This window comes from Struthio camelus, chromosome 1, assembly GCF_040807025.1.
Source record: "Struthio camelus isolate bStrCam1 chromosome 1, bStrCam1.hap1, whole genome shotgun sequence".
Classification (NCBI taxonomy): domain Eukaryota; kingdom Metazoa; phylum Chordata; class Aves; order Struthioniformes; family Struthionidae; genus Struthio; species Struthio camelus.
In genome coordinates this window covers 89,632,738-89,770,122 of record NC_090942.1, presented here as the reverse complement: position 1 = coordinate 89,770,122, position 137,385 = coordinate 89,632,738, and the positions used below count along the sequence as shown (strand labels likewise).

General features: G+C 49.8%; 9 protein-coding genes, 2 long non-coding RNA genes and 1 gene segment (V, D, J or C); 1 reads left to right on the top strand and 11 right to left on the bottom strand.

Annotated features, from left to right (window-relative positions):
- Nucleotides 1-29,317: 29,317 nt before the first annotated feature.
- On the bottom strand, nt 29,318-50,551 carry LOC104154188 (T cell receptor beta constant 2-like). The segment is given in 7 exon segments: nt 29,318-29,516; nt 30,744-30,850; nt 31,254-31,271; nt 31,593-31,928; nt 44,963-44,980; nt 45,372-45,707; nt 49,749-50,551. Coding segments are annotated over 7 exon segments (831 nt in total).
- LOC138068505 (uncharacterized) lies at nt 37,791-53,291 on the top strand. The gene is made up of 3 exons (XR_011143336.1): nt 37,791-37,871; nt 52,193-52,867; nt 52,944-53,291. It is a non-coding gene; the product is annotated as an uncharacterized lncRNA (long non-coding RNA).
- A 3,193-nt stretch (nt 53,292-56,484) lies between these two features.
- Nucleotides 56,485-63,186, bottom strand: LOC138068503 (trypsin II-P29). The gene is made up of 7 exons (XM_068956245.1): nt 62,982-63,186; nt 60,646-60,793; nt 59,873-60,072; nt 58,534-58,696; nt 57,569-57,822; nt 57,118-57,254; nt 56,485-56,729 (listed from the first exon to the last, which is right to left on the bottom strand). Exons 3-7 carry the CDS (start codon nt 59,910-59,912, stop codon nt 56,580-56,582), a joined length of 744 nt encoding a protein of 247 aa, XP_068812346.1. The 5' UTR covers nt 59,913-60,072; nt 60,646-60,793; nt 62,982-63,186; the 3' UTR covers nt 56,485-56,579.
- An 830-nt stretch (nt 63,187-64,016) lies between these two features.
- LOC138068492 (trypsin II-P29-like) lies at nt 64,017-70,842 on the bottom strand. The gene is made up of 7 exons (XM_068956202.1): nt 70,514-70,842; nt 68,178-68,325; nt 67,405-67,604; nt 66,066-66,228; nt 65,101-65,354; nt 64,650-64,786; nt 64,017-64,261 (listed from the first exon to the last, which is right to left on the bottom strand). Exons 3-7 carry the CDS (start codon nt 67,442-67,444, stop codon nt 64,112-64,114), a joined length of 744 nt encoding a protein of 247 aa, XP_068812303.1. The 5' UTR covers nt 67,445-67,604; nt 68,178-68,325; nt 70,514-70,842; the 3' UTR covers nt 64,017-64,111.
- A 706-nt stretch (nt 70,843-71,548) lies between these two features.
- Nucleotides 71,549-75,070, bottom strand: LOC138068491 (trypsin II-P29-like). Its single transcript, XM_068956192.1, has 5 exons — nt 74,937-75,070; nt 73,598-73,760; nt 72,633-72,886; nt 72,182-72,318; nt 71,549-71,793 (listed from the first exon to the last, which is right to left on the bottom strand). Exons 1-5 carry the CDS (start codon nt 74,974-74,976, stop codon nt 71,644-71,646), a joined length of 744 nt encoding a protein of 247 aa, XP_068812293.1. The 5' UTR covers nt 74,977-75,070; the 3' UTR covers nt 71,549-71,643.
- A 4,010-nt stretch (nt 75,071-79,080) lies between these two features.
- Nucleotides 79,081-82,602, bottom strand: LOC138068487 (trypsin II-P29-like). The gene is made up of 5 exons (XM_068956175.1): nt 82,469-82,602; nt 81,130-81,292; nt 80,165-80,418; nt 79,714-79,850; nt 79,081-79,325 (listed from the first exon to the last, which is right to left on the bottom strand). The coding sequence occupies exons 1-5, from the start codon at nt 82,506-82,508 to the stop codon at nt 79,176-79,178; spliced, it is 744 nt and encodes a 247-aa protein (XP_068812276.1). The 5' UTR covers nt 82,509-82,602; the 3' UTR covers nt 79,081-79,175.
- A 4,010-nt stretch (nt 82,603-86,612) lies between these two features.
- LOC138068488 (trypsin II-P29-like) lies at nt 86,613-90,134 on the bottom strand. The gene is made up of 5 exons (XM_068956181.1): nt 90,001-90,134; nt 88,662-88,824; nt 87,697-87,950; nt 87,246-87,382; nt 86,613-86,857 (listed from the first exon to the last, which is right to left on the bottom strand). Exons 1-5 carry the CDS (start codon nt 90,038-90,040, stop codon nt 86,708-86,710), a joined length of 744 nt encoding a protein of 247 aa, XP_068812282.1. The 5' UTR covers nt 90,041-90,134; the 3' UTR covers nt 86,613-86,707.
- A 4,010-nt stretch (nt 90,135-94,144) lies between these two features.
- LOC138068497 (trypsin II-P29) lies at nt 94,145-97,661 on the bottom strand. The gene is made up of 5 exons (XM_068956220.1): nt 97,533-97,661; nt 96,194-96,356; nt 95,229-95,482; nt 94,778-94,914; nt 94,145-94,389 (listed from the first exon to the last, which is right to left on the bottom strand). The coding sequence occupies exons 1-5, from the start codon at nt 97,570-97,572 to the stop codon at nt 94,240-94,242; spliced, it is 744 nt and encodes a 247-aa protein (XP_068812321.1). The 5' UTR covers nt 97,573-97,661; the 3' UTR covers nt 94,145-94,239.
- A 4,015-nt stretch (nt 97,662-101,676) lies between these two features.
- Nucleotides 101,677-105,193, bottom strand: LOC138068500 (trypsin II-P29). Its single transcript, XM_068956226.1, has 5 exons — nt 105,065-105,193; nt 103,726-103,888; nt 102,761-103,014; nt 102,310-102,446; nt 101,677-101,921 (listed from the first exon to the last, which is right to left on the bottom strand). Exons 1-5 carry the CDS (start codon nt 105,102-105,104, stop codon nt 101,772-101,774), a joined length of 744 nt encoding a protein of 247 aa, XP_068812327.1. The 5' UTR covers nt 105,105-105,193; the 3' UTR covers nt 101,677-101,771.
- A 4,015-nt stretch (nt 105,194-109,208) lies between these two features.
- Nucleotides 109,209-112,698, bottom strand: LOC138068502 (trypsin II-P29). The gene is made up of 5 exons (XM_068956237.1): nt 112,570-112,698; nt 111,231-111,393; nt 110,266-110,519; nt 109,815-109,951; nt 109,209-109,453 (listed from the first exon to the last, which is right to left on the bottom strand). The coding sequence occupies exons 1-5, from the start codon at nt 112,607-112,609 to the stop codon at nt 109,304-109,306; spliced, it is 744 nt and encodes a 247-aa protein (XP_068812338.1). The 5' UTR covers nt 112,610-112,698; the 3' UTR covers nt 109,209-109,303.
- Nucleotides 112,699-116,713: 4,015 nt separating this feature from the next.
- On the bottom strand, nt 116,714-120,315 carry LOC104152656 (trypsin II-P29-like). Its single transcript, XM_068956211.1, has 5 exons — nt 120,102-120,315; nt 118,763-118,925; nt 117,798-118,051; nt 117,347-117,483; nt 116,714-116,958 (listed from the first exon to the last, which is right to left on the bottom strand). Exons 1-5 carry the CDS (start codon nt 120,139-120,141, stop codon nt 116,809-116,811), a joined length of 744 nt encoding a protein of 247 aa, XP_068812312.1. The 5' UTR covers nt 120,142-120,315; the 3' UTR covers nt 116,714-116,808.
- An 8,790-nt stretch (nt 120,316-129,105) lies between these two features.
- LOC138068504 (uncharacterized) lies at nt 129,106-132,713 on the bottom strand. Of its 2 annotated transcripts, none has more exons than XR_011143335.1 (3): nt 132,457-132,713; nt 129,846-130,858; nt 129,106-129,416 (listed from the first exon to the last, which is right to left on the bottom strand). It is a non-coding gene; the product is annotated as an uncharacterized lncRNA (long non-coding RNA). The 2 variants fall into 2 exon arrangements; XR_011143334.1 differs by lacking the exon at nt 132,457-132,713 and adding an exon at nt 131,123-131,322.
- Between the last annotated feature and the right edge of the window lie 4,672 nt (nt 132,714-137,385).

Genomic DNA, 137,385 nt, shown 5'->3' with positions numbered 1-137,385 from the left:
GCTAGCTGGTGTACAAATGACTACAGAAGATGTGGAGGATCCTAGACTAAGCACTGTAGCAACCAAGGAATCCATGTCGAGAAATTTGTTCAAAAATATAGGCCTCTGCCACATGACCTTAGACCCCCTCAGCAGTGTCTTTTTCCTTGGCTGCTTCAGCAGAGAGCATCAGCATTCACACTGAGAGCTAGTAAGTTAGGGGATACATCTACTTTTTAAACAAGCACATGAATTGCGCAAAAAGAAGGTGCTGCTGAGTTCTGAAGCAACAATAGGATGAAATGCATCTCAGGCTAAGTAGGAGTGAGTGATGCATGTTTATGGAAGTGAGCTGTAGTGCACCACCCTATATCAGCAGCGCAGGAGTAAATAAAGTAAGTAAATGAACTCTGTCTCATCTCAAAGCTGTGTATATCATCTCTCTGCATATCTAAGCCTTATTGATGGGCCTTTGCCCCTTAACATTTTGGTACAGTCAGCAGGATACACTGAGCAAATGAACATGCCTTTGTGGAAAGAAGGAGATAAAGAGGAGGACATGCACTGCATCCTGGGTGGCCATTGGACAGCAGGTTGGCCCCTGTGGTGTAGAGCATGGTAGGGCTCGTTGCCTCTGTCCATGGCCAGAGCTGGAGAGTGCGGAATGGGTCTCTGCCAAAATCTTGATTGACTTCATTGGGAAGCTCCAGCTGGAAAGAAAGGAGTGGCAGAGCAGATAGCTGCAGGGGAGTTGGGATGGCTCTTCTTTATGGCACTCCGCACCCTGGATGACAGGGTGCTGGACCTAGAGGCCCAATTCTGGCAAGCTGAAGAGGTTTTACAGCAGGCATGGAATGCCAGTCGTCTCAGGAGGTAATTGAAAGTGTCGCTGCTTGGGCTAACATGCTTGAGATGAAGTGAGCTATGTTGACAGCGTGGTTAGTAAATCGCAAGGGGTGGAAAAGGGGAAAGGCCAATGTGACATCTGTGGCAGTGCAGGTGTTAGGAAGATGGACTGGGATCCCAAGACCTGGGATAGTGACATCTGGTCATCCTCCCCCGGGCACTTCTGAGGACAAGGAGGAGATCCTTGTGGTTGCAGTGCAGCCCCTAGTAGAGACCTATTATCGGGGGCTGGCGGTGCCCAGAGTCCTGCTTCAGGGTAATAGAGTAGTCTGCCTGTTCAAACCTAGTGATTTATAGTCTGTGATGCATTGGTATAAGCCGTAGCCTGGCAGGGAGGGCTAGTCCGCATGTGCGATCAAGGGGCTAACACAATTACTTTAGAAAAGCAAGAACTTACACGGATGGGCTCCCTGAACCATCACCCAGGAAAGCATGATAATTTATGGAGCGTACAAGCCCAACAGAGCATGCCCTACCTCTCCTTGATGCATTGGCTGCTATACGCAGCCAGTGTTACTTGGCTGAAAGTGTCGGAGTTTGATGATGATCTTTTAATTTGGAACTCTATTTGAGAAGGACTGCAGCTGGCAAGGCAGCTAGGAATGTTAACAGTACTGGGGGCAGGTGCCGCAAAGGCTATCCAGTCCCCCGACAACTCTATGGTCACCCAAGCTATTGGTACCAAAGTCATTGAGCTAGCAGCCTCACATTTGAAATCAATGGTACTATCCATAACAGCAAGTGATGTAGGAGATCTCATTAGGGCTCTTGCTCAACTTGAGGGGGTAGTGCCCACAACGGTGGTTCCAAACCTCAGCCAGCAAGAACCATGCAAGTTCAGCAAAAAGAAAGAGTCACTTGCCACCGAATGTTTTTAGATATGATTTGAACAGGGATGCCAAAAGATGAGATAGATAAACAGCCCAATGCAGTACTGTTGATGCACTGTTTGGGGCTGAAACCCTAATAGAGGTCTAGGCAGAAGGGCCAAGCAGATCTGACTGGGGCAAAGGTAACACCATTAGTGCCCTCGGACCCCATGGTCCAGTGGCAGTTACCCAGAGCTCAGCAATAACAAGAAGGTTGGTGCCCCGCAAACCCTAACCACATTTGCCATCTAATGGTGGGGGACAGATGCCCCTAAGTCCCACTAGAGATTTACTGGCTGAGGGGTTAGCAGGCAGTTAGTCATGGCTCTGGTGGACACCGGAGCTGAAGTTACTATTCTACACGGCGATCCAAAATTGGCCAAAAATCAACAAATAGTTGTACTGCTGAACGCTGCTGTACCTGATACGGTAAACCTAATGAAACATTTTGCTAAAGACATGGGGCAATGGTGTGCTGTAATAGACTTAGCAAATGCATTCTTCTCTGTTGCTTATAGAGGAGGAGACCCCAGACTAATCGCTTTTACCTGGAAGGAAAAACAGTATGCATTCCAAGTTCTACTCCGAGGGTATAAGTATAGCCCAACCATTTACCATCATGTTGTCATGGCAGATTTGGTGTCTGTATCCTTACCAGCAGGCATGGTTGTGGCCCACTACATAGGTGATATCTTCCTCACCAGCCCACAACAAACACAGCAGAAGCATTGCAACAGCTTCTACAGCATCTGGAACAAAGAGGATGGGCTGTCAACTGGCAGAAGGTACAGGGGCCAGCCAAAGAAGTGATTTTTCCAGGGGTACTTTGGTTAGGAGCTGAACACAAAATTCCTTGAGAAAGTGCTAGATACCATCACGTGGTTCACTTCACTGAGTGCTAAAGAGCAGCTAATGTCATTTCTAGGACTGATGGGAGACTGGTGATCCTTCATTCCACCTCTCTCTGCCATTCTTAAGCTTCCATATGCCTTAGTGAAAAAGAAAGCCTCCTAGCAGTGGATAAACATTCACCAGCAAGCTTTTGGACAAGAAAGGATACAATTAAAGAACATGATTGGCAGAGCCCTGTCCGGTAAGGTCTTCCATTTGAATTGGAAGTCACTGCAGTTGACAGCGTAGCGTTGTGAAGCCTATGGCAGATATATAACTGTTGCCAAGAAATGATAGACTTCTGGTCCAAATCCTTTGGGGGAGTGGAATTCCCAATACACCTCTTTGGAACAGCAGCTTCTAGGTATGGTATGGGCACTCCAGAACACTCAGTGGGTCACTGGATGAGTGCACACCCCATTACTCCCTGTAACTGTGCACACCCCATTACCATTTACAGACTGGATTCAAGAAGATGCCCCCTGAGCCATACAGATAGTACACAAAATAAAACTCTGGAAATGGAAGCGTTACTTGAAACAGAATCACAGAATGGTTCAGGTTGGAAGGGACCTCTGGAGATCATCTAGTCCAAGCCCCTTGGCTCAAGCAGGGTCCTCTAGAGCATATTTCCCCGGATCGCGTCCAGATGGGTTTTGAATATCTCCAGCGAAGGAGACTCCACCACCTCTCTGGGCAACCCGGTCCAGGGCTCAGTCACCCTCACAGGGAAGAAGTTTTTCCTCATGTTCAGATGGAACTTCCTGTCTTCCAGTTTATGCCCGTTACCTCTTGTCCTGTCGCTGGGCACCACGGAGAAGAGACTCATCCTCTCAACACCCTCCCTTCAGATACTTGTAGACATTGATGAGATCCCCTCTCAATCTTCTCTTCTCCAGCCTGAACAGGCCCAGCTCTCTCAGCCTTTCTTCGGAGGAGAGATGCTCCAGTCCCCTCAGCATCTTTGTAGCCCTCCGCTGGACTCTCTCCAGTAATGCTACGTCTCTCTTGTACTGGGCAGCCCAGAACTGGACACAGTACTCCAGGGGAGGCCTCCGTAAGGGCTGAGGAGAGGGGGACGATCACCTCCCTCGACCTGCTGGCAACACTCTGCCTAACGCAACCCCAGGATACCATTGGCTCTCCTGGCCACAAGGGCCCATGGCTGGCTCATGGTCAATCTGTTGTCCACCACGACTCCCAGGTCCTTTTCTGCAGAGCTGCTCTCTGGCAAGTCAACCCCTAGCCTGTACTGCTGCATGGTGCATGTACTGTTATTCCTCCCTGCACTTGACTTTGTTGAACGTCAGGAGGTTCCTCTCTGCCCAACTCTCCAGCCTCCTGAGGTCCCTCTGAATGGCAGCACAGCCCTCTGGTGTATCAGTCACTCCCCCCAGTTTAGTATCCTCAGCAAACTTGCTGAGGGTGCACTCTGTCCCTTCCTCCAGGTCACTGATGAATACGTTGAACAAGACTGGACCCAGTACTGACCCCTGGGGGACACCGCTAGCTACAGGCCTCCAGCTAGTCTCCGCACCACTGAGCACAACCCTCTGAGCTCTGCCATTCAGCCAGTTCTCAATGCACCTCACTGTCCACTCATCTAACCCACATTTCCTGAGTTTACCTAGGAGGACATGATGGGAGACAGTGTCAAAAGCCTTGCTGAAGTCCAGGGAGACAACATCCAGTGCTCTCCCCTCACCTACCCAGCCAGCTAGTTCATCCTAGAAGGCTATCAGATTAGTTAAGCATGATTCCCTTTTGGTGAATCCAGGCTGACTACTCCTGATCACCACCTTCTCCTCCAGATGCTTAGTGATGGCCTCCAGGATGAGCTGTTCCATCACCTTTCCAGGGATGGAGGTGAGGCTGACAGGCCTGGAGTTTCCTGGCTCCTCCCTCTTGCCCTTTTGGAAGACTGGAGTGACACTGGCTTTCTACCAGGCCTCAGGCACCTCTCCTGTTCTCCAGGACCTTTCCAAGATGATGGAGAGTGGACTAGCGATAACATCCGCCAGCTCCCTCAGCACTGGTGGGTGCATCCCGTCAGGGACCATGGATTTGTGGATGTCAGGTTTGCCTGAATGATCTCTAACCTGATCCTCCTTGACCAAGGGAAAGTCTTCCTTTCTCCAGCCTTCCTCTCTTGTCTCCAGGGTCAGGAATTCCTGAGGGCTGGCCTTAGCAGTAAAAGCTGAGGCAAAGAAGGCATTCAGTAACTCTGCCTTCTCTCTATCCTTCATCACCAGGGCACCCACCCCATTCAGCAGCGGGCCCACATTTTCCCTAGTTTTCTTTTCACTACTGATGTATTTGGAGAAGCTCTTCTTGTTGTCCTTGACATCCCTTACCAGACATAATTCCAGATGGGCCTTAGCCTTCCTTGGTGCATCCCTGCATACTCTGGCAATGTTCCTATATTCCTCCCAAGTGGCCTGTCCCCTTTTCCACATTCTGTGTACTTCCTTCTTCTGCTGGAGTTTTGCCAGTATTTCCTTGCTCATCCATGCAGGTCTGCTGTCCCCTTTGCTGGATTTCTTACTCATAAGGATGCACCGAACTTGAGCTTAGAGGAAGTGATGCTTGAATATTAACTAGCTCTCCTGGACCTCGCTTCCTTCAAGGGCCCTAACCCCTGGGATTTCTCCAAGCGGGTCCCCGAAGCGGCCAACGTTTGCTCTCCTGAAGTCCAGGGTTGCGATCCAACTTATTGCCCTGCTCCCCCCTCGCAGGATCGGGAACTCCACCATCTCATGGTCACTGCAGCCAAGGCTGCCCCCAACCTCCACATCTCCAACCAGACCTTCTTTGTTTGTTAGTACAAGGTCCAGCAGCAGCACACCTCTCCTCGTTGGCTTCTCCACCACCTGTGCCAAAAAGTTATCGTCAGTGCTCTGCAGGAACCTCCTTGACTGTTTATGCCTAGCTGTGCTGTCTTCCCAGCAGATGTCAGGGTGGTTGAAGTCCCCCATGAGAACCAGGGCCACCTCCAGCTGTCTGCAGAAGGCCTCATCGACTACTTCTTCCTGATCAGGTGGCCTGTAGTAAACCCCCACAACAGTGTCACCCATGTTAGCCCGCCCTTTAATCCTTACCCATAAGCTCTTGACTTGCTCTTCATCCACCCCGAGGCAGAACTCCACACATTCTAGGTGCTCCCTCACATAAAGGGCAACTCCACCACTTCGCCTTCCTGGCCTGTCTTGCCTAAAAAGCACATAGCCATCCATGACAGCATTCCAGTCATGTGAGCTATCCCACCATGTCTCTGTAACTGCAATGAGATCATCGCCCTGTGACCACACAGAGATCTCTAATTCTTCATGCTTGTTCTGCATGCTGCGCCCATTGGTGTACAGGCAAATATGTGCCATTCCAGGTAGTTAAGCCTCTCTTTGAACAGTCATCATTGTTCAGGCCATATCCTTCTCTATACTCCTTGGGATATAGTAGAATTTTAGAAGTTCCATTCCCATATTCAAATGGAATTAAAAATAACTGGCTCCCCCACAGGAGTGACAAGGGGTAAGGTAGAATCATGACAAGAGATAGTGTAATTACAAATGCTATGTCCAGCGGGGATAATACACACATATTGTGTGTTAGTTATGTTGACAGAACACAGGCAATGGTGGTGTGAAGCAGGTCATCGCAGCCCTAAGGTGTAGTTGGAAGGGATCCCCAGAGGTCCCTTCCAACCTCAGCCATTCTGTGATTGTGTGATATTTATTCTGCAAACACACTGGCTGTTCTTGGTTGCCACCCAACTGTGGAAGGAACTGTTATTTAGAGTATGTCCATCCTGCAATGCATCATATTACTCAGCTTCCTCCTCATGATCTTCCCTCTTTCCATTCTTGACATCGACATGCTGAAATAGAACAATATTTTACCATCCTTTCCCCAGTGTATGGTACAGCCCGAGCCATTAAGGAAATTAGGCTATTCAGTGTGCTGGAACAACTAACTAGCAAAGCTGTTTACAGCTTAAGTGAAATAAATACATTTTGAGCTAGTAGCAGTTAGAACAATGGTATTACAAAGCCAACTAGCTCTTGACTGTCTCTTGGCCAGGCAAGGCTGTACTTGTGCCCTTATAGGAGTTAAGTGCTACACTTACATACCTGACACCTCTGAGAATTTCTCCAATGTAATCCATCATATCTGAGAAACCTCTAAACCTTTACACCAACCTGATCCATAATCATGGCTCAGCAACTTCTCAGGAGGCTAGGAAGCTAAAATCCTCAGAATTGTTTTGGCTGTTATTTTTGTTCTAATGTTAATGTATATATGTTGTATGTATAGTGTTAACCTTGTGACTTGCCTTTCAGAACACCTGTGTACTCCTTGTGGACATGTTGTCCACACCCGAATATCTAGGCAGCACCTAATAAAATATGACTGATGACCAAGGGGTGGAGTGCAAAGGGGTCAGTCCTGAAGATATGGGTGAGAAGGAGCTACCAAGGCAGTCAGAATGGTCAGAACAAACACGTTGTGCAGCGACAACCTATAAACCAATTTATGTCATCAAGAAGAGAACAACTGAGCCTTGCATGATACCTGATGTGCCATGTGAACACGTTATAGGCCTAAACAATAGGGTATGGTGGCCCTATATGATTGGTCTCTGCTTTTAGCTGGTCATACCCCTGCATGAACCTCCAGCACTATAAATAACCCACGTGTCTTAGCACCGTGGAGAACTCCCCAACAGACACCCACTGTGTGTGCCTGGCTCCCCCTCTGCAACCCTCCACATGTCCACTGGGTTCTCCCATGCTGATTGGAGAGTACGTAAATAAACTCTATCTCATCTCAAAGCTGTGTGTATCATCTCTCCATGTGTCCGAGCCTTGTTGATGGGCCTGGCCCCCTTCACTCCCCCCCTCCAAATCTCCAATAATCCTATGAATCATACACTGTGGCTCACTTCCTGCATAGAAAGAGTAACAACTTTGACATAGTATAGTCAAGCAAACAATAAGCAGCTGTGGAAAAGAAACGTGAAAACAGTGAATTCATATCTGTGCTTGGCAATGAGATTGGTGCGGGTGCTCAGTAGAGGTGGTTTTTGCCTGTCTGTTCAGAGATGCTAAGGTTATTTCCCAGTCATGGAGGTTAACCTGGTGCAGCTCGTACGAAACTTTAGCTGGAAAACTAAGGGGACTGTAGGGACTACAGCTCTATAAACATTGACTGTCACAGTGGACATGTTCTGCTTCAAAGTTATGGCTATTCAATTGTACAGTCTCTTCATCTAGAACTACTTTGTTTCCTAATTTTTACTCCGTGTAGTAATCCTATGGGGCTGTGCCACTTTGCAGTTATATATAATGTACATTTTGGCTACATAGTATCCTGTAGCCTCTTGTGAGAATGGGAGAGTAACAAAAGCAGAGGAAGCCTCTTGCACCAGAAATGGGTGTTGTGAAGCCAATCAAACTATTTTGTAACTAATTTGCTGGTTTCCATCCACTCACGGTCCCACAAGCAGCTCCTGAAAGGCATACTAATGCATTGATTTTGTCAGCTGGTTCTCAATACCCTTTATAAGTCAGAGGATTTGGGCATGTAAAAACGTATGGTACAGTTGTTGTGTCCTTACAACTGATTTTGTGGCTGCAGCAAAAGGAACAGAGTGGAGAGCCTGTCTGTGCCCAAAACACATATAAGGAGGGGGATATCTCTCCTCCTGTAAAAGGTGAGTAGCTAGTATGGCCTGCTCAGAGTGAGATGCTGCCTTCTGGTTTCACAGTCAACAGGATCAGCATTTATATTGTTGAAAGACTTGCTGCCTGAAACTGCAATAGTTAGCATCCTTGATTAAGTATTCTCTGGCCCACAGCCAGATGAAAAATATAATTCCAGAAAAAGTCTGCAACTTCATACAAATGCAAGACTCTTCTTGAGACAAATACGAAAGCTTAGAAACCTAGTGGTGAGGACAAAGACCAAGCTGACATGACATCTTCGAACTGTTTAACTCTATAATGGAACCGCTTAGCGATGGTCTTCAGCGTCTAAGGAGGAGTTCAAGAACAGGGTAAATACTCTGATTTGAGGAACGGTCAGAGGTCTCTCAGGCAGGCAGTATATTGGGCCCAGGCTAGGGAGTAGGGCATGTATTTTTACTTTCCAGGCCTCACCCAAGGGTAGAGCAGAAGAACAGCTGTTTGTCATGCTGATGGCTAGCTAAGAGGCTTGCTTTGGTGGCATTAGGGCTGGCAGTGGCATGAGCAAAGAAAATTTTAAAGGCATCTCTGCAAGAATGACAAATGAATTGGTGAAAGGTTCTGTATTAGAGGGAAAAATGCTATCCTGCAGAGGGGTTTTCAGGCTCAGGAGCAAAACAGAAAGCTGACAAGTCCAAAACCATGTTTCTACAATCAGTACAAACTGATGGGCTAATAGATGGTCCCATAACTGATGGGCTAACAGGCACCTACTTTGTGCAATCTGCACTGATAGGAACATTGTGTTTCAGGCAGTCCTGGCCTCCTCCTCTCTGCTCTGGCCCATTTTACCTCAGACTCACTGCAACTGCATTTTCATGTTACCTAGAGGTATTCTGTAAGTCAAGCGACTGCTCATTCAGCACTGACGTTGGAGCACACTTTGGGGTGTGAACCCCTTCCAGGAGTGCTTGAGTCCTTCAGCATGGCCTGGCCCTTACATCACCATCTAGTGCTCTCCTGTAGCCATTCTGGATGATCACGCCCACGGTTACAAGCAGAGAGTCAACATGATGGACCAGCAATCTTCCCTTGCTTATTGGGTGGTGTGCCAGGCAATCCAAAGTTTGCCTGCACAAAAAGTCAGAGGTTGGGAATATTCATGCTGCTCTACATTGTGATCCTCATTGACTACTCTACATGACTGTATCTGGAGTCTGAATTCAGAGAGTCTGGGAACAACTGAAATCACAGTTTGCTGTGCTCAGCCTGTAGTAAGTCCAATAAAAGATCTTTGCAAACCCTCCCCGGACCATATCCAAAGCTAGCTCCTCCAGAAGTCCATTCCTGAATTGGACTGGAAACCAGAGTACTGGAAAGAGCTCCTGGCCAGGTGACTAGTGATAAGCCTATCAGTCCCAAGGAGTGTTTGAGTGCTTTGCCTTGGAAGTTTTCTCTATAGGTGAAGCCTGCCCTGTATTGCCTTCCACCAGGTCAATTCTTTGCATACCGTAGCAGCCAGCCCTCAGTCTTAGGTTGGGGGATTAGCTGGCACATTAGAGAGCCTATGATCTTTGGTGCGGTCCTTGACTGCAAGGCTACATACTTGCGTGGGAGAATGTGGAAGAACGTCGAGGAGATAGGTGAGATGGAAGCTAGTCAGACTGTTCTATGGGAAAAAGAGCATCTACAGGGCATGTTGATCCATGGTTACATGGCTGAGCCTGTGGCAGTGCAGTGCTACATCTGGGCTTTGAATTGAGTTTAGCGATGAGCTCAATATGCTTACTGCGCATGTGTATAGTGAATAAAACTGTCATATAGTGCCCTCCCCGGCATTCCTCACCATGGACTGATGCTTAGTGGCGCCAGGAACTCTCCCGCTCCATTACTGCCTCGATCAGGAAATCACTGGGGAACCCCTGCTCAGGTGCAGAGGTAATAAACACTCAATATCAACCATAGCGTGCCTTATGCTTGTGTATCTGTCCCTGCTGGGAGTCCAGGCATTGGTACAGTAGCTTCAGTGAAGGATTCAGACCAGGGAGACTTCTCTTTACATTTCTGGACCTCTATGGAATCTTTTTTTTTGGGTGGGAGAGGGGGGCTGATAGCCTAGCTCTTACTTCCTTTCGGGTATCTCGTTTCAGAGCATTCCCAGGTGGGTCTGCTGCCTTGTGTAGCTTCTGGCTGACTGCAGGGCACTGAGAAGCTCTGTGAGCACTGTTCTCTGTGGCCTTGCTGTGAGGCCTTGTTATTTGACCATGGGCTACATAAGTAAGGAAAGTAAAGCTATTTTGTCCTGAGAACAGTAATGTGGTTTTGCTTTTTTCTGTAAATAAACCAGACTTATGTCTTCCTTCCTACTTAAGTTTCCTAGGGAAAGGCCTTAATCCCAAACTATCTTTCTTTGGCTTCTACAAATCAGTTTCTTCTCTCTTTCTGCTCCTTCATCCCAAAGGGTTGCCTATTTCAATCTGCTGACCTTATACTAAGTCTATAATAGTCTATTCAGTCTATTCACTGACCTTCTGTTGCTCCCTTGATCTAAGGTGCTTCTCTGTGAACTGCTTAAACTCAGCATTTTCTTGACCTTTGAGTCATGACTGCGCAAGACCAAAACAAAAATCATATTGAGTAAATTGTGTAAAAGAGGAGGCAGTTACCATCTGGAGAGAGAATGATGAGTGACTGTTAAAGAAACTACCACTCTACCCAGTCAGTTCAGGGAATCAGTATCCTAGTCATAAGTTCTTATGCTAAGAAAAAAATGAAACATGAAGAATTTACTTTCAGAGTACATCTATCTGTTCCCTGAGAAGATGGAACATAGCTTATAAAAGGAATATGCCAGGACATTGGGACCAATTTGATACCCAGTTTCTCAGTGGGAAATGAAGGTTGAAACAGTTCTGTGGGAGATGATGGTTGGAAAAGCAGTACAGGGGGAAAAAAAAAAAGAACTTTTGATTTTTCAGGAAGAGGGAAAGGGATCAGAGGTGGGGGGTGGGAGGTGGGGGGAGAAGGACCAGGAATAGAGGGAGAGTCCAGCAAAAGGAGGAAAAGTAAGAGACACAGCATAACCAAATAACAAATACAGAGGAATGAGTTAGTGAAGACTGGAAAAAGGAAACCTTTGGGAGAAGAAGTAAAAGCAAGGCAATAGATGAAACATCTGGCTTCAGAGTACCTTATGTCTCTTGTCTGAGACCAGCATTATTGCAGGAGAGGAAATTCTGGCATTGTTGTTGCTGTTCCTCATTACAGTTGCTGAACAGAAGAACAGAAACGAGCTGTCAGGACCAAGAGATTCTCTTCTCTGTTTCCTTCTTCCTACTTTCTTAATAATATGGGCACACTCAGATCCTCCCACTTACACGCTTCATTTTTAAGCCCCAGGGATCATCAGTTCAGCACTGCTTCTTGGAAAGTTGTGTTGGCAATGCTTAAATATACTGATACCAACAGCTGGCCATGAAGAACCTTTCTAAGCCTGGATGGTTCGTGTTGCACCAGACAGTGTGAATGTCCTGGACAAACATTTCATAGCTAACTATCAGAAGAATAAGTTCACACTGAGCACAAAGAGCGTCATCAATAATGACACGGGGGGGGGGGGGTGTTACTGTGCCTGGAGCTTCATACTGAGCCAAGTGGAGGCAGCTCTTGCACAAAAGTTACCCCTTGCACAAAAGTAACCCCTAACTAGGTAGGTTACTACCTACCTAGTAGCTGAGCAGAGATTAGGTTTCAGCCAGTACTTCCCCTACTCACTGAGCATAAAGAGCCCCAGAACACTTCCTGAAAAATGCAGAAATCTCTTGCTAATCCTGGAAGCTTAAAGGAAAATAAATCCCTCATTACACAAGTCTTCTCAAAAGTTTTATTTCAGATTATAAAGACAATTATTATAAAGTTCCAAATAAATTCTGAATTAATCAAAATGCTTTTTACTGCATTTACCAGTATCTTTCTTGACTGTGTTCATTTTTTCATCATCATTTTACATTGAAAAATTGGGTTCTCTGGAAAATATCAAACTCCCTCCTCCCTGAGAGAGTGCTCTAAGGTCTTCATTGTCAGGGGTTTATGGACTGCAATTCATCTACCTAACTCTAAGGAATGCTGGTCGATGAGAACTCTGCAGAAAGCTAAGCCCCGAAGCATGCTCATGTGCTAGGGAAAATAAGGTGTCCTTTCCCTCAACCACAGTTCAGGAACAGTTTAATTGTGAAGGGACAACTCCTGTTCATTAATCCTGCTCATGTTTACACAGTGAGATTTTTTAATTAATAGGGGACAGGTTGTTCCTACATCCTTATTTGGACCACTCATTTGATAGTTCCTTGAAACACTGAGTATATCCTTGCATTGAGCTACTCTGTGACTTCCTTTCTGAGCTTCAACTTCTGGGACATTTTGCTCTTACAAGAAGTACCATAATCAGTAACAGAACATCACCAGAAATACAGGTGTTTATGCTTCTGTCTTATTTATGGCTCTCTTCTCCTCTGGTGGAGCAAAAGTGTCTTAAAATGAGTGTAAGTAACAGCACGAACTATTTTATTAAGGTATAATAAGAAATACAAAATAGAACAGGATTTGTGTACGTTGTTGCACGGTGAAAGGTGGCCTGGCAAACAGATTTTGCTTGTCAGACTAGGGAAAAGATATTAATGTCATACAGATTCAGTCCTGCCCTCCTTCCCCTCCATGTACAACTCTTAGCAGAACTGGCTTCTAGTTCCATTTACCCAGTATGCAACAAATTTTTTGAGATAACTCAAATGGTGTAAAAATGGATAGTTGCAACTGAGATAGAAATAGTAGTAGTACCCTTCCTCCCTTCCTCCATTCCTTCCCTCCCTCCCTCCCTTCCTCCCTCCCTCTCTTTCAGTCTCTCTTTCAGTCTTTCAGTTTTATATCAAAAATATATAAATGTCAATCCGTTAATCAAAAGAACCCTAAATACTGTCAGCTTATGCCTGTATCTTGCCATACGATCAAGAAGATTTCCTCCTTCCCCACATACAGTCCTGCTGATCTCAATGCAGACTATGTTTTTTTGTCCTGATAGTGAGTGAACCTCACTTTATCCATTGTCTATCTGTAAATTGTCTCTGAGAATGAAGCAAAACTGTTACAGAAAATTGTTTGAAGAATCAAAAGCTTTACTTTTAACCATTTTTGTCCTTTTGGCAGGACTGAGGACAACAAAACGACTTCTGGCTGGTGATCATGTGGGAGGTTTTCCACATGGGTGTCAGAAAGCAACCTCTGTTGTTAAAAACATATATTACCATGTGAAAAAATAATAGTTTCAGGCTGATTCCAAGGTCTTGCTGACTTGCCTGACTTTCTTAGCATTTCAGTAAGTTGTTGAATAGTAAATGAGCAGTGTCTTCTTCTCAACAATGCATGACAGCCATGCATTGATGCTGCTCTTTTAGCTTTTATTTACAGCTGTGCTGTTTAAAATATGCTTCTTAACTTATGTGAGAAATAGGAGATATGTAGCTTTTGCTTCCTCTGCAATGATGGATGCTCTATTATAAACTTCAGTAGCAGCAAACATAATTGTAATTAATTTTTTGAATGTTAGGTATTGCTTGTTAGGTGAAGGACAGGTAGGTATATTTGCTAGCACATTGATAATCCCAGTCTTTCTCTTTTAATATTCCATCTCATAACACTGCCCATTCTTCCACTGGCTGTCCTTCTTAAAGCACGCACAGCCTGGTATATTAAACAGAATCAAAGGAGCAGTAGGCCTGTAATATGTTTGATGCTAGTGGTTAAAAGAGGAGACAGAATGTAATCAGAATTGGGATCAGCTGTCCAATGAGGCATCAGTCCTGCAGGACAGGATGTTCATGGCTCCTAAGCAGTGTGGTATGAATGACTCAAAATGAAGAAGAAGGGAGAACATGGCTTGTTGTAATTTTGATTTTTCCAAATTGAAGGAGGCCTGTAGCATGATTTTTCTCATATTCTATGTGTGTTTGAAAGAAAGACAGTAGGATTTGTAGGAAGAGGTCAAGTAGTTCATCAGACCAGCTGAGAGAGTGAGGAAGAGCAAATACTTGCTCATATTATAGGCACTTGCAAGATGAGAAAAAGTAGTCATCTGAAGATCTAATAACAGAAAATTGTTAAAGGCTGCTTTGTTGTCTAGAGACAAACAAAGCTACATTCTGGTCATAGCTGTGAAGCTTGGCATGTCTTGATGCAAAAGGATTGTGTAGCTGGTACAAGTACAGAAAATACATTTGGAAATGACGAGTTTTACTTGAGTGGAGAAAGGAACAATAACGAGGAGAAGAAAAGAGGTGTAGGGGCGAGAGGAAGTCAGCTAGAAAGGAACTTTTTATGGGAATTGTAGAGCATGTGAAAGATTAGCAGAAGTACATGACCACTAGCATGGAGAGAGGGAAAGCCTGAAATGGAGTTTGGTTTCTGATTCAACTGATGTATAGCATTACGCCAGCCCAAGAAAGGCAGTCTATCTGAGCGTAGTGATGCTGCAGTGAAGAAAGATGCCTGGGTAACAATTGCTGCTCCTATTCCTTGTGACACTCTCGCTAAATACATGAGCAGAAATAAGCTACCAGACCCGAGAGAACTTTTTCCCTTCTCTACCTTTTTTCCCTCTTTACATCCTCATTTCTGTCTTTCTTTCTTTTACAGATGCACTCTTCCACCTGGGGGTGGGGGGTGGGGGTACAGAGGCAATCGTGCATGTACTGGTGCCAGCAACCAGTTTAGGGAATTCAGATGATATGTGTGTCAGTATCAGGCAGCAACTGAGCATAAAACCACCTTATCAGAAAAAATATGGGGGCACATTATTATGCCTGGAGTCTCAGTATGACCAAGCACATGCAGCCCCAGCACAAAAAAATCTCCTTTGCTTCTAACTGTGAGGAGTTGAACAGAGACTAGATTTCAGCTGGTAGTCCTGTTTCTTACCTGCCCACCCTCCCAAAATTAGGTTCCCTGGGTTACAGAATCCCAATTCTTAATCCTATTATATGGTTAGTTTACAGGCTCAGCTGTTAAGGAACATTTTATTTACTTCAGAAATCCGTCTCTCTTCCTGTAGGGCTTTCTTAGAAGCTGAGATCATTTCAGTACACAGTTAAAGACTCTTTTTGCAGAAACAGTGGGGCAGGCCAGTCTTCCCTCTCTCTCTTTCTCCCCTCTTCCACCCAAGGCTTCCTTGATCTTTAAGGGGTGATTAGGGAGTGAGATCTAATTTATCTTATAATTCCCTTAACAGTTAAAAAACCAAATTTAATAGCACAGAAACACTGAAAACTGAAATGAAACACTATGGTCCTGTTTCTAGAATACATGTTCTTGGAAGCTCACATCCACAGTATAATTTTACAGCTGTTACCTTCAGAGGAACACGACCTTATTCCACATACAGGCTGATATGATGATCTTTGAGGAAAAAGATCCTCCCACTCCACTGTGAACTTGCAGTCTTGCAACTTGCAATCTTACAATTAGAACTGTGTCTTTTTTAGTATCTGTGATGCAGTTGATGAGCTAGGGGAGAGGGGTAGATTGTTTCTCTGTTCTTGTAAAGGGTATGGTATTTGTAACTTCTGTGGGGTGTTGATGAGGCTGATTATTATTGTCCAGCCTTTTAGACTAACCTGGCAGGAAAAAGACTAGGAAAACTGGCAATTGCATAGACACTTGAACTAAGAACAAGAAAGAATATCTGATGTTTCTTAAGTGGAGAATATGGAAATGTATACATAGTGTCTGAGCTGCTCTGAGCTGTGGCAATACTATCATTCATGTAATTGAAAACGCAGTTTCATGTTAGAACTCATTGGGCTTTAGAGCAGCTGTCACCAGAGGGAGTAGTTTCCACACATTACTCACACAGAAGATGAATAATTTTGGTATGTGAGCATTCATGTTAGTTTTCCATGGTCAATAAGCTATTCTGACTCCTTATAAAGCCACATAATATTCCAGTATGTTCCAATACAGGAGTCTATTGCTAAGTGAAGAACAAGACTATCCCGTTCAGCTGCTGTGCAAAGTTTGACTGAAGTAGCCATAACATTAAACTTCACCTTTAGATTCATCTGTGAGTGCATAGCAAGGCTTTTAAAACTCTTCCTCAGTATGACATCATCATTTCAGCTGCAGCGTAACAGGATACACAGAATTTCCTAATTTGAAAAAGTAATTTTTAGTTTTAAATGTTATTGCAAAACCTAACAGTATCTATATAAAGGCTTATCTGCACAAATACAAAGTAGCACAGAGGAACAATGACAGGCAGTGGAACCGCAATAACCTAATCAGAAAAATGGAGTACCCTGATCTGGCTCCTCCCAGGGCTATTACACAAGGAAGATCAGCTCCATTGTCCAAATGTGAAACTCATTCAGATGAGTAAATGGGAGAGGCTGTCAGAATCACCTTACCAACAGAGGGGTGCCTGATCAGCACACCTTGCCCTGTCCTCTTGCTAATCTCCATTTCTAGCTATGATCTTGGGTGAGGGGACTTTCTATTTTGTGTGCAAGTAGGTGTATGGGGTCCAAATGCCAGCAACTGGAGTGCGACCACAAGTCATAGGGCCCTGTTTATCTGGGATGCCAGAAACTGGAGAGATCAGACTGTTTGCATATTGTGTGGGTGAGTATGCCAGTGTGTGATTACTAGCGAATATCAAGCCAGACTAGCTGTGAGTAGAAAAAACAGCTTAGGAGCCAGTTATCAAAGTGGCCATAAGTCTGGGCCAGATGCTGGGGAGACCAAATGCTCTGCGAGTTGGTAACTGGAGGGCTCAGGAGATTTAGGTGAAGTACTGAGGAGATTATGGGGTCTGAAGTTTGACCAAAAGACCCTTTTGCATGTATACGTTGGAGATGAAAGGATCCAACGCCCAGCTACTAGGTAGACTGTGAGTTTGAAGGCAGTTACTGAACGGACCCATAGCGCGTGTGTCTCTGTGTACGTTGTTATATGCAAGAGGTTCTATGTACCAGCAGTTGGAGTGGAGCTGTAGGCTTCAGGGTCTTGCATTCCCAAGTGCCAGCAACTGGGATCAGTGAGAGTTCAGAGCCAGCTGTAGGATGAACTGAATGTCTAAGGCCAGCTACTGGAGGGATCCACAATGTATAGGTGTATATATTTCCCACTAATGGACCTTCAAGTTGATCAGCCAGAAAAGGGTACAGGGTGAAGGTCGGTTAGTGCCCTCAGTGTGAGAGTTTCCCTCTCTGCTAAATTTGTGTGCGTGGCTGCATGTATATGTATGTATGTATTGTATAGGTGAGTTTGCCAGTGTTTATTAGGAATACCCACTCAGCCTCACTATTAGCTAGACCTGGGGATATAGAGCTGTGGCAGTCCCGAGTCTCTTGAGCTACCTGATTCAGCAAATCCTAGCTGGTACCTATGTAAGTACCTACAGGGTTCTATTAATTTATTTTGCCCTGAGATCTCAACTATGTGAAAATAATTTCATGTCCTTGTAATATATGAACCCATATTTAATATATTATTTATTCTGATGGATGAAAATTATTATAATGAAGTATGATTATAAAACTTGCTGGACTCTAAAGAATTTTTAAACTTTTTGCAGGCAATACTGTGGCAAGAAAATATAATTGTAGTCAGGACAATATAAGAAGATATGAGAGAAAGAAGCCAAGCTTATCCCTTCTCCTAGCTCAGTTATCCTAATAAAACTTTACCTTTCCTTACAGAATCTTATTTCTAATTTCAGAAAAAGGCATTGAAAACATTCTTTGATTTGAAAGAAAATCACTAAAGTCCATGTTGTATAGAAGTAAAAATCTATAATGGCTAAAGCACTTAGATCATTTAATTTTACATTTTTGGCAGTGTATGTCAGGTTTAGATCTCTTGCCATGTAGACAAAGGTTACAATTCTGCCCACTTTTTGGTTACCTGACTTTACAGAAAGAGCAATATTGGAATCAATAGATTTACATCCAAGACTGATGTTGCATAGGTCACTTTTGCCCATAAACGATGCAACTATGTTCTAAAAAAGGTGAAAGTTATATGGTAGTCTCTGTTACATGGGAACAAAAAGCACTTTGAGACCATGCAGTGACAGGGAGTGAAAAGACAGAGACACCAAACCTATTTGCGCTGTGAAGGATCCTGAAAGTAAGAGTCAGGCAGTGATAGCAGTGATTTGGACATTGATTATCTGGCGTTATTCCTGAAACATAATTTTACTTCATAAGATACCATATGATAGAAAAATGTGTAATGATGGTATATGTAAATATATCTTTTACCTTCAAATTAAAATAATATGTATATTTTATTTGTGTGTATATACATGTATGTGTTTGTATATATATACACACCACACGCAGAGAATTAAAAAATATATAGAATTCCAATCATTTATTCAAATATAATTACCATTAGTTAGCACATTCTCTGTATACTACTCCGGCTCACACGTGAGAGCAACTACTCCAGGCTTGGGAAGCTGCACTTCTCTCCTGTCAGTATGTGCCACTCTCATGCCATTAACTCCTCTGCCAAAAACTTTTTTTCTGCTCGATAGCTTGAGTGTAACAACTTTGCAAGGGGAGCCTGAGGTAAAACGTAGAACTCAAGACTCTGCTGCCAATAGCAAGATTCCACGAAAGTTCTCCTATGTTCACTTCCAGACTGGGTTATTGCTAAAATCCCTATAAAAACTTTAACTGCCTGCTCAGAACGACTCATAGGGATGCACCATGTGTCTATGTCGAAGAGCAGCATCTTTTATTTGAGGAAAACGTGAAAACAGTAGGCAGGAAGCTCTTTGTTCACCTCAGTTCTGCAGCTGACTTCATGGTTTGGGTTCCTCAGTGCCTCAATCTATAGAGCAGATGTATCTTTTAAGTGCTGTTGTGATATTTGCAGCTCGTTCTTGGGGCCTGTGGTTTCAAGGGTTAATGGGAGTAAAAATATACTTGCAACAAAGCAGTGTATAAGTGGTGGGTAGTTTAAATGGGTGATTTTCTAATCCTTGTGCCAAGATGTAATGTTCTAGGTAGAGGTCAAGCCTGAAAACATTGTCATTATCCTGTACTATTTTCATTCTCCAAAACGTAGATTCATCCTGCTTTAAGGTTTCCATGCATTTATATTTCCACCACGGACATAAAATTGCCTTCTTTTTGCAGCAAGACTTATTTAAGAACCCCCTACCTAGGAGACACTTCCCTGTGTGATAACTTTCCTCAGGGTTTTCTTCTGTCAGCTGGGAATCACAGCTTTTCAGTTAGGAGGACATAGAGCACCCAGAGTCCAAACTCAGGCAGTGAATGTGCTTTGTAGGAGATGTTTAATGCCCTCACCAGAAAATTCCCATGCCAGGAGTCAGATAATAAAACAATATGGTGGCTCTTTTCTGCAGAAGATAGTAATTTGATCTTTCTTTCAGCCCTGCTTTGCAGGACTACTCAGGCGCGAAGTGCCACACACTCAAAAGATAAGTAAAGTGCTGCCGCACTGCGCTTGCTTTTGTATAAACCATTGCAAATTTCATTGGTAAAGGTCTGTTTTTTCTGCCGTTTAACACTGTGATATTGTTACTGAACAGTCTGTGGCTATGTTGCCATAAGATGCTCTTCTTGTCCCTGATACTACTGTTGCTTCGGTAAAATTTCCAGTAAGTTCCACTGGCTTTTCTCATGTGTTTCTCCCAGTTAGTTAGAAATGATGAACGCTTTCTTAAATGTAGAGCTTTGACCAGGCAGTGCCATCTGGGTGTGTAAAGACAGTCTTTTCAAAGTGGAAGCAATCAGATTTAGAGTGCAGAGGCCTATGAAATAAAATGCAGATGCTCCTCATTAAAAAGAAAAATACACAAAATGAAAACAGAATCAACCTCCCAACCCCTCCTCCCATCCCTTATTTCACTGTTGGGCAGCAGTGGAAAGGATCCTGGAAGAGCCGGTACCAGATCAGTACCTTTTTGGGGAGGGACCCACTCATGCCAAGCACAAAATATTTAACAGCCATAAACATGGCCTTTAATGGGGTTGAGGAGAAAGCTGAGAAGTTCAAAGGATGATTTGAGATGGTGTGTCTATTATGGGTGAAGTCATGGAAATTCTTTAACTTCAGGAGAAGAGTAGATCAGATGATGGAATTAACCAAATAAATAGGAAATGAAAAGAGGATATCATTGAAATAGAATTCTGAGAAAGAAAGAAAACAGAAGTATATCTGCTTTTACATATATACAGCAAGTCTAAAAAATAAGTTGAAGAAGATGTCTAGTCCTAAGTAAAAGCCTTGGCATAAGTCAGACCAGAAATTTGAAGGAAAAAATAGAGTGAATAGGATAGTATAAGTATGAATTGTTCAGCAAAGATAAACTGTGCTGCTGATGAAACAGTAAGAATTTGGAAGTGGTTCAAATGAAAAAAAAACACACAAAAAACTAACTATCTCAGTGAATAATACAGTCACCGTGGACTTAAAATCTAGGACAAAATGGGAAGGGGATCGTATCAGATTTACATTGCCAATTGCCTAACCATGATGGGAAGAGTCTGCGCTGTGCTTCAACTTCCATGACCTCCAGGTACATGGAACAAAATATCACATTCGAATCTGAAACAGAGACACTCTCGATGATGATTAGAGGGCTCCTGAAAGGAAACCTTTGATTCAGCCCTGAATAATAGCACTATTCAAAATGCTATCAGTAAAGAGCTACTTGGTAAACATGACCAGTACATCCTTAGATTCGACATTCATGTAAGAGTAACACATATGAAAACATTCACCACAGTTGTGCTCAGCTTCAGAAGGAAAAAAAAACATAAAACTGAGGAGGCTTGTGAAAAGAAGCTAAAAAGAGTATCTAGGAAAATCAGGTCCTTATAAGCAATGTAGACATTGCTAAAAAAGAATATAATTCAGAAAACAAACAAACGAAACAAAAAAACCCCAGCACGTCCCACCTATTAGGAAAAGCTTCTGTAAGAAAAAAATGAAACTCACATGGCTAATGAGCAGAAGGCACATCCTGTTCACATGCAGAAAATAGCAAAAAGAATGAACTGTGGCAGATTAAATGAAAAATACATTTAGAAGAATAGAGAATCATCAGCAAAATGTTCAAAACTAACACTAAATCCTCCTTGAGGTGCATCAGGAGCAAAGAAACTGCAAGAAATTCAGTACAACTGGTTGATGACTTGAGTATGGAAAGAGTGCTAAGAGGCTGCTGCAGAGAAGCTAAATTAATTGTTTGCATCTGTGTTCACAATGGGACAGATGAAATTCATGCTGAAACCCATACTGAAATCCTTCTTTGTGAAACTGATTCTCATCAGAGGATTTGTCTGAAATTGAATTGACTGGAGAAGAAGTTATGGAACAAATTGCCAGAGCAAATGTTACTAACCTGGCAGTATCATATCTTATTCAAATAAAACTAAGAAGACAATACAAGAATGAAATAGCTTGACTTACAAACAGCAGTGTGTAATTTCTCATCTGAAATGTCCTTGATACCTAGGGAAGGTTGCAAATGTAACATCAATATTTTTAAAAATAATTTGGGGGAATCTAGAAGAAAAACAGCCTGGCTTTCTGCATTTCATCCTGGCTTTTTCCTGAAAGGATTATGACTAAGGAATTCAGAACAAAGAAACTTCTTCATGAAAAGAAATGTTTTTGCTAGACTTTTTTTTTAAATAGTTGGTGTAATTTTTTTTCTTAAAAGTATTTGTATTTACTGAAACAGTTCTCAACCCTTTTGTTCATATAAACATTAAGCTTTCTAATAGTATTTTTTTCACGTTTTGAAATTTCAAGGAGTCTCACAAGAATCCCCAAATAAGCGGTTATCGGGATAATGACATTATTTGCAGAAAATGGTGCAGTTATGGAGATTTATCCCTTGGGACAGGGCCATAAGTCTATTCATATTTTTCCCAGGTACCTAGGGCATACAATCTCTGAAAAATCTGATTCACCTCTGGTTTACAGCCTGTTATGATCTGGCAGTGTTTAGTGGTCAGGATCTGCTGACAGTAGTGCTGCAACTTCTCAAAACGATTGCTTTATATGCACTCAGATATAGCTTTAATATGTTCCTGGATACCAGAGTCATGAAGATCATAGCCAAGGCAATCATTCCTAGTGAGAATAAAGTAAACTCATCAGTCATTATTCTGATAATTACCTAGGCCATATTAAGCTCAGAGCTACAGGAAGACATTTTGTCTTCATTTGACATCCCTTTTCTACATCTCCAATCCACTTGATGTCAGGAAAAGGAACACTAGAGAGGGTGTCATAGCTTCCTGAGTGGATTCACAGAAGGGAGATTCACACAAGGGATATAAGTACATAATTGACTTTTTAGATATCCAAGGCAAATTTGAGTAATCATTATGGTGCTTAGAATTTTGTACTATCATATCTTTACTGGTAAGAACATCCTGACATCTAAGTTTCTGCCCTTGTCAATGTTCAAAACAGTCTAAGCCTTCAGAGTGGTAAGCAGCTCTGTGCCTAAGCCTTGGCTGCATTTGTGGAGTAGGCGTTTACCAGTACAGTTTCTCCGGCCTCCCACAAACTAACTGCCAAGAGTAGGTGATGAGATCTCTCCCTTCAGCTGTCCACACTTATACTCAATAGTCCTAGAAGTAAAATGCTCATATGGGAAGTAGCAGCCTAGGTGTGATTCCTCCCTTTGCTTGCTTTGGAGCAATGTGGCATTGACTCAACCCCTGATGTGTAACAGGTTATCATTGGTCAGATTCTTCTCTTGAAATTCTTCTATTTTTTATTAAATGCTTAAATGCTTATTGATCAAATGTAAACTCTATCCTATGTGAAATTATAGGCTGTAAATTTATATTCGCTATACAGTGGAAAACCCTTCTACACTGACCACATCAGGATACCCTATAGCACAGCACACTCGAGAGAGCTGGGCCATCCAAGTTCACACCCTGGCTTGAACCAAGGAAGATATAGCATTTGAACCTAGATATTCTCCTTGAATATTCTAGCTACTGTATTACTGTAGACTGTCCCTCATTCCTCTCCCCAACCCGAAATCCCACATAAATCCAGAGGAAAATTCATAATTATATGTTCTATTTAAAAGGAGGTTTCTCCTTCCAGCCCTATTAACTGGATCTTAGGACAGCTTTTAAATCATATGTGTCTCATTAACATTTCCTATCAGCTATCAGCTATTTCACACACTGTCTTCCTCCCTTAGCTGCATATATTGTCTTTTCTGAATCACATTCTTACACATCAGCTCTGAGATCTTTCTCTCAGTTTCTCTCTTTATCTCCTACAGAGTGAAAAGCTCGTGTATTTCTGACACAACACTTTCAACACATTATTTCACAGTCATCATTTTAATGACAGGTGTACATATCTCTCTGATGCAGTAGTTCCAGCCCCCTTTCCGTGGAGCTCATCCAACGCTTTTTCACAAATAGAGGACTGTGGAAAACATAACCCTTAAGGATCAATATAAACATCCATTCATTCCACCAGATGGTACCCTTTCCTCACTTAAATAAGAAAGAATAGTTTCAGCAGCACAGATGTTAGATTGCTTGATTTTGGCATTAGTTTCTGGGGCCTCTTTTTACAGCTATAATAAGTGGCAATTATAGCTGCTGTGATTGTTCCAACTGTGCATCCAAAATCTCATGGTGGGAGGGTGATCAGTGTTCTTAACACAGGGTAAGAGATTGTGTTAGACTCTGTGGGGTCATTCTGAATTCTGAAAGTTGGGCTTATAATTAGTACAGGTATTGCTGGGACACTAAGGGGAAAGAAGTTGTTATACGTTTGCTTCAGGAACAATCCAAATATCAGTGCTCAGCCTACCACAGCGTTCCATACAGAGGTGTACCCAAAAGAAAATACTGCATGCTGACTTTTCTACATCTGACAGGTAAGGAAGGCAGAAAAATAATTAAGATGTGAGCATGATATGTTTTACATTTGCTCATAAAATGGCCATTTACTTGTTGTGCTTGTTCCAAGAAGACCCATTCTGCTCTGTGGGCCTTGAAAATACAACTTGTTCTTCTCATAGGCCCCACAGAATGTGCATAGACTCTAGGATCTGCAGCTATGGGAGTTTAGAGTGACTAGAGAAGGCTAGAGTTTTTCAGAGGCAAAAATATCAGCAGTCATCAATATAGAAAAAACAAAAAAACAAAAAGCCTTTCACTTGGTTAGGTTAAAAATGTTCTATTGGATTCTGTAAACAAACATCAAAAGGTAAAAGAAAATATATAGGGTTAAAAAAACAATTGTAATGCGTAACAAAACCGTCTTACAGGAACAGAAGAATTTCCACTTGAGTCAGTTTGAAACTTCCTGTAGGTTTTTTTTAAACAGCTACACTTCAAACAAACAGGTCTTTTTTTTTTTTTTTTGAAACTTCATGCAGGAAGAAGCTTATTTTTCAGTGCATATTCAGCTGTTGCAGAGGTTTGTGCTATTGGCTTTAAAGAAACGTGCAGAACGGGCTTACAGAAGTTTCCTATAGGAGTATGCTCACTGACTTCTGAGACAGAAATGAAGATGTGGACAGCTTTGTGTGTGGCCATGTACTTTCTGGGAGCAAGTAAGGAAACAGTTGAGCCATTTTATCTGTTCTGCTGCTGAGAGAACGTAGCTCATTCATTTTATTGTGTTTATTTCTTTTACTTTGTCTCATAGGAGCTAAAATCACCCAAACCTCAGGTCTGGTACTGAAAGAAGATGAGAAAGCTACTCTGACATGTGTTCAGGATGATAATCACAATTACATGTCCTGGTATCTACAGCAGCCAGGGAAGGGGCTGCAACTGGTCTATTACTCCATTGGTGTAAATCAGGGGCAAGAGGGTGATATTCACAGTGGATACAGAGCTAAACGGTTAAATCTCACAGACTTCTATTTGGATATTGTATCTGCGAAGATGAACCATTCAGCTATCTATTTCTGTGCCAGCAGTTTGGACACAACACTCCAAAGTCACTTACTTTCTTTACATAAACCTCTCTCCCTCCTAGCACCTTCCCTCAGAAGAGAGTATATCTCAGTGCAGGAAAAGGGTATGCAGGCTAACAGCCTATCACAAACCAGATATTGCTGAGGAGTTGGAGCAAGAGAGGCAAAGTAGGCTCTTGAATTGAGAGTTATTTGCTGATTCCCTGTTTCCTGAGCAGTCACACACCTCATCAGAACAATTATTACAGATGGATAATCAAATACTGACATAATGGAAATGGAAACTACAATCTCCACGTAACAAGTGGTTCCCCCCAAAACCATTTGCTTACCTGATATAGAACAGTTAATTGAAATATACATGTGTGTAAGTCTGAAATACTTTGGAAGCAGTGACTTGTATGTGTGCTCTCAGTCCTGTTTAAATGCTACCAAACAGTGAAAGCTACAACACTTTTCACTGAATGTGGAAAGGTTACCCAATCACAAGAAATCAATGCATTTATAAAACTCAGAAATCTATCAACAATAATGAGAGGAGACCTGTAGAAAAGATGACAAAAGGAAAATAAAAAACAAAAACCAAAAAACTCCACCTTATTAGAGCTAAGATTCTACAGATTGACTTAAAATAACAAAACAGCAGCCATTACCCTGATCTGCGAGTGTATAGCCACAGTCCTGATAAGTTACATGTGTACGAAGGAAATAAAGAGCAAAACAAGATGGTATAAAGTAGTATGCAGCTCAAGAACAATAAACAACAATTCAAGAAAAATAACATGTAGATTTCAATTTTTTCAGAAATTGCTCTGACCATCCAGTTTACTTCTGGCTATATAATGAGGCACGTACCACCATGAATCATATCTGTCTCTGTATGCCTCCTACTCAGACCTCCCTCACGGCTTGATAGACAACAGCGTGGTCTATATTAATTTGATTTATTCCTTCTTTCTATGGATGAGTTCTTGCATTGCTTATCCTAGGTACCTTCGTGATGTTCATCTTTCAAAGTCCCCAAGTTCTTTTTGACTTTGAGCTAAGCCCTAATATGAACGTTGCCCCAGAGAGTATCCATACTATGAGGACAAAAATAATAGAGGGATGAACAAGCAGGATGTGAATGTAATTGTATTTATTTACTGCATTATCTCTCCATCATGAAATATTTCAGACTCATCATGAAGAGTCTTATGTCTCTCACACCAAGACCTGCCAGTGTGTTTTCAGTTAAGGGGCCTAAAGCACCACCATTATCCTAAGTAGTATCATTGATGCAGTGGGATTAGTCATAGCATGAGGTACTCTTCAGTGTAAGCATGATGTATATAACAAATTGTCCTAAATTCTAACAAAGTAAGAAAGCACCAAATAAAGTATTTGTGACACAGTATAAAGGTCACTAGTGTAATCTGATATGTCTGAAAAAAACAAGAAGAATATCTGTTTCCAACAAGTCAGAAGTTTTTGGGAAGGTTTAAAGGAAGGGTGACCGTTAATATCCACATTTTGCGATTATTCTTATCTCTATATGAAATATGCCAAATGATATTGTAAGTGCTGTAGGGCAAAGAAGTATCTGTCAAACATAATATTAAGCACAGCTTTCACTCTGTTTTACCAAACTTGCATGATGATCTTGCTAAACTTCTAGTGAAAATTTCAAGCTTGATTATCAGGCAGCACTTCTGCGTTGGGAAAAGATCTATTGGATTACAAGAACATCCTTCGGGTAAAAGACGAAAGAACATTTATCTGAGTCATTTAAATACCAACTGACTGGTCAGGGAGCAGCTTTGCAGTAAATAACCTGGAGGACTTCGTGCTCAGCAACTGAACAGGGGCAAGCAGCAAGCCTTTTTAGCAATGAAAGTTAACTACATTTTGGGTTACATTAGGAAGAATGTAGTTAGCAGGCTGAACCATTTGTGAGGCTGTATATGGAATACTGTCTTAAATTTCCACACTTTTCTACCCTAAGCAGTGCCCGAGTCTTAGAGGAGCACAATGAAAAGATGATGATAAAAAGCTGCAGCAAAGGCAATTCTGACTAGATATGAGCTAAAAATGCTTCCCTTAGGGTAGTTCAGCCTTGGAACAGGGGCTTGGAGAGGCGGTCAAGTCTCTTCCCTTGAAGATATGAGGTTGTCTGGACAAGCCAAGGAGGAACATGATCTGGCTTTGGACTCAGCTCTACTTTGAGCAGGAATTTGGATCTACAGACCACCTGAAGTTCCCTCCCATCTACATTTTTCTATGAGTCTATGATTTTTGTCATCTTCCTTTTTTCCTTTGAGAAACCTAGAAAAAATATATATGTTTTTTGAAAGCAGGTCAGCAACCTACAAAAACCCACAAGCCTAATTTTTTGTGTGTGACACAACAGAAACAGCAGCTGCACATGCAGAAACCACCTGCAGACTTTAGAAACAAGAAGATTATGCGATAACATGAGACAAAAAACCCCCACCAGCTTTCACCAGCATAAATGTGTCACTACTTCTGTCCAACCATGATGCAGTGTGCAGATAGCTGTTCCCCGTGCCTCATTCTGGGCAGCTAGGATAGTGCTGTGGTAAGAGATGCTGACGAGTTTTCAAAATGTTTTTTTGAGTAAATGTCAAACCGCATCCTGTTTTGGCTAAACTCAACTGTTGTTCTTGTAAAGAGATATTTTCAAGCATATTTAGGCATGTCATGCGCCCTGCTCCTGAGGTACCATTTTCTGCTGAGACCTTCAGAGATATTTCCCCCTTCTGTTGCAGACTCCGGTTATTCTAGCCAAAGATTTGCCTCACTCTATTTCTCTTATTCATTCTCCCTTGCTATTCCACTCCCAAATATCCTGCTTCCAATGCTCCACCAGTGCTCCTGTATCTTGGCCTGCACTATTTCTACCTTTGTTTAGGATACATCTCTACATACAAGGTATACTCCTGCTGTCTTCGTTTCCTACTGAGTGAACTGCCTCTGAATCACCAGTTGTTCAGCTTGTACCACAAGGCATTAGTTTAATGAGGTACAAAGAGGATGAATGATCTCCAGAAACACTCTTCAGGATTAGTAATCCCTTTGCTTTACTGTTTATGTTGGGCAGAAATCCCCTTGATGTGTATTTTCCTTTTAAGGATATCTGCTACAACTCTTTTCAGTTTTTACTTTAGTATCCCCTCTTCCTCCCTCCTGCCATCTATTTAAAAAGTGATCGACTAGAACAACCACTTTCCAAGTAAAAACAATCTCATATCTTTGAGCAGTATCTCCTTTTATTTTTCTGTTCTCCCCATTCTTTCCCATGGGTACATAGCGTATCAGTAGGTAGCACAGTACTTCTATTTGGTTTGCACAGTACTATCTAGCACGGGCCATACTACTTTAACTGTTTACAAGCCCAAATACTGTTCAGGAAGGGGAGTGGACAATCATATCTATCTTTTGAATATAGTGCTTGCTTATTTTCATTATTTGTTGCATTGTCTGCCAAATTCAAGAGCATAAGTAGCTCTCAGGTAGTCCTTTTATTTTTTTCGACCTGCAGAGAACTGTATGTAGCAATGGTGCAGGAAGGTCAAGCTTTTTAATCTGGCTTTCTACTTGGCCCAAAATGGGTGACTAAATGAGCTAGAGCAGGAAGTTTCCTACATCAGAAGATAGAAGCAGAAATTGATGCACAGAGTTCACATGGTATAATATGCAGACTTCCTCTTATAATGTCTAGGTAATTTAAGTGCATCAGGAAAACCTGGGCTTGAGTGCCAGATTTTCAGCTCTAGAAGCACAGGTGTATTTAATTTCCATATTAGCAGGAAGCAGCGTTAAGCATTTTAATCCAGTGCTAGTCCAACAACCAGAGACTACCTTTGTTCACTTGTATATTCTCCCAAAAGCCAATTTGGATCATTCAGTTCTTGGAGAACTGCAGGAGTCAGGGTAATATTTGTGTTATGTTATCATGGCTGATAAAGGAAAAAACAAAGAACTTTATTAAGGAAGGTATTTTATTAAAAGCTGGTTTTTAAAACAAGCAAATGTGGTTTCCCACATTTGTCAGAATAAAAGACTGGTTTCTGAAGCAAGTCAGTACTTGGGTACAAAGACCAGAAGCTTTCCACTTGCAGCATATCTCTGTCCTCTTCTTCAGGCCTGATCTTTCACAGCAAAGCACATCTAGTACATTTTCTAAAGACAGAAGAAAAAACAGGTGGTTAAGGATGGGCCACTTGAGAAATACTGAGGTCTAGGTAATGATCTGAGGAAGGAAAGTAACGAACAATCTAGTTTCAATTCTTATTATAGGTGAAGGACTTTTAGATTCATTTGCAACAAAAACATTAAAGCAATTTAATATATCTAGATATATATATATATTTAGAGGGAAGGGGATTACTTCATTTGGGTTTCAGTAAAAAGAAAGATAGGAAGGTAGGAAGAGATGAAGGGAGGGAAACTGGGAAGGTAAGAGGGAGAGAGAAGAAGGAAGGAAAGAAGAAAGAAAAGGAGGGAAGGAGGAAGGAAAAAAGAAAAGAAAGTGAGAGAAGGATTTTGCTTTTCCTTCCCTTACATTATTATAAATCAAGGGTAACTTAATTTTAATCAATGGGAGTCACTTGGGCAGAAAATGAGTGACAGTGAACATGTAAGTTTAATCACATTTTATTCCTTGAATGGCTATTGATGAAGAGAAAGATGCTATAAAAGTATGTCTTTTCTGTTTTGAATGTCTCAGATTCCTATAGCTACAAACTCAATTTATGGTAGTGGGATTTGGTACTGCTTACTCAGCTGACATGTCTGCAAAGTGCAAATAAATTTTTATTTTTTCATTCATTCAGTCACACCTCAAAAGAAATGAAGTGGTCTCTATCCAGCCCTGCACTGAAGCTTCATATGTGAATAGCAAAAAATCCCCATTAGCTCAGAAGATAATAAATGTTATTGATAAAGAAATAAATGCTGCCCACAAATGCAACCTTAAAGAAATAGTCTCCTTTATATCCTCTCCCTCCTCTTCCCTGACAGTTTACATTCTCTTCCCTTTTTCTGAGTTGCAGCCTTTTTACTTTCCTCCTTTGCTTCTCTTGGTCTTTCTTATTTTTTTTCTGTATTGTCCCTCCTCCTTCTCCCTCTCTTCTTTAAAGAAACCATACTTTTCTGTGATATTTCGTTCTTTATCTTGTGCAATATCTACCTGGCATTCTTTCTCTCTTTCTTTTTGTCTAAAGCCCTTGCCTTCATCCTCATTATGTTGTTCTCTTGAAAATGATGAGACACACAATATAATTTTTAGAGGGGTGCGTTTGTATAAACAGTAATGGAAGACCTCATTTTGTCCACACTGGTCTCCAGTACAGTTAGAATGAATTAGGACAAAGCTGTACAAAAAAGAAGAAGAACTTTGTTCCTCACCTTGGACCTCAGCATCAGCCCAATCACAAACATCCCGTACAAAATGCTCTTGAAAATGAGCATGATGTACACAATCTTCCCAGCAATAGCACTTCTCTGATAGTTTTCTGAAAAGTAAGGGAGGAAAACAATAAAGAAAAACTTACAGAAAAAAAAGGCGTTTCTTTAGAAAACTTATCCTAAGCAAGGAGATTTTTTTCATCCTGCTGTTTAGAACAACTAGCGCAATGGCGATATGTGAAATGCACGGAGTGTTTTGTGAGAGTAGACAGTAGTTGGATGTTCACACCCATGTGTGTGTATGCAATTAGCCCTGAATGTATGGGTCCACACATGTACAATCTTGCACCTGTGCACACAGGCTTGAATAGCTGTGCCTTCCAGTAAAAAAACCCTACGGGACATGTTTACACACATGTACACAAAATGCATCTCTGTTCACACACATGTGCACACAGATAAACAAACTCACTGATTTCAAGAGAGGAAAAGTTCAATAGTTCAACTTACCTTTGAAGATAAAACAACCTGAAAAGAGAAGGAAAGAAATCAGATTTATTATCTGAGCCCACACATGTTATCAGCTCCTCTTCTAAAAAGCTCTGTTTGTGCAATCACTTGTATAATTAAGAATGTGGAAATGAGAATTACGGTTCTCTTCTCTCTTTGGAGAAGAACAGGATTGGATTCCTATGCTTGATTTTGTTTTCCAGGGACTGACAGATCTGAGTTAAGTGTAGTAGGCTGGCAGGAAATCTGCCTTCAGTTCTGACTGCTTGCTCTAGGGACAGAAACTTTCAGATAATGACTTCCCCCCTACACCCATATATATTCATTTTGTTTACTCACCAGCATCGCCAGAGATGAATTTTTGTATCACTTCCAGTGTCTCATTCTTAAAGAATGTGGCAACACATTCAAAACGATTCAAAGGGTTGAACCATTCCTGGGCTGAGATCCTCAGTCGGCTGGTCAATGAGTAGGTACTCCCATTCCATGTGGAAGACTCGTCTGTCCCCACCCCTTCTGTCCTCTGAGCACCGTTCACCTTCCACTCTAGTTTGAGGTAGTCAGGATAGAAACCAGAGGCCAGGCATACCAGTGTGGCCTTGCTCTTCTGTTGGATCTCTTGCTTTGATGGGGAAAAGATGGCCACAGCTGGTGGTATGATTTCATCATTCTTCTCTGAAATAAAAAGCAGTATGGTCCACAGCCTCTATCGCTTCCTTTACCCTCTTACATCCAAATATAAGGTCGTGTTTTTGTTTGTACGAATATGTATAGGGGAGGCTGGACGCTGAATACCAAGATTCAATGAAACCTTTAGCACTGAGTGTGCAAGATCATGATTTTTAATCTAAAAGACAATTACATTTATATTTTAAATGTAGTACAGTAAATAATATGTTCTAAGTATGTTATTCTATAACAGCCATTTGCCTTAAAATCAATAGGTTACGTATACAGAATCTGGCTCCAGAATTTAACAAATAAAGATGCAGAGCAAGGACAAAACTGTTTTGTTTCTAGATACTTACCAGGTAGCCAAGCTAATTAAAGCTGAGGTGCTAATTGAAACAAAAATTAATTATCCTTTGTTGTCCTAACCTAAACAATGAGCAGTGGGTAAACTGGTTCTCTATGTTTGCCCCCTATTATATCTCTATCTCTCTCTGTGCATGTCTGTCTCCTCAGGCCCTGAGTCAAGTTTTTTCTGAAATGTCTTGGCTTATTTGACCAAGCCAAAACAAGTCCTTCATTAGCTGAATTGAACTTTCTAACTGTTGAGCAGTTCTGCTCCTTATTTTGCATTTTTAAACAGAAAAAGAAATATGCAAACAAGCAAACTGCACCTCCTAAACCCAAAATCTTTAACCTACCATGTTTTTGAAAAGAACCAAAAGTGAATATGTTTTCTGTTTAACATAGAAATATAGTAGGGCTTGTTTTCTTACCTAAGGCAGTCAGTTTAGTTCCTGAACAAAAATTATGCTCATACTCAACGCACGAAGACATAATGCCGTCATAAAATTCCCTCCTCTGTCTATTGAGCAAAATATGGATTTAAAATGAGAGGCCTTCATTAACTAATGCCACTTCCATCCTGATTTAAGGCATTAGGAGTTTTTTTGGAGAGAAATAGTTGGACTAGATCCTTGGTGTCTTTTCCTAGTGCCCCCAATCCCACAAAATACAAGTTCATTTGACTATAAAAAAAGCACCTGAGACTTCAATTCTTTTTCTTGTGCCGGCATCTCAGGACTTGTCATCACCATCATTTCCATTAAAACTACCTATTTTTTCCATGCATAAAACCACGACAAAGTGGAAAAGATTGGAGAGCAGAAAAAAGCAAGGTTACATGCTAGTTAATAATTATTCTAGGTCTATTTACCTTTGTCTGAAAATGAATGCTTGAGGTTTTGAGGTTTTGTATGTGCATATGTATGAAGATTTTCCCCGCTAAAGAATTCTTCCATAATATGACCTCTTCAATTCACATTCTTCACCTTTATATTTTCTTATGCCTTCATGGATGACATTATAGAATTATCTCTGCCATCAGCATTTACGGTTTTTCCTGATTTTATTTCTGTCTCATTTGGTTGTCTCCCTCTCCTTTCTTTCCCCATTAGTCTGTTGGGAAGCCAGTATATACTTCTTAAATGTGAATAGCCAAACAGTATGGTAGATAGCTTAGAGAGGTCATGGTAAAAATAACTTTTTAACTACTCCAACTAGTGCAGTCAGAAACCAAACTGAAATTAACAAATGCAGAGTGTAATTTTGACCTAACCGAAATTAGTGGAAAATTTCTCACTCATTTCAATAAAACTAGCATTTTACCATTTTTTTTATTTTACTTTACTGGATCCAGTGGTGTAGCTGAGGGTTAACAACAGTTAAGTGAGGTTGCCCACATCTAATTGCAGAAAAATTGCATTTTGCCAGTTTTTCTTTGATCAACAGGTAGCTTACTTCTCTTTTCCTTAAGCTGCTATCTGGATCCTATCTTGTGAAAGCATAAATGTTGCTAGTAAGGGAATACATAGATCATATCACACTATCTACAGCTGTGAATTGTTTTTCTTCAGCAATATATTGCTTCTGACCACAACCAGAGCACAAATGCACTTTTTTGGTACCACTATTCCCCTTTGCTTACCTGTATGTGCCATGTTGCCTGGCTTTTTTCTGTCTTCTTGCAGTGAATCGTAGTGAGGGTTTTTAAATTTACTGATTTAGGTTCCACCAAAAATTACCTTTCTTTTTATTTTAAAATCTTAAAGAAACTCTCAGATATTTACTGAATTTCCTTCTTTCTTACCTAGAACTGTTATTTGTGTTCCTCCTCCGAAATGTAGTTTATCTGTTCCAGAACACACTATCTTAATGCCTCTCCAAAACTAACATCCTCAAATCTCTTCCCCCATTACTCTGTCCCTTTTCCACCATAACCATTCGGTAAGTCTATGTGTGAGCACAAGACTGGTCAGGATTCTTTTGGTAGGCTTAATGAATGCAGCCTTTTTCACCAAGTGTTCTTATAGGTTATATTTTACTTAACGTGTTCCAGAAAGAGCTGGAATTATTTTTATATTCCATTCTGCTCTGCAGTTCTTTGTCGTGTCTACTTGAGCTTTATAGAGTATGAACAATGAGAAATCCTATATTTTCCTGGGGAGATGATTCTTCATCTGCATCCACAGACTTCCCTCTGTATTTACCAGTGCTGCACTTCCAGAATCTTGCCTTTGGCACAACTTAACACAATCCTCTCCTGACTCTCACTTACCTAGAACTGACACTTTTGTTCCTTCTCCAAAATACAGGGTATTGGCAGAGCACAACCTCACAGTGCAACAACAAAACTGCTCACTCCTGTTCTGTGCTGCTCTCCATGTTAACCCTTCAAATACCATTTTTTGCAGAGTAGTAGTTCAAGGTGAGCTGAGAAGAAAGTGTATCAGTCTATCAAGATGGTAGTTGGACATTACATATTCTGCCATTTTTTTCTAGTGATGATTATGATTACAGCATACAAACGACCCCCCCACGTCTCTGTCTTTAGTAAAGAACTTCATTGCCTATTGCTTTGACTTCACTGTCCTCATACATTCTAGAAATCACCGGATGTACTCTAAGATCCATCCTCCTTCATTTGGACCCATTTTCACTTACTTTGCCTTCAGCCTCCACCAACTTGCCAATTGCTTATGAATATCTGTGCATCCATCTCAGTCCTACTTCATCTGTCTTCTTTTTTCATGGACACACTTTCCTTTTGCATACGACAGTGGGAGATTATAGGAATAAGGGGGAATCAGAAGGATTGGTTCATTCTGCTGGTCATCTAATTCTAGGCCAAAGATTTTGTCAGGTATAGGGCTCATTTGTAGTGGAGCTCAGCCAGTAGACTCAGTGAATACTGGGTAGAGCCCCTGGGGACTTTTTCATTGTAGAGGTATTGTACATTCTCTGACTTGACTTGAGGCCTCTTCTTCTTTGCTCTTCTCTCATCCTTTTCCCTCTCCATTTTCTTCTATTAATCTTGCTTGCTTGCTAGTTTTATGCATAGTTTTAGTAATCTGACAAATTAACAGCAAGTGGTCTATTTCTTTGACACTCTCAGAAGTAAAAATGATCTATTGCTATGACCTTTTATTATGATCAGTGCAAATGTGGCAAAAATTAGTTATGAAAATTATGACTGCAATTGTAAGATGGATCACTGCCCTCATTGGTACATGGAATAACTTTAAACATCATTGGGCTAAGATAGATAATAATGGTTTATAAAGAAATGGCTGTAAAAGAAAAATCTTCTAAATAGGATTTCTGGGTTTCCTTTGTTTTATTTCAAACATACTTTATAAACAATATTTTCCTTTAACAGTCAGCCTGGTCCCTCTTCCAAATGACAGTAGCTCTCTGTAAGCACAGCTAATTTTTCTATTGCTAAAGTCTTCAGAACAGCGGTCCAAATGGCTATGATTGCTACTCTGCATTATCTGAATTTGTTTAAATGAGAAATCAGATGAAATTTCCTCCCTTAGAGGGAAGCAAATGCTAAGACTTTTTGTGAATTATTGAGGGGCATTATATTATTTAGCAGAAGATACTAAAAATGGCTCCTTTTGTTCACATGTCTTGGGAGTTTGAAATCCACAAAGACATTTTGTAAATAGTTTCTCAGAAAACAGTTCTTCCTTTTCGGTTGGAGCAGCCATGAGATTACCTAAGTAACAGTTGAAATCAGAACACCAATCTGATTGCTCAGTATGGTATTTTCTCCTGTTTGAAGAGTTTTGAAGAGAGGGATGGAATGAAAAACACAGAACAGGAAAAATTATTCCTTTTTATGGGCTCTGTACCCATCTATCCCCTAGAACTGATATATTTTTATCATAATAATGGTAATTATGATAATGACATCAAGAAAGGTGTAACACGGTCTCCTCATATCAGTTGTCAGATCCTTTTCAAAGAAGCAAATGCGTTAACTGACAGGTGACTTACAATCTAGTCACTGAAGCAATTAATTTTTCTTACCTACCACAGTGAGCCTCGTGCCCTGACCAAACTCAACTCCAGAGTACAAACATGGTGATAGGTACAGCAGCTACACTCACCATCCCGCTCCTGAAAGGAGTCTTCTCATCTAGCTAGTGTTCTGTTCCTTTCTCTACCATCCTTGAATACTGCATCTTATTTTGGTGAAAAATCAGCCCATTTTTTACTTGCAGATGTGTGAGGATTTGGTTAGATGATAGATATAAGAAATGGAAGATTAAGGTCCTCCTTCTTACCAGTCACACAAGCAAATCTAATGGAATATATTCTAAGGCTTTGCCCCTTGCTCATTTTTCTGTACTGTTTTTAAGTGGGAATGGAAAAGTGTCAGAGTAGCTGTGTTAGTCATACTGAAAAGTTCTGCTAGACCTACTTCATTTCTCTGAAGAGTGAATGTCAAAGGAAGACTAAGATTAATGAAAGTATGTAGTAGTTACTTTCCTAAAACGCACTCATATCTCCATCAGTTTAAAGTTCTGGGACACAGACTGAATAGTTAGCTTGTCTGATCTCACACTGACTCTAGATAAACTTTTAGTTTCCAGATATGCTTAGTTACGGAGACTTCTTTTCCTCCTTTATGTCATTAGACATAGATTTAGCAATTGCTCTTAGCTACCTTCAACCAAGATAATAAACCATTTATCCTGTTTCCTAAGTCAACCCCTTAGCACTTTCTTATGTTTTTGTAAGCATTTTATTCTCTGATGTATATCATCTTGGGTAAGAAACAAAAGCACCCAGGGAAACTTACCTAGCACTGTCAGCTGGGTGCCCTGTCCAAAGAGCAGTGGTGAGTTTGCACAGTGTTTTGAAGAAGTACCAGAATCATCTGCCACTAGAAGCTATCAAGTGCACATAAAATCTGGATGATATCAGGATATATCATTCCTTGCATGAGATCACATAGAGAGAGGATCTTTATGCTCTCATCTATGTTAGAAAATATTGTGCTTATGCAGAAGAATATGCTGAAAGAGCTGAAATATTGCTCCAGGAGATACTATTTCTAGTGGATCTTCTCGCCTATCTAGCAGGTCACTCTTTCCATCTCTATATCTCAGTTCCACTTCTCGGTCTTATTCTCAAAGTTCAATCTGAGATACCTTTTGTAAATAAATGCAGAAGCAGTGAAACTATCTCCTTTCTACCATCCCTAAGCTGTGTTAATGAAAAATTGCATTGCTGGAACTCACTCACCCACCCAACTTACACCTTTTCCCCCTGACTTCCCTCCTGCAACTCTCTAATGTAACTCTCTAATTTTCTCTTACAAAAAATTTATTGTTATTTATTTGTTAAAAGTGTAGGATTTTTTTTTCACTTACCTAGTACTGTTACTTGAGTCCCAGGACCAAATTGCTGATTATATATCACAATGCTAGAAAGACTGTCTCAAAATATGCCCCTCCCCATAACAAAAAGGGGAGGGAGGAGTACGAAAATTCTGTGTGAAAAAGCCAGGGAGAAGAGGTAACATCCTGGCAGACAATCTCAGTGATTTTGACTGGTGCTGGCAGGAGACAGTGGAGGAGATGTTAACAGTGCTGTCAAGTAAGCCATAGAATTGGGTCTCCCGAAAAAAGTGATGTAAATATTTTTTTGTGAGAAATTGGAAACTGGGCTGGACATGGTACTGAGAAGTAGCCTATTGGGCCTAATGTTAAAAGGATAATGTGGGAGTGGGAGGGTAGATAGTAGATTTTTTGGTAGCTTCCTTCTTAGAAGTTTCTTACCTGATGTGAGCTGTCTTCTACCAAAAATAGTGTTTGCAAACCTATTAAAAGTATATTTTTCTTTTTTTTTTCTCATGATGATATTATATTCACTTCTCCTCAGCCCTCAGCCAGACAGATTGTTCCAGGGCCTCATGTGGGAGCAGAAAGGCATTACGTGGACCAATATGGTTACCATGTGGTCACTCATTAACGACCACAAATGTGCTGATTTCTATACAGAGGATATCTCTCTGCTTGACTAGAAATCCTCCCATGTGAAGATGAGCAGAAGTGAGGATTTTGGTAGATGACAACATGATTTTTCAAATTGGTGGCTCAAGTTAGAGTCTGAGTATCAGGATGAAAGGTTTCTTTATGTTTTGTTCATCTGTTCTTGCTGGGCATACTCCCGAGGGGCTTCAGAATTTATCCATTACCTCCAAGAGGTTTTTGTAAAGGTCTCCCAAAGGAATGCATTACTGTGAGCTGCCCCACTGTTCCCACAATGGTTGAGCTTGATACAAAAACAGTCCTTCCCTTAGCTCCACCCACAGTGGCCCAGGAAGAACTTGAGAATATGCAGAGTCTGTGTTTATACTGACTGTACTACAGAAAATTGATAGTCTTGGCTGGAGTGATCATACCGTAGAGACACCTGGGGAGACAGAGGTGCTTCTGTATGTCTGTGTGCAGAGTTGTACTGCTATGTCTCTCCTCCCATCCACTACCACTCAGTTACCCAACCTTGCCTTTATATCTGATGAGAAACAGGAAGGGGAGATGGCTGTAATGGGCTGGAAACTAGAGAGACAGACATAAATATGAATGCATCATATAGATACTAAATACTAGTAGGAGGCTAAACAGCATAGGTGCATGCGCAAAGGTCAGTGCAGACTTGCTGTCATGGGGGAGTTTAAGGGTGAGATAGCCGTGAGAACAAAATACCACCACTCAGTAACATATAATCTGAAATATATTTACTAAGTGGGACTGGTATAGTGGATGGATAGCAATTTCTATTCTAAGATTTCTATTCTGGCATGTGCACACCCATACATATACATGCATTCTCACACCCACACACATTCTCAACAGAAAAAACATCAGTCAAGGCCTCTGGTACAGCTGTGGCCAGCACCATGGTCTTGAGAAAACATTCACTCCAGCTGATCAAGGTGTCTGAGTCCAGGCTGGTGGCCTGGCTTTTATGCATAACGAACTTTTACATCTTTGGCTCAGTCTTCTGCACAGTGTTGGATGTACAAGAGTATGTTTGCCTCAAGGAGCTCTTGTCTTAACTATTTACTGTTTTCTAACTTAAATGGTTGGCATAATTCACTGGTGACCTTCCTAGTCATGTCACAACAGGCTGATCTCTTTTACTTTCTCCGTATGTAAAGCCAATTCGTATTTATTGCCTGGATTCCCATCACCTTCTAGCTTTCCACACCTTAAGTGTTACAAGGACGTAAAGATTTTAACAATTGGCAGAAGCGGCCTAGAGCTTTTGGTTAAGCGTTCTCTGTAACAGTTATCTGTGCTTTGTTTCCCAGTACAGGCTAGAATCATCTAATGAGTAAACAATTGATAGATGTAGTAAAAGTCTCCTTTTATCTGAGTGGTATTTTCAAGCAGGCTTCACCCTGTGATGCTTGCTCTCAGTGCAACCTGAGTGGACCCATAGGCCTTAACAGCCTGGAACAGCCTTTACCTGAGACCCACATCCATGCCCTCTGCCATAGGGCCAGGGTCTCCATTTAAACTTCAGTTCAGGGCCTTCAGTTCTTGCCTGAGCTATGTTGTAGGTGTACTTATCTCCAGTCATGTCTCTGGCCTTGTCTCCAGAATGGACCTCGGACATATGTTGTAGGTAGCTTGTCTTCTGGATGGACCATGCATACATTGTAGCTTGTCTTCAGTCGTTTGGCCTTGTCTCTTGGATGGACTCTGGACCCATGTTGCAGCCTCTTTTCAAGTCCATTCTCTGGCCTCATCTTCTTTTGCTTCTGACTCAACTTCCTGGACAGACTCTAGACCTGGTTCATCATTTGCCTTGCTTGGGACTGTTGAGGGACCCTGTGGCCCGCACTCTACTCTGCTTGCTGTGCACACATCCTGTGGGACTATGCTCTGGCTGTGCCCTGGCTGATGCCACTTCCTAGGCTGTGGTCATTCTCGGTTCCTGGCTCACCTTCCCCGCCAGCCCTTGCTGCTCCATGACAGTTTCTCAGCAGAATATACACAACCAGTGAGACCCAGACATATTCATACAGTAGCTCCCCATAGTAGTCTCCAGGCAAAAGAAATAATAGCAGCCAAACCTACAGAATAACGAGGGGCTTCAGCAAGGAATAGGGTGACTGAGGAGGTCTTAGTGAACATGCTGGAGAAGCAGCTCAGTATGAGCTCTGTAGCAGGAATGATTTATGCAACCCTTGTATACAAAAACAAGCAATAGAGTGTAGGAGAAGTGAGGTTGTTGCATAGTACAAGAGAAAGTAATCTAGCTGAGACAAGCATAGCATGAATTAATGTCTGGAAGCTGAAGTCAAATATATCCAAACTGAAATAAGGCAGAACTATATAAAAGTGGAGGTGATGTACTACTGCAACAAATTACCAAAAAGGGAGGTGATTTCTGAAGTTCTAGATGTTGTCCAATCATGACTGGACACCTGCATGCTTTAGCTACACTCAAGCTTTATATTAGTTTATTATGCCTAATGAACATTAAAATTAATTTGATGAAATGTTTTAGTGTGTGATACACAGGATATCAAAATGATAATTTCATCGTCCTTTTTGGCCTTAGCATTGACAAGTCCATGAGCTCACAAAAATGGTAGCTTGGAAATTAGTTTCCAAACTGGTTTTGTTACAGGCCTTCACTTGTTCAGGCCACCTGCTGACAGCCTGAGTTCTGGGCATGGAAAGATAACGTTTGTCCAGTTTATTCTTTTGTCAGACTACAATGGCTGGAGAGAACAGAGAGGTGTACAAGAGCAGCATCATACCACCTATGGATCTTCTATGCTCTGCGCTAGCTGGGTCTCCTTCAACATTGCAAAGATTGACCTACATATAACATACAGATCCATCAGTGTGGACATACTTCTTGTCAGCATGAAGGTATCACAAGATCAGAATAGACAAAATTTAGGAGTGTGAATAGATCTTCTTTCCTTGCTTTTCAAAATCCCCTCAGCAATAGCTCTGATCTTTTACTTTCAGTCCTCTTCCCAGGGTTACATTTGACAGTGTTTATTCCTCGTAGTTGAGCTTTCATTTTCGCAGTCTTCCTGCCTCTCTCTCATGATACCATCATCTTGCTTACTCACCCAGTACCTCACCATGTGGTAGAACAGAGCATTTATCCTCTAGCAGTATAAAAATACTACCATGCTCCCAATCATATATCAAAGTGGGTCTGCACAAGGGCTCAGTAGGACATCCTCTAGTGCCTGCTGATCAGGCATAGGTCATGGCCAGCATACTAATCAGGCACCTGCTTACACACAACTGGCCCTTTTATCTCTTTATCTTCCCAATTTTATTCCTTCCCAAACCACCTGGGCCCCTCCCTGTATTCATTTATGTGCGTAAAGAAGAGGGTTAAGAGAGTATAACATTTTGTCATGTAGTCTAACCCATTTCTAAATTCATAAAAAAAGTTGAGGGAAATGCAGAGCTAGTCACCACGAGCAGTTGTACTAGCCCACATGTTCCTAGCACTCCACACCACATACTTCTACCATAGATTGTCCAAATCCATTCCATCCTCTGTAGTGCCTGGGTCAAAGCTGTATTTTATTCTTTAGTTAGTGGTAATTTTTTCCCCTCTGTAATAGCCAATATCCTAGCTAATATCCCTTCTTCCTCCTTCAGCTTCAAAGTTTTTGTGAGAGGCTAGTGAACCTGCTAATCCAATTAAACAGTTATAGACAAACATCTTTATGAGTCAGTATCCAAACATGTCCCAGTAGAACCAATAGGAAGAATATGGCCCATTTTCTGGAGTGCTAAAAATGAACAACTAGATATAGTGGTAAAGCACTGGTTTTGAGTAGACTTTAGTTCTTTCTTGGGAAAGAGGTAAGTGCAGGGGAGGAAATATCAGGATATACTTTTGCATATCAGTACTGCATAACCCTTCTATCATACACACAGCAGATAAGATGGACTTCTAACAACTGTCAGTGAATGTTTCTTACATTCCTCACAATACCGCAGGTCAATGGAAGTCATGGTGCGGGACACTTTGACTGCAAGGTGGGCAAGAAAGGGTTGGATACTGGTGAAGAGAGATGCTCAAGGTTCATAAGGGGTTAAACAGGATAGATTTAATAAATGACTTACACTCCAAACTGCACGGGGAGCTGTCACCGATGGGAGGCTGCTGGACACATGGGTTGGACGCATGAGTCGGACGCCCAGGCAGGACTCGGCTTGTTGTATCCTAAAAGCCCCTTAAAGCTACTAGTTCTGTTTCCTTATCTCAGCTGTGCTAACCTTGAGTAGCTACTGTCCAGGAAGCAGCTAGACACTGTTGACGAAACGGGATATGCATGCCCGGCCCTGATGGGAATTTGGTCAGCGTGTAGTTTCACACTCTGGGCCTGCTACCATGTACTCCGCCAGTCACTGACTCCCTGCCAGATCTTATGCAGGTGTTCTCACTATAGACACTATTGTTACAAAGATCTCAGAAAAATAACCCCACAAACTCGTGCATATTGAATGGAAAGAAGCTAAAACTTTATTAATTCCAGAAGTGAACTCCTCAGTCTCTGAACAGTAAGAAGATGTTTCATTTTAAAGCTATGAAAGAGAAAATGTTGTTCAGGCAAAAGCCACCAGTCATTACAACAAAGGATACAGAGCAGAAATAAACAGAGAACCGCCAAGAAATAATATGCAGAAGATCTCAGACAGAAACATAGATTCTTTTCTAATGAAAGTTAAAAAAATAGAATTTACTGTGTTTCTGCTGAGGTGATGGAGAGGATTCTTCATTTATTCTCTGCAGAACTTGCCACCAGCCTAACTGAAAACAAAATAAAATAGAACAAACAGACAAGCAAAGGAAAAAAAAAATTTAGGAAATAATAGACCAGTGTCCCAACTTCTAGGTATCATGAGACCATTAAGAGAAATTAGAACATAGTAGCCTAATGCTTTTGCCCATTTTTTGTACCATGAAAGTTTCTGAATCTGCACATATTATTTACTGAGTTGATAGTTTTGCACCCAGCTTTTTACAGATGTTTGTGACCCAGGAAAGTATAACCTTCCTCCCTCCAGTATCCTTGAAAAAGGAAACAAAAAAGCCTTGAACATACTTAAGATTGTGTTCATATACCCCCTCAACTCTAGGAGGTTGCTTTCCAAATACTTCTCCCAATCCTGCTTTTAAAAGAAGCAAGTGCTGAGGCTTCTGCTGCCCTTCCCTGCCCTCCCTGGGAAGATCTTACAGCTATGTGAGAAACTTACTGATAAAAATATTCCATGGCAATTAGTTAAACTTCACCCTTGTGTTTGAATTTATCCCATTCATTATAGGTATCTCCTCAGAAACCCTGCTTATTCCTTTCATTTCAGGTGTGTGTCCCTTTTGAACACTTATAGAAAAGTATGTCTATGATATTTCCCTTCTTTATTTTCTGGAGAAGTTGTCATTAATTTTTCTAATCTTTTTCCATGTGTTTAGCAAGTATTTTCAAAAGGAATTGTGCTGCTGGATAGTACTGATTTTATTTGAACTCTGGAAAAACAATAATAGAAAACTCTATTCTAATTTGAAAACATTTCAAATTAGCTGGACAAAGCCCTGCAGAGTGTATGGAGAACAAACACACAGCTGAGGGTAAATTTATCTGTCCCCACTGATCCTTGAACTAGTGAATAATGGAAGTGGCACAACAGCCTACCTTGTCTCTCCATGGTAGAGTGCTCACCAGAAGTGCATAGAGCAAGGCTTTGATGCAGAGTATCACGTAAGTGAGCTTCAAAGAATTTCCATATCGCAGGTAGGACTCTGCAATTTAAACGTCATTTGTGTATTGAATTATAATATTTTAAGGAGATACTGATTCTAAAACAGATTCAGTCAAATAAGAATTCTTCAGCAGACAGTATAACAGCTTACCATACTTTACTGAAAAACTAAGTTAGTCATGTCAATGCCCTTCAGGAACTCAAATTAAGCTGAGTAAGAAGATGTTAAATTTTTTTTATTTGTTATTTTCAGTGTCTTTCTGAATGCTGCTAGTATATCAGGGCAGTTTTATATAGGCCAGAATAATATGGTACATAATTTTTTATCCTTACAGTTTTTTCATTGTTAAGTGTTGCATTATAATTGAGAGACCAGCCTGATCTTAGTTCTACTTTCAGATACCTGCAGCATTAAAGAAGCTAGTGAAAGATGAAAGAGTACATACATGTGAATACGCAGAGGAATTAAACATAATTTTTAATATTGATATCCTCACAGTTTGGAGGGGAGATGTGAAGTGTAATAGGAAGTACTCTCAATTTGACGATAGGAAAATACTCAGAATTCTGAATTTTGATTCTTGACATCCTAATCACTTGGCAAGGTATGAATTTTTTCTTTCATGGGTGAACTTTCTGCTAGTAAACAGGTAAACACACAGCTTCCCACTAGAAGCCAGTGTTAAGGACTGGAGGAGATACAGAGATCACATCATGCAAATATAACTCCCCCACCCCCACCCCATAAGTATTTTTTCAGTTTTATTTTCTGTTTTCCATCTGACATGCATACCCTTTAAATCTGGTAGTACATGTTATTCTTTTAGTGGAAAGAAACTTAATATGTACCTCATACATTCTATACTTAGTGTCAGTAGAACCGGCATTTAAATACACACAGATATTTGGCTGTGAATAAGACACACATACCTGCAGTGAGTGCACAACCTGAAAGACAAAAATGACAGTCACTTTTCTCTTAAGAATTAACAGAACATGAGTTTCAGAAGTTTTAATTTACAACATATTGTCTGATTCATTTTACTACACTGGTGGTGACTTCAGAACATTTCTCAGCTAAAATCTGAAGAAATCTTCAAAAAAATTTTCTCATTCTATAGATGTATAATGTTAATAATGTAGATACACAAGCCTGGGAAGAAGAAGAGATATAAACATATATTTACACATTTACAAATGTATGTGTGCTGTGACCACACTCACGTACAGAAAGAAGTTGGTTTTGTGTTTCACATCATAACCCACACCTTTTTGTATTCTTTTCTCTTTTAAGTGATTTTCCCCCCTACACCCATATATATTCATTTTGTTTACTCACCAGCATCGCCAGAGATGAATTTTTGTATCACTTCCAGTGTCTCATTCTTAAAGAATGTGGCAACACATTCAAAACGATTCAAAGGGTTGAACCATTCCTGGGCTGAGATCCTCAGTCGGCTGGTCAATGAGTAGGTACTCCCATTCCATGTGGAAGACTCGTCTGTCCCCACCCCTTCTGTCCTCTGAGCACCGTTCACCTTCCACTCTAGTTTGAGGTAGTCAGGATAGAAACCAGAGGCCAGGCATACCAGTGTGGCCTTGCTCTTCTGTTGGATCTCTTGCTTTGATGGGGAAAAGATGGCCACAGCTGGTGGTATGATTTCATCATTCTCCTCTGAAATAAAAAGCAGCGTGGCCCAGAGCCGAGCCTCTATTACTGTCCTCAATCAGGAACCCCCTATTGTATCTGTTTGGTGCTGTATGACATCTGATATGTCTGGCTTTTTCACAAATGTCCATTATCTAGATTAATATCTGTTAGTTAGATAGACACAAGGGATCTACAAATGTATATTTTCACTCACTGCACAGAAATATAAAAAGCCTGGCTACAGAAATGCAGGTCTGTTCAAAGTTCTGGTGCTGTCTTTCTCTGAAGACATTGACACTTTTTAAGACTATGAAATCTCTCTTTACGTTATCTATTATTTAAGCTATTTTACAAGTTAGAAACCCTTGTCTTAGACTACCAATCTGTCCAAAATGATGCAAGATTCTATACACTCACAAAACAAAAAATGTTCCTTGTCTCAAAGGGTTTAAAATCTACATATAAGACAAAAGGCAACAGATGTGTACAGTCAAAAAGGGTACACAAGGAAAACAATGAGATGTTACTCAGAAATTAGGCAGTGACCTTCAAGAGGTAGGATATTCTTTACTTTTTTTATCTGTTTTATTACTAAATTACTGAGTTCCTCTGAGTGATAGAGAACCTTTCTTACTAGTCAAGCAAGATAAACCCACTAGGACTATAGAGTGCACATGGAAACAGAAATGAAGAGAGAGGAACTGCTGAGCCAGATAGACAAAGAGAAAACTGTTTTACTATTTTTTGTGAAGGCAGTATAAACTGTGGATGCTCTTTTTGATCACTCCCTTTTTTCTAGACTTGGCATACACAAATTAGCAGAAATCTATAACTTACATTGATCTTGACCCTTAAGCCCTGGTGTTGCCTTTCAGCTGTTAATATTAATTATGATTGTCAGTGCTTATTCTATAAAGAACTTTGGGGTCATGCTGTGAAAACATGTGAGCTCATACAGTCCTCAAAAAGAGATAACTAGAAAATACTGGAGGTAACTGGCTAGAAAATTTTGCACTGCTCTGTTTTCTTCATGGTGAACACTTTTACTGCTCCCTTCTAGTACTTGGATTTATGATTTTTTTTTAATCTTAAAAGTCTATCTGGTGTAAGTTCATTGGCTCATAGCCTCAATGGCTAAGGAGTGAAGACATGGAAACAGATAAGAAGGACAAAATAGAATACTGAGAGAGATTTAACTGACTAAAAGAAAAAAAGAAGACAAAGAGGAAGGCAGGGGAGAAAGGCAGAAAGAAAGAACAACAAAAATCCTGAAAAGGCAAAGAAAGCCAGAGAAAGAGCATGTTTTTGAAATGGAACAAGGAGACTGATACAATTAAGAATGGAGGCAACCATAAAAAATGTATCAGTGCAGTAGTCCATTCTGTTCAGATCTCCCATTGTGGTCCTGGCAGATACAGGCACAATGCTTAATCACTCTCATGCATAAGCTCATGCATGCCCTTTTCCACATTCTTTAAACATCTAAGAGAAAAAGTGTAACAGTTCTTCCATTATCATCATGGCAAGCATGGCAAGGTATGTTTCACAATTTCTTATTATCTTTCACTTCTACTCTCATTTGAAAATCATCTGTGTAAAAGCTACACATCATTAATGAAGAGGAAATTTTCAAACGTCTTTCTGGTCAAGCCCCTAGATAAATCACAACTGCTTACCTTTAACTCTGAGCACAGTGCCAACTCCAAAGATAAGGGGTGAACTGAAAATGCATAGGTGCACACCTTCAGACTATAAACCACAGTATCCTTATGCTCTTTTTGTCAGCTAACTAGTTCCCAAAAGTGGGAATGCATGGGGGGGGGGGGAAGTGGGAACAGGTCCTAGTGTGTATTTCTATAGTCTGCTATCAGATCTAGCAGTGGCAGAAGGAATAGGTTGTTTTCCCCTGTGATTCCAAAACACTAAATACAGCAGCCTTTTGATATAGGTGATGATAACTCCCTTCCAGGAAGGGAAGAAGAAAAGAAAAAGAGTGGAGGAGAAAAATGTGCTGAGTGAAAGAGAACACAGAGGTTTTGAGAATCAGAAACAGTGAAAAAGAATGCTGGAGGGAGCCAGTGTCCCACAGCAACTTTGGGCAGCCTGCCCACCAGCTACAGACTGGGGAGCAAAACCTAGCAAGACTACTCTTTCCCTGCATGATCCAGATGCCACGAAAATCCTTTCTTGGAACTGTGAGTCTGGTCCCACCTCTGAAATATTGCTCCCGGTTGTTACACAGTGAGGCAGGAGAACGGCCCAAACTTGCAGACTTGCAGAGAAGGATCTTTGATTCCCAACCTCTGCAATATTTTTTTGGACACTGAGGTGACTCAGAGTTATTTCTTTCTCTCTCACCATGATGTTCCCAGTCAAGGAAGACAGAGCATCATAAGCCTAAGGACACAAGGATCTTAAAAAAAAGTGCCTATAACCCTACACTTCCATACCAACCGATCTATAACATTCTTTCTAACAAATAACCAATAAAGTATCAGTTCTGTCCTTATGGCTGAGTGAAAAATGATAATTAGTCTGTTGTTAATTGAGAATGCTCTTTTCATCTAAAACAATATCATAAACTGCAGAGATCTGACTTCTTTCTCACCTAGGACTGTGAGTTTTGTCCCACTGCCGAAGTACAGTCTTTCTTTACTCACACTATTTTGCACCTTAAGGAAAACCTCTCCACTGCTTTTACTCCTCTGAGTCAATCCTGTGGACCAACCCTCCCCTTATGCAGTACCAGCAAAAGGGGAAACACGAAGGGCATTAATCTAGATTCCTCTAAAAAAAAGGGAAAGATGTCTGTGTGTCTGACCAGGCGAGACCCATCCCAGAAATACCACTTCCAGAGCCTTTTTGCTTAGGTGGATCAATTACTGGTGCTTTTACCATTTCCTTACAGGAGATTTATATAGATGCGCTATTAGAAAATATTTCCTGTATGCAGGCAGAGTAATTTTCTTTGCTTATTTTCAGCTGAACAGCCTCATTTTCTTAAACTATTTCAACCTCATGAATATACTCTTGTAAAATAAGTATCTTTTTTAGTCCCTAAACATCCCTCCCTTTGAGCTTCTCTGGATGAAAGTTTCTGCTTTTATTCTCTCTGCTCTCTTAGCTATGATTATTCTAGCTCAGGTACCTCGGAGTCACACTCCATCTCAAAAAATGTGCTGATCACTGCAGAGTATTACAAGGGTCTCAATTTTTGCTGTTGAGACTGAGTTCTATCAACTTTCCGGTAGAAGGGTTGGATACAACAGTCTGAGGCATCAATTCTTCTAACCCAAGGGGCAATATACTGGGAAGAATAGATCACTATCATTTATCAGGGTCTTAGAAGCAAAAAAAACCAGCCTGTTTTGTGGAAACTTTCCGCGGTATGGAGGAGAGAGAGAACAACTGCAAATTAAAGAGTTGTATAGAGCTGTATTGCTTATGATAAAACTGAGTGTATGTGTGTGTTTTTTGTTTGTTTGTTTGTTTGCTTGCTTTTATTTTGCCACTTAAAAATCCTGGTATGAATATTTGTCTTCCTCAGCTATTTGAGATAACATATGTTTTAGTTTACCCTTAGAAAATCCAAAGTAATTTTAGTTATATATTTTTGATTTTGTTTTCTAGACCTGACCAAAGTGTAACCATAACTCAGTCCTTTCCAGACAGAGAGCCTTTCAGTGACTTAACTACCTGCAGCCCCAGAAGAACTAGAATTATGGGGAATGATTATACTTTTGGAGAAGAGTGTTTTTTACAGATGTTGATTTATTAAGAAGACATATTTATGATTTACACATGCTTTTGAATCCACTCCTCATTCTAATTATTTTTATGGGCAGCTCTTTAGTCACAGAAAATGCATTCATTCAGTTCTCCAAAGAGCAGTGTATTCTTATCTAGAGCAGCAAGCTTACTCTGTTCTCCAAAGTAGCCTAGGCTATTGGCACATCAGAAAAACACCAGTTAAATAATGAAAGAGGGGATAAAGTTAAAGGCAAGTTCTCTAAACAGAAGATATGGGTTTCAAGTTGTTTAAAAGAGAAAATAAAGATTTCTTACCCATCACTATAAGTTTTCTGCTGTTGCCGAAAGTAATCTTATTGTTGTTCACAGTGACAGTGTTTTATCATGAGCAAAGAAAAAGGATGCACTGCAGGTGACTCTAGTGAGCAGAAGCTTAAGCAATGTTTACTCTGTCTGGAATCCCAAAGATGTCCTCAATCTCTATCTGGAGAACTTTTGCAGGAAATCAGCTTGAATTCCCACTGTATTATCTTTAGCATTTATAAGAGCATCATTCATAATTTATTGGTATTTAGTTTTTATTTCATCTCAAGTTGTTTCACAACCATTCTCTAATCTCCAGGTTTTCCCACTGATATCACCTGCTATTGCAGTTTTGCAGAAGTAGAAACCGTACAGAGGTACCCAAATTGGTAGAAGCTGTCAGTGTCTAGAAATATAATTCCTTTATAACTTGAGTTTCCTGACTCTCAGTCTTGTACTTTAAGCATTAGGAATCCTTCTTTTCTTTAATCTGTAGGGTTAAATAATCAAATATTACTTGCTTTCTGGCTGTCATGGTCACATGCTCTGTTTGTATGGGCGGTTCACCTTTGTAGCGCTGAGTTAAAACACTCATTTGTTTTTCCTTCACTGGCAGGTCAGCCGTCTTGATCTTGCAGAACCCCATTTGATTCACTGATGGTTTAAAAGTAATCCACACAAGGAGAGCCCAAAGGAGTTAGTCAGGTGGTCTCAGACAAATCCTTGATAATTCCATCAGGAGGAACTGCAGTGAGGTAGTGTGGAGAATGATCAGAGAGAAATATTGGACTGCTATAGGTATGATAGTCAGTCAGTGGACATTGAAAGTTTATTTAAGAAGGAAACGCCCAACACTATTTACATTGAAACTACTAGTACCTCTCTTTTGACAGCTGATGCAGAAAGCAGTATTCTAACAGGTACCAGCTATGTTCCAGAACTCTTTTTCTTAACACTTTTGCCATGTCAATAAGGACTCATTTTTGATTCTTTAGCAAAATATTATTGCAACAGAAAAATATTAATTATCTGCTTCACATGCTCCAATAGGTTTTAGGTGCATCTCCAGTGAGGTGAACCTGATTTTCTGACAATTATTTCAAGGTCATCCCAGAATCTCCTGCCTTGTTTTCTAGAGAGCATAGGCTTCCAGTTCTCAGACGATGGAAGGTAATGGAAGTGATTCCCATAATAAGAAGTCTGCCAAGAGAAACCGGGATAGAACATGCCCATGATGCTGCAGAGTGCTCTGCATCTGTTTTAACACACTCTCCTGCAATGCTCAAACACATAAGATTTTTTGTAAAGGCCTCCTGGGGGAATGTATCATTGTGAGTCCCCTGTCCCCACAATGATGCAACCTCATACAAAAACAATCCAGTGCATAACTCCACCCTCGCATTTTTTCACACAGCCACTGTGAAAGATTGCCTTGGAAACCACAGGCTCTTCCTTCCTCTGCCATTGCTGGAGGAAGCGTCATATGTTTCTGCGTGATAGTCTGACTACTTCTTAGTGTATCCATTATCTCTGAATTTATAGTCTCAACAGGATTTTTTTTTCTATAGATAAAAAGACAGTGATATATATTTTTAATTTTATTACTACTTTTATATGCAGTTATTTTTTACTTGGTAACTTCATGGCAATGTTAATGCTGTTTTCCTTCCTACTCTCTTTTCTTCTGCTCCTGGGATGACAAGCAGCCAGAGCTCAAGCCTGCAGTAGCTGGTTTGCACTGAGGGAGATTTGCTTATTGCAGACTGAAGCTTCTTTTACAGCCTTATCTGATCATGAATGTCCTCTTTGGTCTGTTCTGTACCTGCCACAGATGCTCCGAAGGGGAGGCATGTAGAATGCTGAGCTCTTGAGCTTGTATTCCTGTCTGCCCTGCTACAGGAAGCAGAAAGACAAGCTTCTCTCAGGTGCCCTGTGGCACTGACTATGAAAAGGCCTCATCTAGGAGTAAGAGTGTGCTTTCATTATACAGACTATCTAAAGGGTGTGGAGATTAGGGGTGACAGGTTATAGGATACTTTCTCTCTCTCTCATATACCATAACTAAATGAGGATACAGAACTTCACTCTTCCCCATAGGTTTGTCTACAAACTTGATGTGATATAACCCCCAAGAAAGAAAGATTTGTGCCAGTGGGACTATGGGCACCAGCACACACTGAGCCAATGCAGGGAAGGACAGGCAGAAACCCAATTTAGGTTTGGGGCACAGGCATCCCATCCTGGTCTGTTATTCTAATATAAAAGTTTAGTGCACAGTCAGCAACATGAATGAATACCTGCAGTAGAAATGCTGTTCATAATGCTCTTGAATGGTTTCACTTCAATTTGTCTCCATGGGGGAAGAAAAAAAGGTTATGAATACAGGATACAAACCTTTGAAACAAGGTAACTCTCCTACTAGGAAAAAAAACCAAATGATTTTCTCCTGTTTTCAGATATCACAGAAGAACCTATAAGTTCTGACATGTCCTGTTCAGCTGGGAACAGCTGTTAGGGCTTCAGGAAATGCATGAGAAAGCCGGATCAAGCTGGAACATTTAGGACAGGACTGCAGAAGGCCATTAAAGATATTGGACAGGTGATCTGAGCTTGCCCTGCAATACCCTCTGTTCTACAACAGCAAAATTATGTACTTACATGCTTAATTATAGGCATGACTGCAGACATTTGTCTTTGTTTAGATGGATTTTTTAAAAAAAAATACATTTAGGCTTTTATTTGTCAGTATAGATCTGCCTAAATAATAATATTTGCTTGCTTAGTCTCATTCTGCCCCTGAACTCATAATGTTTTTTCTGGGTCTAAAGCCATTCCATTCCAATCCTTTTAAGATTACTTTATCTCCTTCTCCAGTCTACAGCTCAGTCAGGGTCCTTAGTGTCACTTACAGGCCCTCTCCTGTATGGTATCTTTCATTTAGGGTGATGCTTCATGGAACAAGCATATCCCCTCCTCTGTTTCTATTTAATTTTGAAGGAGTGTTTCCGGGTGATGTCAACAACTCCTCGAGTGTTACTTTCACAAGGTAATTTCGAAGAAGTGCCAGCAGAGAGCAGTCTTATCGCACTTTATTTTTCATCTATAGCCACGCAAAAGGAACAGCCTTACAGGTAAGGAATTCAAAAGGGAGAGAGGGAGAGAAGGGAAAGACAGTTCCTTGATTTTTTTTCCCCCTCTCTCTTATAGGACACTTCAAAATATTTAAAACATCAGTCAACAAGGAAAGGCAATCATGTGCAAATGAGAGACTTTTAGGGCCATTTTTCCTAAAAATAGTAGTATTTCAAGTGGGGGAAAATTCACAGGAAAGTAATGATGTCACCCCTTACATCAGTCCTGGATTCTTCTCTAGAGCTTACAAAGGAAACAGGTAGAGAGAAGTAGGCAAAAATGTAGAGAAGCCCTGAGATTTACAGATTTGTTTTAGGGCCACTGGGAAGTACTTCTCGTATACTTTCAGTACATCTGCCCATGAACCCTTAGAATTAAGCAGCAGCCCCTTTTCAGGTCATATTTATCTTACATAGTAGAACAGAGACAACTCACGCTTCTTAGCTGAGTAAGGAAACAGTTTTCTCATTCCAAGATTAATGAGCTTGACTTGCTGAAAGATGAAGGTAGCAGAAGGCGGAAGTAGCTAGAGGGAAAAATCATGTGAGACTTGGTCATCCTGCAACTGCTGGAAGGGTTTCCCACCACAGCAGCAGCTGCTGTATCTCAGGCTTCCTGTGGGGCAGAACTGATAGAGATAACAAGACATACAACCCTGTTTCACTGGCACGGGCATAGGCTTTGGAGCAGAAGATGAGCATTTGGGAAGCAATATTGGTCTTCAGCGGAACAACTTAGGCACAAATCAATGGCCTCTAACAAGAGGCTTGAGTAAACATAGGCCGGAAGATAAAGTAAACAAGGGGAAGGAAATAAAGGAATCATACATACATATGGCATCATTATCTGCACAGGGATGTGACTTTACACATCCTCTTCTGTCGTTACCTTGTCTTTTGAGTAGTCAGTGCTATCTGTATACTGCAGGTAGTCTATTATTGACAAACTGCTCCCTCCTTCCCTGCTATTCATGGTGAATATACAGAAGCTTACAAAGATGTGTCAGAGATGTCACTGCTGAGCATCTGAATCCTAGAGATCAACTCACCTTGCTATAACTAACTTTTACTATGGTTTCCATAGCTACAGCTTCCCCACCTTCCTCTTCAGCAGGAAGAAAATAAGAATAAATAATATGAGGACAGGGAGTGAAACGAGAACAAAGAGCTACAAATAGCTATTTCATGAGAAACTCTTCGAAGAGCTGCAATATGTGCAATGCCACTTCAAGCTGGCAAAAGAAGCACTGTCCAGGAGAAAACCTAGAGAAGTACCTCAGAATGGAATGCAGCACTGAGGCTGCAGGACTTTAAGATGGCAAAGGCCATTAGAGATCTGTGTGCCTTTCTACTGCCACCTGGAAACCGCATAACTATTACCAATCAATAGCCAGCTCATTAATTTGCAGTACTTTGAGGGGTACTGATAAGTTTGTTTTCATAAGGCCTTGCAGTTCCATTTTCCACTCAAAACTAAATATGCTAAAGAGCTGAGAAATAGAAAGACACCTTTCTCTATCTTGTTCCTAGAGCTGATAGACAACTCTTTTTCAAAATGTATGCAAGAAGACTGAGATTAGACAGAGGTACTATGGTTTTCAGGAATTTCATTAAAATAGAAGACAAAAAACCCCCACTGAAATCATTCAAAGGTCAATCTCAAAGTTACCAACACGGTTTATATGCCTCAGTGACTGTGGTATGAAGTAGTTTTCCTACTACCCATACAATTTGCTCTGTAGAACCCCTTTACAGGATATTCAGATCAGCAGTAATAATCTCTAGATAGAAGAGGAGTAAATATGTTGTGCACCTGTGTAGGTGGAAGGGACTGAACAAGTATGGGCAAAGCAGGAGAGAGGAAGGAACTTGGCATGTCTCTGCTATGCAAGAGAAAATGCTCATGCAGTGCTTCCCTTTTGTATGACTGTACCCTGATCTGAACAGTAAGCAGAAAATCACGGATCTGAGAGTGTTCCAAGGGGCTCCCTATGAGCAGATGAGGGTTCTCTGGGAGAATGGAGGGGTGTCCCACACACTTTGCTGCGCAACTGCTGGAATAGGAAATGCTAGCAGGGCATGCACAAGGGCCTGTGGAGTGGTGTGCAAGGTTCTGAGTTTTACAGAAATGTCTTTAGAGGATTGGAATAAGTCAGGAAAGCAATCAAACTTAGCATTGTTGGTGTCCCTCCTGGGCCTCGGGTGGGACTATAACAAACATAAGTTTCTGTAATACTCCCAGGTTTCCCTAGCTAAGGACAGTTTGACTTTTGTTTCAATAGAGCCTGGAAGCAAAGTAGCATTTATATAGCCAAGTCAATCAAAAGACTAGGACGCTGGCATGATATAGAGTGGTCCATCCTGGCAGTACAAAAATCCTTCACCACTTTAGCTCCCTTACCAAGAGGATTTTTCATAGGAAGTACTCCCAGCTGATTCCCTGTTGCTGCTCTCACCAGGTGACCTCAGCACCTCCCACTCCTTTTTCTTTCTTTTTTTTTTTCATTTTTTGTGATCAAATGCTCTGTTTCACTCCAGCACATGCACCTTCGCCACAACATCGGTGAGCAGCATGCTGTATTTGCTCCCAGTGACATAGTTATAGCTTTCTGATCCCTACACCTTCTATATCAATTGAGAAAAGCAACTGCTCTATGCTCAAAGGTATGCAAACTGTGAAAGAGATGACACAGAACTGACAGCCTAATAGAGTAAAAGAATTTCTCTTACAAATAAATTTCTTTTTCCTTTTCTTTATTCTTTTACACTCTTTATGAAGAAAAGGTGAGCCTCAGGGTAAGCTAATGAAAAAGAGACCATAAGAGATATGACAAAGGAAAAAGTGGGGAGGTCTTCTGTCCTTCTAAAAGAAGGCACAGCTCTCCTTCCTCCCCAAAAGAGAAGCTGCCAAAAGACACAATGGCGGAAGGCCGAACACTAAGAGGCAACCAGGTGCCCACGCCCAGCCCCCTCCCCTCCCCGCCCCCAATCCTTCCTTTCCTAGCTGATCTTCCTTTGGTGCTTTACGCTGCTGGGGGATGCCTGGCCTTTTCCCCACCCGTTTGCCACTGTTTGCCTTTCCCTAGCGGCTGTTCTGTGTCAGTTGCAGTTGCAGGTGCTGGTGGGCCCAGCCCCCTTGCAGGAGGGGGCTCCTGCCTCAGATGCCCCCCCAGGAAGTGAAGGGGGAGGCTGGGGATCGTTGGCCACAGGTGGTGCCTGTCTCTGCTTGCTCCTCCAGCCCCCACCATAGCTGTAGTGAGCACCATCAAAGCTGTCCCAGTACCGGTGAGACGACAGCATCACCATGAGCAGGAGCTGAACGGGACTCTGCTCCACCGCTGCTGGGATCCAGCTCTGCTGCCTCTGCTCCCTTTCTGAGCAAGAGGGCCAGGAGTAAAGAGAAGGAGGAGCCCAGCTCAGAAGACCTCCTACATGGTGGCACGCTGCCCTGTCCCCTGGCCTGCCAGCCCAGCAGCTCTAGGGCACGGCTCCCAGGGCACCATACCCAAACGAGAACAGGCAGCGAGGGAAGGTTCAGGAGGAGCTGGTGTAAGGGCTGCAGGGAGCCCCACTTGTGTAGAGTGAGCTTCAGCCCCCAAAGGAAGTATCTGCAAGGCTCTGAAGTATGTTTTTATTTGTGCTATTATCTTCCTGAGAGGAAAGTGATGGGGCAGGAGGGCAGTGGCCAAGGAGCCGGGTGGTCATCGAGGCATCAGTAGGCAGCAATGGTTTCTTGGATCCAACTGACGTAATTGCAGACCTTGGTGTAGACGCCGGGGTAACCTTTCTGAGCGCACCCGATTCCCCATGACACGATTCCCTGGAGCGTCCCGTCGCAGACAACTGGGCCGCCCGAGTCACCCTGGAGGGAAAAAGTTAGAAGCGTGAGCTGATTTAAAAGCAGGCTGTCACCCGGAAAGGCCTTGGCCTGTTACAAAGAATCCAGGGAGGTGGATCAGGCCCTGGTACGGGAGCACAGAAGGATACCACCCCTTCTCTGCTGACCGACCCCCCTCCCGCCCCGCCACAGTTTACCGCTGCTGCGCTCCTTGCCCAGCCAGGTGTGGCTGCACCGGCTGGCTTTGGGGGAAGCCCACCCTGTGTCCAAACCCCACTGGAAGGACACGGTATTGGAACTGCACACCTGGAGATGAGGAAGCCTCAGCACTCTGACGAGCTCTGGCATATGCCATGGAGCCTGAGGCACAAAAGTGTCTGAGCCAGAGCTCTGCCTAGACATCAGCTCTTACCTGGCATGAGTCTTTCCCACCCTCCAGGAATCCTACACATATCATGTTGCTGGAGATCTCGCCTGGGTAAGCGTTCCGGCACTCTCGGTCACTCAAGACTGGAGCCTGCAGGCACTGGAGAATCTCAGGGAAACTGGCTGCCGGGAGAGCAGTGAGAGGTACGTTTCATCTTGGGACTGACTCTCAGTACTGCCAGTGAACAGGAAGCCCTGCAGACGTGCGTGCGAGAGCCACCCAGCCAAGCAGGGTAAAGTAAATGCTTGGCCTGCATGAGGCAAAGCAAAGCGCGTTGTAGCCTGAGACACGCTGGCAGGGCGGTGTGGGGCACTCGGGGCTGGAGCAGGAGAAGGCTGCAAAGCAGGGGTGAAACGTAGGTGGGTCTCACGGACCCAGTGGCAGAGCAGAAGAAGCGTGGCCAGTTACCCTGTGAGCAGCCTGCGCTGATACTCACAGCCACTGCTCAGTGTGTTTCCCCACCCCGAAATCAGGCACTTGGTGCCCGCCTTGACACAGGAGCTGGGCAGAGCTATGGGTTGAACGTCGGCGCTGTAGGCCACCGGGGATGCCAGCTTGATCAACATAATGTCGTTATCAAGGCTTCTTGAACTGTATTTAGGATGGCGAATGACTGCTGCAGAACTCCTGACCACTTCGCTGTCTTCCCGCACATCAATGTTGTACTCTCCCAGCCTCACTTGTATAGAGCTGCAAAATTACCAGCAGAGAAGAGCAGCAGTTAGTGCCCGGTAGAATGACTTGGTGCCGCAAGGGGACTGGCAGAACCTGGAAGAGAGTAAGGGAGTGTTGCCCAAGTCAAAGGCTCACACGGCTCTTGGAACTTCATGACCGCATGAAAGGCAGAGACTGGAAAGCCTTGCCAGGTGGGCATCCTGTCCAGTGGATCCCCAGCTGGCCGCTGTGGCAATGGTGTGAGCAAACAAGGATCACTCCAGACACCTAGAACAGGGCCTAGGGAAGAGAGCTTAGGTTCCCCATTGCCGGGGAGCAGGATCCTGAAGCTGCGCGCCCTCTGCGTGGAAGTATGCCCTACAAACAGGGAGGAAAAGATCCCGGGGGAGAGTCTGGAGGAATGAAAAAGGACAAAAGGGAAGAGGAGAAGCTATTGGTGAGCTGGTACGGGGACACGGACACGCCAACGTGCACAGAAAGGTGTGTTAGGGTGCACAGAAAAGGATGCTGAGAATGTAGGAATATTGGGAAGATCATCTAAGAGGGTGGGCCTGAGGGCAGTGTGCCTCCCTTGGTTTCAGGCATACCATGCCCTGCCACCCTGCCCTGCCTTGCCCTGCCTTGCCCTGCCTTGCCCTGCCTTGCTAGGTGCCGTAGCTGCAAATGTGATGGGTTTGCAAGGCTTGACTAGACTCCACCCAGATACACAAGACAGCCCACACTTACGACTTGTAGCAGTGAGCAGCTGACAGGACCCACTGGCTGTTGATGAGGGAACCGCCACAGAAGTGATACCCAGCATTCAGGGACACCTGGTAGGGCACTGAATGCGCTGGGCAATTGTAGCCTCCCACGATCTTGTCGTCGTCAGCATCCCCCGGGACAGCAACTAGGGGAAAGAGAGTTGGGTTTCACAGCACTGGGTCTGAATCCATTCTCTTGGATTGCCCGGCAATTGAATCCATTGCCCGGCGTAGCAGCGGGCAATGAGCCGCAGAGCAGTTAGCAAGGGCCAAAAGAGTCTGGAGCGTCAGAAGTCTTCACAGCAACTCCTGAAACCTCCTCCTGGGTTCTTTCTGCATTGCTCTGAAACGCGAGTCTCTCACTGTTACCCCGCTGAGTCAGGGGAAGAAGAGAAGAGCAGAAGCTGCCAAAGAACTTCACAAAGGAAAAGTGTGCAAGCTTCAGTGTATTCCTTCCACGGCACCGCTGGCATGGGATGTGACAGCTGTGTCGTGGGGAAAGGACATGGTGCGCATCCGTGTAGGGTGAGAACTGGAAAAGGGCAAACGCCGTAGAGAGTGTCGGGAGAATTAGTAATCTGTTGGGGGGAGGAGGGTGGGGGGGGCAAGGGGTGAGCAAGAGAGAAGGGAAAGCCCGGCAGTGCAGGAATCTGAGAGAGAGCAGGCAGGCCTGCAGAGCTGGGGGCGGACGTCAGAGCACAGAGTAAGAAAGAACACATTTGTAGAGACCGCTAGAACGCCGTAGGCCTGGAGCCGGTCTCTGACACGGTCCATTACAGATGCAAAGAGCAGAGGAGGGGAAACCCTTCCCCAGACACGCTCCTGGCCTTCAGCAGCTCAGGGTCCTGAGGTGGCCAGGTCAGACAGGGAGTGTCAGTGAACCTCATAGCTCTCAATGGATTTTTCTCCCACAAGTGTGTCCCCTCTGTGTCTGCGGCCGTGTAAACTATCTGCACCTGCAGTACCCTGTGGGAAGGGGTTCACCGCGTTCCTAAAAGAAGAGGAATCATCCTTTGCTTGCTTTGAACCCGCCAAACCTCCTAGCTTTGTTTGATACCCACCCCCGAGTTCTCGTGCAGGAAGGGACGAGGAGCAACGCATCCTTCCCCCGTCTCCCCAGGCCACTCGCAACTTTATACGCCCTGTCATATGCTCCCTCCCCTGTCCCTGTAGGAAGCTGGGAGTCCAAGCCTCTGACATGGGTGGGGGTAGAAGAAAAGCAGAATGTTGGGCCATGGGGGAAAGAGAAAGGCAGGCAGAGAAGACAAGGCAAGAGTGAGGCGTAGAGAGAGCTGGAGGATCAGACGCTTTGGAGAACTCACCAGCTGCTCCCAAGCAGGAGAGAATCAGGAAGACCTTCATGGCGCCTCCGCCCCCAGGCTCTGAGAGATGTACAAGGACGGGCTCTGGCAAGTGCACCGCTTTATACTCCTGGAGAGCCTTATCTCTGCCAAGCCAGGGTCTCTGCAGCTTTCCCCTTCCCAGGATCTTGCGTCAGCGTGGACAAACTTAGCTCCTTTATCTGGGTACAGCGAAGACACAGCTGACTGAGGTACCTGAGCCGGGCCAGGTGTCCTTGCCCGTCCCCTGACAGAGCTGCCCTGCACTCGCCCCTCCCTTCAGCAGCCCTTCTCCTTGCTGCGCCCCTTGAGCCGCCAGCACTGCACCGCAGCATCACCGCACTGAAAGAGAGAGTTGTTTGCCGCTGGAGACGTAGCCCCGGCGTTTACTTTTGAGAAAAATCTTGCAGTGGGTCAGTGGCGTGTTCACCAGCACCAGGCAGAAGAGGGTAATTGCACTTCACAGAAGGCTTTCTGGTCTTCAGAGAAGGGGCGGGGGGGAGGGGGTGGGAGGGGAGGAGGGGGAGAGGGAGAGGTGTTCTAATTCAGTCTGAGACCATAGGAAAAGATGTGACAGTGAGGAAAGGGGTGAGGTCTCCTGTCTGCGCTGGCGCTGGATAGCAACGCCGTGCAAGACTGCATCAAGGGAAGACTGGCTGTGCATTTCCAGTTCCAGCGGGGAAAAAAAGACCGTTGCGGCACAGAGAAGGCACTGGCAGCCCATTTCCAGAGCTAGCTAGCATACGCGCTAGTACCTCGGGCCCGGACGAGGACTCTGGCTAGGTGAATGGCGACTGCGTGCAGTTCCCATCAGATGGCTCTTCAGTCTTGGTGGATTTAGGGCATCTCGTGCCGGTTCCTTCCGGTTGCCTGCGCCGGTGCACCAGGTTTCTTTGGGGCCACCTGTTGGCAGGCAATTCTTCTTACACGAATCTTTCCTTCCTCAGGCTTGCCGGCCCGGACCGCTCGCCCAGGCAGTCCTGCGCTCATTCCTTCACACTTCTCAAGCCCAACCAGTCCCTTCCCATTCTGCTTCTAGTCCAGGTCTCTCTGCTTCCCTGGTGCCAGTTGCCCCTCGTCCTCCATTGCCTTTCACCACGCCAGCCGCACTGGCTCCCACAGCCAACCTCCTCCGCAGCCTTCTCTGACCACGCCACCGCACCAGCCTTGTGAGAACCTCGCACTTTTCCCGGTGCCTCCTTGGCCTCCCTTTTGTCCCCAAACTCTCCCTCCCAGTTTCTCACAGCACAGAGGGAGCGTCTGGGTTTGGGGACGTTTAAATTGCCCAGCAGCAGCCCTGTCCACACAGGCTTGGGCTGCGCAGACCCTTCCGGGGGAGGTCTTTCTGGCCGCTCTCTACAGATTGCGTGCTAAATTAGGTAATGAAAAGCCTTGTAAATCGGGGGTGGGGGGGCTGCTCTAAAGGCAAGGGCTGTGAGACAGAACGGAGGCAATAGGGAGCCAAGGTTCCTGACTTGACAAGGCAGCACATTTCCCTGGCAGCCAGCTCCATCCCTTTCCGCCTCACTGCCATGGCCTCGCCAATCCTGCCCTGGTCCGTGCAGCTGTTCTCATTGGCCTCTCCCGCCCGCCCCTCCTCGTCTTCTAGGGGATATTCCCGTTGTTGATCCGCAGGAGGGGATCAAGCTGGGGCCAGGTTTGGCTGGGGCTCTTCTAGCAGTGACTGTCAGGGCTCTCGGCAGAGCTGTGTGGCATAGGCCAGCCGTACAGGGGACGTGACTGGCATTTCATCAGTGGTCTCAGAAGATCAGTCCGCTTTCTGGGGTGGGAGTAGGGAGGGAGGGGGGGCACTTGAAGCAGCAGGAAGATCTTGGCAACATCAGCAGGCAGCGCAGGCTACACAGAGATGCAGGAGGGAACCCTCCAGGCACCGCGCCTGTGCCAAGTCCCCTTCCTTATTGCGGCTGGGCCCCTTCTTCTCCCGCAGCTCACGTACAGGCTGCTGCGGATCTGAGCAGGGGTGGGAAGGAGCTAACCTGAGGCACTGGCATAAGGGACAAACAAGCTGTCTCTTGACAAAAGAGCACTCATGCTAAACATTTCCCACCCATTTAACAGTGATGTGTGATTAGGTCATTACATCAGGCAACCCATGCTACAGCAAAGTGAGAAATGTGACGTGCATCGCCAACAAGCGTTTTGATCACCATCAGGTGCGCCGTAAGTGGTGGGCCCGCGTATTTCACAGAATGGCCATGGCATGTTGCAACTCATGCCTCTTGTGCTGCTAGGCATCCAGACACGCTGTAACCCACCCCTCCCAAACAGAGAATAGAGCAAATTGTCATGCTAAAAAAAAACAAAAAAAACCCCCACCCCAACACGCAAGGAAAGACACGCATGACCAAAAGAAACGTGCCATGAGAAGTGGAGGGATTTGGCAAAGCTCTGGGAGGCAGGGAGGCATCACTGCGTCCGCCTAAGGGCCCGGAAAGACAGTGCACTATGGGACGCCTTTGTAGGCAGGGCAGCTTTCAGGATGGCTGTGAGTGCCACCTTAACTTTCTGCTCATGTTTCTCTGCTCCCCTCAACTTCCAGCACCCTGAGAGCAGCTGTCCATCTACTCCAGTCCAACTGCACCTGCTCTCACTGTTCTTCTACAGAGGCTAAAAGGAGCCCCTAAACCAGAAGAGGAAAGGCAGGCGCAGGAAGAACTAGAGTAAGGGCTGCAGGGAGCCCCAGTCACGTGCAGTCAGCTTCACCCCCCTCGCGCCCCTCGCTTGCCACAAAACAAGTAGCTGCAAGGCGCAAGAAGGAAATTACCAGCCCAGGTGAAGTGTAACTGGGCTGTCTTGCACCTCGGCCTTCCCCCCGCCGCATCAGCCTGTGACGAGATCCCAGGTCAGTTCCCGTTGCAGGTGGTTCCAAGAACGGCTCCGAGCCTGAGAGAGCCTTGCACTGGGGAAGCCCCAGCTTCTCTCGTCATTCGTGGTCTAAGAACGGGCCGCAAGACTTGTGGTCGCTCAGGCTATGTTTCAGTAGGAAAAGCAAACAAACAAACCAACCCACCGACCCAGTTAACTTTCCATGTGAACTGAGATATGCTGGATGAGATGGCCTAAATCAAACCTGTAAAATCAGAACTCCCCCATCTGCTGTGTCCTTGCAGGGCCCTTCCTATAAGGATAGGAAGTCCTTTCTGTGCGGTCCAGTCGCTTGCTGAAGATTCCCAGGAGGCTGTCTGTTTCCCACCACCTCAGAGGCTGGGCTGTGTCGCTGCTTCTGGCTGCATGCAGGATCACTGTTCCTTTCCCGAGTTTCCTGCCCTTCCCTCCAGTGCCACGGTCTCTCCTTACTGAGCTACTGCCTCACTGCCTCCTGCCCTCAGTCCTCCAGGTGCCCCTCCCTTGCTCCCAAGTGCGGGTACTCGCCTTCCTCCCCAAAAGAGACGCTGCCAAAAGACACAATGGCGGAAGGCCGAACACTAAGAGGCAACCAGGTGCCCACGCCCAGCCCCCTCCCCTCCCCGCCCCCAATCCTTCCTTTCCTAGCTGATCTTCCTTTGGTGCTTTACGCTGCTGGGGGATGCCTGGCCTTTTCCCCACCCGTTTGCCACTGTTTGCCTTTCCCTAGCGGCTGTTCTGTGTCAGTTGCAGTTGCAGGTGCTGGTGGGCCCAGCCCCCTTGCAGGAGGGGGCTCCTGCCTCAGATGCCCCCCCAGGAAGTGAAGGGGGAGGCTGGGGATCGTTGGCCACAGGTGGTGCCTGTCTCTGCTTGCTCCTCCAGCCCCCACCATAGCTGTAGTGAGCACCATCAAAGCTGTCCCAGTACCGGTGAGACGACAGCATCACCATGAGCAGGAGCTGAACGGGACTCTGCTCCACCGCTGCTGGGATCCAGCTCTGCTGCCTCTGCTCCCTTTCTGAGCAAGAGGGCCAGGAGTAAAGAGAAGGAGGAGCCCAGCTCAGAAGACCTCCTACATGGTGGCACGCTGCCCTGTCCCCTGGCCTGCCAGCCCAGCAGCTCTAGGGCACGGCTCCCAGGGCACCATACCCAAACGAGAACAGGCAGCGAGGGAAGGTTCAGGAGGAGCTGGTGTAAGGGCTGCAGGGAGCCCCACTTGTGTAGAGTGAGCTTCAGCCCCCAAAGGAAGTATCTGCAAGGCTCTGAAGTATGTTTTTATTTGTGCTATTATCTTCCTGAGAGGAAAGTGATGGGGCAGGAGGGCAGTGGCCAAGGAGCCGGGTGGTCATCGAGGCATCAGTAGGCAGCAATGGTTTCTTGGATCCAACTGACGTAATTGCAGACCTTGGTGTAGACGCCGGGGTAACCTTTCTGAGCGCACCCGATTCCCCATGACACGATTCCCTGGAGCGTCCCGTCGCAGACAACTGGGCCGCCCGAGTCACCCTGGAGGGAAAAAGTTAGAAGCGTGAGCTGATTTAAAAGCAGGCTGTCACCCGGAAAGGCCTTGGCCTGTTACAAAGAATCCAGGGAGGTGGATCAGGCCCTGGTACGGGAGCACAGAAGGATACCACCCCTTCTCTGCTGACCGACCCCTCTCCCGCCCCGCCACAGTTTACCGCTGCTGCGCTCCTTGCCCAGCCAGGTGTGGCTGCACCGGCTGGCTTTGGGGGAAGCCCACCCTGTGTCCAAACCCCACTGGAAGGACACGGTATTGGAACTGCACACCTGGAGATGAGGAAGCCTCAGCACTCTGACGAGCTCTGGCATATGCCATGGAGCCTGAGGCACAAAAGTGTCTGAGCCAGAGCTCTGCCTAGACATCAGCTCTTACCTGGCATGAGTCTTTCCCACCCTCCAGGAATCCTACACATATCATGTTGCTGGAGATCTCGCCTGGGTAAGCGTTCCGGCACTCTCGGTCACTCAAGACTGGAGCCTGCAGGCACTGGAGAATCTCAGGGAAACTGGCTGCCGGGAGAGCAGTGAGAGGTACGTTTCATCTTGGGACTGACTCTCAGTACTGCCAGTGAACAGGAAGCCCTGCAGACGTGCGTGCGAGAGCCACCCAGCCAAGCAGGGTAAAGTAAATGCTTGGCCTGCATGAGGCAAAGCAAAGCGCGTTGTAGCCTGAGACACGCTGGCAGGGCGGTGTGGGGCACTCGGGGCTGGAGCAGGAGAAGGCTGCAAAGCAGGGGTGAAACGTAGGTGGGTCTCACGGACCCGGTGGCAGAGCAGAAGAAGCGTGGCCAGTTACCCTGTGAGCAGCCTGCGCTGATACTCACAGCCACTGCTCAGTGTGTTTCCCCACCCCGAAATCAGGCACTTGGTGCCCGCCTTGACACAGGAGCTGGGCAGAGCTATGGGTTGAACGTCGGCGCTGTAGGCCACCGGGGATGCCAGCTTGATCAACATAATGTCGTTATCAAGGCTTCTTGAACTGTATTTAGGATGGCGAATGACTGCTGCAGAACTCCTGACCACTTCGCTGTCTTCCCGCACATCAATGTTGTACTCTCCCAGCCTCACTTGTATAGAGCTGCAAAATTACCAGCAGAGAAGAGCAGCAGTTAGTGCCCGGTAGAATGACTTGGTGCCGCAAGGGGACTGGCAGAACCTGGAAGAGAGTAAGGGAGTGTTGCCCAAGTCAAAGGCTCACACGGCTCTTGGAACTTCATGACCGCATGAAAGGCAGAGACTGGAAAGCCTTGCCAGGTGGGCATCCTGTCCAGTGGATCCCCAGCTGGCCGCTGTGGCAATGGTGTGAGCAAACAAGGATCACTCCAGACACCTAGAACAGGGCCTAGGGAAGAGAGCTTAGGTTCCCCATTGCCGGGGAGCAGGATCCTGAAGCTGCGCACCCTCTGCGTGGAAGTATGCCCTACAAACAGGGAGGAAAAGATCCCGGGGGAGAGTCTGGAGGAATGAAAAAGGACAAAAGGGAAGAGGAGAAGCTATTGGTGAGCTGGTACGGGGACACGGACACGCCAACGTGCACAGAAAGGTGTGTTAGGGTGCACAGAAAAGGATGCTGAGAATGTAGGAATATTGGGAAGATCATCTAAGAGGGTGGGCCTGAGGGCAGTGTGCCTCCCTTGGTTTCAGGCATACCATGCCCTGCCACCCTGCCCTGCCTTGCCCTGCCTTGCCCTGCCTTGCCCTGCCTTGCTAGGTGCCGTAGCTGCAAATGTGATGGGTTTGCAAGGCTTGACTAGACTCCACCCAGATACACAAGACAGCCCACACTTACGACTTGTAGCAGTGAGCAGCTGACAGGACCCACTGGCTGTTGATGAGGGAACCGCCACAGAAGTGATACCCAGCATTCAGGGACACCTGGTAGGGCACTGAATGCGCTGGGCAATTGTAGCCTCCCACGATCTTGTCGTCGTCAGCATCCCCCGGGACAGCAACTAGGGGAAAGAGAGTTGGGTTTCACAGCACTGGGTCTGAATCCATTCTCTTGGATTGCCCGGCAATTGAATCCATTGCCCGGCGTAGCAGCGGGCAATGAGCCGCAGAGCAGTTAGCAAGGGCCAAAAGAGTCTGGAGCGTCAGAAGTCTTCACAGCAACTCCTGAAACCTCCTCCTGGGTTCTTTCTGCATTGCTCTGAAACGCGAGTCTCTCACTGTTACCCCGCTGAGTCAGGGGAAGAAGAGAAGAGCAGAAGCTGCCAAAGAACTTCACAAAGGAAAAGTGTGCAAGCTTCAGTGTATTCCTTCCACGGCACCGCTGGCATGGGATGTGACAGCTGTGTCGTGGGGAAAGGACATGGTGCGCATCCGTGTAGGGTGAGAACTGGAAAAGGGCAAACGCCGTAGAGAGTGTCGGGAGAATTAGTAATCTGTTGGGGGGAGGAGGGTGGGGGGGGCAAGGGGTGAGCAAGAGAGAAGGGAAAGCCCGGCAGTGCAGGAATCTGAGAGAGAGCAGGCAGGCCTGCAGAGCTGGGGGCGGACGTCAGAGCACAGAGTAAGAAAGAACACATTTGTAGAGACCGCTAGAACGCCGTAGGCCTGGAGCCGGTCTCTGACACGGTCCATTACAGATGCAAAGAGCAGAGGAGGGGAAACCCTTCCCCAGACACGCTCCTGGCCTTCAGCAGCTCAGGGTCCTGAGGTGGCCAGGTCAGACAGGGAGTGTCAGTGAACCTCATAGCTCTCAATGGATTTTTCTCCCACAAGTGTGTCCCCTCTGTGTCTGCGGCCGTGTAAACTATCTGCACCTGCAGTACCCTGTGGGAAGGGGTTCACCGCGTTCCTAAAAGAAGAGGAATCATCCTTTGCTTGCTTTGAACCCGCCAAACCTCCTAGCTTTGTTTGATACCCACCCCCGAGTTCTCGTGCAGGAAGGGACGAGGAGCAACGCATCCTTCCCCCGTCTCCCCAGGCCACTCGCAACTTTATACGCCCTGTCATATGCTCCCTCCCCTGTCCCTGTAGGAAGCTGGGAGTCCAAGCCTCTGACATGGGTGGGGGTAGAAGAAAAGCAGAATGTTGGGCCATGGGGGAAAGAGAAAGGCAGGCAGAGAAGACAAGGCAAGAGTGAGGCGTAGAGAGAGCTGGAGGATCAGACGCTTTGGAGAACTCACCAACTGCTCCCAAGCAGGAGAGAATCAGGAAGACCTTCATGGCGCCTCCGCCCCCAGGCTCTGAGAGATGTACAAGGACGGGCTTTGGCAAGTGCACCGCTTTATACTCCTGGAGAGCCTTATCTCTGCCAAGCCAGGGTCTCTGCAGCTTTCCCCTTCCCAGGATCTTGCGTCAGCGTGGACAAACTTAGCTCCTTTATCTGGGTACAGCGAAGACACAGCTGACTGAGGTACCTGAGCCGGGCCAGGTGTCCTTGCCCGTCCCCTGACAGAGCTGCCCTGCACTCGCCCCTCCCTTCAGCAGCCCTTCTCCTTGCTGCGCCCCTTGAGCCGCCAGCACTGCACCGCAGCATCACCGCACTGAAAGAGAGAGTTGTTTGCCGCTGGAGACGTAGCCCCGGCGTTTACTTTTGAGAAAAATCTTGCAGTGGGTCAGTGGCGTGTTCACCAGCACCAGGCAGAAGAGGGTAATTGCACTTCACAGAAGGCTTTCTGGTCTTCAGAGAAGGGGCGGGGGGGAGGGGGTGGGAGGGGAGGAGGGGGAGAGGGAGAGGTGTTCTAATTCAGTCTGAGACCATAGGAAAAGATGTGACAGTGAGGAAAGGGGTGAGGTCTCCTGTCTGCGCTGGCGCTGGATAGCAACGCCGTGCAAGACTGCATCAAGGGAAGACTGGCTGTGCATTTCCAGTTCCAGCGGGGAAAAAAAGACCGTTGCGGCACAGAGAAGGCACTGGCAGCCCATTTCCAGAGCTAGCTAGCATACGCGCTAGTACCTCGGGCCCGGACGAGGACTCTGGCTAGGTGAATGGCGACTGCGTGCAGTTCCCATCAGATGGCTCTTCAGTCTTGGTGGATTTAGGGCATCTCGTGCCGGTTCCTTCCGGTTGCCTGCGCCGGTGCACCAGGTTTCTTTGGGGCCACCTGTTGGCAGGCAATTCTTCTTACACGAATCTTTCCTTCCTCAGGCTTGCCGGCCCGGACCGCTCGCCCAGGCAGTCCTGCGCTCATTCCTTCACACTTCTCAAGCCCAACCAGTCCCTTCCCATTCTGCTTCTAGTCCAGGTCTCTCTGCTTCCCTGGTGCCAGTTGCCCCTCGTCCTCCATTGCCTTTCACCACGCCAGCCGCACTGGCTCCCACAGCCAACCTCCTCCGCAGCCTTCTCTGACCACGCCACCGCACCAGCCTTGTGAGAACCTCGCACTTTTCCCGGTGCCTCCTTGGCCTCCCTTTTGTCCCCAAACTCTCCCTCCCAGTTTCTCACAGCACAGAGGGAGCGTCTGGGTTTGGGGACGTTTAAATTGCCCAGCAGCAGCCCTGTCCACACAGGCTTGGGCTGCGCAGACCCTTCCGGGGGAGGTCTTTCTGGCCGCTCTCTACAGATTGCGTGCTAAATTAGGTAATGAAAAGCCTTGTAAATCGGGGGTGGGGGGGCTGCTCTAAAGGCAAGGGCTGTGAGACAGAACGGAGGCAATAGGGAGCCAAGGTTCCTGACTTGACAAGGCAGCACATTTCCCTGGCAGCCAGCTCCATCCCTTTCCGCCTCACTGCCATGGCCTCGCCAATCCTGCCCTGGTCCGTGCAGCTGTTCTCATTGGCCTCTCCCGCCCGCCCCTCCTCGTCTTCTAGGGGATATTCCCGTTGTTGATCCGCAGGAGGGGATCAAGCTGGGGCCAGGTTTGGCTGGGGCTCTTCTAGCAGTGACTGTCAGGGCTCTCGGCAGAGCTGTGTGGCATAGGCCAGCCGTACAGGGGACGTGACTGGCATTTCATCAGTGGTCTCAGAAGATCAGTCCGCTTTCTGGGGTGGGAGTAGGGAGGGAGGGGGGGCACTTGAAGCAGCAGGAAGATCTTGGCAACATCAGCAGGCAGCGCAGGCTACACAGAGATGCAGGAGGGAACCCTCCAGGCACCGCGCCTGTGCCAAGTCCCCTTCCTTATTGCGGCTGGGCCCCTTCTTCTCCCGCAGCTCACGTACAGGCTGCTGCGGATCTGAGCAGGGGTGGGAAGGAGCTAACCTGAGGCACTGGCATAAGGGACAAACAAGCTGTCTCTTGACAAAAGAGCACTCATGCTAAACATTTCCCACCCATTTAACAGTGATGTGTGATTAGGTCATTACATCAGGCAACCCATGCTACAGCAAAGTGAGAAATGTGACGTGCATCGCCAACAAGCGTTTTGATCACCATCAGGTGCGCCGTAAGTGGTGGGCCCGCGTATTTCACAGAATGGCCATGGCATGTTGCAACTCATGCCTCTTGTGCTGCTAGGCATCCAGACACGCTGTAACCCACCCCTCCCAAACAGAGAATAGAGCAAATTGTCATGCTAAAAAAAAACAAAAAAACCCCCCACCCCAACACGCAAGGAAAGACACGCATGACCAAAAGAAACGTGCCATGAGAAGTGGAGGGATTTGGCAAAGCTCTGGGAGGCAGGGAGGCATCACTGCGTCCGCCTAAGGGCCCGGAAAGACAGTGCACTATGGGACGCCTTTGTAGGCAGGGCAGCTTTCAGGATGGCTGTGAGTGCCACCTTAACTTTCTGCTCATGTTTCTCTGCTCCCCTCAACTTCCAGCACCCTGAGAGCAGCTGTCCATCTACTCCAGTCCAACTGCACCTGCTCTCACTGTTCTTCTACAGAGGCTAAAAGGAGCCCCTAAACCAGAAGAGGAAAGGCAGGCGCAGGAAGAACTAGAGTAAGGGCTGCAGGGAGCCCCAGTCACGTGCAGTCAGCTTCACCCCCCTCGCGCCCCTCGCTTGCCACAAAACAAGTAGCTGCAAGGCGCAAGAAGGAAATTACCAGCCCAGGTGAAGTGTAACTGGGCTGTCTTGCACCTCGGCCTTCCCCCCGCCGCATCAGCCTGTGACGAGATCCCAGGTCAGTTCCCGTTGCAGGTGGTTCCAAGAACGGCTCCGAGCCTGAGAGAGCCTTGCACTGGGGAAGCCCCAGCTTCTCTCGTCATTCGTGGTCTAAGAACGGGCCGCAAGACTTGTGGTCGCTCAGGCTATGTTTCAGTAGGAAAAGCAAACAAACAAACCAACCCACCGACCCAGTTAACTTTCCATGTGAACTGAGATATGCTGGATGAGATGGCCTAAATCAAACCTGTAAAATCAGAACTCCCCCATCTGCTGTGTCCTTGCAGGGCCCTTCCTATAAGGATAGGAAGTCCTTTCTGTGCGGTCCAGTCGCTTGCTGAAGATTCCCAGGAGGCTGTCTGTTTCCCACCACCTCAGAGGCTGGGCTGTGTCGCTGCTTCTGGCTGCATGCAGGATCACTGTTCCTTTCCCGAGTTTCCTGCCCTTCCCTCCAGTGCCACGGTCTCTCCTTACTGAGCTACTGCCTCACTGCCTCCTGCCCTCAGTCCTCCAGGTGCCCCTCCCTTGCTCCCAAGTGCGGGTACTCGCCTTCCTCCCCAAAAGAGACGCTGCCAAAAGACACAATGGCGGAAGGCCGAACACTAAGAGGCAACCAGGTGCCCACGCCCAGCCCCCTCCCCTCCCCGCCCCCAATCCTTCCTTTCCTAGCTGATCTTCCTTTGGTGCTTTACGCTGCTGGGGGATGCCTGGCCTTTTCCCCACCCGTTTGCCACTGTTTGCCTTTCCCTAGCGGCTGTTCTGTGTCAGTTGCAGTTGCAGGTGCTGGTGGGCCCAGCCCCCTTGCAGGAGGGGGCTCCTGCCTCAGATGCCCCCCCAGGAAGTGAAGGGGGAGGCTGGGGATCGTTGGCCACAGGTGGTGCCTGTCTCTGCTTGCTCCTCCAGCCCCCACCATAGCTGTAGTGAGCACCATCAAAGCTGTCCCAGTACCGGTGAGACGACAGCATCACCATGAGCAGGAGCTGAACGGGACTCTGCTCCACCGCTGCTGGGATCCAGCTCTGCTGCCTCTGCTCCCTTTCTGAGCAAGAGGGCCAGGAGTAAAGAGAAGGAGGAGCCCAGCTCAGAAGACCTCCTACATGGTGGCACGCTGCCCTGTCCCCTGGCCTGCCAGCCCAGCAGCTCTAGGGCACGGCTCCCAGGGCACCATACCCAAACGAGAACAGGCAGCGAGGGAAGGTTCAGGAGGAGCTGGTGTAAGGGCTGCAGGGAGCCCCACTTGTGTAGAGTGAGCTTCAGCCCCCAAAGGAAGTATCTGCAAGGCTCTGAAGTATGTTTTTATTTGTGCTATTATCTTCCTGAGAGGAAAGTGATGGGGCAGGAGGGCAGTGGCCAAGGAGCCGGGTGGTCATCGAGGCATCAGTAGGCAGCAATGGTTTCTTGGATCCAACTGACGTAATTGCAGACCTTGGTGTAGACGCCGGGGTAACCTTTCTGAGCGCACCCGATTCCCCATGACACGATTCCCTGGAGCGTCCCGTCGCAGACAACTGGGCCGCCCGAGTCACCCTGGAGGGAAAAAGTTAGAAGCGTGAGCTGATTTAAAAGCAGGCTGTCACCCGGAAAGGCCTTGGCCTGTTACAAAGAATCCAGGGAGGTGGATCAGGCCCTGGTACGGGAGCACAGAAGGATACCACCCCTTCTCTGCTGACCGACCCCCCTCCCGCCCCGCCACAGTTTACCGCTGCTGCGCTCCTTGCCCAGCCAGGTGTGGCTGCACCGGCTGGCTTTGGGGGAAGGCCACCCTGTGTCCAAACCCCACTGGAAGGACACGGTATTGGAACTGCACACCTGGAGATGAGGAAGCCTCAGCACTCTGACGAGCTCTGGCATATGCCATGGAGCCTGAGGCACAAAAGTGTCTGAGCCAGAGCTCTGCCTAGACATCAGCTCTTACCTGGCATGAGTCTTTCCCACCCTCCAGGAATCCTACACATATCATGTTGCTGGAGATCTCGCCTGGGTAAGCGTTCCGGCACTCTCGGTCACTCAAGACTGGAGCCTGCAGGCACTGGAGAATCTCAGGGAAACTGGCTGCCGGGAGAGCAGTGAGAGGTACGTTTCATCTTGGGACTGACTCTCAGTACTGCCAGTGAACAGGAAGCCCTGCAGACGTGCGTGCGAGAGCCACCCAGCCAAGCAGGGTAAAGTAAATGCTTGGCCTGCATGAGGCAAAGCAAAGCGCGTTGTAGCCTGAGACACGCTGGCAGGGCGGTGTGGGGCACTCGGGGCTGGAGCAGGAGAAGGCTGCAAAGCAGGGGTGAAACGTAGGTGGGTCTCACGGACCCGGTGGCAGAGCAGAAGAAGCGTGGCCAGTTACCCTGTGAGCAGCCTGCGCTGATACTCACAGCCACTGCTCAGTGTGTTTCCCCACCCCGAAATCAGGCACTTGGTGCCCGCCTTGACACAGGAGCTGGGCAGAGCTATGGGTTGAACGTCGGCGCTGTAGGCCACCGGGGATGCCAGCTTGATCAACATAATGTCGTTATCAAGGCTTCTTGAACTGTATTTAGGATGGCGAATGACTGCTGCAGAACTCCTGACCACTTCGCTGTCTTCCCGCACATCAATGTTGTACTCTCCCAGCCTCACTTGTATAGAGCTGCAAAATTACCAGCAGAGAAGAGCAGCAGTTAGTGCCCGGTAGAATGACTTGGTGCCGCAAGGGGACTGGCAGAACCTGGAAGAGAGTAAGGGAGTGTTGCCCAAGTCAAAGGCTCACACGGCTCTTGGAACTTCATGACCGCATGAAAGGCAGAGACTGGAAAGCCTTGCCAGGTGGGCATCCTGTCCAGTGGATCCCCAGCTGGCCGCTGTGGCAATGGTGTGAGCAAACAAGGATCACTCCAGACACCTAGAACAGGGCCTAGGGAAGAGAGCTTAGGTTCCCCATTGCCGGGGAGCAGGATCCTGAAGCTGCGCGCCCTCTGCGTGGAAGTATGCCCTACAAACAGGGAGGAAAAGATCCCGGGGGAGAGTCTGGAGGAATGAAAAAGGACAAAAGGGAAGAGGAGAAGCTATTGGTGAGCTGGTACGGGGACACGGACACGCCAACGTGCACAGAAAGGTGTGTTAGGGTGCACAGAAAAGGATGCTGAGAATGTAGGAATATTGGGAAGATCATCTAAGAGGGTGGGCCTGAGGGCAGTGTGCCTCCCTTGGTTTCAGGCATACCATGCCCTGCCACCCTGCCCTGCCTTGCCCTGCCTTGCCCTGCCTTGCCCTGCCTTGCTAGGTGCCGTAGCTGCAAATGTGATGGGTTTGCAAGGCTTGACTAGACTCCACCCAGATACCCAAGACAGCCCACACTTACGACTTGTAGCAGTGAGCAGCTGACAGGACCCACTGGCTGTTGATGAGGGAACCGCCACAGAAGTGATACCCAGCATTCAGGGACACCTGGTAGGGCACTGAATGCGCTGGGCAATTGTAGCCTCCCACGATCTTGTCGTCGTCAGCATCCCCCGGGACAGCAACTAGGGGAAAGAGAGTTGGGTTTCACAGCACTGGGTCTGAATCCATTCTCTTGGATTGCCCGGCAATTGAATCCATTGCCCGGCGTAGCAGCGGGCAATGAGCCGCAGAGCAGTTAGCAAGGGCCAAAAGAGTCTGGAGCGTCAGAAGTCTTCACAGCAACTCCTGAAACCTCCTCCTGGGTTCTTTCTGCATTGCTCTGAAACGCGAGTCTCTCACTGTTACCCCGCTGAGTCAGGGGAAGAAGAGAAGAGCAGAAGCTGCCAAAGAACTTCACAAAGGAAAAGTGTGCAAGCTTCAGTGTATTCCTTCCACGGCACCGCTGGCATGGGATGTGACAGCTGTGTCGTGGGGAAAGGACATGGTGCGCATCCGTGTAGGGTGAGAACTGGAAAAGGGCAAACGCCGTAGAGAGTGTCGGGAGAATTAGTAATCTGTTGGGGGGAGGAGGGTGGGGGGGGCAAGGGGTGAGCAAGAGAGAAGGGAAAGCCCGGCAGTGCAGGAATCTGAGAGAGAGCAGGCAGGCCTGCAGAGCTGGGGGCGGACGTCAGAGCACAGAGTAAGAAAGAACACATTTGTAGAGACCGCTAGAACGCCGTAGGCCTGGAGCCGGTCTCTGACACGGTCCATTACAGATGCAAAGAGCAGAGGAGGGGAAACCCTTCCCCAGACACGCTCCTGGCCTTCAGCAGCTCAGGGTCCTGAGGTGGCCAGGTCAGACAGGGAGTGTCAGTGAACCTCATAGCTCTCAATGGATTTTTCTCCCACAAGTGTGTCCCCTCTGTGTCTGCGGCCGTGTAAACTATCTGCACCTGCAGTACCCTGTGGGAAGGGGTTCACCGCGTTCCTAAAAGAAGAGGAATCATCCTTTGCTTGCTTTGAACCCGCCAAACCTCCTAGCTTTGTTTGATACCCACCCCCGAGTTCTCGTGCAGGAAGGGACGAGGAGCAACGCATCCTTCCCCCGTCTCCCCAGGCCACTCGCAACTTTATACGCCCTGTCATATGCTCCCTCCCCTGTCCCTGTAGGAAGCTGGGAGTCCAAGCCTCTGACATGGGTGGGGGTAGAAGAAAAGCAGAATGTTGGGCCATGGGGGAAAGAGAAAGGCAGGCAGAGAAGACAAGGCAAGAGTGAGGCGTAGAGAGAGCTGGAGGATCAGACGCTTTGGAGAACTCACCAACTGCTCCCAAGCAGGAGAGAATCAGGAAGACCTTCATGGCGCCTCCGCCCCCAGGCTCTGAGAGATGTACAAGGACGGGCTCTGGCAAGTGCACCGCTTTATACTCCTGGAGAGCCTTATCTCTGCCAAGCCAGGGTCTCTGCAGCTTTCCCCTTCCCAGGATCTTGCGTCAGCGTGGACAAACTTAGCTCCTTTATCTGGGTACAGCGAAGACACAGCTGACTGAGGTACCTGAGCCGGGCCAGGTGTCCTTGCCCGTCCCCTGACAGAGCTGCCCTGCACTCGCCCCTCCCTTCAGCAGCCCTTCTCCTTGCTGCGCCCCTTGAGCCGCCAGCACTGCACCGCAGCATCACCGCACTGAAAGAGAGAGTTGTTTGCCGCTGGAGATGTAGCCCCGGCGTTTACTTTTGAGAAAAATCTTGCAGTGGGTCAGTGGCGTGTTCACCAGCACCAGGCAGAAGAGGGTAATTGCACTTCACAGAAGGCTTTCTGGTCTTCAGAGAAGGGGCGGGGGGGAGGGGGTGGGAGGGGAGGAGGGGGAGAGGGAGAGGTGTTCTAATTCAGTCTGAGACCATAGGAAAAGATGTGACAGTGAGGAAAGGGGTGAGGTCTCCTGTCTGCGCTGGCGCTGGATAGCAACGCCGTGCAAGACTGCATCAAGGGAAGACTGGCTGTGCATTTCCAGTTCCAGCGGGGAAAAAAAGACCGTTGCGGCACAGAGAAGGCACTGGCAGCCCATTTCCAGAGCTAGCTAGCATACGCGCTAGTACCTCGGGCCCGGACGAGGACTCTGGCTAGGTGAATGGCGACTGCGTGCAGTTCCCATCAGATGGCTCTTCAGTCTTGGTGGATTTAGGGCATCTCGTGCCGGTTCCTTCCGGTTGCCTGCGCCGGTGCACCAGGTTTCTTTGGGGCCACCTGTTGGCAGGCAATTCTTCTTACACGAATCTTTCCTTCCTCAGGCTTGCCGGCCCGGACCGCTCGCCCAGGCAGTCCTGCGCTCATTCCTTCACACTTCTCAAGCCCAACCAGTCCCTTCCCATTCTGCTTCTAGTCCAGGTCTCTCTGCTTCCCTGGTGCCAGTTGCCCCTCGTCCTCCATTGCCTTTCACCACGCCAGCCGCACTGGCTCCCACAGCCAACCTCCTCCGCAGCCTTCTCTGACCACGCCACCGCACCAGCCTTGTGAGAACCTCGCACTTTTCCCGGTGCCTCCTTGGCCTCCCTTTTGTCCCCAAACTCTCCCTCCCAGTTTCTCACAGCACAGAGGGAGCGTCTGGGTTTGGGGACGTTTAAATTGCCCAGCAGCAGCCCTGTCCACACAGGCTTGGGCTGCGCAGACCCTTCCGGGGGAGGTCTTTCTGGCCGCTCTCTACAGATTGCGTGCTAAATTAGGTAATGAAAAGCCTTGTAAATCGGGGGTGGGGGGGCTGCTCTAAAGGCAAGGGCTGTGAGACAGAACGGAGGCAATAGGGAGCCAAGGTTCCTGACTTGACAAGGCAGCACATTTCCCTGGCAGCCAGCTCCATCCCTTTCCGCCTCACTGCCATGGCCTCGCCAATCCTGCCCTGGTCCGTGCAGCTGTTCTCATTGGCCTCTCCCGCCCGCCCCTCCTCGTCTTCTAGGGGATATTCCCGTTGTTGATCCGCAGGAGGGGATCAAGCTGGGGCCAGGTTTGGCTGGGGCTCTTCTAGCAGTGACTGTCAGGGCTCTCGGCAGAGCTGTGTGGCATAGGCCAGCCGTACAGGGGACGTGACTGGCATTTCATCAGTGGTCTCAGAAGATCAGTCCGCTTTCTGGGGTGGGAGTAGGGAGGGAGGGGGGGCACTTGAAGCAGCAGGAAGATCTTGGCAACATCAGCAGGCAGCGCAGGCTACACAGAGATGCAGGAGGGAACCCTCCAGGCACCGCGCCTGTGCCAAGTCCCCTTCCTTATTGCGGCTGGGCCCCTTCTTCTCCCGCAGCTCACGTACAGGCTGCTGCGGATCTGAGCAGGGGTGGGAAGGAGCTAACCTGAGGCACTGGCATAAGGGACAAACAAGCTGTCTCTTGACAAAAGAGCACTCATGCTAAACATTTCCCACCCATTTAACAGTGATGTGTGATTAGGTCATTACATCAGGCAACCCATGCTACAGCAAAGTGAGAAATGTGACGTGCATCGCCAACAAGCGTTTTGATCACCATCAGGTGCGCCGTAAGTGGTGGGCCCGCGTATTTCACAGAATGGCCATGGCATGTTGCAACTCATGCCTCTTGTGCTGCTAGGCATCCAGACACGCTGTAACCCACCCCTCCCAAACAGAGAATAGAGCAAATTGTCATGCTAAAAAAAAACAAAAAAACCCCCCACCCCAACACGCAAGGAAAGACACGCATGACCAAAAGAAACGTGCCATGAGAAGTGGAGGGATTTGGCAAAGCTCTGGGAGGCAGGGAGGCATCACTGCGTCCGCCTAAGGGCCCGGAAAGACAGTGCACTATGGGACGCCTTTGTAGGCAGGGCAGCTTTCAGGATGGCTGTGAGTGCCACCTTAACTTTCTGCTCATGTTTCTCTGCTCCCCTCAACTTCCAGCACCCTGAGAGCAGCTGTCCATCTACTCCAGTCCAACTGCACCTGCTCTCACTGTTCTTCTACAGAGGCTAAAAGGAGCCCCTAAACCAGAAGAGGAAAGGCAGGCGCAGGAAGAACTAGAGTAAGGGCTGCAGGGAGCCCCAGTCACGTGCAGTCAGCTTCACCCCCCTCGCGCCCCTCGCTTGCCACAAAACAAGTAGCTGCAAGGCGCAAGAAGGAAATTACCAGCCCAGGTGAAGTGTAACTGGGCTGTCTTGCACCTCGGCCTTCCCCCCGCCGCATCAGCCTGTGACGAGATCCCAGGTCAGTTCCCGTTGCAGGTGGTTCCAAGAACGGCTCCGAGCCTGAGAGAGCCTTGCACTGGGGAAGCCCCAGCTTCTCTCGTCATTCGTGGTCTAAGAACGGGCCGCAAGACTTGTGGTCGCTCAGGCTATGTTTCAGTAGGAAAAGCAAACAAACAAACCAACCCACCGACCCAGTTAACTTTCCATGTGAACTGAGATATGCTGGATGAGATGGCCTAAATCAAACCTGTAAAATCAGAACTCCCCCATCTGCTGTGTCCTTGCAGGGCCCTTCCTATAAGGATAGGAAGTCCTTTCTGTGCGGTCCAGTCGCTTGCTGAAGATTCCCAGGAGGCTGTCTGTTTCCCACCACCTCAGAGGCTGGGCTGTGTCGCTGCTTCTGGCTGCATGCAGGATCACTGTTCCTTTCCCGAGTTTCCTGCCCTTCCCTCCAGTGCCACGGTCTCTCCTTACTGAGTTACTGCCTCACTGCCTCCTGCCCTCAGTCCTCCAGGTGCCCCTCCCTTGCTCCCAAGTGCGGGTACTCGCCTTCCTCCCCAAAAGAGACGCTGCCAAAAGACACAATGGCGGAAGGCCGAACACTAAGAGGCAACCAGGTGCCCACGCCCAGCCCCCTCCCCTCCCCGCCCCCAATCCTTCCTTTCCTAGCTGATCTTCCTTTGGTGCTTTACGCTGCTGGGGGATGCCTGGCCTTTTCCCCACCCGTTTGCCACTGTTTGCCTTTCCCTAGCGGCTGTTCTGTGTCAGTTGCAGTTGCAGGTGCTGGTGGGCCCAGCCCCCTTGCAGGAGGGGGCTCCTGCCTCAGATGCCCCCCCAGGAAGTGAAGGGGGAGGCTGGGGATCGTTGGCCACAGGTGGTGCCTGTCTCTGCTTGCTCCTCCAGCCCCCACCATAGCTGTAGTGAGCACCATCAAAGCTGTCCCAGTACCGGTGAGACGACAGCATCACCATGAGCAGGAGCTGAACGGGACTCTGCTCCACCGCTGCTGGGATCCAGCTCTGCTGCCTCTGCTCCCTTTCTGAGCAAGAGGGCCAGGAGTAAAGAGAAGGAGGAGCCCAGCTCAGAAGACCTCCTACATGGTGGCACGCTGCCCTGTCCCCTGGCCTGCCAGCCCAGCAGCTCTAGGGCACGGCTCCCAGGGCACCATACCCAAACGAGAACAGGCAGCGAGGGAAGGTTCAGGAGGAGCTGGTGTAAGGGCTGCAGGGAGCCCCACTTGTGTAGAGTGAGCTTCAGCCCCCAAAGGAAGTATCTGCAAGGCTCTGAAGTATGTTTTTATTTGTGCTATTATCTTCCTGAGAGGAAAGTGATGGGGCAGGAGGGCAGTGGCCAAGGAGCCGGGTGGTCATCGAGGCATCAGTAGGCAGCAATGGTTTCTTGGATCCAACTGACGTAATTGCAGACCTTGGTGTAGACGCCGGGGTAACCTTTCTGAGCGCACCCGATTCCCCATGACACGATTCCCTGGAGCGTCCCGTCGCAGACAACTGGGCCGCCCGAGTCACCCTGGAGGGAAAAAGTTAGAAGCGTGAGCTGATTTAAAAGCAGGCTGTCACCCGGAAAGGCCTTGGCCTGTTACAAAGAATCCAGGGAGGTGGATCAGGCCCTGGTACGGGAGCACAGAAGGATACCACCCCTTCTCTGCTGACCGACCCCCCTCCCGCCCCGCCACAGTTTACCGCTGCTGCGCTCCTTGCCCAGCCAGGTGTGGCTGCACCGGCTGGCTTTGGGGGAAGCCCACCCTGTGTCCAAACCCCACTGGAAGGACACGGTATTGGAACTGCACACCTGGAGATGAGGAAGCCTCAGCACTCTGACGAGCTCTGGCATATGCCATGGAGCCTGAGGCACAAAAGTGTCTGAGCCAGAGCTCTGCCTAGACATCAGCTCTTACCTGGCATGAGTCTTTCCCACCCTCCAGGAATCCTACACATATCATGTTGCTGGAGATCTCGCCTGGGTAAGCGTTCCGGCACTCTCGGTCACTCAAGACTGGAGCCTGCAGGCACTGGAGAATCTCAGGGAAACTGGCTGCCGGGAGAGCAGTGAGAGGTACGTTTCATCTTGGGACTGACTCTCAGTACTGCCAGTGAACAGGAAGCCCTGCAGACGTGCGTGCGAGAGCCACCCAGCCAAGCAGGGTAAAGTAAATGCTTGGCCTGCATGAGGCAAAGCAAAGCGCGTTGTAGCCTGAGACACGCTGGCAGGGCGGTGTGGGGCACTCGGGGCTGGAGCAGGAGAAGGCTGCAAAGCAGGGGTGAAACGTAGGTGGGTCTCACGGACCCGGTGGCAGAGCAGAAGAAGCGTGGCCAGTTACCCTGTGAGCAGCCTGCGCTGATACTCACAGCCACTGCTCAGTGTGTTTCCCCACCCCGAAATCAGGCACTTGGTGCCCGCCTTGACACAGGAGCTGGGCAGAGCTATGGGTTGAACGTCGGCGCTGTAGGCCACCGGGGATGCCAGCTTGATCAACATAATGTCGTTATCAAGGCTTCTTGAACTGTATTTAGGATGGCGAATGACTGCTGCAGAACTCCTGACCACTTCGCTGTCTTCCCGCACATCAATGTTGTACTCTCCCAGCCTCACTTGTATAGAGCTGCAAAATTACCAGCAGAGAAGAGCAGCAGTTAGTGCCCGGTAGAATGACTTGGTGCCGCAAGGGGACTGGCAGAACCTGGAAGAGAGTAAGGGAGTGTTGCCCAAGTCAAAGGCTCACACGGCTCTTGGAACTTCATGACCGCATGAAAGGCAGAGACTGGAAAGCCTTGCCAGGTGGGCATCCTGTCCAGTGGATCCCCAGCTGGCCGCTGTGGCAATGGTGTGAGCAAACAAGGATCACTCCAGACACCTAGAACAGGGCCTAGGGAAGAGAGCTTAGGTTCCCCATTGCCGGGGAGCAGGATCCTGAAGCTGCGCGCCCTCTGCGTGGAAGTATGCCCTACAAACAGGGAGGAAAAGATCCCGGGGGAGAGTCTGGAGGAATGAAAAAGGACAAAAGGGAAGAGGAGAAGCTATTGGTGAGCTGGTACGGGGACACGGACACGCCAACGTGCACAGAAAGGTGTGTTAGGGTGCACAGAAAAGGATGCTGAGAATGTAGGAATATTGGGAAGATCATCTAAGAGGGTGGGCCTGAGGGCAGTGTGCCTCCCTTGGTTTCAGGCATACCATGCCCTGCCACCCTGCCCTGCCTTGCCCTGCCTTGCCCTGCCTTGCCCTGCCTTGCTAGGTGCCGTAGCTGCAAATGTGATGGGTTTGCAAGGCTTGACTAGACTCCACCCAGATACACAAGACAGCCCACACTTACGACTTGTAGCAGTGAGCAGCTGACAGGACCCACTGGCTGTTGATGAGGGAACCGCCACAGAAGTGATACCCAGCATTCAGGGACACCTGGTAGGGCACTGAATGCGCTGGGCAATTGTAGCCTCCCACGATCTTGTCGTCGTCAGCATCCCCCGGGACAGCAACTAGGGGAAAGAGAGTTGGGTTTCACAGCACTGGGTCTGAATCCATTCTCTTGGATTGCCCGGCAATTGAATCCATTGCCCGGCGTAGCAGCGGGCAATGAGCCGCAGAGCAGTTAGCAAGGGCCAAAAGAGTCTGGAGCGTCAGAAGTCTTCACAGCAACTCCTGAAACCTCCTCCTGGGTTCTTTCTGCATTGCTCTGAAACGCGAGTCTCTCACTGTTACCCCGCTGAGTCAGGGGAAGAAGAGAAGAGCAGAAGCTGCCAAAGAACTTCACAAAGGAAAAGTGTGCAAGCTTCAGTGTATTCCTTCCACGGCACCGCTGGCATGGGATGTGACAGCTGTGTCGTGGGGAAAGGACATGGTGCGCATCCGTGTAGGGTGAGAACTGGAAAAGGGCAAACGCCGTAGAGAGTGTCGGGAGAATTAGTAATCTGTTGGGGGGAGGAGGGTGGGGGGGGCAAGGGGTGAGCAAGAGAGAAGGGAAAGCCCGGCAGTGCAGGAATCTGAGAGAGAGCAGGCAGGCCTGCAGAGCTGGGGGCGGACGTCAGAGCACAGAGTAAGAAAGAACACATTTGTAGAGACCGCTAGAACGCCGTAGGCCTGGAGCCGGTCTCTGACACGGTCCATTACAGATGCAAAGAGCAGAGGAGGGGAAACCCTTCCCCAGACACGCTCCTGGCCTTCAGCAGCTCAGGGTCCTGAGGTGGCCAGGTCAGACAGGGAGTGTCAGTGAACCTCATAGCTCTCAATGGATTTTTCTCCCACAAGTGTGTCCCCTCTGTGTCTGCGGCCGTGTAAACTATCTGCACCTGCAGTACCCTGTGGGAAGGGGTTCACCGCGTTCCTAAAAGAAGAGGAATCATCCTTTGCTTGCTTTGAACCCGCCAAACCTCCTAGCTTTGTTTGATACCCACCCCCGAGTTCTCGTGCAGGAAGGGACGAGGAGCAACGCATCCTTCCCCCGTCTCCCCAGGCCACTCGCAACTTTATACGCCCTGTCATATGCTCCCTCCCCTGTCCCTGTAGGAAGCTGGGAGTCCAAGCCTCTGACATGGGTGGGGGTAGAAGAAAAGCAGAATGTTGGGCCATGGGGGAAAGAGAAAGGCAGGCAGAGAAGACAAGGCAAGAGTGAGGCGTAGAGAGAGCTGGAGGATCAGACGCTTTGGAGAACTCACCAACTGCTCCCAAGCAGGAGAGAATCAGGAAGACCTTCATGGCGCCTCCGCCCCCAGGCTCTGAGAGATGTACAAGGACGGGCTCTGGCAAGTGCACCGCTTTATACTCCTGGAGAGCCTTATCTCTGCCAAGCCAGGGTCTCTGCAGCTTTCCCCTTCCCAGGATCTTGCGTCAGCGTGGACAAACTTAGCTCCTTTATCTGGGTACAGCGAAGACACAGCTGACTGAGGTACCTGAGCCGGGCCAGGTGTCCTTGCCCGTCCCCTGACAGAGCTGCCCTGCACTCGCCCCTCCCTTCAGCAGCCCTTCTCCTTGCTGCGCCCCTTGAGCCGCCAGCACTGCACCGCAGCATCACCGCACTGAAAGAGAGAGTTGTTTGCCGCTGGAGATGTAGCCCCGGCGTTTACTTTTGAGAAAAATCTTGCAGTGGGTCAGTGGCGTGTTCACCAGCACCAGGCAGAAGAGGGTAATTGCACTTCACAGAAGGCTTTCTGGTCTTCAGAGAAGGGGCGGGGGGGAGGGGGTGGGAGGGGAGGAGGGGGAGAGGGAGAGGTGTTCTAATTCAGTCTGAGACCATAGGAAAAGATGTGACAGTGAGGAAAGGGGTGAGGTCTCCTGTCTGCGCTGGCGCTGGATAGCAACGCCGTGCAAGACTGCATCAAGGGAAGACTGGCTGTGCATTTCCAGTTCCAGCGGGGAAAAAAAGACCGTTGCGGCACAGAGAAGGCACTGGCAGCCCATTTCCAGAGCTAGCTAGCATACGCGCTAGTACCTCGGGCCCGGACGAGGACTCTGGCTAGGTGAATGGCGACTGCGTGCAGTTCCCATCAGATGGCTCTTCAGTCTTGGTGGATTTAGGGCATCTCGTGCCGGTTCCTTCCGGTTGCCTGCGCCGGTGCACCAGGTTTCTTTGGGGCCACCTGTTGGCAGGCAATTCTTCTTACACGAATCTTTCCTTCCTCAGGCTTGCCGGCCCGGACCGCTCGCCCAGGCAGTCCTGCGCTCATTCCTTCACACTTCTCAAGCCCAACCAGTCCCTTCCCATTCTGCTTCTAGTCCAGGTCTCTCTGCTTCCCTGGTGCCAGTTGCCCCTCGTCCTCCATTGCCTTTCACCACGCCAGCCGCACTGGCTCCCACAGCCAACCTCCTCCGCAGCCTTCTCTGACCACGCCACCGCACCAGCCTTGTGAGAACCTCGCACTTTTCCCGGTGCCTCCTTGGCCTCCCTTTTGTCCCCAAACTCTCCCTCCCAGTTTCTCACAGCACAGAGGGAGCGTCTGGGTTTGGGGACGTTTAAATTGCCCAGCAGCAGCCCTGTCCACACAGGCTTGGGCTGCGCAGACCCTTCCGGGGGAGGTCTTTCTGGCCGCTCTCTACAGATTGCGTGCTAAATTAGGTAATGAAAAGCCTTGTAAATCGGGGGTGGGGGGGCTGCTCTAAAGGCAAGGGCTGTGAGACAGAACGGAGGCAATAGGGAGCCAAGGTTCCTGACTTGACAAGGCAGCACATTTCCCTGGCAGCCAGCTCCATCCCTTTCCGCCTCACTGCCATGGCCTCGCCAATCCTGCCCTGGTCCGTGCAGCTGTTCTCATTGGCCTCTCCCGCCCGCCCCTCCTCGTCTTCTAGGGGATATTCCCGTTGTTGATCCGCAGGAGGGGATCAAGCTGGGGCCAGGTTTGGCTGGGGCTCTTCTAGCAGTGACTGTCAGGGCTCTCGGCAGAGCTGTGTGGCATAGGCCAGCCGTACAGGGGACGTGACTGGCATTTCATCAGTGGTCTCAGAAGATCAGTCCGCTTTCTGGGGTGGGAGTAGGGAGGGAGGGGGGGCACTTGAAGCAGCAGGAAGATCTTGGCAACATCAGCAGGCAGCGCAGGCTACACAGAGATGCAGGAGGGAACCCTCCAGGCACCGCGCCTGTGCCAAGTCCCCTTCCTTATTGCGGCTGGGCCCCTTCTTCTCCCGCAGCTCACGTACAGGCTGCTGCGGATCTGAGCAGGGGTGGGAAGGAGCTAACCTGAGGCACTGGCATAAGGGACAAACAAGCTGTCTCTTGACAAAAGAGCACTCATGCTAAACATTTCCCACCCATTTAACAGTGATGTGTGATTAGGTCATTACATCAGGCAACCCATGCTACAGCAAAGTGAGAAATGTGACGTGCATCGCCAACAAGCGTTTTGATCACCATCAGGTGCGCCGTAAGTGGTGGGCCCGCGTATTTCACAGAATGGCCATGGCATGTTGCAACTCATGCCTCTTGTGCTGCTAGGCATCCAGACACGCTGTAACCCACCCCTCCCAAACAGAGAATAGAGCAAATTGTCATGCTAAAAAAAAACAAAAAAACCCCCCACCCCAACACGCAAGGAAAGACACGCATGACCAAAAGAAACGTGCCATGAGAAGTGGAGGGATTTGGCAAAGCTCTGGGAGGCAGGGAGGCATCACTGCGTCCGCCTAAGGGCCCGGAAAGACAGTGCACTATGGGACGCCTTTGTAGGCAGGGCAGCTTTCAGGATGGCTGTGAGTGCCACCTTAACTTTCTGCTCATGTTTCTCTGCTCCCCTCAACTTCCAGCACCCTGAGAGCAGCTGTCCATCTACTCCAGTCCAACTGCACCTGCTCTCACTGTTCTTCTACAGAGGCTAAAAGGAGCCCCTAAACCAGAAGAGGAAAGGCAGGCGCAGGAAGAACTAGAGTAAGGGCTGCAGGGAGCCCCAGTCACGTGCAGTCAGCTTCACCCCCCTCGCGCCCCTCGCTTGCCACAAAACAAGTAGCTGCAAGGCGCAAGAAGGAAATTACCAGCCCAGGTGAAGTGTAACTGGGCTGTCTTGCACCTCGGCCTTCCCCCCGCCGCATCAGCCTGTGACGAGATCCCAGGTCAGTTCCCGTTGCAGGTGGTTCCAAGAACGGCTCCGAGCCTGAGAGAGCCTTGCACTGGGGAAGCCCCAGCTTCTCTCGTCATTCGTGGTCTAAGAACGGGCCGCAAGACTTGTGGTCGCTCAGGCTATGTTTCAGTAGGAAAAGCAAACAAACAAACCAACCCACCGACCCAGTTAACTTTCCATGTGAACTGAGATATGCTGGATGAGATGGCCTAAATCAAACCTGTAAAATCAGAACTCCCCCATCTGCTGTGTCCTTGCAGGGCCCTTCCTATAAGGATAGGAAGTCCTTTCTGTGCGGTCCAGTCGCTTGCTGAAGATTCCCAGGAGGCTGTCTGTTTCCCACCACCTCAGAGGCTGGGCTGTGTCGCTGCTTCTGGCTGCATGCAGGATCACTGTTCCTTTCCCGAGTTTCCTGCCCTTCCCTCCAGTGCCACGGTCTCTCCTTACTGAGCTACTGCCTCACTGCCTCCTGCCCTCAGTCCTCCAGGTGCCCCTCCCTTGCTCCCAAGTGCGGGTACTCGCCTTCCTCCCCAAAAGAGACGCTGCCAAAAGACACAATGGCGGAAGGCCGAACACTAAGAGGCAACCAGGTGCCCACGCCCAGCCCCCTCCCCTCCCCGCCCCCAATCCTTCCTTTCCTAGCTGATCTTCCTTTGGTGCTTTACGCTGCTGGGGGATGCCTGGCCTTTTCCCCACCCGTTTGCCACTGTTTGCCTTTCCCTAGCGGCTGTTCTGTGTCAGTTGCAGTTGCAGGTGCTGGTGGGCCCAGCCCCCTTGCAGGAGGGGGCTCCTGCCTCAGATGCCCCCCCAGGAAGTGAAGGGGGAGGCTGGGGATCGTTGGCCACAGGTGGTGCCTGTCTCTGCTTGCTCCTCCAGCCCCCACCATAGCTGTAGTGAGCACCATCAAAGCTGTCCCAGTACCGGTGAGACGACAGCATCACCATGAGCAGGAGCTGAACGGGACTCTGCTCCACCGCTGCTGGGATCCAGCTCTGCTGCCTCTGCTCCCTTTCTGAGCAAGAGGGCCAGGAGTAAAGAGAAGGAGGAGCCCAGCTCAGAAGACCTCCTACATGGTGGCACGCTGCCCTGTCCCCTGGCCTGCCAGCCCAGCAGCTCTAGGGCACGGCTCCCAGGGCACCATACCCAAACGAGAACAGGCAGCGAGGGAAGGTTCAGGAGGAGCTGGTGTAAGGGCTGCAGGGAGCCCCACTTGTGTAGAGTGAGCTTCAGCCCCCAAAGGAAGTATCTGCAAGGCTCTGAAGTATGTTTTTATTTGTGCTATTATCTTCCTGAGAGGAAAGTGATGGGGCAGGAGGGCAGTGGCCAAGGAGCCGGGTGGTCATCGAGGCATCAGTAGGCAGCAATGGTTTCTTGGATCCAACTGACGTAATTGCAGACCTTGGTGTAGACGCCGGGGTAACCTTTCTGAGCGCACCCGATTCCCCATGACACGATTCCCTGGAGCGTCCCGTCGCAGACAACTGGGCCGCCCGAGTCACCCTGGAGGGAAAAAGTTAGAAGCGTGAGCTGATTTAAAAGCAGGCTGTCACCCGGAAAGGCCTTGGCCTGTTACAAAGAATCCAGGGAGGTGGATCAGGCCCTGGTACGGGAGCACAGAAGGATACCACCCCTTCTCTGCTGACCGACCCCCCTCCCGCCCCGCCACAGTTTACCGCTGCTGCGCTCCTTGCCCAGCCAGGTGTGGCTGCACCGGCTGGCTTTGGGGGAAGGCCACCCTGTGTCCAAACCCCACTGGAAGGACACGGTATTGGAACTGCACACCTGGAGATGAGGAAGCCTCAGCACTCTGACGAGCTCTGGCATATGCCATGGAGCCTGAGGCACAAAAGTGTCTGAGCCAGAGCTCTGCCTAGACATCAGCTCTTACCTGGCATGAGTCTTTCCCACCCTCCAGGAATCCTACACATATCATGTTGCTGGAGATCTCGCCTGGGTAAGCGTTCCGGCACTCTCGGTCACTCAAGACTGGAGCCTGCAGGCACTGGAGAATCTCAGGGAAACTGGCTGCCGGGAGAGCAGTGAGAGGTACGTTTCATCTTGGGACTGACTCTCAGTACTGCCAGTGAACAGGAAGCCCTGCAGACGTGCGTGCGAGAGCCACCCAGCCAAGCAGGGTAAAGTAAATGCTTGGCCTGCATGAGGCAAAGCAAAGCGCGTTGTAGCCTGAGACACGCTGGCAGGGCGGTGTGGGGCACTCGGGGCTGGAGCAGGAGAAGGCTGCAAAGCAGGGGTGAAACGTAGGTGGGTCTCACGGACCCGGTGGCAGAGCAGAAGAAGCGTGGCCAGTTACCCTGTGAGCAGCCTGCGCTGATACTCACAGCCACTGCTCAGTGTGTTTCCCCACCCCGAAATCAGGCACTTGGTGCCCGCCTTGACACAGGAGCTGGGCAGAGCTATGGGTTGAACGTCGGCGCTGTAGGCCACCGGGGATGCCAGCTTGATCAACATAATGTCGTTATCAAGGCTTCTTGAACTGTATTTAGGATGGCGAATGACTGCTGCAGAACTCCTGACCACTTCGCTGTCTTCCCGCACATCAATGTTGTACTCTCCCAGCCTCACTTGTATAGAGCTGCAAAATTACCAGCAGAGAAGAGCAGCAGTTAGTGCCCGGTAGAATGACTTGGTGCCGCAAGGGGACTGGCAGAACCTGGAAGAGAGTAAGGGAGTGTTGCCCAAGTCAAAGGCTCACACGGCTCTTGGAACTTCATGACCGCATGAAAGGCAGAGACTGGAAAGCCTTGCCAGGTGGGCATCCTGTCCAGTGGATCCCCAGCTGGCCGCTGTGGCAATGGTGTGAGCAAACAAGGATCACTCCAGACACCTAGAACAGGGCCTAGGGAAGAGAGCTTAGGTTCCCCATTGCCGGGGAGCAGGATCCTGAAGCTGCGCGCCCTCTGCGTGGAAGTATGCCCTACAAACAGGGAGGAAAAGATCCCGGGGGAGAGTCTGGAGGAATGAAAAAGGACAAAAGGGAAGAGGAGAAGCTATTGGTGAGCTGGTACGGGGACACGGACACGCCAACGTGCACAGAAAGGTGTGTTAGGGTGCACAGAAAAGGATGCTGAGAATGTAGGAATATTGGGAAGATCATCTAAGAGGGTGGGCCTGAGGGCAGTGTGCCTCCCTTGGTTTCAGGCATACCATGCCCTGCCACCCTGCCCTGCCTTGCCCTGCCTTGCCCTGCCTTGCCCTGCCTTGCTAGGTGCCGTAGCTGCAAATGTGATGGGTTTGCAAGGCTTGACTAGACTCCACCCAGATACACAAGACAGCCCACACTTACGACTTGTAGCAGTGAGCAGCTGACAGGACCCACTGGCTGTTGATGAGGGAACCGCCACAGAAGTGATACCCAGCATTCAGGGACACCTGGTAGGGCACTGAATGCGCTGGGCAATTGTAGCCTCCCACGATCTTGTCGTCGTCAGCATCCCCCGGGACAGCAACTAGGGGAAAGAGAGTTGGGTTTCACAGCACTGGGTCTGAATCCATTCTCTTGGATTGCCCGGCAATTGAATCCATTGCCCGGCGTAGCAGCGGGCAATGAGCCGCAGAGCAGTTAGCAAGGGCCAAAAGAGTCTGGAGCGTCAGAAGTCTTCACAGCAACTCCTGAAACCTCCTCCTGGGTTCTTTCTGCATTGCTCTGAAACGCGAGTCTCTCACTGTTACCCCGCTGAGTCAGGGGAAGAAGAGAAGAGCAGAAGCTGCCAAAGAACTTCACAAAGGAAAAGTGTGCAAGCTTCAGTGTATTCCTTCCACGGCACCGCTGGCATGGGATGTGACAGCTGTGTCGTGGGGAAAGGACATGGTGCGCATCCGTGTAGGGTGAGAACTGGAAAAGGGCAAACGCCGTAGAGAGTGTCGGGAGAATTAGTAATCTGTTGGGGGGAGGAGGGTGGGGGGGGCAAGGGGTGAGCAAGAGAGAAGGGAAAGCCCGGCAGTGCAGGAATCTGAGAGAGAGCAGGCAGGCCTGCAGAGCTGGGGGCGGACGTCAGAGCACAGAGTAAGAAAGAACACATTTGTAGAGACCGCTAGAACGCCGTAGGCCTGGAGCCGGTCTCTGACACGGTCCATTACAGATGCAAAGAGCAGAGGAGGGGAAACCCTTCCCCAGACACGCTCCTGGCCTTCAGCAGCTCAGGGTCCTGAGGTGGCCAGGTCAGACAGGGAGTGTCAGTGAACCTCATAGCTCTCAATGGATTTTTCTCCCACAAGTGTGTCCCCTCTGTGTCTGCGGCCGTGTAAACTATCTGCACCTGCAGTACCCTGTGGGAAGGGGTTCACCGCGTTCCTAAAAGAAGAGGAATCATCCTTTGCTTGCTTTGAACCCGCCAAACCTCCTAGCTTTGTTTGATACCCACCCCCGAGTTCTCGTGCAGGAAGGGACGAGGAGCAACGCATCCTTCCCCCGTCTCCCCAGGCCACTCGCAACTTTATACGCCCTGTCATATGCTCCCTCCCCTGTCCCTGTAGGAAGCTGGGAGTCCAAGCCTCTGACATGGGTGGGGGTAGAAGAAAAGCAGAATGTTGGGCCATGGGGGAAAGAGAAAGGCAGGCAGAGAAGACAAGGCAAGAGTGAGGCGTAGAGAGAGCTGGAGGATCAGACGCTTTGGAGAACTCACCAACTGCTCCCAAGCAGGAGAGAATCAGGAAGACCTTCATGGCGCCTCCGCCCCCAGGCTCTGAGAGATGTACAAGGACGGGCTCTGGCAAGTGCACCGCTTTATACTCCTGGAGAGCCTTATCTCTGCCAAGCCAGGGTCTCTGCAGCTTTCCCCTTCCCAGGATCTTGCGTCAGCGTGGACAAACTTAGCTCCTTTATCTGGGTACAGCGAAGACACAGCTGACTGAGGTACCTGAGCCGGGCCAGGTGTCCTTGCCCGTCCCCTGACAGAGCTGCCCTGCACTCGCCCCTCCCTTCAGCAGCCCTTCTCCTTGCTGCGCCCCTTGAGCCGCCAGCACTGCACCGCAGCATCACCGCACTGAAAGAGAGAGTTGTTTGCCGCTGGAGATGTAGCCCCGGCGTTTACTTTTGAGAAAAATCTTGCAGTGGGTCAGTGGCGTGTTCACCAGCACCAGGCAGAAGAGGGTAATTGCACTTCACAGAAGGCTTTCTGGTCTTCAGAGAAGGGGCGGGGGGGAGGGGGTGGGAGGGGAGGAGGGGGAGAGGGAGAGGTGTTCTAATTCAGTCTGAGACCATAGGAAAAGATGTGACAGTGAGGAAAGGGGTGAGGTCTCCTGTCTGCGCTGGCGCTGGATAGCAACGCCGTGCAAGACTGCATCAAGGGAAGACTGGCTGTGCATTTCCAGTTCCAGCGGGGAAAAAAAGACCGTTGCGGCACAGAGAAGGCACTGGCAGCCCATTTCCAGAGCTAGCTAGCATACGCGCTAGTACCTCGGGCCCGGACGAGGACTCTGGCTAGGTGAATGGCGACTGCGTGCAGTTCCCATCAGATGGCTCTTCAGTCTTGGTGGATTTAGGGCATCTCGTGCCGGTTCCTTCCGGTTGCCTGCGCCGGTGCACCAGGTTTCTTTGGGGCCACCTGTTGGCAGGCAATTCTTCTTACACGAATCTTTCCTTCCTCAGGCTTGCCGGCCCGGACCGCTCGCCCAGGCAGTCCTGCGCTCATTCCTTCACACTTCTCAAGCCCAACCAGTCCCTTCCCATTCTGCTTCTAGTCCAGGTCTCTCTGCTTCCCTGGTGCCAGTTGCCCCTCGTCCTCCATTGCCTTTCACCACGCCAGCCGCACTGGCTCCCACAGCCAACCTCCTCCGCAGCCTTCTCTGACCACGCCACCGCACCAGCCTTGTGAGAACCTCGCACTTTTCCCGGTGCCTCCTTGGCCTCCCTTTTGTCCCCAAACTCTCCCTCCCAGTTTCTCACAGCACAGAGGGAGCGTCTGGGTTTGGGGACGTTTAAATTGCCCAGCAGCAGCCCTGTCCACACAGGCTTGGGCTGCGCAGACCCTTCCGGGGGAGGTCTTTCTGGCCGCTCTCTACAGATTGCGTGCTAAATTAGGTAATGAAAAGCCTTGTAAATCGGGGGTGGGGGGGCTGCTCTAAAGGCAAGGGCTGTGAGACAGAACGGAGGCAATAGGGAGCCAAGGTTCCTGACTTGACAAGGCAGCACATTTCCCTGGCAGCCAGCTCCATCCCTTTCCGCCTCACTGCCATGGCCTCGCCAATCCTGCCCTGGTCCGTGCAGCTGTTCTCATTGGCCTCTCCCGCCCGCCCCTCCTCGTCTTCTAGGGGATATTCCCGTTGTTGATCCGCAGGAGGGGATCAAGCTGGGGCCAGGTTTGGCTGGGGCTCTTCTAGCAGTGACTGTCAGGGCTCTCGGCAGAGCTGTGTGGCATAGGCCAGCCGTACAGGGGACGTGACTGGCATTTCATCAGTGGTCTCAGAAGATCAGTCCGCTTTCTGGGGTGGGAGTAGGGAGGGAGGGGGGGCACTTGAAGCAGCAGGAAGATCTTGGCAACATCAGCAGGCAGCGCAGGCTACACAGAGATGCAGGAGGGAACCCTCCAGGCACCGCGCCTGTGCCAAGTCCCCTTCCTTATTGCGGCTGGGCCCCTTCTTCTCCCGCAGCTCACGTACAGGCTGCTGCGGATCTGAGCAGGGGTGGGAAGGAGCTAACCTGAGGCACTGGCATAAGGGACAAACAAGCTGTCTCTTGACAAAAGAGCACTCATGCTAAACATTTCCCACCCATTTAACAGTGATGTGTGATTAGGTCATTACATCAGGCAACCCATGCTACAGCAAAGTGAGAAATGTGACGTGCATCGCCAACAAGCGTTTTGATCACCATCAGGTGCGCCGTAAGTGGTGGGCCCGCGTATTTCACAGAATGGCCATGGCATGTTGCAACTCATGCCTCTTGTGCTGCTAGGCATCCAGACACGCTGTAACCCACCCCTCCCAAACAGAGAATAGAGCAAATTGTCATGCTAAAAAAAAACAAAAAAACCCCCCACCCCAACACGCAAGGAAAGACACGCATGACCAAAAGAAACGTGCCATGAGAAGTGGAGGGATTTGGCAAAGCTCTGGGAGGCAGGGAGGCATCACTGCGTCCGCCTAAGGGCCCGGAAAGACAGTGCACTATGGGATGCCTTTGTAGGCAGGGCAGCTTTCAGGATGGCTGTGAGTGCCACCTTAACTTTCTGCTCATGTTTCTCTGCTCCCCTCAACTTCCAGCACCCTGAGAGCAGCTGTCCATCTACTCCAGTCCAACTGCACCTGCTCTCACTGTTCTTCTACAGAGGCTAAAAGGAGCCCCTAAACCAGAAGAGGAAAGGCAGGCGCAGGAAGAACTAGAGTAAGGGCTGCAGGGAGCCCCAGTCACGTGCAGTCAGCTTCACCCCCCTCGCGCCCCTCGCTTGCCACAAAACAAGTAGCTGCAAGGCGCAAGAAGGAAATTACCAGCCCAGGTGAAGTGTAACTGGGCTGTCTTGCACCTCGGCCTTCCCCCCGCCGCATCAGCCTGTGACGAGATCCCAGGTCAGTTCCCGTTGCAGGTGGTTCCAAGAACGGCTCCGAGCCTGAGAGAGCCTTGCACTGGGGAAGCCCCAGCTTCTCTCGTCATTCGTGGTCTAAGAACGGGCCGCAAGACTTGTGGTCGCTCAGGCTATGTTTCAGTAGGAAAAGCAAACAAACAAACCAACCCACCGACCCAGTTAACTTTCCATGTGAACTGAGATATGCTGGATGAGATGGCCTAAATCAAACCTGTAAAATCAGAACTCCCCCATCTGCTGTGTCCTTGCAGGGCCCTTCCTATAAGGATAGGAAGTCCTTTCTGTGCGGTCCAGTCGCTTGCTGAAGATTCCCAGGAGGCTGTCTGTTTCCCACCACCTCAGAGGCTGGGCTGTGTCGCTGCTTCTGGCTGCATGCAGGATCACTGTTCCTTTCCCGAGTTTCCTGCCCTTCCCTCCAGTGCCACGGTCTCTCCTTACTGAGTTACTGCCTCACTGCCTCCTGCCCTCAGTCCTCCAGGTGCCCCTCCCTTGCTCCCAAGTGCGGGTACTCGCCTTCCTCCCCAAAAGAGACGCTGCCAAAAGACACAATGGCGGAAGGCCGAACACTAAGAGGCAACCAGGTGCCCACGCCCAGCCCCCTCCCCTCCCCGCCCCCAATCCTTCCTTTCCTAGCTGATCTTCCTTTGGTGCTTTACGCTGCTGGGGGATGCCTGGCCTTTTCCCCACCCGTTTGCCACTGTTTGCCTTTCCCTAGCGGCTGTTCTGTGTCAGTTGCAGTTGCAGGTGCTGGTGGGCCCAGCCCCCTTGCAGGAGGGGGCTCCTGCCTCAGATGCCCCCCCAGGAAGTGAAGGGGGAGGCTGGGGATCGTTGGCCACAGGTGGTGCCTGTCTCTGCTTGCTCCTCCAGCCCCCACCATAGCTGTAGTGAGCACCATCAAAGCTGTCCCAGTACCGGTGAGACGACAGCATCACCATGAGCAGGAGCTGAACGGGACTCTGCTCCACCGCTGCTGGGATCCAGCTCTGCTGCCTCTGCTCCCTTTCTGAGCAAGAGGGCCAGGAGTAAAGAGAAGGAGGAGCCCAGCTCAGAAGACCTCCTACATGGTGGCACGCTGCCCTGTCCCCTGGCCTGCCAGCCCAGCAGCTCTAGGGCACGGCTCCCAGGGCACCATACCCAAACGAGAACAGGCAGCGAGGGAAGGTTCAGGAGGAGCTGGTGTAAGGGCTGCAGGGAGCCCCACTTGTGTAGAGTGAGCTTCAGCCCCCAAAGGAAGTATCTGCAAGGCTCTGAAGTATGTTTTTATTTGTGCTATTATCTTCCTGAGAGGAAAGTGATGGGGCAGGAGGGCAGTGGCCAAGGAGCCGGGTGGTCATCGAGGCATCAGTAGGCAGCAATGGTTTCTTGGATCCAACTGACGTAATTGCAGACCTTGGTGTAGACGCCGGGGTAACCTTTCTGAGCGCACCCGATTCCCCATGACACGATTCCCTGGAGCGTCCCGTCGCAGACAACTGGGCCGCCCGAGTCACCCTGGAGGGAAAAAGTTAGAAGCGTGAGCTGATTTAAAAGCAGGCTGTCACCCGGAAAGGCCTTGGCCTGTTACAAAGAATCCAGGGAGGTGGATCAGGCCCTGGTACGGGAGCACAGAAGGATACCACCCCTTCTCTGCTGACCGACCCCCCTCCCGCCCCGCCACAGTTTACCGCTGCTGCGCTCCTTGCCCAGCCAGGTGTGGCTGCACCGGCTGGCTTTGGGGGAAGCCCACCCTGTGTCCAAACCCCACTGGAAGGACACGGTATTGGAACTGCACACCTGGAGATGAGGAAGCCTCAGCACTCTGACGAGCTCTGGCATATGCCATGGAGCCTGAGGCACAAAAGTGTCTGAGCCAGAGCTCTGCCTAGACATCAGCTCTTACCTGGCATGAGTCTTTCCCACCCTCCAGGAATCCTACACATATCATGTTGCTGGAGATCTCGCCTGGGTAAGCGTTCCGGCACTCTCGGTCACTCAAGACTGGAGCCTGCAGGCACTGGAGAATCTCAGGGAAACTGGCTGCCGGGAGAGCAGTGAGAGGTACGTTTCATCTTGGGACTGACTCTCAGTACTGCCAGTGAACAGGAAGCCCTGCAGACGTGCGTGCGAGAGCCACCCAGCCAAGCAGGGTAAAGTAAATGCTTGGCCTGCATGAGGCAAAGCAAAGCGCGTTGTAGCCTGAGACACGCTGGCAGGGCGGTGTGGGGCACTCGGGGCTGGAGCAGGAGAAGGCTGCAAAGCAGGGGTGAAACGTAGGTGGGTCTCACGGACCCGGTGGCAGAGCAGAAGAAGCGTGGCCAGTTACCCTGTGAGCAGCCTGCGCTGATACTCACAGCCACTGCTCAGTGTGTTTCCCCACCCCGAAATCAGGCACTTGGTGCCCGCCTTGACACAGGAGCTGGGCAGAGCTATGGGTTGAACGTCGGCGCTGTAGGCCACCGGGGATGCCAGCTTGATCAACATAATGTCGTTATCAAGGCTTCTTGAACTGTATTTAGGATGGCGAATGACTGCTGCAGAACTCCTGACCACTTCGCTGTCTTCCCGCACATCAATGTTGTACTCTCCCAGCCTCACTTGTATAGAGCTGCAAAATTACCAGCAGAGAAGAGCAGCAGTTAGTGCCCGGTAGAATGACTTGGTGCCGCAAGGGGACTGGCAGAACCTGGAAGAGAGTAAGGGAGTGTTGCCCAAGTCAAAGGCTCACACGGCTCTTGGAACTTCATGACCGCATGAAAGGCAGAGACTGGAAAGCCTTGCCAGGTGGGCATCCTGTCCAGTGGATCCCCAGCTGGCCGCTGTGGCAATGGTGTGAGCAAACAAGGATCACTCCAGACACCTAGAACAGGGCCTAGGGAAGAGAGCTTAGGTTCCCCATTGCCGGGGAGCAGGATCCTGAAGCTGCGCGCCCTCTGCGTGGAAGTATGCCCTACAAACAGGGAGGAAAAGATCCCGGGGGAGAGTCTGGAGGAATGAAAAAGGACAAAAGGGAAGAGGAGAAGCTATTGGTGAGCTGGTACGGGGACACGGACACGCCAACGTGCACAGAAAGGTGTGTTAGGGTGCACAGAAAAGGATGCTGAGAATGTAGGAATATTGGGAAGATCATCTAAGAGGGTGGGCCTGAGGGCAGTGTGCCTCCCTTGGTTTCAGGCATACCATGCCCTGCCACCCTGCCCTGCCTTGCCCTGCCTTGCCCTGCCTTGCCCTGCCTTGCTAGGTGCCGTAGCTGCAAATGTGATGGGTTTGCAAGGCTTGACTAGACTCCACCCAGATACCCAAGACAGCCCACACTTACGACTTGTAGCAGTGAGCAGCTGACAGGACCCACTGGCTGTTGATGAGGGAACCGCCACAGAAGTGATACCCAGCATTCAGGGACACCTGGTAGGGCACTGAATGCGCTGGGCAATTGTAGCCTCCCACGATCTTGTCGTCGTCAGCATCCCCCGGGACAGCAACTAGGGGAAAGAGAGTTGGGTTTCACAGCACTGGGTCTGAATCCATTCTCTTGGATTGCCCGGCAATTGAATCCATTGCCCGGCGTAGCAGCGGGCAATGAGCCGCAGAGCAGTTAGCAAGGGCCAAAAGAGTCTGGAGCGTCAGAAGTCTTCACAGCAACTCCTGAAACCTCCTCCTGGGTTCTTTCTGCATTGCTCTGAAACGCGAGTCTCTCACTGTTACCCCGCTGAGTCAGGGGAAGAAGAGAAGAGCAGAAGCTGCCAAAGAACTTCACAAAGGAAAAGTGTGCAAGCTTCAGTGTATTCCTTCCACGGCACCGCTGGCATGGGATGTGACAGCTGTGTCGTGGGGAAAGGACATGGTGCGCATCCGTGTAGGGTGAGAACTGGAAAAGGGCAAACGCCGTAGAGAGTGTCGGGAGAATTAGTAATCTGTTGGGGGGAGGAGGGTGGGGGGGGCAAGGGGTGAGCAAGAGAGAAGGGAAAGCCCGGCAGTGCAGGAATCTGAGAGAGAGCAGGCAGGCCTGCAGAGCTGGGGGCGGACGTCAGAGCACAGAGTAAGAAAGAACACATTTGTAGAGACCGCTAGAACGCCGTAGGCCTGGAGCCGGTCTCTGACACGGTCCATTACAGATGCAAAGAGCAGAGGAGGGGAAACCCTTCCCCAGACACGCTCCTGGCCTTCAGCAGCTCAGGGTCCTGAGGTGGCCAGGTCAGACAGGGAGTGTCAGTGAACCTCATAGCTCTCAATGGATTTTTCTCCCACAAGTGTGTCCCCTCTGTGTCTGCGGCCGTGTAAACTATCTGCACCTGCAGTACCCTGTGGGAAGGGGTTCACCGCGTTCCTAAAAGAAGAGGAATCATCCTTTGCTTGCTTTGAACCCGCCAAACCTCCTAGCTTTGTTTGATACCCACCCCCGAGTTCTCGTGCAGGAAGGGACGAGGAGCAACGCATCCTTCCCCCGTCTCCCCAGGCCACTCGCAACTTTATACGCCCTGTCATATGCTCCCTCCCCTGTCCCTGTAGGAAGCTGGGAGTCCAAGCCTCTGACATGGGTGGGGGTAGAAGAAAAGCAGAATGTTGGGCCATGGGGGAAAGAGAAAGGCAGGCAGAGAAGACAAGGCAAGAGTGAGGCGTAGAGAGAGCTGGAGGATCAGACGCTTTGGAGAACTCACCAGCTGCTCCCAAGCAGGAGAGAATCAGGAAGACCTTCATGGCGCCTCCGCCCCCAGGCTCTGAGAGATGTACAAGGACGGGCTCTGGCAAGTGCACCGCTTTATACTCCTGGAGAGCCTTATCTCTGCCAAGCCAGGGTCTCTGCAGCTTTCCCCTTCCCAGGATCTTGCGTCAGCGTGGACAAACTTAGCTCCTTTATCTGGGTACAGCGAAGACACAGCTGACTGAGGTACCTGAGCCGGGCCAGGTGTCCTTGCCCGTCCCCTGACAGAGCTGCCCTGCACTCGCCCCTCCCTTCAGCAGCCCTTCTCCTTGCTGCGCCCCTTGAGCCGCCAGCACTGCACCGCAGCATCACCGCACTGAAAGAGAGAGTTGTTTGCCGCTGGAGATGTAGCCCCGGCGTTTACTTTTGAGAAAAATCTTGCAGTGGGTCAGTGGCGTGTTCACCAGCACCAGGCAGAAGAGGGTAATTGCACTTCACAGAAGGCTTTCTGGTCTTCAGAGAAGGGGCGGGGGGGAGGGGGTGGGAGGGGAGGAGGGGGAGAGGGAGAGGTGTTCTAATTCAGTCTGAGACCATAGGAAAAGATGTGACAGTGAGGAAAGGGGTGAGGTCTCCTGTCTGCGCTGGCGCTGGATAGCAACGCCGTGCAAGACTGCATCAAGGGAAGACTGGCTGTGCATTTCCAGTTCCAGCGGGGAAAAAAAGACCGTTGCGGCACAGAGAAGGCACTGGCAGCCCATTTCCAGAGCTAGCTAGCATACGCGCTAGTACCTCGGGCCCGGACGAGGACTCTGGCTAGGTGAATGGCGACTGCGTGCAGTTCCCATCAGATGGCTCTTCAGTCTTGGTGGATTTAGGGCATCTCGTGCCGGTTCCTTCCGGTTGCCTGCGCCGGTGCACCAGGTTTCTTTGGGGCCACCTGTTGGCAGGCAATTCTTCTTACACGAATCTTTCCTTCCTCAGGCTTGCCGGCCCGGACCGCTCGCCCAGGCAGTCCTGCGCTCATTCCTTCACACTTCTCAAGCCCAACCAGTCCCTTCCCATTCTGCTTCTAGTCCAGGTCTCTCTGCTTCCCTGGTGCCAGTTGCCCCTCGTCCTCCATTGCCTTTCACCACGCCAGCCGCACTGGCTCCCACAGCCAACCTCCTCCGCAGCCTTCTCTGACCACGCCACCGCACCAGCCTTGTGAGAACCTCGCACTTTTCCCGGTGCCTCCTTGGCCTCCCTTTTGTCCCCAAACTCTCCCTCCCAGTTTCTCACAGCACAGAGGGAGCGTCTGGGTTTGGGGACGTTTAAATTGCCCAGCAGCAGCCCTGTCCACACAGGCTTGGGCTGCGCAGACCCTTCCGGGGGAGGTCTTTCTGGCCGCTCTCTACAGATTGCGTGCTAAATTAGGTAATGAAAAGCCTTGTAAATCGGGGGTGGGGGGGCTGCTCTAAAGGCAAGGGCTGTGAGACAGAACGGAGGCAATAGGGAGCCAAGGTTCCTGACTTGACAAGGCAGCACATTTCCCTGGCAGCCAGCTCCATCCCTTTCCGCCTCACTGCCATGGCCTCGCCAATCCTGCCCTGGTCCGTGCAGCTGTTCTCATTGGCCTCTCCCGCCCGCCCCTCCTCGTCTTCTAGGGGATATTCCCGTTGTTGATCCGCAGGAGGGGATCAAGCTGGGGCCAGGTTTGGCTGGGGCTCTTCTAGCAGTGACTGTCAGGGCTCTCGGCAGAGCTGTGTGGCATAGGCCAGCCGTACAGGGGACGTGACTGGCATTTCATCAGTGGTCTCAGAAGATCAGTCCGCTTTCTGGGGTGGGAGTAGGGAGGGAGGGGGGGCACTTGAAGCAGCAGGAAGATCTTGGCAACATCAGCAGGCAGCGCAGGCTACACAGAGATGCAGGAGGGAACCCTCCAGGCACCGCGCCTGTGCCAAGTCCCCTTCCTTATTGCGGCTGGGCCCCTTCTTCTCCCGCAGCTCACGTACAGGCTGCTGCGGATCTGAGCAGGGGTGGGAAGGAGCTAACCTGAGGCACTGGCATAAGGGACAAACAAGCTGTCTCTTGACAAAAGAGCACTCATGCTAAACATTTCCCACCCATTTAACAGTGATGTGTGATTAGGTCATTACATCAGGCAACCCATGCTACAGCAAAGTGAGAAATGTGACGTGCATCGCCAACAAGCGTTTTGATCACCATCAGGTGCGCCGTAAGTGGTGGGCCCGCGTATTTCACAGAATGGCCATGGCATGTTGCAACTCATGCCTCTTGTGCTGCTAGGCATCCAGACACGCTGTAACCCACCCCTCCCAAACAGAGAATAGAGCAAATTGTCATGCTAAAAAAAAACAAAAAAACCCCCCACCCCAACACGCAAGGAAAGACACGCATGACCAAAAGAAACGTGCCATGAGAAGTGGAGGGATTTGGCAAAGCTCTGGGAGGCAGGGAGGCATCACTGCGTCCGCCTAAGGGCCCGGAAAGACAGTGCACTATGGGACGCCTTTGTAGGCAGGGCAGCTTTCAGGATGGCTGTGAGTGCCACCTTAACTTTCTGCTCATGTTTCTCTGCTCCCCTCAACTTCCAGCACCCTGAGAGCAGCTGTCCATCTACTCCAGTCCAACTGCACCTGCTCTCACTGTTCTTCTACAGAGGCTAAAAGGAGCCCCTAAACCAGAAGAGGAAAGGCAGGCGCAGGAAGAACTAGAGTAAGGGCTGCAGGGAGCCCCAGTCACGTGCAGTCAGCTTCACCCCCCTCGCGCCCCTCGCTTGCCACAAAACAAGTAGCTGCAAGGCGCAAGAAGGAAATTACCAGCCCAGGTGAAGTGTAACTGGGCTGTCTTGCACCTCGGCCTTCCCCCCGCCGCATCAGCCTGTGACGAGATCCCAGGTCAGTTCCCGTTGCAGGTGGTTCCAAGAACGGCTCCGAGCCTGAGAGAGCCTTGCACTGGGGAAGCCCCAGCTTCTCTCGTCATTCGTGGTCTAAGAACGGGCCGCAAGACTTGTGGTCGCTCAGGCTATGTTTCAGTAGGAAAAGCAAACAAACAAACCAACCCACCGACCCAGTTAACTTTCCATGTGAACTGAGATATGCTGGATGAGATGGCCTAAATCAAACCTGTAAAATCAGAACTCCCCCATCTGCTGTGTCCTTGCAGGGCCCTTCCTATAAGGATAGGAAGTCCTTTCTGTGCGGTCCAGTCGCTTGCTGAAGATTCCCAGGAGGCTGTCTGTTTCCCACCACCTCAGAGGCTGGGCTGTGTCGCTGCTTCTGGCTGCATGCAGGATCACTGTTCCTTTCCCGAGTTTCCTGCCCTTCCCTCCAGTGCCACGGTCTCTCCTTACTGAGTTACTGCCTCACTGCCTCCTGCCCTCAGTCCTCCAGGTGCCCCTCCCTTGCTCCCAAGTGCGGGTACTCGCCTTCCTCCCCAAAAGAGACGCTGCCAAAAGACACAATGGCGGAAGGCCGAACACTAAGAGGCAACCAGGTGCCCACGCCCAGCCCCCTCCCCTCCCCGCCCCCAATCCTTCCTTTCCTAGCTGATCTTCCTTTGGTGCTTTACGCTGCTGGGGGATGCCTGGCCTTTTCCCCACCCGTTTGCCACTGTTTGCCTTTCCCTAGCGGCTGTTCTGTGTCAGTTGCAGTTGCAGGTGCTGGTGGGCCCAGCCCCCTTGCAGGAGGGGGCTCCTGCCTCAGATGCCCCCCCAGGAAGTGAAGGGGGAGGCTGGGGATCGTTGGCCACAGGTGGTGCCTGTCTCTGCTTGCTCCTCCAGCCCCCACCATAGCTGTAGTGAGCACCATCAAAGCTGTCCCAGTACCGGTGAGACGACAGCATCACCATGAGCAGGAGCTGAACGGGACTCTGCTCCACCGCTGCTGGGATCCAGCTCTGCTGCCTCTGCTCCCTTTCTGAGCAAGAGGGCCAGGAGTAAAGAGAAGGAGGAGCCCAGCTCAGAAGACCTCCTACATGGTGGCACGCTGCCCTGTCCCCTGGCCTGCCAGCCCAGCAGCTCTAGGGCACGGCTCCCAGGGCACCATACCCAAACGAGAACAGGCAGCGAGGGAAGGTTCAGGAGGAGCTGGTGTAAGGGCTGCAGGGAGCCCCACTTGTGTAGAGTGAGCTTCAGCCCCCAAAGGAAGTATCTGCAAGGCTCTGAAGTATGTTTTTATTTGTGCTATTATCTTCCTGAGAGGAAAGTGATGGGGCAGGAGGGCAGTGGCCAAGGAGCCGGGTGGTCATCGAGGCATCAGTAGGCAGCAATGGTTTCTTGGATCCAACTGACGTAATTGCAGACCTTGGTGTAGACGCCGGGGTAACCTTTCTGAGCGCACCCGATTCCCCATGACACGATTCCCTGGAGCGTCCCGTCGCAGACAACTGGGCCGCCCGAGTCACCCTGGAGGGAAAAAGTTAGAAGCGTGAGCTGATTTAAAAGCAGGCTGTCACCCGGAAAGGCCTTGGCCTGTTACAAAGAATCCAGGGAGGTGGATCAGGCCCTGGTACGGGAGCACAGAAGGATACCACCCCTTCTCTGCTGACCGACCCCCCTCCCGCCCCGCCACAGTTTACCGCTGCTGCGCTCCTTGCCCAGCCAGGTGTGGCTGCACCGGCTGGCTTTGGGGGAAGCCCACCCTGTGTCCAAACCCCACTGGAAGGACACGGTATTGGAACTGCACACCTGGAGATGAGGAAGCCTCAGCACTCTGACGAGCTCTGGCATATGCCATGGAGCCTGAGGCACAAAAGTGTCTGAGCCAGAGCTCTGCCTAGACATCAGCTCTTACCTGGCATGAGTCTTTCCCACCCTCCAGGAATCCTACACATATCATGTTGCTGGAGATCTCGCCTGGGTAAGCGTTCCGGCACTCTCGGTCACTCAAGACTGGAGCCTGCAGGCACTGGAGAATCTCAGGGAAACTGGCTGCCGGGAGAGCAGTGAGAGGTACGTTTCATCTTGGGACTGACTCTCAGTACTGCCAGTGAACAGGAAGCCCTGCAGACGTGCGTGCGAGAGCCACCCAGCCAAGCAGGGTAAAGTAAATGCTTGGCCTGCATGAGGCAAAGCAAAGCGCGTTGTAGCCTGAGACACGCTGGCAGGGCGGTGTGGGGCACTCGGGGCTGGAGCAGGAGAAGGCTGCAAAGCAGGGGTGAAACGTAGGTGGGTCTCACGGACCCGGTGGCAGAGCAGAAGAAGCGTGGCCAGTTACCCTGTGAGCAGCCTGCGCTGATACTCACAGCCACTGCTCAGTGTGTTTCCCCACCCCGAAATCAGGCACTTGGTGCCCGCCTTGACACAGGAGCTGGGCAGAGCTATGGGTTGAACGTCGGCGCTGTAGGCCACCGGGGATGCCAGCTTGATCAACATAATGTCGTTATCAAGGCTTCTTGAACTGTATTTAGGATGGCGAATGACTGCTGCAGAACTCCTGACCACTTCGCTGTCTTCCCGCACATCAATGTTGTACTCTCCCAGCCTCACTTGTATAGAGCTGCAAAATTACCAGCAGAGAAGAGCAGCAGTTAGTGCCCGGTAGAATGACTTGGTGCCGCAAGGGGACTGGCAGAACCTGGAAGAGAGTAAGGGAGTGTTGCCCAAGTCAAAGGCTCACACGGCTCTTGGAACTTCATGACCGCATGAAAGGCAGAGACTGGAAAGCCTTGCCAGGTGGGCATCCTGTCCAGTGGATCCCCAGCTGGCCGCTGTGGCAATGGTGTGAGCAAACAAGGATCACTCCAGACACCTAGAACAGGGCCTAGGGAAGAGAGCTTAGGTTCCCCATTGCCGGGGAGCAGGATCCTGAAGCTGCGCGCCCTCTGCGTGGAAGTATGCCCTACAAACAGGGAGGAAAAGATCCCGGGGGAGAGTCTGGAGGAATGAAAAAGGACAAAAGGGAAGAGGAGAAGCTATTGGTGAGCTGGTACGGGGACACGGACACGCCAACGTGCACAGAAAGGTGTGTTAGGGTGCACAGAAAAGGATGCTGAGAATGTAGGAATATTGGGAAGATCATCTAAGAGGGTGGGCCTGAGGGCAGTGTGCCTCCCTTGGTTTCAGGCATACCATGCCCTGCCACCCTGCCCTGCCTTGCCCTGCCTTGCCCTGCCTTGCCCTGCCTTGCTAGGTGCCGTAGCTGCAAATGTGATGGGTTTGCAAGGCTTGACTAGACTCCACCCAGATACCCAAGACAGCCCACACTTACGACTTGTAGCAGTGAGCAGCTGACAGGACCCACTGGCTGTTGATGAGGGAACCGCCACAGAAGTGATACCCAGCATTCAGGGACACCTGGTAGGGCACTGAATGCGCTGGGCAATTGTAGCCTCCCACGATCTTGTCGTCGTCAGCATCCCCCGGGACAGCAACTAGGGGAAAGAGAGTTGGGTTTCACAGCACTGGGTCTGAATCCATTCTCTTGGATTGCCCGGCAATTGAATCCATTGCCCGGCGTAGCAGCGGGCAATGAGCCGCAGAGCAGTTAGCAAGGGCCAAAAGAGTCTGGAGCGTCAGAAGTCTTCACAGCAACTCCTGAAACCTCCTCCTGGGTTCTTTCTGCATTGCTCTGAAACGCGAGTCTCTCACTGTTACCCCGCTGAGTCAGGGGAAGAAGAGAAGAGCAGAAGCTGCCAAAGAACTTCACAAAGGAAAAGTGTGCAAGCTTCAGTGTATTCCTTCCACGGCACCGCTGGCATGGGATGTGACAGCTGTGTCGTGGGGAAAGGACATGGTGCGCATCCGTGTAGGGTGAGAACTGGAAAAGGGCAAACGCCGTAGAGAGTGTCGGGAGAATTAGTAATCTGTTGGGGGGAGGAGGGTGGGGGGGGCAAGGGGTGAGCAAGAGAGAAGGGAAAGCCCGGCAGTGCAGGAATCTGAGAGAGAGCAGGCAGGCCTGCAGAGCTGGGGGCGGACGTCAGAGCACAGAGTAAGAAAGAACACATTTGTAGAGACCGCTAGAACGCCGTAGGCCTGGAGCCGGTCTCTGACACGGTCCATTACAGATGCAAAGAGCAGAGGAGGGGAAACCCTTCCCCAGACACGCTCCTGGCCTTCAGCAGCTCAGGGTCCTGAGGTGGCCAGGTCAGACAGGGAGTGTCAGTGAACCTCATAGCTCTCAATGGATTTTTCTCCCACAAGTGTGTCCCCTCTGTGTCTGCGGCCGTGTAAACTATCTGCACCTGCAGTACCCTGTGGGAAGGGGTTCACCGCGTTCCTAAAAGAAGAGGAATCATCCTTTGCTTGCTTTGAACCCGCCAAACCTCCTAGCTTTGTTTGATACCCACCCCCGAGTTCTCGTGCAGGAAGGGACGAGGAGCAACGCATCCTTCCCCCGTCTCCCCAGGCCACTCGCAACTTTATACGCCCTGTCATATGCTCCCTCCCCTGTCCCTGTAGGAAGCTGGGAGTCCAAGCCTCTGACATGGGTGGGGGTAGAAGAAAAGCAGAATGTTGGGCCATGGGGGAAAGAGAAAGGCAGGCAGAGAAGACAAGGCAAGAGTGAGGCGTAGAGAGAGCTGGAGGATCAGACGCTTTGGAGAACTCACCAGCTGCTCCCAAGCAGGAGAGAATCAGGAAGACCTTCATGGCGCCTCCGCCCCCAGGCTCTGAGAGATGTACAAGGACGGGCTCTGGCAAGTGCACCGCTTTATACTCCTGGAGAGCCTTATCTCTGCCAAGCCAGGGTCTCTGCAGCTTTCCCCTTCCCAGGATCTTGCGTCAGCGTGGACAAACTTAGCTCCTTTATCTGGGTACAGCGAAGACACAGCTGACTGAGGTACCTGAGCCGGGCCAGGTGTCCTTGCCCGTCCCCTGACAGAGCTGCCCTGCACTCGCCCCTCCCTTCAGCAGCCCTTCTCCTTGCTGCGCCCCTTGAGCCGCCAGCACTGCACCGCAGCATCACCGCACTGAAAGAGAGAGTTGTTTGCCGCTGGAGATGTAGCCCCGGCGTTTACTTTTGAGAAAAATCTTGCAGTGGGTCAGTGGCGTGTTCACCAGCACCAGGCAGAAGAGGGTAATTGCACTTCACAGAAGGCTTTCTGGTCTTCAGAGAAGGGGCGGGGGGGAGGGGGTGGGAGGGGAGGAGGGGGAGAGGGAGAGGTGTTCTAATTCAGTCTGAGACCATAGGAAAAGATGTGACAGTGAGGAAAGGGGTGAGGTCTCCTGTCTGCGCTGGCGCTGGATAGCAACGCCGTGCAAGACTGCATCAAGGGAAGACTGGCTGTGCATTTCCAGTTCCAGCGGGGAAAAAAAGACCGTTGCGGCACAGAGAAGGCACTGGCAGCCCATTTCCAGAGCTAGCTAGCATACGCGCTAGTACCTCGGGCCCGGACGAGGACTCTGGCTAGGTGAATGGCGACTGCGTGCAGTTCCCATCAGATGGCTCTTCAGTCTTGGTGGATTTAGGGCATCTCGTGCCGGTTCCTTCCGGTTGCCTGCGCCGGTGCACCAGGTTTCTTTGGGGCCACCTGTTGGCAGGCAATTCTTCTTACACGAATCTTTCCTTCCTCAGGCTTGCCGGCCCGGACCGCTCGCCCAGGCAGTCCTGCGCTCATTCCTTCACACTTCTCAAGCCCAACCAGTCCCTTCCCATTCTGCTTCTAGTCCAGGTCTCTCTGCTTCCCTGGTGCCAGTTGCCCCTCGTCCTCCATTGCCTTTCACCACGCCAGCCGCACTGGCTCCCACAGCCAACCTCCTCCGCAGCCTTCTCTGACCACGCCACCGCACCAGCCTTGTGAGAACCTCGCACTTTTCCCGGTGCCTCCTTGGCCTCCCTTTTGTCCCCAAACTCTCCCTCCCAGTTTCTCACAGCACAGAGGGAGCGTCTGGGTTTGGGGACGTTTAAATTGCCCAGCAGCAGCCCTGTCCACACAGGCTTGGGCTGCGCAGACCCTTCCGGGGGAGGTCTTTCTGGCCGCTCTCTACAGATTGCGTGCTAAATTAGGTAATGAAAAGCCTTGTAAATCGGGGGTGGGGGGGCTGCTCTAAAGGCAAGGGCTGTGAGACAGAACGGAGGCAATAGGGAGCCAAGGTTCCTGACTTGACAAGGCAGCACATTTCCCTGGCAGCCAGCTCCATCCCTTTCCGCCTCACTGCCATGGCCTCGCCAATCCTGCCCTGGTCCGTGCAGCTGTTCTCATTGGCCTCTCCCGCCCGCCCCTCCTCGTCTTCTAGGGGATATTCCCGTTGTTGATCCGCAGGAGGGGATCAAGCTGGGGCCAGGTTTGGCTGGGGCTCTTCTAGCAGTGACTGTCAGGGCTCTCGGCAGAGCTGTGTGGCATAGGCCAGCCGTACAGGGGACGTGACTGGCATTTCATCAGTGGTCTCAGAAGATCAGTCCGCTTTCTGGGGTGGGAGTAGGGAGGGAGGGGGGGCACTTGAAGCAGCAGGAAGATCTTGGCAACATCAGCAGGCAGCGCAGGCTACACAGAGATGCAGGAGGGAACCCTCCAGGCACCGCGCCTGTGCCAAGTCCCCTTCCTTATTGCGGCTGGGCCCCTTCTTCTCCCGCAGCTCACGTACAGGCTGCTGCGGATCTGAGCAGGGGTGGGAAGGAGCTAACCTGAGGCACTGGCATAAGGGACAAACAAGCTGTCTCTTGACAAAAGAGCACTCATGCTAAACATTTCCCACCCATTTAACAGTGATGTGTGATTAGGTCATTACATCAGGCAACCCATGCTACAGCAAAGTGAGAAATGTGACGTGCATCGCCAACAAGCGTTTTGATCACCATCAGGTGCGCCGTAAGTGGTGGGCCCGCGTATTTCACAGAATGGCCATGGCATGTTGCAACTCATGCCTCTTGTGCTGCTAGGCATCCAGACACGCTGTAACCCACCCCTCCCAAACAGAGAATAGAGCAAATTGTCATGCTAAAAAAAAACAAAAAAACCCCCCACCCCAACACGCAAGGAAAGACACGCATGACCAAAAGAAACGTGCCATGAGAAGTGGAGGGATTTGGCAAAGCTCTGGGAGGCAGGGAGGCATCACTGCGTCCGCCTAAGGGCCCGGAAAGACAGTGCACTATGGGACGCCTTTGTAGGCAGGGCAGCTTTCAGGATGGCTGTGAGTGCCACCTTAACTTTCTGCTCATGTTTCTCTGCTCCCCTCAACTTCCAGCACCCTGAGAGCAGCTGTCCATCTACTCCAGTCCAACTGCACCTGCTCTCACTGTTCTTCTACAGAGGCTAAAAGGAGCCCCTAAACCAGAAGAGGAAAGGCAGGCGCAGGAAGAACTAGAGTAAGGGCTGCAGGGAGCCCCAGTCACGTGCAGTCAGCTTCACCCCCCTCGCGCCCCTCGCTTGCCACAAAACAAGTAGCTGCAAGGCGCAAGAAGGAAATTACCAGCCCAGGTGAAGTGTAACTGGGCTGTCTTGCACCTCGGCCTTCCCCCCGCCGCATCAGCCTGTGACGAGATCCCAGGTCAGTTCCCGTTGCAGGTGGTTCCAAGAACGGCTCCGAGCCTGAGAGAGCCTTGCACTGGGGAAGCCCCAGCTTCTCTCGTCATTCGTGGTCTAAGAACGGGCCGCAAGACTTGTGGTCGCTCAGGCTATGTTTCAGTAGGAAAAGCAAACAAACAAACCAACCCACCGACCCAGTTAACTTTCCATGTGAACTGAGATATGCTGGATGAGATGGCCTAAATCAAACCTGTAAAATCAGAACTCCCCCATCTGCTGTGTCCTTGCAGGGCCCTTCCTATAAGGATAGGAAGTCCTTTCTGTGCGGTCCAGTCGCTTGCTGAAGATTCCCAGGAGGCTGTCTGTTTCCCACCACCTCAGAGGCTGGGCTGTGTCGCTGCTTCTGGCTGCATGCAGGATCACTGTTCCTTTCCCGAGTTTCCTGCCCTTCCCTCCAGTGCCACGGTCTCTCCTTACTGAGCTACTGCCTCACTGCCTCCTGCCCTCAGTCCTCCAGGTGCCCCTCCCTTGCTCCCAAGTGCGGGTACTCGCCTTCCTCCCCAAAAGAGACGCTGCCAAAAGACACAATGGCGGAAGGCCGAACACTAAGAGGCAACCAGGTGCCCACGCCCAGCCCCCTCCCCTCCCCGCCCCCAATCCTTCCTTTCCTAGCTGATCTTCCTTTGGTGCTTTACGCTGCTGGGGGATGCCTGGCCTTTTCCCCACCCGTTTGCCACTGTTTGCCTTTCCCTAGCGGCTGTTCTGTGTCAGTTGCAGTTGCAGGTGCTGGTGGGCCCAGCCCCCTTGCAGGAGGGGGCTCCTGCCTCAGATGCCCCCCCAGGAAGTGAAGGGGGAGGCTGGGGATCGTTGGCCACAGGTGGTGCCTGTCTCTGCTTGCTCCTCCAGCCCCCACCATAGCTGTAGTGAGCACCATCAAAGCTGTCCCAGTACCGGTGAGACGACAGCATCACCATGAGCAGGAGCTGAACGGGACTCTGCTCCACCGCTGCTGGGATCCAGCTCTGCTGCCTCTGCTCCCTTTCTGAGCAAGAGGGCCAGGAGTAAAGAGAAGGAGGAGCCCAGCTCAGAAGACCTCCTACATGGTGGCACGCTGCCCTGTCCCCTGGCCTGCCAGCCCAGCAGCTCTAGGGCACGGCTCCCAGGGCACCATACCCAAACGAGAACAGGCAGCGAGGGAAGGTTCAGGAGGAGCTGGTGTAAGGGCTGCAGGGAGCCCCACTTGTGTAGAGTGAGCTTCAGCCCCCAAAGGAAGTATCTGCAAGGCTCTGAAGTATGTTTTTATTTGTGCTATTATCTTCCTGAGAGGAAAGTGATGGGGCAGGAGGGCAGTGGCCAAGGAGCCGGGTGGTCATCGAGGCATCAGTAGGCAGCAATGGTTTCTTGGATCCAACTGACGTAATTGCAGACCTTGGTGTAGACGCCGGGGTAACCTTTCTGAGCGCACCCGATTCCCCATGACACGATTCCCTGGAGCGTCCCGTCGCAGACAACTGGGCCGCCCGAGTCACCCTGGAGGGAAAAAGTTAGAAGCGTGAGCTGATTTAAAAGCAGGCTGTCACCCGGAAAGGCCTTGGCCTGTTACAAAGAATCCAGGGAGGTGGATCAGGCCCTGGTACGGGAGCACAGAAGGATACCACCCCTTCTCTGCTGACCGACCCCCCTCCCGCCCCGCCACAGTTTACCGCTGCTGCGCTCCTTGCCCAGCCAGGTGTGGCTGCACCTGTCCAAACCCCACTGGAAGGACACGGTATTGGAACTGCACACCTGGAGATGAGGAAGCCTCAGCACTCTGACGAGCTCTGGCATATGCCATGGAGCCTGAGGCACAAAAGTGTCTGAGCCAGAGCTCTGCCTAGACATCAGCTCTTACCTGGCATGAGTCTTTCCCACCCTCCAGGAATCCTACACATATCATGTTGCTGGAGATCTCGCCTGGGTAAGCGTTCCGGCACTCTCGGTCACTCAAGACTGGAGCCTGCAGGCACTGGAGAATCTCAGGGAAACTGGCTGCCGGGAGAGCAGTGAGAGGTACGTTTCATCTTGGGACTGACTCTCAGTACTGCCAGTGAACAGGAAGCCCTGCAGACGTGCGTGCGAGAGCCACCCAGCCAAGCAGGGTAAAGTAAATGCTTGGCCTGCATGAGGCAAAGCAAAGCGCGTTGTAGCCTGAGACACGCTGGCAGGGCGGTGTGGGGCACTCGGGGCTGGAGCAGGAGAAGGCTGCAAAGCAGGGGTGAAACGTAGGTGGGTCTCACGGACCCGGTGGCAGAGCAGAAGAAGCGTGGCCAGTTACCCTGTGAGCAGCCTGCGCTGATACTCACAGCCACTGCTCAGTGTGTTTCCCCACCCCGAAATCAGGCACTTGGTGCCCGCCTTGACACAGGAGCTGGGCAGAGCTATGGGTTGAACGTCGGCGCTGTAGGCCACCGGGGATGCCAGCTTGATCAACATAATGTCGTTATCAAGGCTTCTTGAACTGTATTTAGGATGGCGAATGACTGCTGCAGAACTCCTGACCACTTCGCTGTCTTCCCGCACATCAATGTTGTACTCTCCCAGCCTCACTTGTATAGAGCTGCAAAATTACCAGCAGAGAAGAGCAGCAGTTAGTGCCCGGTAGAATGACTTGGTGCCGCAAGGGGACTGGCAGAACCTGGAAGAGAGTAAGGGAGTGTTGCCCAAGTCAAAGGCTCACACGGCTCTTGGAACTTCATGACCGCATGAAAGGCAGAGACTGGAAAGCCTTGCCAGGTGGGCATCCTGTCCAGTGGATCCCCAGCTGGCCGCTGTGGCAATGGTGTGAGCAAACAAGGATCACTCCAGACACCTAGAACAGGGCCTAGGGAAGAGAGCTTAGGTTCCCCATTGCCGGGGAGCAGGATCCTGAAGCTGCGCGCCCTCTGCGTGGAAGTATGCCCTACAAACAGGGAGGAAAAGATCCCGGGGGAGAGTCTGGAGGAATGAAAAAGGACAAAAGGGAAGAGGAGAAGCTATTGGTGAGCTGGTACGGGGACACGGACACGCCAACGTGCACAGAAAGGTGTGTTAGGGTGCACAGAAAAGGATGCTGAGAATGTAGGAATATTGGGAAGATCATCTAAGAGGGTGGGCCTGAGGGCAGTGTGCCTCCCTTGGTTTCAGGCATACCATGCCCTGCCACCCTGCCCTGCCTTGCCCTGCCTTGCCCTGCCTTGCCCTGCCTTGCTAGGTGCCGTAGCTGCAAATGTGATGGGTTTGCAAGGCTTGACTAGACTCCACCCAGATACACAAGACAGCCCACACTTACGACTTGTAGCAGTGAGCAGCTGACAGGACCCACTGGCTGTTGATGAGGGAACCGCCACAGAAGTGATACCCAGCATTCAGGGACACCTGGTAGGGCACTGAATGCGCTGGGCAATTGTAGCCTCCCACGATCTTGTCGTCGTCAGCATCCCCCGGGACAGCAACTAGGGGAAAGAGAGTTGGGTTTCACAGCACTGGGTCTGAATCCATTCTCTTGGATTGCCCGGCAATTGAATCCATTGCCCGGCGTAGCAGCGGGCAATGAGCCGCAGAGCAGTTAGCAAGGGCCAAAAGAGTCTGGAGCGTCAGAAGTCTTCACAGCAACTCCTGAAACCTCCTCCTGGGTTCTTTCTGCATTGCTCTGAAACGCGAGTCTCTCACTGTTACCCCGCTGAGTCAGGGGAAGAAGAGAAGAGCAGAAGCTGCCAAAGAACTTCACAAAGGAAAAGTGTGCAAGCTTCAGTGTATTCCTTCCACGGCACCGCTGGCATGGGATGTGACAGCTGTGTCGTGGGGAAAGGACATGGTGCGCATCCGTGTAGGGTGAGAACTGGAAAAGGGCAAACGCCGTAGAGAGTGTCGGGAGAATTAGTAATCTGTTGGGGGGAGGAGGGTGGGGGGGGCAAGGGGTGAGCAAGAGAGAAGGGAAAGCCCGGCAGTGCAGGAATCTGAGAGAGAGCAGGCAGGCCTGCAGAGCTGGGGGCGGACGTCAGAGCACAGAGTAAGAAAGAACACATTTGTAGAGACCGCTAGAACGCCGTAGGCCTGGAGCCGGGCTCTGACACGGTCCATTACAGATGCAAAGAGCAGAGGAGGGGAAACCCTTCCCCAGACACGCTCCTGGCCTTCAGCAGCTCAGGGTCCTGAGGTGGCCAGGTCAGACAGGGAGTGTCAGTGAACCTCATAGCTCTCAATGGATTTTTCTCCCACAAGTGTGTCCCCTCTGTGTCTGCGGCCGTGTAAACTATCTGCACCTGCAGTACCCTGTGGGAAGGGGTTCACCGCGTTCCTAAAAGAAGAGGAATCATCCTTTGCTTGCTTTGAACCCGCCAAACCTCCTAGCTTTGTTTGATACCCACCCCCGAGTTCTCGTGCAGGAAGGGACGAGGAGCAACGCATCCTTCCCCCGTCTCCCCAGGCCACTCGCAACTTTATACGCCCTGTCATATGCTCCCTCCCCTGTCCCTGTAGGAAGCTGGGAGTCCAAGCCTCTGACATGGGTGGGGGTAGAAGAAAAGCAGAATGTTGGGCCATGGGGGAAAGAGAAAGGCAGGCAGAGAAGACAAGGCAAGAGTGAGGCGTAGAGAGAGCTGGAGGATCAGACGCTTTGGAGAACTCACCAGCTGCTCCCAAGCAGGAGAGAATCAGGAAGACCTTCATGGCGCCTCCGCCCCCAGGCTCTGAGAGATGTACAAGGACGGGCTCTGGCAAGTGCACCGCTTTATACTCCTGGAGAGCCTTATCTCTGCCAAGCCAGGGTCTCTGCAGCTTTCCCCTTCCCAGGATCTTGCGTCAGCGTGGACAAACTTAGCTCCTTTATCTGGGTACAGCGAAGACACAGCTGACTGAGGTACCTGAGCCGGGCCAGGTGTCCTTGCCCGTCCCCTGACAGAGCTGCCCTGCACTCGCCCCTCCCTTCAGCAGCCCTTCTCCTTGCTGCGCCCCTTGAGCCGCCAGCACTGCACCGCAGCATCACCGCACTGAAAGAGAGAGTTGTTTGCCGCTGGAGATGTAGCCCCGGCGTTTACTTTTGAGAAAAATCTTGCAGTGGGTCAGTGGCGTGTTCACCAGCACCAGGCAGAAGAGGGTAATTGCACTTCACAGAAGGCTTTCTGGTCTTCAGAGAAGGGGCGGGGGGGAGGGGGTGGGAGGGGAGGAGGGGGAGAGGGAGAGGTGTTCTAATTCAGTCTGAGACCATAGGAAAAGATGTGACAGTGAGGAAAGGGGTGAGGTCTCCTGTCTGCGCTGGCGCTGGATAGCAACGCCGTGCAAGACTGCATCAAGGGAAGACTGGCTGTGCATTTCCAGTTCCAGCGGGGAAAAAAAGACCGTTGCGGCACAGAGAAGGCACTGGCAGCCCATTTCCAGAGCTAGCTAGCATACGCGCTAGTACCTCGGGCCCGGACGAGGACTCTGGCTAGGTGAATGGCGACTGCGTGCAGTTCCCATCAGATGGCTCTTCAGTCTTGGTGGATTTAGGGCATCTCGTGCCGGTTCCTTCCGGTTGCCTGCGCCGGTGCACCAGGTTTCTTTGGGGCCACCTGTTGGCAGGCAATTCTTCTTACACGAATCTTTCCTTCCTCAGGCTTGCCGGCCCGGACCGCTCGCCCAGGCAGTCCTGCGCTCATTCCTTCACACTTCTCAAGCCCAACCAGTCCCTTCCCATTCTGCTTCTAGTCCAGGTCTCTCTGCTTCCCTGGTGCCAGTTGCCCCTCGTCCTCCATTGCCTTTCACCACGCCAGCCGCACTGGCTCCCACAGCCAACCTCCTCCGCAGCCTTCTCTGACCACGCCACCGCACCAGCCTTGTGAGAACCTCGCACTTTTCCCGGTGCCTCCTTGGCCTCCCTTTTGTCCCCAAACTCTCCCTCCCAGTTTCTCACAGCACAGAGGGAGCGTCTGGGTTTGGGGACGTTTAAATTGCCCAGCAGCAGCCCTGTCCACACAGGCTTGGGCTGCGCAGACCCTTCCGGGGGAGGTCTTTCTGGCCGCTCTCTACAGATTGCGTGCTAAATTAGGTAATGAAAAGCCTTGTAAATCGGGGGTGGGGGGGCTGCTCTAAAGGCAAGGGCTGTGAGACAGAACGGAGGCAATAGGGAGCCAAGGTTCCTGACTTGACAAGGCAGCACATTTCCCTGGCAGCCAGCTCCATCCCTTTCCGCCTCACTGCCATGGCCTCGCCAATCCTGCCCTGGTCCGTGCAGCTGTTCTCATTGGCCTCTCCCGCCCGCCCCTCCTCGTCTTCTAGGGGATATTCCCGTTGTTGATCCGCAGGAGGGGATCAAGCTGGGGCCAGGTTTGGCTGGGGCTCTTCTAGCAGTGACTGTCAGGGCTCTCGGCAGAGCTGTGTGGCATAGGCCAGCCGTACAGGGGACGTGACTGGCATTTCATCAGTGGTCTCAGAAGATCAGTCCGCTTTCTGGGGTGGGAGTAGGGAGGGAGGGGGGGCACTTGAAGCAGCAGGAAGATCTTGGCAACATCAGCAGGCAGCGCAGGCTACACAGAGATGCAGGAGGGAACCCTCCAGGCACCGCGCCTGTGCCAAGTCCCCTTCCTTATTGCGGCTGGGCCCCTTCTTCTCCCGCAGCTCACGTACAGGCTGCTGCGGATCTGAGCAGGGGTGGGAAGGAGCTAACCTGAGGCACTGGCATAAGGGACAAACAAGCTGTCTCTTGACAAAAGAGCACTCATGCTAAACATTTCCCACCCATTTAACAGTGATGTGTGATTAGGTCATTACATCAGGCAACCCATGCTACAGCAAAGTGAGAAATGTGACGTGCATCGCCAACAAGCGTTTTGATCACCATCAGGTGCGCCGTAAGTGGTGGGCCCGCGTATTTCACAGAATGGCCATGGCATGTTGCAACTCATGCCTCTTGTGCTGCTAGGCATCCAGACACGCTGTAACCCACCCCTCCCAAACAGAGAATAGAGCAAATTGTCATGCTAAAAAAAAACAAAAAAACCCCCCACCCCAACACGCAAGGAAAGACACGCATGACCAAAAGAAACGTGCCATGAGAAGTGGAGGGATTTGGCAAAGCTCTGGGAGGCAGGGAGGCATCACTGCGTCCGCCTAAGGGCCCGGAAAGACAGTGCACTATGGGACGCCTTTGTAGGCAGGGCAGCTTTCAGGATGGCTGTGAGTGCCACCTTAACTTTCTGCTCATGTTTCTCTGCTCCCCTCAACTTCCAGCACCCTGAGAGCAGCTGTCCATCTACTCCAGTCCAACTGCACCTGCTCTCACTGTTCTTCTACAGAGGCTAAAAGGAGCCCCTAAACCAGAAGAGGAAAGGCAGGCGCAGGAAGAACTAGAGTAAGGGCTGCAGGGAGCCCCAGTCACGTGCAGTCAGCTTCACCCCCCTCGCGCCCCTCGCTTGCCACAAAACAAGTAGCTGCAAGGCGCAAGAAGGAAATTACCAGCCCAGGTGAAGTGTAACTGGGCTGTCTTGCACCTCGGCCTTCCCCCCGCCGCATCAGCCTGTGACGAGATCCCAGGTCAGTTCCCGTTGCAGGTGGTTCCAAGAACGGCTCCGAGCCTGAGAGAGCCTTGCACTGGGGAAGCCCCAGCTTCTCTCGTCATTCGTGGTCTAAGAACGGGCCGCAAGACTTGTGGTCGCTCAGGCTATGTTTCAGTAGGAAAAGCAAACAAACAAACCAACCCACCGACCCAGTTAACTTTCCATGTGAACTGAGATATGCTGGATGAGATGGCCTAAATCAAACCTGTAAAATCAGAACTCCCCCATCTGCTGTGTCCTTGCAGGGCCCTTCCTATAAGGATAGGAAGTCCTTTCTGTGCGGTCCAGTCGCTTGCTGAAGATTCCCAGGAGGCTGTCTGTTTCCCACCACCTCAGAGGCTGGGCTGTGTCGCTGCTTCTGGCTGCATGCAGGATCACTGTTCCTTTCCCGAGTTTCCTGCCCTTCCCTCCAGTGCCACGGTCTCTCCTTACTGAGCTACTGCCTCACTGCCTCCTGCCCTCAGTCCTCCAGGTGCCCCTCCCTTGCTCCCAAGTGCGGGTACTCGCCTTCCTCCCCAAAAGAGACGCTGCCAAAAGACACAATGGCGGAAGGCCGAACACTAAGAGGCAACCAGGTGCCCACGCCCAGCCCCCTCCCCTCCCCGCCCCCAATCCTTCCTTTCCTAGCTGATCTTCCTTTGGTGCTTTACGCTGCTGGGGGATGCCTGGCCTTTTCCCCACCCGTTTGCCACTGTTTGCCTTTCCCTAGCGGCTGTTCTGTGTCAGTTGCAGTTGCAGGTGCTGGTGGGCCCAGCCCCCTTGCAGGAGGGGGCTCCTGCCTCAGATGCCCCCCCAGGAAGTGAAGGGGGAGGCTGGGGATCGTTGGCCACAGGTGGTGCCTGTCTCTGCTTGCTCCTCCAGCCCCCACCATAGCTGTAGTGAGCACCATCAAAGCTGTCCCAGTACCGGTGAGACGACAGCATCACCATGAGCAGGAGCTGAACGGGACTCTGCTCCACCGCTGCTGGGATCCAGCTCTGCTGCCTCTGCTCCCTTTCTGAGCAAGAGGGCCAGGAGTAAAGAGAAGGAGGAGCCCAGCTCAGAAGACCTCCTACATGGTGGCACGCTGCCCTGTCCCCTGGCCTGCCAGCCCAGCAGCTCTAGGGCACGGCTCCCAGGGCACCATACCCAAACGAGAACAGGCAGCGAGGGAAGGTTCAGGAGGAGCTGGTGTAAGGGCTGCAGGGAGCCCCACTTGTGTAGAGTGAGCTTCAGCCCCCAAAGGAAGTATCTGCAAGGCTCTGAAGTATGTTTTTATTTGTGCTATTATCTTCCTGAGAGGAAAGTGATGGGGCAGGAGGGCAGTGGCCAAGGAGCCGGGTGGTCATCGAGGCATCAGTAGGCAGCAATGGTTTCTTGGATCCAACTGACGTAATTGCAGACCTTGGTGTAGACGCCGGGGTAACCTTTCTGAGCGCACCCGATTCCCCATGACACGATTCCCTGGAGCGTCCCGTCGCAGACAACTGGGCCGCCCGAGTCACCCTGGAGGGAAAAAGTTAGAAGCGTGAGCTGATTTAAAAGCAGGCTGTCACCCGGAAAGGCCTTGGCCTGTTACAAAGAATCCAGGGAGGTGGATCAGGCCCTGGTACGGGAGCACAGAAGGATACCACCCCTTCTCTGCTGACCGACCCCCCTCCCGCCCCGCCACAGTTTACCGCTGCTGCGCTCCTTGCCCAGCCAGGTGTGGCTGCACCGGCTGGCTTTGGGGGAAGCCCACCCTGTGTCCAAACCCCACTGGAAGGACACGGTATTGGAACTGCACACCTGGAGATGAGGAAGCCTCAGCACTCTGACGAGCTCTGGCATATGCCATGGAGCCTGAGGCACAAAAGTGTCTGAGCCAGAGCTCTGCCTAGACATCAGCTCTTACCTGGCATGAGTCTTTCCCACCCTCCAGGAATCCTACACATATCATGTTGCTGGAGATCTCGCCTGGGTAAGCGTTCCGGCACTCTCGGTCACTCAAGACTGGAGCCTGCAGGCACTGGAGAATCTCAGGGAAACTGGCTGCCGGGAGAGCAGTGAGAGGTACGTTTCATCTTGGGACTGACTCTCAGTACTGCCAGTGAACAGGAAGCCCTGCAGACGTGCGTGCGAGAGCCACCCAGCCAAGCAGGGTAAAGTAAATGCTTGGCCTGCATGAGGCAAAGCAAAGCGCGTTGTAGCCTGAGACACGCTGGCAGGGCGGTGTGGGGCACTCGGGGCTGGAGCAGGAGAAGGCTGCAAAGCAGGGGTGAAACGTAGGTGGGTCTCACGGACCCGGTGGCAGAGCAGAAGAAGCGTGGCCAGTTACCCTGTGAGCAGCCTGCGCTGATACTCACAGCCACTGCTCAGTGTGTTTCCCCACCCCGAAATCAGGCACTTGGTGCCCGCCTTGACACAGGAGCTGGGCAGAGCTATGGGTTGAACGTCGGCGCTGTAGGCCACCGGGGATGCCAGCTTGATCAACATAATGTCGTTATCAAGGCTTCTTGAACTGTATTTAGGATGGCGAATGACTGCTGCAGAACTCCTGACCACTTCGCTGTCTTCCCGCACATCAATGTTGTACTCTCCCAGCCTCACTTGTATAGAGCTGCAAAATTACCAGCAGAGAAGAGCAGCAGTTAGTGCCCGGTAGAATGACTTGGTGCCGCAAGGGGACTGGCAGAACCTGGAAGAGAGTAAGGGAGTGTTGCCCAAGTCAAAGGCTCACACGGCTCTTGGAACTTCATGACCGCATGAAAGGCAGAGACTGGAAAGCCTTGCCAGGTGGGCATCCTGTCCAGTGGATCCCCAGCTGGCCGCTGTGGCAATGGTGTGAGCAAACAAGGATCACTCCAGACACCTAGAACAGGGCCTAGGGAAGAGAGCTTAGGTTCCCCATTGCCGGGGAGCAGGATCCTGAAGCTGCGCGCCCTCTGCGTGGAAGTATGCCCTACAAACAGGGAGGAAAAGATCCCGGGGGAGAGTCTGGAGGAATGAAAAAGGACAAAAGGGAAGAGGAGAAGCTATTGGTGAGCTGGTACGGGGACACGGACACGCCAACGTGCACAGAAAGGTGTGTTAGGGTGCACAGAAAAGGATGCTGAGAATGTAGGAATATTGGGAAGATCATCTAAGAGGGTGGGCCTGAGGGCAGTGTGCCTCCCTTGGTTTCAGGCATACCATGCCCTGCCACCCTGCCCTGCCTTGCCCTGCCTTGCCCTGCCTTGCCCTGCCTTGCTAGGTGCCGTAGCTGCAAATGTGATGGGTTTGCAAGGCTTGACTAGACTCCACCCAGATACACAAGACAGCCCACACTTACGACTTGTAGCAGTGAGCAGCTGACAGGACCCACTGGCTGTTGATGAGGGAACCGCCACAGAAGTGATACCCAGCATTCAGGGACACCTGGTAGGGCACTGAATGCGCTGGGCAATTGTAGCCTCCCACGATCTTGTCGTCGTCAGCATCCCCCGGGACAGCAACTAGGGGAAAGAGAGTTGGGTTTCACAGCACTGGGTCTGAATCCATTCTCTTGGATTGCCCGGCAATTGAATCCATTGCCCGGCGTAGCAGCGGGCAATGAGCCGCAGAGCAGTTAGCAAGGGCCAAAAGAGTCTGGAGCGTCAGAAGTCTTCACAGCAACTCCTGAAACCTCCTCCTGGGTTCTTTCTGCATTGCTCTGAAACGCGAGTCTCTCACTGTTACCCCGCTGAGTCAGGGGAAGAAGAGAAGAGCAGAAGCTGCCAAAGAACTTCACAAAGGAAAAGTGTGCAAGCTTCAGTGTATTCCTTCCACGGCACCGCTGGCATGGGATGTGACAGCTGTGTCGTGGGGAAAGGACATGGTGCGCATCCGTGTAGGGTGAGAACTGGAAAAGGGCAAACGCCGTAGAGAGTGTCGGGAGAATTAGTAATCTGTTGGGGGGAGGAGGGTGGGGGGGGCAAGGGGTGAGCAAGAGAGAAGGGAAAGCCCGGCAGTGCAGGAATCTGAGAGAGAGCAGGCAGGCCTGCAGAGCTGGGGGCGGACGTCAGAGCACAGAGTAAGAAAGAACACATTTGTAGAGACCGCTAGAACGCCGTAGGCCTGGAGCCGGGCTCTGACACGGTCCATTACAGATGCAAAGAGCAGAGGAGGGGAAACCCTTCCCCAGACACGCTCCTGGCCTTCAGCAGCTCAGGGTCCTGAGGTGGCCAGGTCAGACAGGGAGTGTCAGTGAACCTCATAGCTCTCAATGGATTTTTCTCCCACAAGTGTGTCCCCTCTGTGTCTGCGGCCGTGTAAACTATCTGCACCTGCAGTACCCTGTGGGAAGGGGTTCACCGCGTTCCTAAAAGAAGAGGAATCATCCTTTGCTTGCTTTGAACCCGCCAAACCTCCTAGCTTTGTTTGATACCCACCCCCGAGTTCTCGTGCAGGAAGGGACGAGGAGCAACGCATCCTTCCCCCGTCTCCCCAGGCCACTCGCAACTTTATACGCCCTGTCATATGCTCCCTCCCCTGTCCCTGTAGGAAGCTGGGAGTCCAAGCCTCTGACATGGGTGGGGGTAGAAGAAAAGCAGAATGTTGGGCCATGGGGGAAAGAGAAAGGCAGGCAGAGAAGACAAGGCAAGAGTGAGGCGTAGAGAGAGCTGGAGGATCAGACGCTTTGGAGAACTCACCAACTGCTCCCAAGCAGGAGAGAATCAGGAAGACCTTCATGGCGCCTCCGCCCCCAGGCTCTGAGAGATGTACAAGGACGGGCTCTGGCAAGTGCACCGCTTTATACTCCTGGAGAGCCTTATCTCTGCCAAGCCAGGGTCTCTGCAGCTTTCCCCTTCCCAGGATCTTGCGTCAGCGTGGACAAACTTAGCTCCTTTATCTGGGTACAGCGAAGACACAGCTGACTGAGGTACCTGAGCCGGGCCAGGTGTCCTTGCCCGTCCCCTGACAGAGCTGCCCTGCACTCGCCCCTCCCTTCAGCAGCCCTTCTCCTTGCTGCGCCCCTTGAGCCGCCAGCACTGCACCGCAGCATCACCGCACTGAAAGAGAGAGTTGTTTGCCGCTGGAGACGTAGCCCCGGCATTTACTTCTGAGAATATATAAATCCATGTCTCTGTCAAGGGCTAGGAATTACAAAGATAATGCCTCTGGCTCTTCCAGTTCACTTCCAGCAGGAATTATGAGCTGTTAGATCTAAATATGTAAGTGAGAAACAATTTTTGGCTGCATTCTCGTAGGAGATAATCAAGGAATGGGTGGGTTATTCAGGAACCTGGGTTGAGGCATCATAAAGGGCTTTCCACTTCTACAATTTTTTCTGTAAATGCAGAGCACTTTCCAAAATGACAATATGGTAATGTAACAATGAGTTATGTGCTGTGATTTCTTCTGATTCATATTAATCTTGTTAAAACTTAGTTACTGGAGAATAGGATGAGGAAAGAGGTAATAGTGATATCAGTTTGTCTATTTCCAGATGTTTGTATAAAGCATTGCGATATGCTTAACTTGCTTCAGCTCAACAAAATAACCCTTCAAAAAGTCACCAGCTGCACTGGGAGTGGGCAAGATCTCGGTGTAGATCACCAGAATGTATCACAGGACAAGAAAGGTACCATTAATGAAAACAACTACTACATTAGTGATGTTGAAGCTAGGGCATATCAGTGACAGAGAGGTTCCTCTTAACAATGATGTCAGTAGCAATAAAGTAAATGGCAATTCTTCTCTTTTCTAATTGCATCCAAATTAAGCTCGAGGAGCACAACTTAGCACTCAAAGAGGGAACTGAGGAAACCATTACTTCAGCTAATGGTTGAATGCAGCTTTGGCTACAACTCCAAAACACTGGAAAGTGACATTATACTTATCAAGCTTAACACATAACATTAACACAATTGCTCTGCCTATCAGCTATGCGGCCACTGGCATCACGTGCCTAATCTCCAGCCAGGACAGCATGAACAGCATTGGCTGTGAGTGCTCAGTGGGAAGGTACAGCAATCTGAGGCCCTGGGTGATACTATAGGACCTTGCAGTTAAGTCTGAACAGTCCAAGACCTAACAATTAAGTCTAAAGAGTACAGGATAAAGAACAGAAAAGTGCTATGGGGCAGGCCTTTTTGAGGAAGTAAATGACTTTCACTGATAGGTCTGAGTAGAACAGTAACAGGATTCTTGGAGGGAGAGAAAGGCTCCTGCCAGGTAAAACATCTCTCTCTCATCTCCTGTCTTTATCTCCCCTGCGTTTTCCTAGCAGAAGAGGATATCGTGTTAGAATCCGCCATATTCATTGGCACTTCTGAACCTTTTCTGAACCAACAGCAGAAGCCAAGGATACAATTTGCTTATTGAATGAAGTTAGGGTTAGGGTTTTTTTCAATGAATTGGCCATTTTAGTCTTTTTGAGACTTGAAACACCTCAGGCAAAATTATCTACAAGCCAGAATATGCAATCTGCTGCTGCTGATCAGGCCAATGAAAGTGGAGGAGAGCTACACCAGAAAGTCAATAGTAATCACAGCTACTATAGTGCTTAAGATGCAAATTTTGGCTTTGGACCCCTCACAACTGAAATATCAAAATTCTACAGGCTTTCTGGAAAATGAGCACATCTGGCAATTGCTCTGCACATGGAAATATTTGGCAGAATTATGTGTAAGAGTCAAATATCCTATGTCTCTGTCAAATACTGCATCCAAGAGGCCATGAGAAATAGGCAGCTTACTCATGCTTTGCTGTGGGGCCCTTAGAGCTAAAGTAAGGCACAGTATCATCAGATGTGGAGTGATAATCAAAAATGAACCTTGTAGAACTCTTGTATGGAAAAAGCGCAAAGGAGCTCCCTAGAGTCTCAGTAATTTCTGGAACATCTAGCTCATCACTTCTGCTGATAACATTTGCTGAATACCAGTATCCTTTGTCTGCACAGGGGAATTCTGGTGGTCCAGTCTACAATGGGCAACTCCAACGCATTGTTTCTTGGGGTGCTGGATGTGGACAAAGTAGCTATCCTGGGCTTTACACGAAAGTTTGCAATTATGTCTCCTGGATCCAAAAAACTATTACTACCATCTGAGATGCTCTCATTCTGTATGAGCTGCTTTTTTTCCTAACATTTTTCTTTGGTTTTGGAATGGGACATATGGAAATTATCAAAAAGTCGCCTTTCTGGCACCTTCTTTGTGCAGATTTTCTCTGGACATTTCCATGGGTTATGATATGGAGGACAGAGACAGGGAATGTCACTCTGAGGAAAAATATTTCATATTTGTAGTGCCTCTTCACTAGAAGGATCTCAGAACATTTTGTAGCCTCATCTTCAGGAGTTTTTATGTCAGTTTTCTGGAGCAGGAGATAATTTCTCATCATCAGCATGTACTCAGGTGCAACACAACAGCATCAAACAGCTGAAAGAGTGTGCTCATTTATATACTGGAGAAAATAGCGGACAGCAGCATGAACACTCCCAAATACCCAGTCACAAACTGACCATATAACTAAATATTCCTCTGGGAGAAGCTCCCTGAAAGATGCACCTGGGGGGCTGTAGCAACTTCTTACTAGAGCTTGTTCACTTTATGTACCAGTGCTATGAGATGTTGAGGCTGTTACTAATGCTGCTGTCTATACTGTTTTGCTCAGTTAATGGGGTTACTTAATTATCCTGGAATACTCAAATGAATAGAGAAGTGTTCGGGGCTCCTGGTTTTAGCTTTCCCCAACCCTCACTGGCACAGGGATTATAGCCTTCTGTAAAACAGTTGCCTAAGTTCCCAATGGGCTGCATAGCTATCACTAAAAAGAAAATGAAAAAAGACAGTCTGAGTAAATTAAAAAGACAGAGAAAGCAGAGAATAGGAGAAAAGAGAAAAAATGAAAAAGAAGACAGACATGAGAGGAAATGGGGAAAGAGGAGATGAGTGGAACATAATAGAACAAATGCCATTTGGCTAGAGGTTTGTGCTTGGCTCTCTCAGATGCATTGTTGCTGAGGTATCTCTTAGCATAGTAATAGGTGCCTGAGCCACTGGGATAGGCACAATATATAGACAGGGTCAGACCACAGCTTTGTGTCCCATTGCTCTAGAAGCACTTGCTGAATTCCTTCTTGGTATCTGCCCTCACAGCTTTTTCTGAAACAGCCATGAGCTGCAGTCTGGCATCCTTCCCTTCAGCTGTTTGCACCAGGATAGAGAATTGTTTTTTATCAGGGAGTAGTTGAAAGTCACACATTTTCCCTCCTTGACCACTCTGTGTGGAGACTGTTTAATATCCTTGCCCAGTATATTAGGGGAAAGAAGAAAAAAAGATGGTGGACAGAGGAGGTGATATGAAATGGAGGAAAAGAAATATTTATAACAGGAGGCAGAACACATTCTCAGAAATGAGAAACAGGAATGTTGAGGAGTCCAGTCCTCTGCCACTATCTGCCTGGTGTGTCAGATCTTCAGTGGGTAGAGAAGAAATTGCACTTTCCAGATCTTATGCCAAATCTGATTATCAGATCACTGGAATGTCATCACAAGGACCCTCCTCATTACAGTAATGTCTGTGGTGGACAGCACCATGAAGAAGCTGCTGACAAAGTTGCTCCTCTCCTTCCTTCCTTTGTGCTGTGTAGGAACAATAGAAATGTGGAAAGCATTGACATGTGAGGACACTGTTTCTACTTCTCTCTTTTTACTGGCTTTTCCATTTAGCTAGATATGTCTTTTCTCACACAGCTCTGCACAGAAAGTGAGAGGAATACTGAGCTCTGAGACTTGATTGGAGCTGGGAGCTCAACAGGACAAAGTACCTTGTGGCATCTTTATTTTTCTCAGGAAAAAGTCCTCTAGGATCACATGCAAGGTATTTGAGTGCATGTACAAAGACATGAAAACCTCACATCAGCCTGGGATCACAGGAAGAGAAGTGACCTTCTGTGTCACTGTGTCACTGTGCTCTGTGTGTGTCTGTTGAGACACAAAGGGCAGTGCGTGTTAACTTGGATCCTCCCCTCCACTGAGTTGGATAGGTGCTGGAAGGTGCTCTACCCTCAAACAGTTACCAAGCATGTCTCTTTCCCCTGCTGTTGGTTAGTGAGTTCAGGACTCTTTCCCCTCTTTCACTGAAGGAAAGACATGATCCCCTGCAGCCTGCAAAGTCTCAGTGCTGCCAGCGAACTGACGTTCCTCCATGGCCTAGATATTTGTCACTTAGGGAGGTCTGTGACACTGTTAGCATGCTAAACTCTGCAGTGCCCTTTGCTTCAAGCACAAGAGATGGTTTGAGGCTGCATTATCATGTTTCCCTCTAGCATCAGTTCTGTGTCACTGACCTATTCACATCAGTAGGTTGCTCCCCCTCCATGGAACTTCCTCAGCTTTTCCAGTGGTTAGAGATGCTGCAAGGAAGCGCAGCTGCCTTAGGCAATCTGCAGGTCCTAGCTTCTCCAGAGGGAAAATAGCTTTTCAAGACGAAGGTCCCTGACAATCAGTCTCTCATTCACCCTTGGAAATAACGCTGTCTCATCACTCACCACCCTGCTCCCTACAGAAAAACAGAAAAGGGTGGATCTTGTAATTGGGCAAGAAAAATCACAGATAAACCCACACTCACCTAGATTGGTTCTGCATGGAGCCCTGGCCTCATCTGTGCAAGCAGTGGCCTGTTGGCCATCCCCAGAGACAGAGGAAGCAGAATCTCCCCAGCTATCAGAGTATTTGTGCCTTGTTTTCAAGGTGTGGGCAACTTCTCAGGGCTTTGGTGTGGGAAGAGCTGTGGATGGGCCTCCTATTTCCTGGTATTGCTTTCCTGTCCAAAATTTAGAGCATCTCTAATGTAGTAGTACTTAAGTAGTACTTAAGGAGGGCTTTAAACTAGGAAAGATGGGGGAAGGGGAGTGGTATAGTGACAGGGGAGTCAGTAAAACACCACTCAAGTCAGGATGCCTCCAGTGAGTGCATGCAGCCAGGGGAGACAGCATGGAACATGGCTATGGAGGATCCTCTTGCACCTCTCCTGGGAAGCTTGCATGCTTGGCTGGCTCTCTGAAATGCCTGTATAGCAATGCGCGCAGCATGGGGAATAAACAGGAAGAGTTAGAGATCTGTGTGCGGTCGCAGGGCCATGATTTCATTGCTGTTACAGAGACATGGTGGGATAGCTCACATGACTGGAATGCTGTCATGGATGGCTACGTGCTTTTTAGGCAAGACAGGCCAGGAAGGTGAGGTGGTGGAGTTGCCCTTTATGTGAGGGAGCAACTAGAATGTAAGGAGCTCTGCCTAGAGGCGGATGAAGAGCAAGTCGAGAGCCTATGGGTAAGGCTTAAAGGGCAGGCTAACATGGGTGACACTGTTGTGGGGGTTTACTACAGGCCACCTGATCAGGAGGAAGTTGTCGATGAGGCCTACAGCTGGAAGACAGGCCTACAGACAGCTGGAAGTAGCCTCATGATCACAGGCCCTGGTTCTCATGGGGGACTTCAACCATCCTGACATCTGTTGGGAAGACAGCACAGCTAGACGCAAATGGTCAAAGAGGTTCCTGCGAAGCATTGATGATAATTTCTTGACCCAGGTGATGGAGACGCCAGCAAGGAGAGGTGTGCTGCTGGACCTTGTACTAACAAACAAAGAAGGTCTGGTTGGAAATGTGGAGGTTGGAGGCAGGCTTGGCTGCAGTGACCATGGGATGGTGGAGTTTCCAATCCTACGAGGAGGGAGCAGGGCAATAAGCAGGATTGCAACCCTGGACTTCAGGAGAGCAGACTTTGGCCTCTTCAGGGACCTACTTAGGGGAATCCCATGGGGTAGGGCCCTAGAAGGAAGCGGGAGTCCAAGAAAGCTGGTTAATATTCAAGTATCACCTCCTCCAGGCTCAAGAATGGTCTATCCCTCTGAGTAAGAAATCCAGCAAAGGGGACAGCAGACCTGCATGGATGAGCAAGGAAATACTGGCAAAACTCCAACAGAAGAAGGAAGTTGTTTGTCCATACTTGACATTCCTAAATCCATGGGCCCTGACAGGATGCATCCACGAGTACTGAGGGAGCTGGCGGATGTTATTGCTAGGCCACTCTCCATCATCTTGGAAAGGTCCTGGAGAACAGGAGAGGTGCCTGAGGACTGGTAGAAAGCCAGCGTCACTCTAGTCTTCCAAAGGGCAAGAAGGAGGAGCCAGGAAACTACAGGCCTGTCAGCCTCACCTCCGTCCCTGGAAAAGTGATGGAACAGCTCATCCTGGAGGTCCTCACTAAGCATGTGGAGGACAAGAAGGTGATCAGGAGTAGTCAGCCTGGATTCACCAAAGGGAAATCATGCTTGACCAACCTGATAGCCTTCTAGGATGGGATGACTGGCTGGGTAGGTGAGGGGAGAGCAGTGGATGTTGTCTCCCTGGACTTCAGCAAGGCTTTTGACACTGTCTCCCATCATGTCCTCATAGGTAAACTCAGGAAATGTGGGTTAGATGAGCGGACAGTGAGGTGCATTGAGAACTGGCTGAATGGCAGAGCTCAGAGGGTTGTGCTCAGTGGTGCAGTCTAGCTGGAGGCCTGTAGCTAGCGGTGTCCCCCAGGGGTCAGCACTGGGTCCAGTCTTGTTAAACGTATTCATCAGTGACCTGGCGGAAGGGACAGAGTGCACCCTCAGCAAGTTGGCTGCCGATACTAAACTGGGAGGAGTGGCTGACATACCAGAGGGCTGTGCTGCCATTCAGAGGGACCTGGACAGGCTGGAGAGCTGGGCAGAGAGGAACCTCCTGACGTTCAACAAAGGCAAGTGCAGGGTCCTGCACCTAGGGAAGAATAACCCCATGTACCAGTACAGGCTGGAGGTTGACCTGCTGGAAAGCAGCTCTGCAGAGAAGGACCTGGGTGTCCTTGTTGACAAGTTAAGCATGAGCCAGCAATGTGCCCTTGTGGCCAAGAAGGTCAATGGTATCCTGGGGTTGCGTTAGGCAGAGTGTTGCCAGCAGGTCAGGTGAGGTGATCGTCCTGCTCTACTCAGCCCTGGTGAGGCCTCCCCTGGAGTACTGTGTCCAATTCCAGGCTCCCCAGTACAAGAGAGACATGGCGCTACTGGAGAGAGTCCAGCGGAGGGCTACAAAGATGCTGAGGGGACTGGAGCATCTCTCCTATGAGGAAAGGCTGAGAGAGCTGGGCCTGTTCAGGCTGGAGAAGAGAAGATTGAGAGGGGATCTCATCAATGTCTACAAGTATCTGAAGGGAGGGTGTTGAGAGGATGAGTCTCTTCTCCGTGGTGCCCAGCGACAGGACAAGAGGCAACAGGCATAAACTGGAAGACAGGAAGTTCCATCTGAACATGAGGAAAAACTTCTTGACCGGGAGGGTGACTGAGCCCTGGACCAGGTTGCCCAGAGAGGTTGTGGAGTCTCCTTCTCTGGAGATATTCAAAACCCGTCTGGACGCGATCCTGGGAAATATGCTCTAGAGGACCCTGCTTGAGCAGGGAGGTTGGACTAGATGATCTCCAGAGGTCCCTTCCAACCTCAACCATTCTGTGATTCTGTGATTCTGTGACTATATTACTAGAATATGGGATTTCTAGCTACAAGGTTCCTGTAATGCTTCTCATTTTCCATAACATTTTCAGCTGTTACTTGTGATGTTACCTTTCCTGTATGGTGGCAATCCATGACTTGGATGTCCTTCTCTGTTACTTCTGTAAAATTTGTGCTTTGGCAACAGTGTGCCCCCACTAACTATTCTCTCCAGCAGGTCTTTCTCTTTAATCAGAATTGGTTTTTTGTTACCAAATGCTCTTTTCCATGACTGTACTTTTCAGCCCTCCAACAGTGTCACAGAAACATTCGTAAGATTTACTCTTGCTTCATTGTTAGATACTGCATGTGTTAGTCAAATGGCATTGCAGGTATTCTATTAAGCCTTCCTTATTAACTGCAATTGTGCAGTTTATTTTTGTTTATTTTAGAGGTACACTGAAACCTAGCTACACTACATCTTCCCAAGCAAGTGTTTCAGTATTCTTGTCAGTTTTCCCCGGCTTTTAGACCAAATACTGGTTTACACTCTTTCTGTTCTTAAGTGCCAGGAGCCTGTTCTTCCTTGTATTTGTTTCTCCTACAGCAGAAGGTTGGCAATTTCCTAACATATGTAAATCTATTCTACTCTGTCATCTCATCCGTGCTCAGACTTTGGATCTCTGCCTGCCTTTTGGGCCTTATATCTGGAACAGGCAGTATGTCAGAGAAGGTGCTGGTCTTTAATGTCCTTCCTTGTGATATTAATTTAGCCTTCAGAATGTCACTATTAAGCTTCCGTATGTCACTTGCAGCATCATGGACCATTCCAGGTTCTTCTCAGTACGTCTAAGCACTCTATGCAGATACTACATGAAGTCTTCTACCATAATACCAATAAAGTAAGATACCGAACTGTCCTCTCAGGTATCACAAAAGAGGGAAAGGAGAAGAAAAGTAGACAGAGAGAGGGAAAGAGAGGAGAAGGAGACTGAGTAAGTGGGAAGAAGAAGAATCAGAGAAGGGAATGAAGAGGATAGGCAAAAGGAGCAAACTTTGAGTGAACAGAGGTGGATGGAAAAGGCAAGGGAGCATTGCAGAGGATGAAAAGAAAGAGATTCCCATGCCAAATATAGTGTTGAGTGAGAAGTAGGGCAAGTTCCTTTGTGTACAGAGAGGTTTGTGCTTAGCTTCCTCAGCATCTGAGTCAATGTGTATCTTAGCACAGTAATATGTGCCAGAGTCATTCACTGAGGCCAAATTTATTGAAAAGGACAAGTGATACCCTTTACTTCCATTGCTCTTGAAGTGATTGTGGAATTTCTCCTCAAAATCTGCCTTTTCACCTTCCACTGAAAACAGTACCAGCTGCATCATCGTGCTCTTTTTTGGAGCTTGCTTATACCATGACATGTAGGGATATGTTGTTCCCATCTGGAAACAGCTCAGAGTCACAGATCCTCCCTCTTTGATGACTGCATCTGGAGACTGCTGAAGGGTCCATGCTGGCAGGAGAAAAAGAAAGAAAAAAGAAAAAAAAGAAAGAGAGACTAAGCAGGAGATGAAATGGTTTGAGGGGGAAGGGGATTAAAAAGACACAAAATCTAGAATGAATAAAGGATGGGATGGGATGATTTTCAAAGTTACGGGCCAATTTCTCATCTGTCTATGAGACTGGCAGAAAAAACTGACAGAAAATGTATCTATATCAGAAATATTACAGAGGATGATGAAATTAGAAAAAAAAATAGTCACTTTTGGAAATCTGCCAATATTCCAGTCTAGGAATGCAGAATTGTCCTAACTTTATTAATTTTCGGTCCTCTCCCCATGAAGCCTTGGGGAATGGAGCACTGCCCACAACAGGGTATTGCAGGTGGGGCAGCTGCGGAGGAACCGATGCAGCTGCTCAAGGGGGAGGGAGACTCACTTACCCATGGGGGCCAGGATGGCCAAAAGGAACCAGTGGGGACTCATGAGGAAAGGCTATGTCCTTGCAGAAACCAGCTGAGGCAGCAGCACAGAGCCGAGTGAGGAGGAAATGTTGAGGGAGGAAGAGATAAATCACAGTGGGGATGGGCAGGGCAGTGAGAGAGCCTGAAATGTGAGAACACAGTTGCCTGTGGAGCAGATGTCCTCTGTGGGGCAAAGACTTCCTCTATTCTCAGGAAAGAGCAGCCTGGGGAAAGCAAAGGCATGAAAGGGAGGGGAAGGGCTGTGTGGCCAAACACCCAGACCCAAACACTCCCTTTTTGTAGGGAGAGTATGAAGTGAATTAGGCCAGAAGGCAAAAAGTATGGGAAAGGAGGTGTCAAATATGGCAGGGAAAGGTGGTGAAAGAGAGTCAAGAAAGAGGCTGCAGAAATGGCAGCAGAGAAAAGCAGCGTTACGTGAGAGAGAGGTGGGGCTTGAAGATTGACCAAGAGGTGAGAAGGGTTGGTACACTTTAAACACATCTCACTTGAGAAAGCGGGAAGAAGAAAATAAAAAGTGAGCAGGGATGAACTCCTGAGAAGAAAGGATGTTTTCGAGGCATGGAGAAAGGAAGAGAACATGAAAAATCCCAGTCCTGGTTTTCATGTGAAAGAAGGAAGGTACTTCTATGAAATGGAGATTTGTGCTCAGCTCTCTCAGGAGTTGAGTCACTGTGTCTCACTTTCAGCACAGTAATATGTGCCTGAGTCACTGAGAGTGGCAGGATCTACTGATAGAGATAGACCGTCAGCTTGTATGCCGCTGCTCTTGAAGCGACCGTCACTGAAATCCTTCTCAGTCTCTACCTTGATGTCTTTGAGTGCAAAAACAACCAATTCAAGCTTGGACTCCATCCCTACAGGCACTTTATACCAGTACATCTGATAATGTGAAGTCTCCATCTCGGAACAGCTCAGGCTGACAGACTGCCCCACTCGACTGACTGTGTCAGGCGACTGTTTCAGGGCCCTCCCTGGAAAGAGAAAGGGGGAAAAAGGAAAAACATAATCAAAATCTGGGATGAGCAGGGACTGAGTTAAGATAAGAGGGGAGGATTTCATAAAACATCCCTTCCTCCACAAATACCAGGCTATATTATCCTCACCGTCAATACTTTGTGAGTGACCAAAAGGGAAAAAACAGAGCCAGCAGCCATTTCTGCAAAGCAAGGGAGAAAACTGGGGGCAGCTGCAGCAGCAATGAAGCCGCTGCCCCAAGCTGCAGAGAACTCACTTACCCAGGGGGGCCAGCATGGCCACAAGGAGCCAGTGGGGAAGCATGAGGAAAAGGCTGTGTCCTTGCAGGGACGTGCCTGTGGGAGCAGCACAAAGACTCCCAGTTTGCAGTCGAAGCTGCCCCCTGAGCCCTTGGCGCAAGAGAGACGTGAGTGAGGATGGGAGGGTGAGAGAGGGAGAGAAGGGTGTCCTGTGGGGGTGGGGAGAGCAGTGGGGAGGGTGAAGGGGCAGGAGCGATTGGCTGGAGGACAGTGAAGGGAAAGTGACAGGGATGGGCACTTGCGGGGGACATGATTCCGGTATGGTCCTTGCTCAGGGCTCTATGTGCATGTGTATGTGTGTGTCAGTCATCCGTGAGAGAGAAAGGAAGAGTGACAGCTCAGCGCGCACAGCACTGCCGCCTTGGATCTGCAGGACACAGGCACATTCCACTCACCTGCGCCCTGCCTGCGAGACTCTGCCCTGGGGCAGATGGTGCCCAGAGCGTGGCTCCTTCCCCTGCCCTGCTGGGTTTTGCTGGCTCTGCCAGGCCTCCGTGCCTCTGCGTGGTGCTGTGCACCCAGCAATGCATGGCAGTGGAAGGCTCAAGGCTGTCATGGCCTTTGCAGTGAAGATGTTCTCCTGTCCTTTTAGCAGAAGAGCACAGCCATGCCCCCCTCCTCCGCGCCCCTCTGCTGCAGGTACCAGCGAATCCCCTTGCATTCATTTCCTGCTAAGAATGATCCCGCATCCCTCAGAGGAAAAGGGGCAAACGAGCAAAAGAGGAGGGCCCCAATTGTGCCCGAAAAAGGAAGAACACTCCCTTCTCTGTTTCCCTACCACGAGTGGGATTGGGGCTTTCCCATCCAACACCATCTCCCTCCCCGTCCTATCTCACAGCCTGTCCCTGAGCCAGCCGTGGAAGGGAGACTCTGCAGGGTGTGCCTGCTCTTCCTCTACCTCCTCCTCCCCCTCCTCTGGTCAGAGGAGACCTCTCCGGATGCGGTAAGGGAACGGGGGAACCCCTGAGAATGATAGCATGGCCATGGGCAAGCTAGGAAGAACCCTCCCTTCTCTGTTTCCCTGGTATTTCTCTCCCTGGAACCGCAACTATCCTCTCAAGCAGCTGGCAGAGAGGCCAAGCTGAACGCTCACGCCTTTCAGCTCTGGCTGCAAGACCCTCGGCATCCTAAAAACAGAGTCTGCCAAGGCTTCCAGGCAGGATCCTGCTGAAACATGTCTTCACAGGAATGGCAACTTCCCTTGGTTCCCAGAAAAGCTCTCCACCTCTGCGTGTGGGTCCTCTGTCGCAGGGTGTCCCACAAAAAGACATTGGGGAGCGTCGTCCCACTCCTACCTGTGTTGGGCATGTCACTAGAGCTCTTGCCTGGACTGGCAGCTCCCTAGGCCTGAATGTTTAGGTGCGCTGCCTCTGGTTGCCTCTAATCTCTTCTCTTCCAAAAGTGTGTTCCTCGCAGAGGAAAGGATTTGCTGGCAGTGGTGGAGGTGAGAAATGCTTGCAGAAGGCCAGGATAACAGTAAGACCCAAGATGCTTTGGAAATAGAGCGGCACAGTACAGCAAGAGCAGGATGTTCTCCCTGGAAACAACAGGCCATGCTCAATAAGGTCAGTGGAGATTTCAAGCCAAACTGGAGCCCCCTTGAGGGAAGACAGGGGAGCTCTGGCCCCATCTCAGTCCGTCTGCACGCCCAGGGATTGTCTGGGGAAGGAGGGACACGACAGCAGGGAGCGGGGTGGGGAGCATCAGCTGACGTGTGCGGGGCTCCTTGTGCCTCGTGTGTACGCTTAGAAGCAAAACCCAAGAACTCGGGAGGGAGCAGCGGGGAAGACGTTGTGCTCAGCCAGGAAGGTAAGCAGGGTAGAAACCACAGCCGGCAACTGCCAGGCAGCTGTGCTGCATCTGTGAGAATTGCTGCCGCAGAGCTGCACGAGGGGGCTTTGCTGTGCCATCCTCATGCTTTTGGCGGAGCCCACACCCGAGGTCTCAGGGGTGCAAGCTGTGCTTTGCACCAGCGCTGTTTGTGTTCCCTTTGCTTTGGGTGCCATGACACCTGCTTTGGGTGGGCAGGCGCTTCTGCTCCCTGCCCAAGGCGGAGGCTATGAACGTGCCTTCAGGAGTGAGAGGCTCCCAAAGAGGAGAGGCTATGATCCTGCCTTCCGGAGGGATGAGGCGTTGGGAGCGCCCACTCCAGAGATGCACTGCGAGCCCTCTTCTTGTGGGACTGAGCCTTGGCCTAAAGGCAGGCATCCTTTGTGCGGAGGGCCGCCTACTCCCCTGCATCCTTTCCTTCTGTGACGGCCGTTGCACTGGACTGTGGCCCATGCTCCTGTGGGGAGATGTTGCTGCAGGCGCGTGGGATGGCTGTGAGTGAGGGGTGGGTGTGGCTGTGCTCAGATGGGCAGAACAGGCTCTTCCACACGTGCTCCCCAGAGGCACTGCTGGTCATACTTGTCCGGAGCTCCCTGGTTGGCTGAAAGTGAACAGGTGAGCTAGTGGAAAGGACTGCTCTCACCGCTCACCTCCTTTGCCTCTGCTGGCAGAACAGATGAGCCAAGGTGTACGAAGCTTGGGAGCCCACGCACCTCCTGGCGGAAGGCTGTGTGTTCACTCAACAGTGTCCCTACGTCCTGGGCTCTGTAAGTCCGTCTGGTTCCCTGCAGCATCTGTGGTATTCTGCGGCAAGTGTCAGGCTGTTGGGAGATCGGGGCGTGGGGGGCGGGGGGAGAAGAGTGCTGCAAGAAGGGCTGGAGCAGAGGAGTAAGAGAAGAGGAATGGGAGAGCAGAACTTGGGCGGCGGGGGGAGCAATGAAAGGGGCAAAAACGGGCTTGGAGAAAGGGTTAGGAAGAAAAAGGCAACGTGGGCACAAGAGGAGAGGGCGTGTGAGACAGGCGGAAGGAAAAGAAGGGGCTGGAGTGGCAAACTGGCAAAGAGGAAGGATGAGAGCGAGGCAAGGGGAGCTCGGGAGGGCATGAGAAGAGGGAGGTTTCCCTGCCTGCTGCAGGCCTGGCTCAGGAGGAGGTCAGTAGGTTCCCGAATGGGAAGGCTGGTTTTGTGCTCGGTATTCTCAGCGGCTCAGCCATTGTGTATCTCGTTCAGCACAGTAGTAAGTGCCAGAGTCGTTGAGCAAGGCCGCATCTATTGACAGAGACAGACCATCAGCTTGTATCCCGCTGCTCTTGAAGCGACCATCACTGAAATCTTTCTCAAACTCGTCTTTGCCCATTTTCGGAGCATAAACCACCAGCTGCAGCCTGCTGCCTGAGCCCTGTGCCTGCTTATACCAGTACATTGAGAAGTGATCGGTCTCCATCTGGGAACAGTGCAGGTTGACAGACTGCCCCTCTCTGACGATTGTGTCAGGGGACTGTTTCAGGGTGCGCCCTGGAAAGCAAAAGGAGAAGCAGTGAGGAGATGGTGGGAAAGGGGTTGAAGAGGGAGCTGAGGAAGCATTCTTCCCAACCTCATTCACCTCTGCCCAGGAAGGCCTGGGGAACGCAGCAGTGCCCACAGCTGGGTACGTGGCTGGGGCAGCTGCGGTGGAACTGAGGGAGCTGCTCAAGGGGGAGGGAGGCTCACTTACCCAGGGGGGCCAGCATGGCCACAAGGAGCCAGTGGGGACGCATGAGGAAAAGGCTGTGTCCTTGCAGGGACGTGCCTGTGGGAGCAGCACAAAGACTCCCAGTTTGCAGTCGAAGCTGCCCCCTGAGCCCTTGGCGCAAGAGAGACGCGAGTGAGGACGGGAGGGTGAGAGAGGGAGAGAAGGGTGTCCTGTGGGGGTGGGGAGAGCAGTGGGGAGGGTGAAGGGGGAGGAGAGAGTGGCTGCACTGTCCTTTTAGCAGAAGAGCGCAGCCATGCCCCCTCCTCCGCACCCCTCTGCTGCAGGTACCAGTGTATCCCCTTGCATTCATTTCCCCTATGTGTCCCCAGGAGCTTTAGGAATGACCGTGCATCCCTCAGAGGAAAAGGGGCAAAAGAGCAAAGAGGAGGGCCCCAACTGTGCCCAGGAAAGGAAGAACGCTCCCATGTCTTTTTCCCTACCAGGAGTGGGATTGGGGGCTGTCCTGTCCCATACCATCTCCCTCCCCTTCCTGTCTCACAGCCCATGCCTGGGACCCCAGGGGACCAGGGCACAGAGCAGGCCAGGTTCCCCCTTTTTGACATGCGTCCCCTGCTCTGTGTCCTGGGCACGGGCTGCAGGCACAGGGGGTGCTCAGACAGAGCGCTGCTGGCTGGGGAGCAGGGCCCTTAAACAGGCAGACGGGGCAACGCCCGCTGCAGTAGAGGAGGAGCTGGGTTTGCTGTGGCCATGGAAAGGGTCTCCGTCTCCCATGGGTTCCTTGGTGTGCAGGGGAGTGCTGTAGGGTGAGAGATAGACCGCAGTGTTTGTGCACGGAGCTCCCTCCAGCCCTCAAGCAGTAGAGCTGGTGTGAGGCGCTGGGGTCCACAACAGGAAATGCCCGGAGAAGAGCCCACGTGCAGTCTGTGACAGACTTCTCGCTTCCACAGAAATGTCGGCAAATACGTCTTCTGGATGCAAAGCTCCACCTGGGCCAGCGCGTACCATCCTGGTTTGTGGGTGTTGCTGTCCTTTGTGCCCATCACGACCTGCTCTTGTAGTTCAGCTGCTTCCCAGATCTCCCGGCATCACCTGTGAGCCACCCAGACGCTTGGGATCCACCTCCGGCCGCTTCAGCCGCAAACACTGGGTCCTGACCTCAGGGCACCCTCAATGCTCTCCTGGCTTAGGGAACCATTTTGCGTGCTGCCACGCGGCTCTAAGATAGAGGTCCGGTCTTGCTGTCACATGCTTTTTGGTGGAGCCAGCACAGCACGGATAAGAGTGGGGAGCTGCGGCTGTGCAGGAGACCTCTGTGGCTGTGGAGGAGATGTCCTCTGCTGGGGGAAAGACAGGAGTAGCCTGAGGAAAACAGGAGGGGGAGGGCTGTGTGGCCAAACGCCCAGACCCAAACACCCCCTTTCTGTAGGGAGAGTGTGGAGTGAATTAGGCCGGAAGACAAAAGGTGTGGGAGGGAAGGTGGCAAATAGGGCAGGGAAGGTTGGGGGCGGGGTGAAAGAAAGTCACAAAAGAGGCTGGAAAAGCAGGAGGTATTGGAGTTAAGTGAGAGGAAGTGTGTGGAGTGGAGAAGATGGAAGAGGGACAGGAGGAAGAAGGGGGAGGAGAAAGGGAGGCAGAGAGGCGGGCAATGGTTGAGGACAGTGAATATAATGTGAGTGAGAGTAAAAGAAGAAGGAAGCAAGGAGGGATGGCAAGGGAAGGAGAGAGGCTACACGAGTCAACTCAGGAGGAAGGGAAGGCTAGGAAGCAGAGGAGGTAGGGAGTGGAAGGGGCCTGTCCTGCCTTGTGCAGCAGCCTGGATGTGGAGGAAGGCAGGAGGCCGCTGTGCAGAGAGAGGTTTGTGCTCAGCTCCCTCAGCAGCCTAGTCACTGTGTTTCACTCTCGGCACAGTAATACGTGCCTGAGTCATTGAGAGAGGCACGATCTATCAAGAGGGTCAGCCTGTCTCCTTGTATCTCACTGCTCTTGAAATGGCTTCGGAATTGCTCCTCAATATTTGCTTTACCACCTTCAGCTGCAGAAACCACTAGGATCAGCCTGGAATCTTTCCCCAAAGGCAGCTTGTACCAGTACATCGCTGTGCTGGAGGATTTCTTCTCAGAGCAGCTCAGATTCATGGCCTGTGCTTGTCGTGTGATAGTGTCCGGGGACTGTTGCAGAGCCCAGCCTGGAAGGGAAAGGGAGAAGCGCTGAGGAGGAGGGGGAGAAATGGCTTGATGGGGAGATGAGGAAACATATTGAAGCAGAAAGCAGAACAGGGCGTGAGTCTGGACCAAACGGAAAAGCAAGGAGACAACAGAGTGGGGTAGGAGAGAAGAGGGTGAGAAGGACCAGGACAGCCTAGGCAGCACTGGAAGGGATAGGACAGCTCTTCAGATCCCGTTGGTGACTCTGCCCTCTCTCTCTGCGACAGGCAAGACACATTCCTGGGCAGCTTGTGTCCTGAAAGGAAAGGCTTCTGTGCTGTGCACGTGAGAAAAAATCGACAGCCACTGCAGGAGACGGGAGGGATTCCTGCCCACCTGGTTCATTGCCCCTCCTCACGCCAGGAAGCCTTGGGGAATGGAGCACTGCCAACAACTGGGCATGCAGTTGGGGCAGCAGCAGTGGCAGTGATGCAGGTGCTCCTCCGCCCGTTGAGTTCACTCACCCACGGGGACCAGCATGGCCACAAAGAACGAGCGG

Coding starts and splice junctions, on each gene's coding strand:
- LOC138068503 (XM_068956245.1), bottom strand. CDS start 59,912: ATGAAGGTCTTCCTGATTCTCTCCTGCTTGGGAGCAGCTG. Junction 57,823..58,533: donor GCTGCTCACTGCTACAAGTC/GTAAGTGTGGGC, acceptor GTAATTTTGCAG/CTCTATACAAGTGAGGCTGG. Junction 57,255..57,568: donor AAACACACTGAGCAGTGGCT/GTGAGTATCAGC, acceptor CTCTCCCGGCAG/CCAGTTTCCCTGAGATTCTC.
- LOC138068492 (XM_068956202.1), bottom strand. CDS start 67,444: ATGAAGGTCTTCCTGATTCTCTCCTGCTTGGGAGCAGTTG. Junction 65,355..66,065: donor GCTGCTCACTGCTACAAGTC/GTAAGTGTGGGC, acceptor GTAATTTTGCAG/CTCTATACAAGTGAGGCTGG. Junction 64,262..64,649: donor GTGGGAAAGACTCATGCCAG/GTAAGAGCTGAT, acceptor TTTTCCCTCCAG/GGTGACTCGGGCGGCCCAGT.
- LOC138068491 (XM_068956192.1), bottom strand. CDS start 74,976: ATGAAGGTCTTCCTGATTCTCTCCTGCTTGGGAGCAGTTG. Junction 73,761..74,936: donor CTCCTGCTTGGGAGCAGTTG/GTGAGTTCTCCA, acceptor TCTTTCCCCTAG/TTGCTGTCCCGGGGGATGCT. Junction 72,319..72,632: donor AAACACACTGAGCAGTGGCT/GTGAGTATCAGC, acceptor CTCTCCCGGCAG/CCAGTTTCCCTGAGATTCTC.
- LOC138068487 (XM_068956175.1), bottom strand. CDS start 82,508: ATGAAGGTCTTCCTGATTCTCTCCTGCTTGGGAGCAGTTG. Junction 81,293..82,468: donor CTCCTGCTTGGGAGCAGTTG/GTGAGTTCTCCA, acceptor TCTTTCCCCTAG/TTGCTGTCCCGGGGGATGCT. Junction 80,419..81,129: donor GCTGCTCACTGCTACAAGTC/GTAAGTGTGGGC, acceptor GTAATTTTGCAG/CTCTATACAAGTGAGGCTGG.
- LOC138068488 (XM_068956181.1), bottom strand. CDS start 90,040: ATGAAGGTCTTCCTGATTCTCTCCTGCTTGGGAGCAGTTG. Junction 87,383..87,696: donor AAACACACTGAGCAGTGGCT/GTGAGTATCAGC, acceptor CTCTCCCGGCAG/CCAGTTTCCCTGAGATTCTC. Junction 86,858..87,245: donor GTGGGAAAGACTCATGCCAG/GTAAGAGCTGAT, acceptor TTTTCCCTCCAG/GGTGACTCGGGCGGCCCAGT.
- LOC138068497 (XM_068956220.1), bottom strand. CDS start 97,572: ATGAAGGTCTTCCTGATTCTCTCCTGCTTGGGAGCAGCTG. Junction 95,483..96,193: donor GCTGCTCACTGCTACAAGTC/GTAAGTGTGGGC, acceptor GTAATTTTGCAG/CTCTATACAAGTGAGGCTGG. Junction 94,915..95,228: donor AAACACACTGAGCAGTGGCT/GTGAGTATCAGC, acceptor CTCTCCCGGCAG/CCAGTTTCCCTGAGATTCTC.
- LOC138068500 (XM_068956226.1), bottom strand. CDS start 105,104: ATGAAGGTCTTCCTGATTCTCTCCTGCTTGGGAGCAGCTG. Junction 103,015..103,725: donor GCTGCTCACTGCTACAAGTC/GTAAGTGTGGGC, acceptor GTAATTTTGCAG/CTCTATACAAGTGAGGCTGG. Junction 101,922..102,309: donor GTGGGAAAGACTCATGCCAG/GTAAGAGCTGAT, acceptor TTTTCCCTCCAG/GGTGACTCGGGCGGCCCAGT.
- LOC138068502 (XM_068956237.1), bottom strand. CDS start 112,609: ATGAAGGTCTTCCTGATTCTCTCCTGCTTGGGAGCAGCTG. Junction 109,952..110,265: donor AAACACACTGAGCAGTGGCT/GTGAGTATCAGC, acceptor CTCTCCCGGCAG/CCAGTTTCCCTGAGATTCTC. Junction 109,454..109,814: donor GTGGGAAAGACTCATGCCAG/GTAAGAGCTGAT, acceptor TTTTCCCTCCAG/GGTGACTCGGGCGGCCCAGT.
- LOC104152656 (XM_068956211.1), bottom strand. CDS start 120,141: ATGAAGGTCTTCCTGATTCTCTCCTGCTTGGGAGCAGTTG. Junction 118,926..120,101: donor CTCCTGCTTGGGAGCAGTTG/GTGAGTTCTCCA, acceptor TCTTTCCCCTAG/TTGCTGTCCCGGGGGATGCT. Junction 117,484..117,797: donor AAACACACTGAGCAGTGGCT/GTGAGTATCAGC, acceptor CTCTCCCGGCAG/CCAGTTTCCCTGAGATTCTC.